Raw genomic sequence first — 141,853 nt, 5'->3', positions numbered from 1 at the left:
AGGGGAGAATAGAATAGAATAGAGAATAAGGAATAGAATAGAATAGAATAGAGAATAAAGAATAGCATAGAATGGAGAATAAAGACAAATAGAATAGAGAATAAAGAATAGAATAGAATAGAATAGAATAGAATAGAATAGAATAGAATAGAATAGAATAGAATAGAATGGAGAATAAAGAATAGAATAGAGAATAAAGAATAGAATAGAATAGAATAGAGAATAAAGAATAGAATAGAATAGAATAGAATAGAATAGAATAGAATAGAATAGAATAGAATGGAGAATAAAGAATAGACTAGAGAATAAAGAATAGCATAGAATGGAGAATAAAGACTAGAATAGCATAGAATGGAGAATAAAGACGAATAGAATAGAATAGAATAGAATAGAATAGAATAGAATATGGAAAATAGAATAGAAAATAGAAAACAGAAGAATAGAATAGAATAGAATAGAATAGAATAGAATAGAATAGAATAGAATAGAAAACAGAAGAATAGAAAATAGAAAAAAGAAGAATAGAAAATAGAAAACAGAAGAATAGAATAGAATAGAATAGAATAGAATAGAATAGAAAACAGAAGAATAGAAAGAAAACAGAAGAATAGAATAGAATAGAATAGAAAACAGAAGAATAGAAAATAGAAAACAGAAGAATAGAATAGAATAGAATAGAATAGAATAGAATAGAATAGAATAGAATAGAAAACAGAAGAATAGAAAATAGAAAACAAAAGAATAGGATAGAATAAGATAAAATAGAATAGAAAACAGAAGAATAGAAAATAGAAAACAGAAGAATAGAATAGAATAGAATAGAATAGAAAACAGAAGAATAGAAAATAGAAAACAGAAGAATAGAATAGAATAGAATAGAATAGAATAGAATAGAATAGAAAACAGAAGAATAGAAAATAGAAAACAGAAGAATAGAATAGAATAGAATAGAATAGAATAGAATAGAATAGAATAGAAAACAGAAGAATAGAAAATAGAAAACAGAAGAATAGAATAGAATAGAATAGAATAGAATAGAATAGAATAGAATAGAATAGAATAGAAAACAGAAGAATAGAAAATAGAAAACAGAAGAATAGAATAGAATAGAATAGAATAGAATAGAATAGAATAGAATAGAATAGAATAGAATAGAATAGGAATACGTTGGAAGGGACCTTGGAGGTCTTCTAGTCCAACCCCCTGCTCAAGGCAGGAAACCCTACACCATTTCAGGCAAATGGTTGTCCAATCTCTTCTTAAAAACTTCCAGTGTTGAAACACTCACAACTTCTGGTGGTGAGCTGTTCCACTGGTTAATTGTTTTCACTGTCAGTAAATTTCTCCTTAGTTCTAGGTTGCTTCTCTCCTTGAATCGTATTAATGAAGTATTTCTGTAGATGCTGCTCAAGTTACGCCGAGGAGCTAATGACCAGCGATATCCCTACTTTCTCTGTCATCCACCCCAGGAAGTTCATTCTGATTTCCGAACGTTGCCATGTAAGGGCAAGAAAAACCTTCATCCCAGCTCTCATCCTAACCACCCTGGCCAATATTTACTTTTGGGGCTCAGCGTTTCACCTCACAGTTTACAATGTTAAAAGCCCGCTGAGCAACAATCCTGTTTCAGCGGTGCTTTTATGCAGCTGGGTCTTCTGCCAGAATTCGGGGAGGTGGGCAGAAAGACCCACCTGATGAAAGGGAGACTGCCAGCAGGAAGCCACTGAAGAAGAGATGGAAAGTCGAGAGGGCCTCCATCTGCAGGGAGCAAAGAAAGAGAAAAGGAATTTTAGGGGGAGAAATTGTATTTTCAGCCACGCCTTTGAATCCAACCAATTACAGGCCAATAACAGAGTTGGAAGGGACCTTGGAGGTCTTCTAGTCCAACCCCTTGCTCCAGCAGGAGACCCTCCGCCATTTGTAGAGGTTTGCTTTGACTTAAAACGGGAACAGCTGCTGGACTGTCCTGTGAGATCCATATCCAAATAGACCAACCGACATCTCCATTTGAATTACAATAATGTACAGGGAGTCCTCAACTTAGGACCACAACAGAGACTCCAATTTCAGGCACTAAGGAAGGCAGTCAGTAAGCAAGCCATCTTATCTGATTTTGCAGCCATTTTTACCATGGTTGCTAAGCAAAACCGGCTTCCTGAAATTGACTTTGCTTGTTGCAAATCAGCGAAGAAAGTCACAAATTGTGATGATGCGCCTTGCTTAGCAAGCGATATTTTGGACAATTGCAGTTGTTGGGGACAACCAGTATAGTTTTCCCTTCTTGCTCAGTACAATGTTCCAAAGTTAGGCCTTATGACATGCTCAGAAACTGCACACACCAGAAGCTGTCGTGGCACGGTGGTCAGAATGCAGTACTGCAAGCTAATTTTTCCAAGTGCCAGCAGTTCGATCCTGACCGGTTCAAGGTTGACTCAACCTTCCATCCTGCCGAGGTTGGTCAAACGTGGACCCAGATTGTTGGGGGCAAAAGGCTGGCTCTGTAAACCACTTAGAGAGGGCTGTAAAAGCACCGTGAAGCGATATATAAGTCTAAGGGCTATTGCTATTAGCCGGGAAGACCCTTTAACGGAGCATCAAGGATCTCAGCAACCCATCCTGGGCAGGTGGCTGAAGAAGACCCAATCTCTGCTTCTCCTAGCAAGGTGATGTGAACAGGGGAAGAGAATTTGCTCCCCCAAAGACCAAAGTTTGAAAGCCACTCACTTGGTCCTCTGCTTGATGGTCTCTGGTTGACTCCTTTGAAGTGACACCACCTCTCTTCTTCCTCTGCTCGCCCTCCGGGGAACCTATATAACCTGGCTAGTCAGAGACGAACGGGTCCTATTGCGAGTTTCAAAAACTTGATGGAATCTGAGAAATTACATTCACCTGAAACTACCCTGGGTTGTGGGCGAGCAAAGTCCTTTCTGAGAAACGAATAAGTAAGGAATTGCTAGAGCGGGTGGGTGGAATAGATGGCCGGCGCCTTTGTTCCTGCTGGCTTTTGAAGGACGTGTTCCTATCAATCTTCTTGAAGAGAAAGTCTCACCCACAACTGAGTGACATAAATGGTATTTCCCCATTTGTTTTATTTTTCTTTAATTAGTAAATGTATATGGCACCCACCTAGATGCATTGATTAAATATGCCACCCGTCTTTGTTTTACTTTTTCTTATTTATTAAAAGTATATGCCACCCATCTAGAGCCAGTTGGTAAAGGCACCAGGCTAGAAACCAGGAGATGGTGAGTTCTAGTCCTGCTTTAGGCATGAAAGCCAACTGGGTGACTTTGGGCCTGTTACCAGGAGACAGTGAGTTCTAGTCCTGTCTTTAGCACGAAAGGCAGCTGGGTGCCTTTGGGCCAATCACCAGGAGACTGGGAGTTCTAGTCCCGTCTTAGGCATGAAAGCCAACTCGGTGCCTTTGGGCCAATCACCAGGAGACTGGGAGTTCTAGTTCTGCCTTAGGCATGAAAGGTAGCCTGGTGATTTTGGGCCAATCACCAAGCGATGAGGAGTTCTAATCTGGATGTTTGATGGTGTTACAGAACTCGTTGCAGGTTGGAAGCTGTTTTAAGTAAAGGCGCCTTCTGCAGTTGACTGATGGTGAATTTGCCAATGCCAATGATGGTGTTCAAGTGGTGCTCCAGAAATTTTGGGAATTGCATCCAGGCACCTATTACTATTGGTACTACCCTTGCTTGCTTTTGCCACAGTCGTTCTATTTCTATTTGTAGGTCTTTGTATTTTGTGATCTTCTCCAGTTCTTTCTCTTCTCTTCTGCTGTCTCCAGGCACTGCCACATCCACTCTCCAGACTTTTTTGTCTTTGTCATCGACAATTGTTAAGTTCGGCGGGGTGTTATGTGGCAGGTGCCTGTCTGTTTGAATTCTAACATCTCCCAATGCAATTTAGCTTCTTCATTTTCTATGACTTTCTCTATGTTATGGTCCCAACAGTTCTTGCTTGCAGGCAAATGATATTTCTTGCAGATCTTCCGATGCCCCATTGTTGCTACTTTGTCATGCCACTGCTTGTAGTCAGTCTGGGGGATCTTCTGGCAGCAGATTACCAGGTGGTCCCGTTTCCTCAGCTTCTTTGCATAGGAGGCACTTACTGTCTGTTGCTGTCTTCTCAGTTCTGGCTTTGTATACATTTGTTCTTAAGGCTTGGTCTTGTTGTACAGCCAGAATTAACCCCTTGGTCTCTTTCTTTAATTTTCCTGTTCTTAGCCATTGCCATGTCATCTTACTATGATTTCCCTGCTATTTTATTAATGTACTCGCCATGTAGTGATTTGTCTTCCCATGTTGTTGTTGTTATTCATTAAAAATATGCTGCCCATCTCACTCATATCTCAGTATTATCTCTTGAGATACAAACTGTTTATTGTACACACAAATTGGAATGATGCAAGCTGCCCAGAATCACTTTTCATAGTTAAATTTTATTTATTTATCTACTTGTATCCCACCTTTATTATTTTTACAAATAACTCAAGGCAGCAAACATATATAATGTGCCTTACTCCTCTTATTTTCCCCACAATGACAACCCTGTGAGGTGGGTTGGGCTAAGAAAGAAGGACTGGCAGAAAGTCACCCCTCTGCCTTTCATGCTTAAGACAGGGCTAGAACTCCTAGTCTCCTGGTAACAGGCCCAAGGTCAGGGCCGTGGTGGCTCAGGCTGTAAGATAGCCTGTTATTAAAACACAGCTGCCTGCAATTACTGCAGGCTCGAGTCCCACCAGGCCCAAGGTTGACTCAGCCTTCCATCCTTTATAAGGTAGGTAAAATGAGGGCCCAGATTGTTGGGGGCAATAAGTTGACTTTGTAAATATACAAATAGAATGAGACTATTGCCTTACACACTGTAAGCCGCCCTGAGTCTTCGGAGAAGGGCGGGATATAAATGTAAATTTAAAAAAAAAAAGGTCATCCAGTTGGCTTTCATGCCTAAGGCGGGACTAGAACTCCTAGTCTCCTGGTGATGGGTCAAGGTCACCCAGTTGGCTTTCATGCCTAAAACGGGACTAGAACTCCTAGTCTCCTGGTGATTGGCCCAAAGGCACCCAGCTGCCTTTCATGCTAAAGACAGGACTAGAACTCACTGTCTCCTGGTAACAGGTCCAAAGTCACCCAGTTGGCTTTTTTTTTAAATTTATTTGAAAAGTTTTACAAAAAGAAATGTTTTTCTCTCCCCCCTCCCCCCTCCCTCCCCCCCCTCAAAAAACCCCCTCCCCCCAGACTTCCCAGAGCAAACACAAGGTATAGTTCAAAAAACTAACATTCATACATTAAATTTTTAAAGTCTAACACAATTATAATCCTTCTCTTTCACATATCCTGACTTCCTGCTTTAAAGTCAAAAATTACGTCCTTCATTCAAAGGCAGTCTGATATCTCTTAGTCTGATATCTATTTTGAATATAGTCAATCCATTTCTTCCATTCATTTAAATATTTTTCTTGAGTATTGTCAAGCGTTTATTTTTTTGGATGCAGAGAAAGCTTTTGATTGATTGCATTGGGAGTTTTTATTTAAATTAGCAGATAAAATGCAATTTGGAAATAGTTTTACAAGAATACTTAGGGCAATTTATGGAGAGCAAACAGCTCAGATAATAATTAATGGTAGTTTGACAGATAGTTTTAAAATTGTGAAAGGAACAAGGCAGGGGTGTCCCTTATCACCTTTATTGTTTGTTATGTCCGTGGAGCCCTTATTGGATAAGATAAGAGAATTTAGGGAGATAGAGGGTATTAGAATTAGAAGATATGAATATAAAGTTAGAGCATTTGCAGATGATTTGGTGATCATGTTGACTCATCCTATAAATTCAAGTGTATATTTGTTGGAATTAATTAATCAATATGGAAAGGTCTCAGGGTTTAAAGTGAATCAAAATAAAACAAAAATGATTATAAAAAACATGACTAAGAATCAGAAAGAAAAGTTAGAGGAAATAACAGGATTTGAAATTGTAAAAAAGGTTAAATATTTAGGAGTTTTTCTTACTTCATCAAATGTGAAATTGTATAAGAATAATTATGAAGTGTTATGGCACAAAATTCAGAAAAAAATGAATACTTGGAAAAAACTACAGTTATCTTTGTTGGGGAGCATAGCAGCTATAAAAATGAATGTTTTGCCTAAATTCTTGTTTTTGTTTCAGATGATACCGATAATTAAGAAAGATAAAAATTTGGAAGAAAGGCAGATTGGAATTAATAAATTTATATGGGAAGGCAAAAAAGCAAGAGTTAAAATGAAAATAATGCAAGATACACGGGAAAGAGGAGGATTAAAAATGCCTAACTTAAAATTGTATTATGAAGCAGTTGTTCTCTCTGTAATAAGTGATTGATTTAACTTAACGGAGGAAAGGATTTTGAATATTGAAGGTTATGATTTATTATATGGTTGGCATGCATATTTATTATACGATAAGAAGGTAGACAAAGCTTTTAAGAATCATGTGTTGAGAATTGCTCTTTTGCGTGTTTGGAAGAAGTATTATTATAAGTTAAATTATAAAATTCCTATATGGGCGAGTCCCCAGCACACAGTAGAGAATATTAGTATAGAACAGGAACAAGAAATGATTACTTACAAAGAACTTTTATATAATGAGAGGGGAAATTTACAATTAAAATCTTTGCATACATTAAAAGAAGAAGGGAGGAATTACACGTGGTTTCAATATGGGCAGTTAAAGGCTAGATGGAAAGAAGATCAGAAAATTGGTATTATTCAAAATGAAGAAAATTTGGTAAAACAAATTAGAAATCAAACCCAGGGGCATATAAAGAGATTGTATAATGTGTTGGTAGAAATAGATTCTGAAAGGGACTTGATAAAGGATTGTATGATAAAGTAGGCGCAGAATATTCAGGAACCAATAATGTTGGAAACTTGGGAGAGAATTTGGGTTAGAAATGTTAAATTTACGCAAGCGCAGAATTTAAGGGAAAACTTTTATAAGATGTTTTATAGATAGAATTTAGATCCTAAGAAACTGTCATGTATGTATCCAGATATGCAAGTGAAATGTTGGAGATGCAATTGTGATGATGCTACATATTTTCATGTATAATAATAATAATAATAATAATAATAATAATAATAATAACAACAACAACAACAACAACAACAACAACAACAACAACAACAACAACAACAACAGAGTTGGAAGGGACCTTGGAGGCCTTCTAGTCTAACCCCCTGCCCAGGCAGGAAACCCTACACCATCTCAGTCAGATGGTTATCCAACATTTTCTTAAAAATTTCCAGTGTTGGAGCATTCACAACTTCTGCAGGCAAGTTGTTCCACTGACTAATTGTTCTAACTGTCAGGAAATTTCTCCTTAGTTCTAGGTTGCTTCTTTCCTTGATCAGTTTCCACCCATTGCTTCTTGTTCTACCCTCAGGTGCTTTGGAGAATAGTTTGACTCCCTCTTCTTTGTGGCAGCCCCTGAGATATTGGAACACTGCTATCATGTCTCTCCCCTAGTCCTTCTTTTCATTAAACTAGACATACCCAGTTCCTGCAACCGTTCTTCATATGTTTTAGCCTCCAGTCCCCTAATCATCTTTGTTGCTCTTCTCTGCACTCTTTCTAGAGTCTCAACATCTTTTTTACATCGTGGCGACCAAAACTGGATGCAATATTCCAAGTGTGGCCTTACCAAGGCATTATAAAGTGGCACTAACACTTCACGTGATCTTGATTCTATCCCTCTGTTTATGCAGCCCAGAACTGTGTTGGCTTTTTTAGCAGCAGCTGCACACTGCTGGCTCATATCTAAAGGGTTGTCCACTAGGACTCCAAGATCCCTCTCATAGGTACTATTATTGAGCAAGGTACCACATATACGGTACCTGTGCATTTTGGGGTTTTTTTGCCTAAATGTAGAACCTTATTTTTTTCACTATTGAATTTCATTTTGTTAGATAGCGCCCAATGTTCAAGTCTGTCAAGATCTTTCTGTAATTTGAGCCTATCTTCTGGAGTGTTGGCTATTCCTGCCAGCTTGGTGTCATCTGCAAATTTGATGAGTTCCCCATCTATCCCCTCATCCAAGTCATTGATGAAGATGTTGAAGAGTACTGGGCCTAAAACAGAGCCTTGGGGTACTCCACTGCATACTTCCCTCCATGTGGATGTAGCTCCGTTGAGGACTACACGTTGAGTGCGGTTGGTCAGCCAGTTACGGATCCATCTGGTGGTGGTGCTGTCTAACCCACATTTTTCTACTTTATCTAGTAGTAGGTTATGATCTACTTTATCAAATGCTTTACTGAAGTCCAAGTAAATTATATCGACAGCATTCCTCTGGTCTACTAATTTTGTCACTTTGTCAAAGAATGCAATAAGATTAGTCTGGCATGATCTGTTTTTGACAAACCCATGTTGGTTTTTGGTCATTACTTTGTTTGCTTCTAGGTGTTCGGTGATTCGTTGCTTGATTATCTTTTCCAGAATCTTCCCCGGAAAAGATAATCAAGCAACGAATCACCGAACACCTAGAAGCAAACAAAGTAATGACCAAAAGCCAACATGGGTTTGTCAAAAACAGATCATGTTTTTATGGTGGACTTATAAGAAAATTAAGTCTTTCTGGATAAAAATTTGGTGGATTATGCAGAATATTTTGAAGAAGAAGATTAAGTTTCAACCACAATTTTTCCTTTTAGGGATTACGATGGACTATATAGTAACTGATACTAAATTGATATTGAACTTGATAACAGCAGCAAGATTACTGATTGGACAGTACTGGAAGAAAGAAGAACTACCCACAATAGAAGAATGGATTTTGAAAGTTTCTAATTTGGCGGAGATGGCGAAAATCTCAGCCTTTTTGAAAGACAATACCCAGTTGGCTTTCATGCCTAAGGTGGGACTAGAACTCCCAGTCTCCTGGTGATTGGCCCAAAGGCACCCAGCTGCCTTTCATGCTAAAGACAGGACTAGAACTCATTGTCTCCTGGTAACAGGCCCAAAGTCACCCAGTTGGCTTTCATGCCTAAGACGGAACTAGAACTCCCGGTCTCCTGGTGATTTGCCTAAAATCATCTAATTAGCTTTCATGCCTAAAGCAGGACTAGAACTCACCATCTCCTGGTTTCTAGCCTGGTGCCTTTACCAACTGGCTCTAGATGGGTGGCATATACTTTTAATAAATAAGAAAAAGTAAAACAAAGACGGGTGGCATATTTAATCAATGCATCTAGGTGGGTGCCATATATATTTACTAATTAAAGAAAAATAAAACAAATGGGGAAACAGCATTTATGTTACTCAGTTGTGGGTGAAACTTTCTCTTCAAGAAGATTGATAGGAACACGTCCTTCAAAAGCCAGCAGGAACAAAGGCGCCGGCCATCTATTCCACCCACCCGCTCTAGTAATTCCTTACTTATTCGTTTCTCAGAAAGGACTTTGCTCGCCCACAACCCAGGGTAGTTTCAGGTGAATGTAATTTCTCAGATTCCATCAAATTTTTGAAACTCGCAATAGGAGCCGTTCGTCTCTGACTAGCCAGGTTATATAGGTTCCCCGGAGGGCGAGCAGAGGAAGAAGAGAGGTGGTGTCACTTCAAAGGAGTCAACCAGAGACCATCAAGCAGAGGACCAAGTGAGTGGCTTTCAAACTTTGGTCTTTGGGGGAGCAAATTCTCTTCCCCTGTTCACATCACCTTGCTAGGAGAAGCAGAGATTGGGTCTTCTTCAGCCACCTGCCCAGGATGGGTTGCTGAGATCCTTGATGCTCCGTTAAAGGGTCTTCCCGGCTAATAGCAATAGCCCTTAGACTTATATATCGCTTCACGGTGCTTTTACAGCCCTCTCTAAGTGGTTTACAGAGCCAGCCTTTTGCCCCCAACAATCTGGGTCCACGTTTGACCAACCTCGGCAAGATGAAAAGTTGAGTCAACCTTGAACCGGTCAGGATCGAACTGCTGGCACTTGGAAAAATTAGCTTGCAGTATTGCATTCTGACCACCGTGCCACGACAGCTTCTGGTGTGTGCAGTTTCTGAGCATGTCATAAGGCCTAACTTTGGACTATCCTGCTTAGCAGGAAGGGAAATCTATACTGGTTGTTTTCAATGTATGACTACAATTAAGCCCAAAATATGCCTTGCTCAGTCAGAACAGTTGTTCAGTAAGTTTTTTTTTTTTTTTGCTATAGTGTTTAAGTGAATCACTGCAATTGCTAAGTTAGTAACTTAACTTGTCCCAGCTTGGGCACTTAGGAAAGAAAGACCCTCGACTCCATTTTGTAGGGAAAGGTATACTTTTACTAAAGCCAAGTGCTTACAGCATAAGCAAAGCTGGATCTGGATATTTCCATGAAAAGGCGGCCCTTTCCCCATTCTTCCGGACCCTCGCCCCTTGAGCACAGTGTCCAATAGTATTCAAATTTGGTGTTTCGGAAACCGCTTGTAAGGTTGGTGGTTTTTTGCTTGAGTTTCCCATTCCATTCGCATGCTCGCTCGTGTCCTTGGATCCGCTGGTCTGTTCCGGATTGGCACCTCTGGTTCCTGACAACCCTTCCCCCCTACACTCCCATTCTCCCCTCTCCCCACATTTCATGACAGGGTGCCAGATAAGCAAAGTCAGGCTGAAGCATTTGCAATGGAAGAGCTGACATGCTACCCCCCTCGGGAAAAGGTGGCTGGAAGAGAAGAGAGAGAGGGTTAGAGATTGGGAATGTTTCAGTGGGGTTTGTTGGGATATATATATTGAATATATAATTTAGGTCTTTGGTTATTCGGGTTTTCTCCCACGTAAAATTGGAAGTGTCTTGGCGACATTTCGACGAAGTCTCATTCGTCATCTTCAGGCTTCAGCTTCGTGCTTCTGGAATTGCTCCCAGAAGCACGAAGCTGAAGCCTGAAGATGACGAATGAGACTTTGTCGAAACTTCGCCAAGACACTTCCAATTTTACGCGGGAGAAAACCCGAATAACCAAAGACCTACCTACAAACACCCGCGAAAACCTCAGAAAACAAATATATAATTTATTTATATATTTTCTCTTTACATACATAAGTGCTTTGTGAACAGCGTGTTGTCTGGGTTAATTTGCTTACATAATACTATTTTTCCAGTTCCTAGTTTCTACCTCTGTTGTCTAACCATTTGTAAAACAAGTCCCATGTTTGGAAATAGTCTGTGTCTTCTTTTTCTTTTATCTTCGGTGTCAGTCTGTCCGTTTCTGCAGAGTCTATTTTTTAGATTATTGCTTCTTCTGTAGGTGTTTCCTCATTTTTCCATTGCTGTGCAAATACAATTCTTGCTGCTGTCAAGATGTAATATTAAATATGCATTCCCTTTCTCATATTTTTCTCGCATTATTCTTAACAAAAATAATTCTGGCTTATAATCTATAAGCTGTTTTAACATTTTTTTCTAACCATGTGTGCATTTTCATCCAAACTTTTTTTTCCCGTTTTCAACATGTGCACCACATGTGGTAATAGGTGCCTAGTCCTTGATTACATTTCCAACTTGGGATATTTGTCGTTGAATTTATGGACACACACTTTTTACTTTGCCTAATTTGTACTTGTACCTTTGGGGTTTTTTTGCCTAGTTGTAAAGCCTTACTTTTCTCCACTTTAAATTCCATGTTGTTGGATGGGGCCCATTGTTCAAGTCTGCCAAGATCTTTTTGTATCCTGAGCTTGTCTTCTGGGGGGTTGGCTGTTCCTGCCAGCTTAGTGTCATCTGCAGCTTTGATGAGTTCCCCTTCTATTCCCTCATCTGAATCATTTATGAAGATATTGAAGGGTCCTGGGCTAAGAGGGAACCCTGTGGGACCCCACTGCTTACTTCTTTCCATGTAGATGAATTAGAATTAGAATTTAGAATTTTTTTTTTTATTGGCCAAGTGTGATTGGACACACAAGGAATTTGTCTTGGTGCATAGGCTCTCAGTGTACATAAAAGAAAAAGATACGTTCATCAAGGTACAACATTTACAACACAATTGATGATCAATATATCAATATTGATGTGGTAGCATTAAGGACTATATGTTGAGTGCAGTTTGTCAGCCGGTTACAAATCCATCTGGTGGTGATGCTGTCTATCCCACATTTTTCTAGCTTGCCAGGCACCAGCTAGAATTGTGTTCCAATCCGCTGCAACTATAAGATGTGGACTTCAACTCCCAGAATTCCCCAGCCGGAATGTTTTAAGATATGTGTGTCAAGGGATATAAAGACATATAGACTGGTCAAACAGTTTCATGCCAAGTACTCCCAGAAACCTAAGGGATACCAGGGGGGAGGAAGGGGAGATTAGACTGAGCCTTGGGTAACCTCTTTATACATTTTTTTTCTCTTTGCAGGAATTCTTTTTCAATTAAGGGGAGCCACCTGTCAGCGCTGAAGCTGACCTGACCAAAGGCATTTTGATGCTTCAGTGCTGCCACACTGGAGTTCGGGGATAAGGAGGGGGGATATTTGGGGTTTGTAACCAAAACAAGATACTTTCTCCCGGGGGTAAAATCTACTTACCTGCCCTATCGATTTGGAAGTCCACGCGCCCCTCACGCACCCACGTGATGTGCCTATCCGACCCTCTGCACATGCACAAACCCTTCTGTGCATGTGCAGAGGTAAAAAACAGGTTACTTCCTGGTTAAAACCAGGAAGTAACAATAACTGGGCAGGTGGGCAGAGCCTTGCTACCAGTTCTCCGAACCACCAACCGTCGTCTCTACTAGTTTGGCCGAACCAGGAGCATTTCACCCCTGCTTTCTCCTGGGAACCAAGGACATTCCCAGGCAACTTCTAGTTTAATGAAGAGAGGAACTGGGGGTGACATGATAGCAGTCTTCTAATATTTGAGGGGCTGCCACAAAGAAGGGGGGGTTTCCATCTATTCTTCAAAGCAGGGGTCTCCAACCTTGGTCCCTTTAAGACTTGTGGACTCTGGGGGTTGAAGTCCACAAGTCTTAAAGGGACCAAGGTTGGAGACCCCCTTCTTCAAAGCACCTAAGGGCAGGACAAGAAGCAATGGATGGAAACCAATCAAGGAGAGAAGCAACCTAGAACTAAGGAGAATTTTTCCTGACAATGAGAACAATTAATCAGTGGAACTCCTTGCCTCCAGAGTTGTGGGTGCTTCATCACTAGAGGTTTTCAAGAAGAGATTAGACAGCCATTTGCCTGAAATGGTGTAGGGTCTCCTGCCTGAGCAGGGGGCTGGACTAGAAGACCTCCAAGGTCCCTTCTGATTCTGTTATTCTGTTCTTGCTGCAGCCAACTTGCCCTGGCCAGCTCACCGCAGAACAAGAGTTGCACCGATATCGAAGAAATTGCGGGATAGAAGCATTAAGGGAAGGATGCCAAAAGAGGGACAAAAATTGTTTTAATTATTTTAAATCATTAAATTGAACTGTTGAATTGTCCCGCAGCGAATTGGCTGTGGCGAGTTGTCCCATTCCGTCTGGACGGAGGCGTCGGAGACCTCTGTGGTTTGAGGAGCGCCAAGAAGGATCAGCGACGTTGATACTTCTACTCATACTTGCAAAGGTAAGCCGACCTTCTATCGCAGTTCGTTTCTTTCCAGTATTTATATTCTGAAAGGCAGAGAAAAGGGGGTCTGAACAGACCTTGAGGTTCTGGTTCGGCCTTCACACCCGAAGGTCAGGCTTTGAGGGTCTTCAGCCACAATCATTAGAATGCCCCCTCCCGCAATCAGCCGTACCTTCCAGTAGTCACCACGATCAGTCCTGACACCTGCGGGAAGAATCATGTGGTGGAAGGGGGATTTCGGGCACCTTCAGCTTAGGTAAATTGGCCTACTAAGATGGTTTATGTAGTCGGTATTATATATTGGAGGTGGAGACCCTTTCAGAGCTGTATGCAATGAAATTTCATTTTAATGTAGATTCAAAGTGACAATAAAGTTATTCTAGTCTAGTCTAGTCTTAATTCTTTGTTCTGTTCTGTTCTATTGCTATATTCCTATTTTTTATCCTATTCATTTTCTCTGTTCTATTCTATTCCATTCCATTCCATTCCATGTTCTGTTCTGTTTTATTCTATTCTATTCCTATTTTCTATCCTATCCATTTGTTCTATTCTATTCTATTCCATTCCATTCCATTCTATTATTTCTATTTCTATTCCTATTCTAGTCCATGTTCTGTTGTATTCTATTCTATTCTATTTCATGTTTTGTTCTGTTCTGTTGTATTCTATTCTATTCTATTCCTATTTTCTAACCTATCCATTTGTTCTATTCTATTCTATTCTATTCTATTCTATTCTATTCTATTCCATTCCATTCCATTCCATTCCATTCCATTCCATTATTTCTATTTCTATTCTAGTCCATGTTCTGTTCTGTTGTATTCTATTCTATTCTCTTTCATGGTCTGTTCTGTTGTATTCTATTCTATTCCTATTTTCTATCCTATCCATTTTCTCCGTTCTGTTCTGTTCCTTATCAGAATCCTGGACTGGAGAAGTCTTAAATGCCAGAAGTCAAATTAAGAGAATTAGGAAGGGGACCTAATCAAGATTTTTATATACAGGTAGTCCTCGACGTACGACCACAATTGAGCCCAAAATCTCTGTTGCTAATCGAAACATTTGTTAAATGAGTTTTGCCCCGTTTTATGACCTCTCTTGCCACCATTGTTAAGTGAATCTGGGTTCCCCGTTCAAAGTTACGACAGCACTGAAAAAATATAGCTTATGGCCATTTTTCAGACTTACGACCTCTTCAGGGTCACGTGATCAAAAGTCAGCCGCTTGGCAGCTGACTCACATTTATGACGGTCGCAGCATCCCGGTGTCACATGATCCCCTTTTGCGACCTTATGACAAGCGAAGTCCATGGGGGAAGCCGAATTCACTTAACGACCGTGTGACTCACTTAAGGACTGCGATGATGCTCGTAGCAACTGTGGCAAGAAAGGTCCAACTCACTTAAACAAACCAACTCGCTTAGCAATGGGAATGTTGGGCCCGATGATGGTCATAAGTCGAGGACTACCTGTAGTAACAAGAGCTGCCATCTTTATGGGAGACGCCTTACCTTGTTCCACTAAGTAGGCACAGTACTTTCCGTTCCCCGATACTTTTGGTGAGCCTTTCATCCAACTGGAATAAAGAGTTTTGTAGGCGTCTATCCACCCCCAATCCCCCTGAGGCGAATTCTGGAAAAGAAGAAGGTCTCTTTTTACGTGAAGGGCATCTCTCTCTGCCCGCTCGCCCACCCGCCCAAAATCAGGGTTTTTTTTGTTTATGATTCAGCGCAACAAAAAAAGGTAGATTGAGACAATCTCTCCTCAGGTGTGGCTCTCGAGCGCCTCTCAGCTGCCCTCAATCTATAGGGATGGTTCTCCTGACCTCCGGAAGGCTCCGCCATTTTGCTGGGCCTTTGAAGTGGCAGTTTTTCTAGGGGTTCCTCACGTTGGGTCTTCAACCTCTCCTGATCCACCATCTGTGGTCAGTTTGCTGCCGTTGGCCTTCCAATGTGGGAGATTGTTCCCTGGATGAGGGAACTTCCATAATATGGCTTTCTGTTCCTTCTTTTTTGCTCTCCTTCCTTCCTTCCTCACCCTCATTTTCCTTTCTCTTCTCTTCTTTTTCTCTTCCTTCCTTCTTCTTTCTCTCCTTTCACTTATTTCCTTCCTTCCTCCCTCACTCTTATTCTTCGTTTTCCTTCCTTCCTCCGTCACTCATTCTTTCTTTCCTTCCTTCCTTGCTCTCTTTCCTTCCTTTCTCTTTCCTTCCTTTTATCCTTCCTTCCCACTTTTCTTTTCTTCTTCCTTTCTTCTTCCTTCTTTGTTTGCTCTCCTTCCTTTCTTCTTTGCTTTCTCCTTCCTTCCTTCCTTCCTTCTTTCCTCCCTCTCTCTTTTTTCTTTTTCTTCCTCACTGACTCTCATCCTTTCTCCTCTTCCTTCCTTCCTCCCTCCCTTCTTTTCATCTTTCTTTCTTTCCTTCTCTCTCTCTCTCTTTCTTTCTCATTTTTCTTTTTCTTTCTTCTTCCTTTCTTCTTTTCTTCCTCCCTTCTTCCCTTCTTTTCATCCTTTCTTTCTCTCTCTCTCTCTTTCTTTCTCTCTCTTTTCTTTCTTTCTTTCTTTCTTTTTTATTCCTTCCTTCCTTCCTTCCTTCCTTCCTTCCTTCCTTCCTTCCTTCCTTCCTTCCTTCCTTCCTTCCTTCCTTCCTCATACGTACTATCTCTACAAGAAGTCTGACCTGTAGCCTGGCAAGTATATAGCCTAGCCCCTGTATACCCATGTGGATCCTTAATAGTGTTTCTTTCCAGTGTTCGAGAGACAGATCCAACATTCTGACCAGCAAACATATCCCTGACTTGTCCAAGCGAAACTCAGAAAGGCTTGAAAATCCCTCCATTTATTTGATCAACCTTCGGCCAGACCTTCAAAAGCAGGTCCGCCCTTCAGAAACAGGAGTCCTTCGCATTCTCCCGAATAAACGCTCGTTTCTGGCTTCGTCTTTGCACAAAATGCTGAATCTGATTCCAGACTTCCGCCACAATCTGGGTTTCATCATAAAATTAATGATCCAGGCTTGCAGAAAATAAACCGGGATTAGAAATAATCACATTTGGCATGCAATTTCTCAACACCCCCATTGGATGAAAAATGAAAGGAAAAGAATATTTACCTTTCCCTTGTAAAACATTCCGATCCAAACGGGTCCCAGGCCCTTAACTGGGGATGAGTTAATGTAGGCAGCCAGGTTGTTTGTTTCTTCTGCATCGAGAATGGAGGCCAGGTGACCACGTGCACCAGCGCTATGGCATTCTCTCTAGGGGGGATCAGAACGGGCCGTGTTACTCCAGTCACTCCCAGCAAGGAGGCTCCTGTCTTGCCTGGATCTCTCATGAGAAAAGAGAAGAGCAAAAGAGCATTGCGGAAGCCATTCCTCCTCCTCCTCCTCCTCCTCCACTCCATGAAGCCCTTTCTCTTAGCACTGAGGATGTTCCCTAGTTGGGTCATGAAATGGTTACAAGAAAACAACAACGCTCAGAGAGCATCAAGGACCCCACAGCCCTCTTCCTCCTCCCTTCCTCCTCCTCCTCCTCTACTCCACCAGCCCCACTCTCTTCTAGCACTGATGGCGTTCCCTCGTTGGGTCATGAAACGTCTGCAAGAAAACCATTTAGCTCAGAGACACCAAGGACCTCACAGTCCTCCTCCTCCCCTGCTCCTCCTCCTGCCTTTCTCCTTCTCCTCCACTCGACCAGCCCCACTCTCTTCTAGCACTGATGGCGTTCCCTCGTTGGGTCATGAAACGTCTGCAAGAAAACCATTTAGCTCAGAGACACCAAGGACCTCACAGTCCTCCTCCTCCCCTGCTCCTCCTCCTCCCCTCCTCCTCCTGCCTTTCTTCTTCTCCTCCACTCGACCAGCCCCTCTCTCTTCTAGCACTGATGGTGTTCCCTCGTTGGATCACGAAACGTCTGCAGGGAAACCACCAAGCTCAGAGAGGACCGAGGACCTCACCGTTCAACCCTGAGCTACTGATATTCTCTTCCATCAATTTAAATGGGTGGATTGCAGGTTCGGTCCTTGGCACACGTGGTTGGCAGTTCACGTTTAAGGAGTGTGAACCTCAAGGGTCCACCTTACCTCTGCCTCCCTCCAGCTCCGTTTCTCTTGGAAGAGTTTATAACAACCTCCCACGTAGGTCATCCATTCCTGCGGACACCTTCCTGTTTCGGCATCACCTATCGCAAAAGAGAATCTGGATTAGAGGCAAAGCAACACTTAGCATCTAAATATAGAGAGTTTTCAACTTCTACAACTCCCAGAATCATTCTCTGAAGGAGAAGGGCAGTTCAGAAATGTGGAAAAATGAACGGATGGATGAATTACAGAATAACAGACTTGGAAGGGACCTTGGAGGTCTTCTAGCCCAACCCACTGCTCAAGCAGGAGACCCTATACCATTTCAGACAAATGGTTGTCCAGTCTTTTCTTTAAAAATCTCCAGTGCAGCCATGACTTCTGCTTCTCCAAAGCACCGGAAAGCAGGAGAAGAAGCAACGGATGGAATCCAGGAGAGAAGCAACTTAGAACTAAGGAGAAATTTTCTGCCAGTTAGAAGAATTAACCAGTGGAACGACTTGCCTTCAGAAGTTGTGAATGCTCCAACACTGGAAATTTTTAAGAAGAGATTGGACAACCATTTGTCTGAAATGTTATAGGGTTTCTTGCCTTGAGCAGGGGGTTGGAATAGAAGACCTCCAAGGTCCCTTCCAACTCTGTTACTCTCAATCTCAGTCTTTATTGATTGATTAGCCTTGGGCCATATCAAAGTGCAGAGTTCCAGAAACAAATTATTACTAAAATTTGATAAAAGCAATTTAAAATGGAATTGGATAAAATACGATTTAAAATGAAATTGGAATAAAATGCAATAATTTAAGATTTAGATAAAATATGATAAAATTACATTTCGGTGTGTCCCCCCCCCCTGCAATCTACCCCAATCAGTCCCACACATGCAGGTCTCAACCGAACCATTTTGCTTAAGTCCTGTGCTGTGTTAAATGTTATTTTCAGATTCTGACCGCACATAAGGGAAGTTGTTGTTTTGACATGGGGACCCCAATGGGTCATTCGTTTGGTATATAACTCTGTTACTCAGGTTTGCATCCAGAACCTGCATGAGCCCCAAACACTTCCTCCACTCAGACCCAGTGTCCGCCGTGTGCTAAATTCCCAGGTGAGGTTAACCACGGATTGGCTTCTGCATGTGTTCTGCACAGGGTGATGGTTTTAACGCATCGTGCAAAACTGGCTTGTGACTTCACAGCTGTTGTGAAGTCGTCCTCCCTCCTCTCCTCAGCCGGGCCCCTCCCGTCTCCAACCGGGCCTTTTATCAGACTCCCAGTCTGATAATGAAGATGAACGGCCTGTCATGCCCCCGGCCCTGGCCCCATGCCCGGAAAGGATTCCAGGAGTGAAAGGAGAAGTCCAATAAACCTCACTCATACAGCATGTGTTCCTTTGGCTCAGCCTTCAGGGCAGGAAGCCAGCCAGGTAGTAGAATTACCCGGGCTCCCTCTGACCCCTCCCTTTCCCAGACGCTGACAGCAGATCCAGCTGAAGACAATTCAGGGTGGGAGGACCCTCGCTTCCAGAGATCTGAGAGGCGACGCCAGCAGAAGGAAGGGTGGGGCAGGCCTGGATAAATGCTGAGTCATGGAGCCACACCCCACAGCCTATATAAAGGACCTGCTTTTGGCATTCCAACCTTGAGTCAAGCAAAGTCTTCTCTAGGTTGCTGATATTGGACTCTATCGCTGAAGTCACAACTTGGACTCCTGCCTGCCCTGATAAACCTCGAAGGAACTTGGCAAGCTGCAGAGGCTTCATGCCAAGTTTGTTACAGACTTCCTTGACTCGTTCGTCGGAGTGGGGGGGGGGGGTGGGACACGACAACAGCTCCCTTCGGGCAGCACTGAAGTTGCTAGCAGGAACTCACATCCGTGCAACAGAAGGATGGAAACCAAAAGGCCGAGGCACCCAGGAAGGACGGTCCACATCTGGATGGAGAAACGGCAAAATGGAATTTAAAAACGGAGAAGTTGAAAGACGCCATTATCGAGGCCTACGTCCCCCCTCACACAAACAGAGAGAAAGGCCCAAGGAATCTCGTGTCGAAAAAACAAACATTTCCCTGCGCCTACAGGTAATCTTCGACTTACGATGACAATTGGGGCCAGAATTTCCGTTGCTAAGCAAAGCATAAGTGAGTCACGCCCAATTTTGCAACCTGTCTTGTCACGGTGTTAAACAAATCACTGTAGTCGTTAAGTGAATCACACAGCCATTAAGTGAACCCGACTTCCCCCACAGACTTTGCTTGTCGGAAGCCGGCTGGGAAGGCTGCAAATGCGGGTGTCACGTGACCCAGGGATCCTTCAACCGTCATCAATCCAGGCCAGTTGCCAAATGCCCAATTTTGATCACGTGATTATGGGGAACGCTGTGATCCGCAGTCTTAAGTCACCTTTTTTTCAGTGTAACTTCGTAACTTTGAAAACTTTTATTTTGATTTTTTTTAAAAAAAATCGTAATAATAACATCTGCCTGTCCCACATAGGGCGTGTCCAATTTTTCAACTTTCAGTTTCCAAACGTTAGAGGTGCTCAAAAGTTTGTGACCTGCCTTGGGGATTGTAAAAGATATTTTGGTTAATATAATTTAGATGTGCTTGGTAAGTAATTACATAAATATCATAACTTTTTAATATTTCATTTGTTTCGTTATCCCAGGTCCTTGGAAAGGATTCGATAGGCAGAGAAAAAAGCCAAAACCAGTTTGAACGTCTGGATGACTGTGCGATGAACCAATGATAATAATGATAATGATGAAGAAGAAGAAGAAGAAGAAGAAGAAGAAGAAGAAGAAGAAGAAGAAGAAGAAGAAGAAGAAGATGATGAAGATAATAATAATAATAATAATAATAATAATAATAATAATAATAATAATAATAATAATAATAATAATAATAATAATAATGGGCACTTGGTACCATGTCCAAGAATTTTATAAGATACATCAACAAATTGCAGCTTCCTGCACTAACACCAGCAGAACTGCAAAAAACTGCGCTGCTCGGAAATCGTACATCTTAAGAAGGTACTTGGTTGATACCTAGGACGCTGGCAGCAACCCAGATCAACCGTTAGCACCAGTCAGTGGTATTTGTGATGCCTTTTTGAATGCTCAGTTGACTGAGTTTCATTTTTAATGAATAAAGATAATATAACAACAACAACAACTTGAAAGAGTCACCAGATATCAAGATTTGAGAATCGAATTGCAGAGACTCTGGCATAAACCAGTGCAGGTGTTTCCAGAGGTACTCGGCACACTGGGAGCTGTGCCCAAAGACCTAGGCAAGCACTTCAAAGCAATTGGCGCTGACAAGATCATCATTGGTCAGCTGCAGATGGCCACCTTACTGGGATCTGCTCGCATAATTCGCCGATGCATCACGCAGTCCTAAACGCTTGGGAAGTGTTCGACTAGTGATCTGTGATACAAAATCCAGCATAGTTATCTCATTTGCTGTGTATACTGTCATTTTGTGTAAATAAAATAATAATAATGGAAAATTTGAAATTATTAGACCTGAATATTGCAAAAAAAAAAATACCACCCTCCTCAGAGGCACCTATATACTCAGACATTACTTCAACAATACTTAGGTCTTTGGTTAGGACTTTGAACTGTTAACTTTTCACCAGTTCCAGACTGTGAATCGAATCAAAGATTTGATGAAATGCAAAAGTCTCTCTTCGTAGTCAAGTTCATTTATTTCGAAGATGTATATAGATAAACCACCTCCTATATTTGACTCTGGGCAGATCCCTACGAAAAGAGAATTTTTAAAAAGTACAAAACAAGCAGAGTTCCAAATCACAAAAATCAAATTAGAAATAGCAGCTGAGAAAACTCACCGACACTTCAAACAAGCCAAGTTTTTTTTTGTTTTTGTTTACATTTATACCCCGCCCTTCTCCGAAGACTCAGGGCGGCTTACAATGTATAGGGCAATAGTCTCATTCTATTTGTATATTTTTACAAAGTCAACTTATTGCCCCCCCAACAATCTGGGTCCTCATTTTACCTACCTTATAAAGGATGGAAGGCTGAGTCAACCTTGGGCCGGGCTTGAACCTGCAGTAATTGCAGGCTTTGTGTTCTTAATAACAGGCTTTACCAGCCTGCGCTATTCACCGGCCCTGTGGGTTCCCCCACATTCTCAGGGCCAGTTCGACAACCAAGCCAGGTTCTCAGTGCCTCGAGACACACTAAGAACTGGTTAAAAACTGGAGTAGCATTTAAAGAGGTTCCGGACGGAGCTTGGGCCGTTTCCTGAGGGTCTGGCTCACGGCACGGCCGAGGAACTAGCCGCGGCCTGGGAACCTTTAGACCGTGTCGTGCCTTTGCGGCCTCTGACCCGGCGTAGATCCCAACCGGCTCCTTGGTTCTCCGAGGAGCTGAGGGGGATGAAACGCCGGAGAAGACGCCTAGAGAGTTCCTGGAGGTCTAGCCGTTCAGAGGCTGATCGGACACTAGTTAGGTCCCATAATAGGACCTACCTAGTGGCACTGAGGGAAGCGAGGCGTTGCTACACCTCCTCCCTCATTGCGTCAGCAGATAACCGCCCAGCCGCCCTGTTTTGGGTGACTCGTTCCCTCCTTCACCAGGGGGAGCGGGATGACCCGTTACAGGGATGTGCTGAGGAATTTAACTGTTATCTATACGATAAAATCGTTCAGCTTCGGGACGGTCTGGACCAAAATTGCGGCAATCCAGATGGGGCGTCTGAGGGTGGTCTTGGTGACATTGTCTGGGATGGGTTTGACCCTGTGGCTCCCGAGGACATGGACAGGTTGTTGGGTAGGTTGAATGCCACCATGTGTTTACTGGACTCATGCCCCTCCTGGTTGGTGCTGGCCACTCAGGAGGTGACACGAGGCTGGCTCCAGGCGATTATGAGCGCTTCTTTGTTGGAGGGAGTCTTTCCGGCCGCCTTGAAAGAAGCGGTGGTGAGGCCCCTCCTCAAGAAGCCTTCCCTGGACCCGGCTGTTTTAGGTAATTATCGTCCGGTCTCCAACCTTCGCTTCGCGGCGAAGGTTGTAGAGAGTATGGTGGCATATCAGTTTCCCCTGCACCTGGATGAAACCGTCTATCTAGACCCGTTCCAGTCCGGTTTCCGGCCCGGTTACAGCACAGAGACGGCTTTGGTCGCGTTGGTGGATGATCTCTGGAGGGGTTGTTCCTCTGCCCTGGTCCTATTAGACCTCTCAGCGGCTTTTGATACCATCGACCATGGTATCCTGCTGCGCCGGCTGGAGGGATTGGGAGTGGGAGGCACCGTTTATCGGTGGTTCTCCTCCTATCTCTCCGACCGGTCGCAGTCGGTGTTGACAGGGGGGCAGAGGTCGACCCCGAGGCGCCTCACTTGTGGGGTGCCGCAGGGGTCGATCCTCTCGCCCCTTCTGTTTAACATCTACATGAAGCCGCTGGGTGAGATCATCAGTGGTTTCGGCGTGAGGTATCAGCTGTATGCGGATGACACCCAGCTGTACCTTTCCACCGGACCACCCCAACGGTTATCAAGTGCTGTCCCGGTGTCTGGAGGCTGTCCGGGTCTGGATGGGGAGAAACAGGCTCAAGCTCAATCCCTCCAAGACAGAGTGGCTGTGGATGCCGGCATCCCGGTACAGTCAGCTAAATCCGCGGCTGACCATCGGTGGCGAGTCATTGGCCCCGATGGAGGGGGTGCGCAACTTAGGCGTCCTCCTGGACGAACGGCTGTCTTTGGAAGATCATTTGACGGCCGTCTCCAGGAGAGCGTTTTACCAGGTTCGCCTGGTGCGCCAGTTGCGCCCCTTTCTGGACCGAGATGCCCTGTGCACAGTCACCCACGCACTCGTGACGTCTCGCCTGGATTACTGCAATGCTCTCTACATGGGGCTCCCCTTGAAGGGCATCCGGAGGCTGCAGTTAGTCCAGAATGCGGCTGCGCGGGTGATAGAGGGAGCCCCTCGTGGCTCCTGCATAACACCCATCCTGCGCAGACTGCACTGGCTACCTGTGGCCTTCCGGGTGCGCTTCAAGGTTTTGGTGACCACCTTTAAAGCGCTCCATGGCATAGGGCCGGGTTATCTATGGGACCACCTACTGCTACCGAATACCTCTCACCGACCCGTGCGCTCTCACAGAGGGACTCCTCAGGGTGCCGTCAGCGAGGCAATGTCGCCTGGCGACGCCCAGGAAGGGCCTTCTGTGGGGCTCCCACCCTCTGGAATGAACTGCCCGCAGGACTCCGTCAGCTTCCGGACCTTCGGACCTTCCGCCGCGAGCTTAAAACATACCTATTTAACTGCGCAGGACTGAGTTAGTTTTTAGTTTGTGGGTTTTATCTTGGGTTTTATTTTTTTATATTTTTAATTATTAGGCTTTTGAATAAGTTTTTTAATTGTTTTTAGAATTGTATTTATTGCTTTTAAATGCCTGTAAACCGCCCTGAGTCCTTTGGGAGATAGGGCGGTATATAAATATAAACAATAAATAATAAATAATAAAATAAATATCTCTCCGACCGGTCGCAGACAGTGTTGACGGGGGCAGAGGTCACCCCGAGGCGCCTCACTTGTGGGGTGCCGCAGGGTCGATCCTCTCGCCTTCTGTTCTTTATCTACATGAAGCCGCTGGGTGAGATCATCAGTGGTTTCGGCGTGAGGTATCAGCTGTATGCGGATGACACCCAGCTGTACCTTTCCACGCGGACCACCCCAAGGAAGCTATCGAAGTGCTGTCCCGGTGTCTGGAGGCTGTAGGGGTCTGGATGGGGAGAAACAGGCTCAAGCTCAATCCCTCCAAGACAGAGTGGCTGTGGATGCGGGCATCCCGGTACAGTCAGCTAAATCCGCGGCTGACCATCGGTGGCGAGCCATTGGCCCCGATGGAGGGGGTGCGCAACTTAGGCGTCCTCCTGGATGAGCGGCTGTCTTTGGAAGATCATTTGACGGCCGTCTCCAGGAGAGCGTTTTACCAGGTTCGCCTGGTGCGCCAGTTGCGCCTTTCTGGACCGAGATGCCCTGTGCACAGTCACCACGCACTCGTGACGCCTCGCCTGGATTACTGCAATGCTCTCTACATGGGGCTCCCTTGAAGGGCATCCGGAGGCTGCAGTTAGTCAGAATGCGGCTGCGCGGGTGATAGAGGAGCCCTCGTGGCTCCGTGATAACACCCATCCTGCGCAGACTGCACTGGCTACCTGTGGCCTTCGGGTGCGCTTCAAGGTTTTGGTGACCACCTTTAAAGCGCTCCATGGCATAGGGCGGGTTATCTACGGGACCGCCTACTGCTACCGAATACCTCTCACCGACCCGTGCGCTCTCACAGAGGGACTCCTCAGGGTGCCGTCAGCGAGGCAATGTCGTCTGGCGGCGCCCAGGGAAGGGCCTTCTGTGGGGCTCCCACCCTCTGGAATGAACTGCCCGCAGGACTTCGTCAGCTTCCGGACCTTCGGACCTTCCGCCGCGAGCTTAAAACATACCTATTTAATTGCGCAGGACTGAGTTAGTTTTTAGTTTGTGGGTTTTAACTTGGGTTTTAATTTTTTATATTTTTAATTATTAGGCTTTTGAATAAGTTTTTTAATTGTTTTTAGAATTGTATTTATTGCTTTTAAATGCCTGTAAACCGCCCTGAGTCCTTTGGGAGATAGGGCGGTATATAAATATAAACAATAAATAATAAACAATAAAATAAATATCTCTCCGACCGGTCGCAGACAGTGTTGACGGGGGCAGAGGTCGACCCCGAGGCGCCTCACTTGTGGGGTGCCGCAGGGGTCGATTCTCTCGCTCCTTCTGTTCAACATCTATATGAAGCCGCTGAGTGAGATCATCAGTGGCTTCGGTGTGAGGTACCAGCTGTACGCTGATGACACCCAGCTGTACTTTTCCACACCGGGCCACCCCAACGAAGCTATCGAAGTGCTGTCCCGGTGTTTGGAAGCCGTACGGGTCTGGATGGGGAGAAACAGGCTCAAGCTCAATCCCTCCAAGACAGAGTGGCTGTGGATGCCGGCATCCCGGTACAGTCAGTTGAGTCTTCGGCTGACTGTTGAGGGCGAGTCATTGGCCCCGATGGAGAGGGTGCGCAACTTGGGCGTCCTCTGGATGAACGGCTGTCTTTTGAAGATCACTTGACGGCCGTCTCCAGGAGAGCTTTCTACCAGGTTCGCCTGGTGCGCCAGTTGCGCCCCTTTCTAGACCGGGATGCCCTATGCACGGTCACTCACGCCCTCGTGACGTCTCGCCTGGATTACTGCAATGCTCTCTACATGGGGCTCCCCTTGAGGGGCACCCGGAGGCTTCAGTTAGTTCAGAATGCGGCTGCGCGGGTGATAGAGGGAGCCCCTCGTGGCTCCCGTATGACACCTATCCTGCGCAGACTGCACTGGCTACCTGTGGCCTTCCGGGTGCGCTTCAAGGTTTTGGTAACCATCTTTAAAGCGCTCCATGGCATAGGGCCGGGCTACTTACGGGACCGCCTACTGCTACCGAATACCTCTCACCGACCCGTGTGCTCTCACAGAGAGGGACTCCTCAGGGTGCCGTCAGCTAGGCAGTGTCGTCTGGCGATGCCCAGGGGAAGGGCCTTCTCTGTGGGGGCTCCCACCCTCTGGAACGAACTCCCCCCAGGACTTCGTCAACTTCCGGACCTCCGAACCTTCCGTCGCGAGCTTAAAACACATTTATTTATCTGCGCAGGACTGGATTAGATTTTAAATTTATACTGGTTTTTAATGGGTTTTATTATTTATATTGCTTTTTAATAATTCGGCCATGTAGAATAAATTTTTTAATTGTTATTTTAGTTTGTATTTATATGTATTTTTACTTGCCTTTGAACCGCCCTGAGTCCCTAGGGAGATAGGGCGGTATATAAATGTGATAAATAAATAAATAAATAAATAAATAAATAAATAAATAAATAAATAAATAAATAAATAAATAAAGCCAGATCAGGGGCTGTTTGCACACCCCCGAGAAGTAGTGCAAGGGAGAATCGAGATGGAGAATGTACATTGCGAGTGTGTGGGAATGCATAGTGTGTTAACCTAGGACAGGGGTCTGCAAACTTGGCTCTTTTAAGACTTGTGGACTTCAACTCCCAGAGTTGAAGCAAAGCTGGCTGAGGAACTCTGGGAGTTGAAGTCCACAAGTCTTAAAAGAGCCAAGTTTGCAGACCCCTGAGCTAGGAAAAACAGATGGCCAAAAATTCAAGGATCGTACAAGCGGTGAGTAATTGGAGCGTACAGGTAACCTTCAACTTACAGACATTTGTTTAGTGACTGATCAAAGCTACAACGGCATTGAAAAAAGTAACTTGCAATCAGACCTCGCACTTACAACGGTCGCTATTTGTGACCTCCTCAGCTGCCTTCCAACCAGCAAAAGTCACTGGGGGTGGGGAACCGGATTCACTTAACGGCTGCAGTCATTTGCTTAACTGTGAACAAAAAGTCATAAAATCGGGCATGATGCACTTAACAAGTGGCTCAGTTAACAACAGAAATGCTGGTCAAGATTGTCGTAAATCGAGAACTATCTGGGATTCCAGATTTTTGCAAGATTTCGCTTTCAAAAGGGTAGGTTTTTCGGCCATGAAATCTGGAAGGTAAGCAGGTTAAAGATAGAAATCTCTTACCTGTCTCTTTTCTGACATGTTTCTTTATTTTTCTTTTTTCTTTTCTAAAATGCTGCTGTTTTGGGGGCATTTATACCCCAATCAACAGGAAGTATCCTGAACTGTGGAAAGATTTGAGAATTTATTGGCAGCACCAGGAAATCTTCCTTCCCATTAGAAAGAGGCACTCAAGCAAAGGAACCGAAAGCAGGAGAGCCAGAAGGGCCATCAGAGTTCTGATAAACCCCAAAAGATTTAAAAAAAAAAAAAAAAAGCAAGCACAGGTAGTCCTCCACTTACAACCAGAATTTCTGTTGCTAAGCAAGGCGGCGGTTAAATGAGTCACATCCAGTTTTAGGAACTTTCTGCCATGTTAAATTTTGGGTTCGATTTTGCTCTTAAGTCAAATTTATCAATAATAAAATTCTGTGTTTCATTGCCACCTCAGACTTGCAGCCTGTTTGCAGAAATTTTTATTTTATTTTATTAATACCAATGTGTCCCCATGTTCCTGAGCTCCCTGAAACGAAAACAAGTCACGGGCTGATTGAGAGATAGTTAAGCTTGATAGAAAGCCCCTGGGACGTGGAGAAATTTATTTATTTATTTATTTATTTATTTTATTTTATTTTATTTTGTCACAACAGTATACACAAACATAATATATAAACAAAATTATGCAACAACTATATTAATTTGATATAATGAAAGGGAACAATAGGACAGGAGCGATAGGCACTTTTGTGCTCTTCTGCACGCCCCTTATAGTCCTCTTAGGAATGGGGTGAGGTCAATGGTAGACAGTTTTTGGTTGAAGATTTTGGGATTTTGAGAAGAGACCACAGAGTCAGGTAGTGCGTTCCAAGAGTTAACAACTCATATTTTCTGCAATCAAGATTGAAGCGGTTAACATTAAGTTTGAATCTATTGTTTGCTCTTGTATTATTCGATTGAAGCTGAAGTAGTCTTTAACAGGAAGGACATTGCAATAAACGATTCTGTGTGTGAAACACAGGTCTTGTCGGAGTCGGTTGGTGGAGTTCTAAGTTTTCTAATCCCAGGATTTCAACTCTGGTGGCATAAGGTATTTTGTTGTATTCAGAGGAGCGGAGAACTCTTCTTGTAAAATATTTCTGGACACGTTCAATTGTATTAATGTCAGAGATGTGGTATGGGTTCCAGAAAGGTGAGCTGTATTCAAGAATAGGTCTAGCAAATGTTTTGTATGCTCTGGTTAGTAAGTGTAGAGTTTTTGGAAAAGAAGCTGCGTAAAATTAGGTTTACAACTCTTGGAGCCTTTTTTGCTATGTAGTTGCAGTGGGCAATTTCCTGGTGACTTTTGATGAAGAAGATTAGATGAATTAGTACCGCTTTGTAAAGCCTCAGTCAGGCCAGACCTGGAATACCGCATCCAGTTTTGGTCGCCACGTTACAAAAAAGATGTTGAGACTTTGGAAAAAGTGCCAAGAAGAGCAACTAAGACGATTAAAGGCCTGGAAGCTAAAACTTATGAAGAACAGTTGCAGGAACTGGGCATGGCCAGTCTAGAGAAAGAAGACCAGGGGGGGACATTAGCAGCGGTGAAACCCAAATTTTTTTACTACCGGTTCTGTGGGTGTGGCTTGGTGTGGCTTGGTGTGGCTTGGCGGGCGTGTGTCGTGTCCCACTCCTCCGCTGACTGCCGGGTCGGGGAAGTCCGTATCAAGCGTGCCTCTGCAGCTCTGCCAAAGTCCTAGCAAAGTTCTCAAGGCAGGCAGGAGACCAGAAAGTGACTTCAGCAAGATATGTTAGACTTTGCCTGACTCAGAGAATGCCAGAAAGCAGATCCTTTATATAGGCCATGGGGTGTGGCTCCATGACTCAGCACTTATCCAGGCCTGCCCCTCCCTTCCTTCTGTTGCCACCGCCTGGCGTCACTCCAGTCTGCAGCTGTTGGTAATTGACCTTCCTCAGGCTCACATGCTGTGGGAGAGGGGGAGGGGTCTAGTTGCTCCGTTTGCCTGGGCATGGAGCCAGAGCTGGGGGCTGGAGGTACTTCTTCCTCCTCGGCCTGTCTGGGCATGGAGCCAGGAGGCATGCTAGGACATTCCTCAGTGTTCGGAAGCAGATAAGACGGGCCCGGCTGCAGGGAAAGCGGACGAGGCACAACACTGTGGCAGGGGAAGGATACTGCAAAATCTCCATTCCCACTGCACTTCTGGGGGAAGGATATTGCAAAATCTCCATTCCCACCGCACTTCTGGGGCCAGCCAGAGGTGGTATTTGCCGGTTCTCTGAATTGCTCAAAATTTCCACGACAGGTTCTCCAGAACCTGTCAGAACCTGCTGAATTTCATTCCTGGACATGAGTATTTAGTATTTGAGGGGCTGCCACTGAGAGGAGGGGAGTCAATTTATTTTCCAAAGCACCAGAAGGCAAGACAAGAAACAAAGGATGGAAACTTATCAAGGAGAGAAGCAATCTGGAATTAAGGAGAAACTTCCTCACCCGTAGAACAGCTTGCCACCAGAAGTTGTGGGTGCTCCAACATTGGAGGTTTTTAAGAAGAGACTGGACAGCCACTTGTCTCAAGTTGTATAGGGTCTTCTGCTCAAGCAGGGGGTTGGACTAGAAGACCTTGAAGGTCCCTATCTATTTTGATTCTGGAACTCAGTGCCTGCTGGATGTCCCTCCGCTCCATTGCCGAGCCAGGCCTGCACTGCAGAGATGGCAGCTGTGTTTCCTTAATGCATTGTGGAGTTGTGTGTGTCTTGTGTGTGTGTGCTGGCTTCTCTTTCAGCAGCTTCTGAAGAGACCTCACAGGCAGGTAATGTTAGTCTTGGAGACAAATCAGCCCCAATGAAATCCTAAACTTCTCCCTCCTTCTGAGCTGGTCACTTGAGGAGTGGGTGGTGGTCTTCAGTTAAAATCCTCCAGGAATTCCCACTTCCTTTGGACAAAACAAAAATGCAGGGAAATTAGGTTGAGACAGTCCAACTGGCCCCCTTCATGTCTCACCAGGACCCTTCCAGTTAAAGATGCCTTTGAAATTCTGGAGGCGGAATGAGAAGATCTGGAGAACCTTCAGCCCCACCTCCCACGCAGACCAGGAGAAGCACTTCATGTGAATACGGCCCTTGAGAACCCCCCCCCGGGGGCCAAGAAGCAGCCGTTGGAAACGCCTGCAGGACTCCGTAACAGCATTCACACAGCGAGTTTCAAGAAGAGACTGGACTGCCCTCTGTTGGAAATGGTGTAGGGTCTCCTGCTTGAGCGGCAGGTTGGACTAGATGACCCCCAAGGTCCCTTCCAACTCTGATTTATTATTATTATTATTATTATTATTATTATTATTATTATTATTATTATTATTATTATTATTATTATTTTATTTGCATTTATATCCCGCCCTTCTCCGAAGATTCAGGGCGGCTTACACTATGTTAGCAATAGTCTCATTCTATTTGTATATTTATATACAAAGTCAACTTATTGCCCCCCCCCAACAATCTGGGTCCTCATTTTACCTACCTTATAAAGGATGGAAGGCTGAGTCAACCTTGGGCCTGGTGGGACTTGAACCTGCAGTAATTGCAAGCAGCTGCTGTTAATAACAGACTGCATTAGTCTGTTGAGCCACAGAGGCCCTATTACCTACAATGTAATAGGGCCGTGGGTGGCTCAGGCTGTAAGACAGCCTGTTATTAAACACAGCTGCTTGCAATTACTGCAGGTTCAAGTCCCACCAGGCCCAAGGTTGACTCAGCCTTCCATCCTTTATAAGGTAGGTAAAATGAGGACCCAGATTGTTGGGGGGGGGCAATAAGTTGACTTTGTATATAAATATACAAATAGAATGAGACTATTGCCTTACACAATGTAAGCTGCCCTGAGTCTTCGGAGAAGGGCGGGATATAAATGTAAATAAATAAATAAATAAATAAAAGGTCCCTTCCAACTCTGTTATTCTGCTATTCTGAATACTCCTATATTCTCCACAACAACAACCCTGTGAGGTAGTTTGGCCTGAGAGAGAGGGACTGGTCCAAAGTCACCCAGCTGGTTTCCATGCCTAAGGCAGGACTAGAACTCACTCTCACCTGGCTATTAATCCAAGGTCACCCAGTCAACTTTCATATCTAAGGGCAGGACTAGAACTCACCATCTCCTGGCGATTGGCTCAAAGTCACCCAGCCGGCTTTCATGCCTAAGGCGGGACTAGAATTCACACTAGAAATCACAGTCTCCTGGTGATTGGTCCACAGTCACCCAGTAAAGGTGGGACTAGAACTCACAGTCTCCTGGCAATTGGCTCAAAGTCACCCAGCTGCCTTTCATGTCTAAGGCAGGACTAGAACTCACAGTTTCCTGGCGATTGGGCCAGAATCAACCAATTGACTTTCAGGCCCAAGGAGAATAGAACTCACCATCTCATAACATAACATAACATCTCCTGATGATTGGGTCAAGATCACCCAACCCAAGACTAGAACTCCCTTGAATTCATAGCCTGGCATGCTTAGGCGTGTGGGATCTGTAGTGCAGGTTGTCGAACTCCTCCAATCAAAGCCCCCCCCCCAAAAAAAACCAAGAACAAGGTACAGGGGTACATAGCTGATTTTTAGGTTTTGCATATGCAGGACCCTGCAAAATGTGTCTTTTTGTGCAACTTGCAACGAGGTTCCTCTCAATTAGGGACGGGCCAAGCCTATCCTGTGTTTTCCCAGATTTGATTTGATTTTTTTTTTTACATTTTCTGGTGTTCTAAATAACGTCTGGTTCCAATTAACCCTCCTGATGAGGAAGCCGCGCCTAGCCAAGTGCCTTGCCGCCGTTCGGCCAGCAGATGTCGCTAAAGCCTTCCTTTCCTGTGCATCGTTCTCCCCCTTCTCGCCTCCTTCGCCAGGTGAGGTCCGGGGGAACAGGTGAAGCCTTCACCTGCAGGACAGGTGGCGGCGGCAGCAGCAGACGGAGGGGCGGGGCCTGCATCCCCAGGGGGCTTCGGGGAACGGGACTCCCCACTTTTCCCCCTCTGGGGCTCAACCGCGCCGCCACGTCTCCTTTGGCCGAAGAGCCCAAGCGGGGTCCGAGAGAGCGTCGGAAGACCCCCCCGAAGGGGCGTCGGGGCCCCCCATCAACCAAATTGGGAAGGGGGGGCTACTGGGCAGAGGGAGGGCAAGCGAGGTTGAAGGGCAGCTTGCAAAGGCTGCTCTTAGGGAAAGAGAGACCCCCCTCTCCTCACCTGCTTTTGGGGAGGGGGATCCCTGCCGAGGCAGGGGACCCTGAGCCAGCCCCCCTTTCAGCCCCTCTGCGCGCCTCCCCGCCCGCCCCTTCCCCCGCGATCCGTCCCGGGACTTCGCTCCTCCCGCCTGGGCTCGCCTCGCCCGCCCACCCCTCTCCTGGCAGCCAGGCGGGCGCCGGGGTCTCCCTCCGCGACCGCCCTTGGACAAGGCAGACCAGCCGTCCCGTCCCGCGGAGGACCGAGCGGAGCGCCGGAGCTGCCCGGAGCACGGCGGGCATCCCTGGGTGGGCATCATGCGGGGCTGCTGGCAGCTGTTGGTGCTGCCCTGGGCGGCGCTGGCCCTGCAGGGACCCTGGGCGGGCATCGGGACCACCGCGGGGACAGACTCGGAGCGCCGCGACTTCGGAGACGACGGTGAGCGCCGGGACTTCGGGGGACGCGGGACGCGGAGACCGGCGAGGGGGGGGGTGTCCGCGGGTGGGTTTCCACCACGCGCGCAGCCCACCACGCTTGGGTTGGGTTGCTCCTTTGCGCTCAGCTTGAGCCCAGTTCGTTCGGTGGAGATGGGGCTTCGGGGTGGAGAAGGGAAGGGCCGGGTCTTCAGGTAGACTGCCGCCGGCTTTGGAGGCTCTGGTGGTCCGTTCCAAAGAGGGAAGGTCGCAATCTTTGTAAGCCAGGAGGCGCCTGAGAGCCCTGTTTCTGACCCATCTGTTGAGTGCGGAGGGACGGAGGGACGTCCACTTTGGGGAGGTTGCTCAGCTCACGGGTCTTGGCTTTTGATCCCTAATGTTGGAAGGGTCCCTTGAGGTCATCCAGCCAAACCCTGTGCAGGAAAGGAACCTCCAAACAACGTAAGGAAGTTAGGGTTGGGGTTGACTCACAGCCCAACATTTCTGTTGCTAAGCGAGACAGGTATTAAGTGAGTTTTAAGCTCGCGACGAAAGGTTCGGAGGTCCGGAAGTTGACGGAGTCCTGGGGGGAGTTCGTTCCAGAGGGCGGGTGCCCCCACAGAGAAGGCCCTTCCCCTGGGCGTCGCCAGACGACACTGTCGCACCGATGGCACCCTGAGGAGTCCCTCTCTGTGAGAGCGCACGGGTCGGTGAGAGGTATTCGGTAGCAGCAGGCGGTCCCGTAAATAGCCCGGCCCTATGCCATGGAGCGCTTTGAAGACATTCACCAACACCTTGAAGCGCACCCGGAAGGCCACAGGTAGCCAGTGCAGCCTGCGCAGGAGGGGTGTCACGCGGGAGCCACGAGGGGCTCCCTCTATCACCCGCGCAGCCGCGTTCTGGACTAACTGAAGCCTCCGGATGCCCCTCAAGGGGAGCCCCATGTAGAGAGCATTGCAGTAATCCAGACGAGACGTCACGAGGGCGTGAGTGACCGTGCATAAGGCATCCCGGTCTAGAAAGGGGCGCAGCTGGCGCACCAGGCGAACCTGGTGGAAAGCTCTCCTGGAGACGGCCGTCAGGTGGTCTTCAAAAGACAGCCGTTCATCCAGGAGAACGCCCAAGTTGCGTACCCTTTCTGTTGGGGCCAGTGACTCGCCCCCAACAGTCAGCCGTGGACTCAGCTGACTGTACCGGGATGCCGGCATCCACAGCCACTCCGTCTTGGAGGGATTAAGCTTGAGCCTGTTTCTCCCCATCCAGACCCGTACGGCTTCCAAACACCGGGACAGCACTTCGATAGCTTCGTTGGGGTGGCCTTGACTTTGGGGAGGTTGCTCAGCTCACGGGTCTTGGCTTTTGATCCCTAATGTTGGAAGGGTCCCTTGAGGTCATCCAGCCAAACCCTGTGCAGGAAAGGAACCTCCAAACAACGTAAGGAAGTTAGGGTTGGGGTTGGGGTTGACTCACAGCCCAACATTTCTGTTGCTAAGCGAGACAGGTATTCAGTGAGTTTTGCCCCATTTTACAACCTTGCTTGCCAGAGTCGTTAAGCGAATCACTGCAGTTGTGAAGTGAGTACCATGGTTGTTAAGTGAATCCGGCTGCCCCCTTGACTTTGCTTGTCGGGAGGGGATCACGTGACCCCAGGACAGTGCAACCGTCATAAATATGAGCCAGTTGCCAAGGGTCCGAATTTCAATCCACGTGACCTTGGGATGCTGCAACCGTCATAAATATGAACCAGCGGTCAAGCATCTGAAAGTAAACCACATGACCCTGGGGGTGCTGCAACGGTCGTAAGTGTGAAAAATGGTCCCAACTCACTTTTTTTCAATGCCGTTGTAACTTCGAACTCTCACTGTATGGAAGTTTTTGTTTGTTTGTTTGTAAAAAAATGCTTGTAAATTGAGAATCATCTGTAACCTGAATGTGCCCCTGCCAATGAAATCAAGGTATATTATGTCGACAGCATTCCCACCATCTACTACAGTGGTTCTCAACCTTTATAGTGCTGCGACCCCTTTAATACAATTCCCCATGATGTGGCGACCCCAACCGTAAAATTATTTTCGTTTTGAATTTATCGCGCCTGAAGCCGTATTGGCTAGCGATCTGAACTGCTTGCGATTGCCTTGAGGACGGAGGCATTAAAGCGGAGACTCCTCCCCTATTAAGTTTATCGCGCCTGAAGCCAGATTAGGCTAGCGATTGGGAGTGATTGCAGCTGGCTTGAGAGGGAGACATCAGAGCAAAGATTTCTCTCTTTTTTAATTCATCGCGCCTGAAGCCGAATTCGGCTAGCGATTTGAAGAGCCTGCAGCTGGCTTGTGGAGTCAACCATTGGAGCGCGATTCTTCGACTCGCAAGTATACTTCCCATATTTCCGATGGTCTTAGGCGACCCCTGGCAAATTGTCATTCGACCCCCAATGGGGTCGCGACCCACAGGTTGAGAACCGCTGATCTACTAAGAACTTCACCCAATTGAACAATAAGGAAAAGCGAACTAAGTAGATCTTTTTTTTTTTCTTGGCCAAGCCAATGTTGACTTTTGCTTCCTAGGACATGGCTTTCCCTGTGTGCTAACACACTCGGCCTCTTGACAATTTGCGGAAAATTACTCCCAGCTGTTGATGCCACACCGACTGCTGGGTAATTTATCTGATCCTCCTTGTAGCAGACAAGGACAATATTTGCTCTCCTCGGGGCAGCTGGCATTTGACCGGCCCGCCGGGATTTCTCACAAAAACGATGCAATTTTTCATCTGGCAAGTTCTTTTGAAACTTTGGGGTGTCATTTCATCATCCAGAGCAAATCTGTTTCTTAAATAAATCTCGTCCGAGGCTGCCATCTCCTCCCGCCCTTCACAATTTTCACTTTTGTGTAGGAGGAGACTGGACGCAAATGCTTCCGCCTTTTCTTGGTTCGTTGAACGGCTGGTCAATTTTCTTAATTTTTCAACACTTTTTTAAAATATATATATATATATACTTTTAGCATTTTTCACGGATGCTGAGAATTAGTGGTCAGGCCTTGTCCTGAGAATATAGGGTAGTCCTCAGTGTATAACAGTTCATTTAATGACCGTTTGAAGTTGAAAAAAATTTTTTAGCTACCATTTAACGTTATAATGTCATTGGAAAAAAGTGACCTAGAACTGTTTTACACACTTGCGACCATTGTAGTATCCCCCACGGTATCAAAATTCAGACTAGCATGGATTTACGACGGTTGCAGCGTCCCGGGGTCACGTGATCCCCTTTTGCGACCGTCTGACGGGCAACGCCAACCAGGGAAGTCAGATTCACTTAACAACCGTGTTGCTAATTGAACGGCTGCAGTGATTCACTTAATAACCGTGGCAAGAAAGATTGTACAATGGGGGGAGGGGGAAATTCACTTGACAACTTTCTCGCATAGCGACGTAACTTTTGGGCTCAATGGGGGTCGTAAGTCGAGGATCACCTTGTAATGAAAGTTCCCCCCCCTGGAGGAGGAATTAGTCCGTCCACCCATCCCCCTTTCTTGTTTTGCAGAGTTTTAATTAGTTCCGTGCCCGAACAAGTTTTAACGTGGGTTGTCTTTGACCCGTGTTTTATTCTTGTGGTTCTGCTTTACCTATAATGCGTCAGATGTTAACCAGCGGTGAGCTGCTGCCTGCTGTAACAACCGGTTCGCCCAGCACCAAAAATGTGAGCACTCATGCACGCAGCTTCAAAATCATGCCAATATAGGACGGAATAGCCGTGGGGCCACAACTATCGGTTCAGCCAAACCGGTCTGAACCGGCAACAGCCCACCACTGTTGTTAACCCTGCAAACTCCCTTCACAAGAAAGCCATCTAAGAATAGTTCGATAAGGAGACAACTTGGCCCAGTTGTGCTTTCTGGTGTGAGATTTTTTTTTTTATTTGCATTTATATCCCGCCCTTCTCCGAAGACTTACAATGGCTTACAATGTGTTAAGCAATAGTCTTCATCCATTTGTATATTATATACAAAGTCAACTTTTATTGCCCCCAACAATCTGGGTCCTCATTTTACCTACCTTATAAAGGATGGAAGGCTGAGTCAACCTTGGGCCTGGTGGGACTTGAACCTGCAGTAATTGCAAGCAGCTGCTGTTAATAACAAACTGTCTTAGCAGTCTGAGCCACCAGAGGCCCCATGGGAGATGGGAGACTCGCCGGATCTTTGCGCTTTCCTTCTGTATGTTAGCTTGGGTGCTTGCTATGTGGAGCAGAAGGGGAACCGACTGTCCTCTGTGCAGTTGCAGGAAAGCCCCTGCCAGGCTGGCTCCGGGTTCAACTGCATATGTGTGGGGGCATTTCTCAGCCCTCCCACTGGATCCAAATCAAGAGAAGGGGGACCTTCTCTTAGGGGCCCCATACTAATCTGTGTATGTTAACCCTTCAATGCACCTTGTCTCATACAAATACAGCAACATAATTATTACATTTTACTGCATTTCTTTATTAATACTCACATGCAAATATATGTTTTAATTCATCGACTATTTACATTTTTATTCCTGTGAGTAGTTGTCATGGGGTCTCAGTACAATGCTGTTAAGATGGCCTTGGGAGGGGAAGGGGAGGGGGAGGGGGAGGAATGTGGGTTCCTTGGTGCTCTCTGAGCTTAGTTGTTTTTTTGCAGACATTTCATGACCCAACTAGGTAACAACACCAGTATGGAGTCTGCTCTCTGTTTATAAAGCACCTGAGGGCAGGACAAGAAGCAATGGGTGGAAACTAATCTAGGAGAGAAGCAACTTAGAACTAAGGAGGAATTTTCTCACACTTAGAACAATTAATCAGTGGAACGACTTGCCTGCAGAAGTTGTGAATGCTCCAACACTGGAAATTTTTAAGAAAATGTTGGATAACCATCTGACTGAGATGGTGTAGGGTTTCCTGCCTGGGCAGGGGGTTGGACTAGAAGGCCTCCAAGGTCCCTTCCAACTCTGATATTATTATTATTATTATTATTATTATTATTATTATTATTATTATTATTATTATTATTATTATTATTATTATTATCTAGAGTCTCACCCTATCTCTGTTGGTAGGAGTATTCCTGATAGTTATTTATTATTTTATTATTATTTATTAAATTTTTATACCGCCCTTCTCCCGAAGGACTCAGGGCGGTGTACAGCCAAAAATAAAACACAAGATATATACAATTAAAAACAACAGTTAAAACATAGCAGATTATAAAAGGCTGATAATTAAAAATTTAAATTTTAAATTTTAAAATATTAACAAAACCCCAAATTAAAATTCAACACTATTATGCCAGTCCCGCTTGAATGAATAAGTGTGTTTTGAGCTCACGACGGAAGGTCCGAAGATCAGGCACTTGACGTAAACCAGGAGGAAGTTCATTCCAGAGCGTCGCTGCCCCCACAGAGAAGGCCCTACCCCTGGGGGCCGCCAGCCGACACTGTTTGGCGGATGGCACCCTGAGAAGGCCCTCTCTGTGTGAGCGTACGGGTCGGTGGGAGGCACGAGGTAACAGCAGGCGGTCTCGTAAGTACCCGGGTCCTAAGCCATGGAGCGCTTTAAAGGTGGTAACCAAAATCTTGAAGCGCACCCGAAAAACCACAGGAAGCCAGTGTAGACTACGGAGCAGTGGTGTTACGTGGGAGCCACGAACGGCTCCCGTTACTACTCGCGCAGCCTCATTCTGGACTAACTGTAGCCTCTGGGTGCACCTCAAGGGCAGCCCCATGTAGAGAGCATTGCAATAATCCAACCTAGACGTAACCAGAGCGTGAGTGACCGTGCATAATAGTTCCTCGATTAGGGCATTGTTTACTCGGCGTCTGAAGCCAACCAGCGAAGCCAGATTTAATCCCCTTCCAGAAGGGCAAAAGCATGAGAGCCATCCAGTGGAAGAGCAGAAAAGGCCCTTCTCCTGGACACCCACCCCCTAGCAAAACTCCTTAAAAGACAGAGTCCCTGCGTGGCCTCTTCTGCTGGCCTGAGTGGGGCAGCTTAATCCCACTGGGGTGAGATGGCTCCTCCACACCCATATTATGGCTCAGCAAACAGCATGGGCCGGTCTGTAAACTTCCCAGGGGCTAAACTCCAACCTTGGGGTGAAATGCTCCCGGTTCAGACCGGATCGCCTGATACGGTAGCGATGGTGGTAGGTGGTTCGGAGAACCAGTAGCAAAAATCCCTGCCCACCCTCCACCCCCCCATGCCCAGCTGAGCTGTACGATCATCAGAGGTTTTTTTTTTGTTTTACTTTTAAAAGCATTTTTTCTTCAGTTAAAAAAAATGCTTTTAAAAGTAAAAAAAAACAACCTGTGATGATCGCGCGGCTCAGCTGGGATCGTCAGAGCCTTTTAAAAGCATTTTTTACAACCTTTTCAGCCGAAGAGGTTGTAAACAAAAAAGCTTTTAAAAGGCTCCTGTGGGGATCCCAGCTGAGTTGCCTGATCATCAGAGGCTTTTAAAAGCATTTTTTCTATAATCTCTTCAGCCGAAGAGGTTGTAGAAAAAACGCTTTTAAAAGTAAAAAAAAAAAAAAGTTGGCCACGCTCACCCAGTCACATTACCCACCACCACCAAGCCACGCCCACAGAGCTGGTAGTAACAAATTTTACATTTCACCCCTGTTTCGATCCCACCCCACCCAAAATTCTCTCTCGAGACGGGACCCAGCCTCTAACCCTCTTGCTCTTCCGTTACAGTCCTTGACCTGCTGGAAGCCCTCAACATCAGCCGCTCGGTGCCAGGGGTCAGCAAGATCAAGGGCCCCGATCCGGGCATCCCGGCTTGGAAGTTCCGCCGGCGGGTGCCCGCCCTCACGCTGCCCTGGGACTACTCGGTCTACCTGCTGTCCACGGTGCAAGCTGCCCTCGGCTTCCACTTCGTGGCCCGTCAGAGCCCCGGCTCAGAGGGGACCCTCATCTCTCTGACCTCCCCGGCGGCCTTCAAGCGAGACGGGCACCCCCTCTTGCAACTGTCATCCAACACCCAGGAGAACCAGCTCCGTCTGGCCTACCGGGCAGTGCATAATATGGAACCGGCCTCGCTGGTCTTTCCCGGAAGCACCCCTTTCGCCCACGGCCGCTGGGCGCAGCTGGCCCTCAACCTGCAGCCACGGCGCATCTCCCTCTACGTGGACTGCCAGGAGCCCTTCGTCTTTGAGAACGGCCGCGGGGAGGACCTGCTCAGCCTCCTGCTGCCCCTCGACCTGCAAATCACCTTTGCCAGTCTAGCTGGAAATGAAGCCAGCAAGTTCCTGGTAAGTCCAGCCAAAGGGCACTTAGCTTTGCCCTGCATCAGAACATTCTCAAACAAACCCACTTTGTGCTTATCCTTAAACCCCAATCCTCAGTCTGTTTAACCAGGCCGGTTGGGTTCCTTCATGCCACGAGCAGGACTTGGTTAATGCCAACTTATACGGTGGCTTAGTAGGTAAGACGCTGAGCTTGTCGATCGAAAGGTTCAGTGGTTCGAATCCCTGGTGCCGCATAATGGGGTGAGCTCCCGTTACTTGTCCCAGCTTCTGCCAACCTAGCAGTTCGAAAGCACGTAAAAAATGCAAGTAGAAAAAATAGGGACCACCTTTGGTGGGAAGGTAACAGCATTCCGTGCGCCTTTGGTGTTGGGTCATGCCAGCCACATGACCACGGAGACGTCTTTGGACAGCGCTGGCTCTTCGGCTTCGAAACAGAGATGAGCACCGCCCCCTAGAGTCGGGAACGACTAGCACGTATATGCGAGGGGAACCTTTACCTTTACCTTTAACTGTGTTAGAAATACAGGTAGATCTCGGTTTACAACCATAGCTGAGCCCAAAAATTACGTTGTTAAGGGAGGCATTTGTTAAGTGAGTTTGGTCTCATTTTATGACCTTTATTGGCACAGTTGTTAAGTGAATGACAAGCTCAGGATCTGAAAAGACCATGACAGACTTGGGGGAAAAATGGTCTCTATCCAACAACATGGAATTTAATGTGGAGAAAAGCAAAGTTTTACACCCGGGCAGGAAAAACCAAAGGGTGAAGTACAGATAAGGAGAAACCTGGCTCAACTCTGAGGGGCGCCTTGGAATTCTAGTGGACAATCACTTTAAACGTGAGCCAGCTGTGGGCAGCAGCAGCCGCCAAAAATGCTAATATAATCCTGGGTTGTACAAACAGAGGCAGAGAACCAAGATCATGTGAAGAACTAATGTCATCTATAAAGACCAAATAAGGCCACACCTGGAATACTTGCATCCAGTTTTGGTCCCCACATTACAAAAAAGATCTTGAGACTTTGGAAAAAATGCAGAGAAGAGCAGCAACTAGGATGATTAAGGGGATGGAGACTAAAAACATATGAAGAATTGTTGCAGGATTTGGGTTTGGCCAGTCTAGAGAAAAGAAGGACGGGGGGGGGACGACATGATAGCAGTCTTTCAGTATCTGAGGGGCTGCCCCAAAGAACAGGGGGACAAATTATTCTCCAAAGCACTAAAGGCAGGACAAGAAACGAGGGATGGAAACGAAACAAGGAGAGAAGGAATTAAGGAGAAACTTCCCAACAATGAGGACAATTAACCAGTGGAACAGCTTGCCACCAGAAGTTGTGGGGGCTCCAACAATGGAGGGTTTTAAGGAGGCACTGGACAGTCACTTGTCTGTAACGATGTAGGACCTCCAGCTTTAACTAATACTGCTTCCTTCTCCTATTTTCCCCACAACAACAACAACCCTGTGAGGTGGGCTGGGCTGAGTGACAGTGATTGGCCCAAAGTCACCCAGCTGGCTTTCATGGCTAAGGCAGGACTAGAACTCCCAGTCTCCTGCTGATTGGCCCAAAGTCACCCAGCTAGCTTTCACGCCTAAGGCGGTACTAAAACTCACCATCACCTGGTTTCTAACCTGATTCCTTAACCATTAGACATTTATGATTATGATGCTTGTTTTATTTTATTTTATTTTTTTTTATTTTTTGCAGGGCTCCTGGCAGACGGCCGAGATCTCCCCGCATGGCTTCTCCCACCGCCCCTGGCACTGTGAGAACCTGCCGGGTAAGGGTCTCCACCCAAATTGCACATCAGCATTCCCAGGGCTGGCAGGGGGTATGGGTGTGTGTCGGGGTGTGTGTGTGTGTGAGAGAGAGGGTAGGTAGTTGCTTAGTGTTGCAGTTCAGCAAGATTGCTTCCCTGGCCACCCACCGACCCAGAGCTGGGACCAAGTCAGAAGGGGCAGCTGAGAGGCACAGATCAAAGGAGTCTCTGGAGCAGTGGGAAAGGTTTTCTTCCTGCCAGACCCCTGACATCTGTGCTGGGGGCCAGATGTTCCCTGTCAGGGGCTGCTAAGAACCATGGGCTTCAACTGGGCTCCCGCCAGACAGGAGGCAACAGCTGTTGGGGAGGCAGGCGAGAGTCCCACCGGTGCCAGGGTGGCACGATGCCAGGGAGGGTAGGAGGAAGGGAGCCCTCTGGAACGGGCACGCCAGCAGAACATTTTGGGCTGGTCCAGTTCTGAGCCACAGTAGAGAGTGGACCTTTGGACTGGATGTGTAAGGATGTCAATCATTCTGGCAAGCGACAAGGTCTTTTGCTGCATTTCCTAGATATATAGAGGAGAGCGAGGGAGGAGGGGAGAAGAGATAGATAGATGATAAATAGATGGATAGATGAGAGAGAGAGAGAAAGAGAGCAGACAGACAGACAGACAGATAGATAGATAGATAGATAGATAGATAGATAGATAGATAGATAGATAGATAGATAGATAGATAGAGGGATGGATTGATGGATGGACAGACGAGATAGCTAGAGATAGATATTCCCCTTCCTCCTTTTTCTCATCCATCCCTTCTCCTCCTCCTTTTCTTCTCCCTCTACTTTTCCTCTACTTCTTCTTCACCTTCTCCTTCTCATCTTCCTCCTCTATCATTCTCTTTCCTCTTCTCTTTCCCCCTTCTCCTTTCCTTCCTCTCCTCTTTCTCCTCCTCCTCCTCCATCCCTCCTCCATCTCCTCCCCTCCTCCTCCTCCTCCCCCCCCACTTTTCTCAGCCCTTCCCACAAAGAAGGGGCTCCCTGGGAAGAGCACTCTTTCTCCTAGCAGCCCAGGTGGAAGGGTTGAGTTGTGGGGAGGGGTCTTTGTGGCCCTGGAGCAGCCCAGGTCTCTCTGCCAGAGCAATTCCTTCCCATCTCCCTGGGGACCACCGAGGGTGAACCTTGATGGCGGAATCTTCTGGTTGGGATCCAGGATCCTGAGCTGGAAATAAACAAAACAAGGCATCCAAAAGAAATCAGGCAGAGGAACAACTTTCGCACAAGGGGTCCCTTTGTTGTGGTTTGCATAATCTGGCCTGGTTCTGCTGAAATCAATTAGATTCAGATTGCGCAAAGGCCGTCTGGCTGGGAGAAGCTGGGGTGGGTGGGGGGTGGGGGGGGGATTCTGGCTGCACAGCCCTTCGCTCTTCCATCTGACTCCTCGCAAATGTGCAAAAGTGCAAATACACATTTTTCCATCCGACAAACAGTACAGTTGCTCAATCAATTTCTCAAGAAGTTAGTTTCACTAACATAAGAGCCGGTTTGGCCTGGTGATTAGTGCTGGTTTAGAAAGCAGGAGGCTCTGAGTTCTAGTTCTGCCTTAGGCATGAAAGCCGGCCGGGTGACTTTAGCCAATCACTAGGAGACGGTGAGTTCTAGTCTCACCTTAGGCATGCAAGCCAACTGGGTGACTTTCGGCCAATCACTAGGAGATGGTGAATTCTAGTCCCGCCTTAGGCATGAAAGCCAGCCGGGTGACTTTAGCCAATCACTAGGAGATGGTGAATTCTAGTCCCGCCTTAGGCATGAAAGCCAGCCGGGTGACTTTAGCCAATCACTAGGAGATGGTGAGTTCTAGTCCCGCCTTAGGCATGAAAGCTGGCCGGGTGACTTTGGGCCAATCACTAGGAGATGGTGAATTCTAGTCCCGCCTTAGGCATGAAAGCCGGCCGGGTGACTTTAGCCAATCACTAGGAGACGGTGAATTCTAGTCCCGCCTTAGGCATGAAAGCTGGCCGGGTGACTTTGGGCCAATCACTAGGAGACGGTGAATTCTAGTTCCGTCTTAACCATGCAAGGCAGCTAGGTGTCTTTCAGCCAATCACCAGAAGATAGTGAGTTCTAGTTCCACCTTAGGCATGAAAGCTGGGAGACAGTGAGTTCTACTCCCTCCTTAGGCACGAGAGCTGGCTGGGTGACTTTCAACCACTCCCTCTCTCTAAGCCCAGCCCACCTCACAGGGTTGTTGCTGTGGAGAAAAGAGGATAAGGAAACAATATTACAGATGCTCGTTGGCTTGAGTTACTTCCAAAGCAATAAAGGCAGGATTAAAATCTAAAATAAATGAACGATTTACTGCAGAAAGCCTAAATGAGCAGGCCATCCCTGGAAAATTGAAAGAAAATATTGCATTGCCAGCCAACATCCCTCCTGGACATTCCACTGCATAGCTTCAGCCCATACTTGACCTTCATTGGCCTGGGCTGCTGAAAGAATGAGTTGCCCCAATAAACACACACACACACCCATTAATGGGTCCAGGAAACGAGGGACGGGGACTTCTGGAGATTCCTCCTCACCTCTGCCAGGTAGTTCTGACCTCTTGTGTTGGTGACCCACAGAGTTGGACCTCTTCTCTCTGCCCTACGGTCTCTCTGAGGACCAGTATCTTGATCTCCCGGAAGAACCCTCTCTAGATCTGGAGTCCTTGCCACCTTTTGGACCGTTGGCCCTGGCAGAAACTCACCGCTACCAGCAAGAGCCCAGCCAACCAGATTTGCCACCCCTGGGACCCTCACGGCCTGGCGTGGCCAGCCTGGAAGACCGGATCCAGAGCCTGGAGGAGCTGGTGGAGGGGCTGGGAACCATGCTGGATATGGTTAAGGAACAGGTGAGGACTGCCCTGTACCAGTCGATGCCTTCTAATGGTTGTTCTGGAAGCAGAGCTGACTGACTGGGAAGCAGGCTGGCAACCCATCCCTCCAAGTACCGAGGGTGAGACCCCATCAAAATAGAAGTGCCACTCAGAGGACTTACTTTTGTTCTGACCTGGGCTTCCTGAGAAAGCATAAATCACAATCTTAGTCCCAAAAAAACCTCTTTTATTGAGTCGGCTGTGAATTATGGTCATTCACAGCCCATAATGATTCAAAAACAGTCTGTGCAGATTCCGACAGATGTCTGCTTGAGTTGACACAGTTGTTCAGTGTAATATTGATAAGCACCCACCTTTATCTCCCTTAAAACGCTGCCAGGGACCTAATTGTCAAATTAGTTTTGCAAGGCCAAATGGAGCACAGAGTCAAATAGGACTTCTCAGAGCTTGAACCGTCTATATGAACAAACTGCTTCCTGCAAAGGCTCACGTCCATTTGCTCCTCTTTTATGTCTTATGGGAGGGGCCAATCAATGCCAAGCCTTACTCCCGAGTCGCCCTTTTTTCCCCCCTTAATTGTTCTTGCTTTCTGGCAGCTCTGCGCATGCGCGCACTGGGAACAGGCTCCAGCTGTTCTTCTGCCTCGCTGATGTCAGATTCCGGAGGCTTCGGAGGCAGCACATAACTGCCAGATGGCCCGGCCCCCCTCTCTGCCTCTGACACAGAGCCCTTGTCCGAGCCTTCCCCAGACTCCAGGACTGGCCCAGATTCCTCCCCAACCTCCTCACTGTCCAACTCTGCTGCCAGCTCTGCAGGCTGTTGGCGGACCACAACAACTTAGTCCAAGGTTTAGTCCAAGAGATCCCGGATTCAGTACAATTTAGTCCAAAAATGCTACCTGTTTTCAAACTCTGGTGACTAAAGATGCTTTTTCAAAAGACAATTGGACTTTCTTTGTTTTTTTCTTGAAGACATTTTGCTTCTCATTTAAGAAGCTTCTTCAATTCTGACTGAATGGTGGGGAAGGGAGGGCTTTATATTCCTTGCAGTCATCTGGTTGTTCCCACGCTCTTTGAGAGTCATTGAAGCCACTTGGGAGTAGGGTTTGCTGAGTGGAGGAGGAGGACTATGGGGCCCTTGGTGCTCTCTGAGCTTGGTTGGTTTCTTGCAGACATTTCACGACCAAACTAGGGAACATCATCAGTGCTAGAAGGGAGTGGGGTTTCTCTCGGTTTATGTACAAGTGGCTTCCCCTGGTGATTCCTTGATCAAGCCAAGACCAAAAGCATGAAAAAATTCCTAGAAAAACAGCCACATCAGTCGTCACTGGGCACATAGAGATAAACAACAGCTACAAACCATTCAAAAGAGACAATCAAAAAGCTAAAAAGGAAACAGAAAGACTGAAACAGCTCTTCATCATCAAGCAACACCATATAAACACAGATCAACACCAAGATTAATACTAGACCAACAATCAAGTAAACCATGCCCAACCCAGGAGCTACCAAGTCAGAGAAGCAGTCAAAGAGCCTAATCAGAGCCTCCAAGGATGTGCTCACAAACCCTCAAACAGCAAGCCTATATAAACACAGAGTGAACCCCACTTCCTTCTAGCACTGATGATGCTCCCTAGTTGGGTCATGAAATATCTCCAAGAAAACCACCAAGCTCAGAGACCACCAACAACCCCACTGTTCTCCTCCTCCTCCTCCTCCTCCTCCTCCTCCTCCTCCTCCTCCTCCTCCTCCTCCTCCTCCTCCTCCTCCTCCTCCTCTCCCCAAACCCCATTGCCTTTTGGCACTGACAATGTTAGTTGGGTCATGAAATGTCTCCAAGAAAAACCACCAAGCTCAGAGACCACCAAGGACCCCACAGTTCAACTCTGAATATTCTCTTCTACTGGTGATTCTGCTTTTGCTCCCAGGCACCCTGAGCTGGAGGAAACCCGACATGGATCACTAAACACAAAGCAATTGGCAAGGAAGGTTTTGAAAGTCCTCGATTGTTTGTTTTCACAAAGGTCCCTCCGTGGAACTTGCGCACGGTTGTGCTCTTTAACCATGAGGACTAGAAACCTGTTCCTAAAAGAGTAGAGAAGCAGCCTTACCACCTTAATAGTTAGTTCTGGGCGGCGGAGGGAGGGATGACCGAATTGTGTGCTGACATACAATCCTGATCCTACAGCTCTGCCTTTCCACCCCCCTCCCCCTCCCCCGACAGAATTCTGACCTGCTGGGCCGGGTGAAGATTCTTGAACAATGCGAGTGTCGGCGAGCGACCTGCTTTGCAGATGGACGGCACTACGAGGAGGGGGCTTCCTGGGACCAAGACCCCTGCACCTCCTGCATGTGTGTGCAGGGCAAGGCCGAGTGCCAACTGCAGCCCAATCGGATGCTCTGCCGGGGTGAGGAAATGCCCGGGGTTCGAGACTCACCGTGCCAAGCGCCCTTTGGGGGAATCGGGCCCAGGGAAGCAGGGGGCATGGGATTGTACCGTTTTCCCTTTCACCTCTTGCCAAGATCAATCTAGAAATCAAGAGTGCGTGATCTACGGAGTGGATTTCTGGATTTCTGCCAGTCAGGAGCGTCCAAAGGGCTGGAAGAGGTCAAAAACTTCAAGCCATCGACGTTTGTGATCTCGAAGTCTTGGGCCACGATCCCGAGGCACATTTCCTCTTCTCTCCCATGCCCTGCCTGGCCCCTGTTGCCCTTCTCCCTTTGACCGCTTCTCCGCAGGCAGGAATCCAACAGGTGCGCTTCCACCACCACCCCCTCCTGTCCTCCCTGCAGGATGCGCCGACGGCAGGAAAGATGACGAGAGCTGGAAGCCGGATCCTTGTCGGAGATGCCGGTGCGAGGTGAGCGGGTGGGCAGCCGTGTGCCAGTACGGATGCCAACTTCCCGATTTGGAAAAACGGTGCCCTTCCCTTGGCGGAAAAGGTGGCAAAAAATGCTTCCCATGGAATTCGGGTCTCTTTGCACCCACCCAGGATGGCAGAGTGACTTGTGAAGTGGAGGATTGTCCCCCCGTGCCTTGCCAGCATCCTGCCACCCCCGAGGACAGGTGTTGCCCCGAATGTGGGGGTTGCAAGTACAAGGGACACCTGCTGAAGGACAGAGATGGCTTCCTGGAGGATCCGTGCACCCACTGCACCTGTGAGGTGAGGTGGGGGGGCAGGTCCCGTGCTGTCCCACTCACTCGCGCACACACACACACACACACACACACACACACACACACACGTAATTTGCCTTCGGAAGTTGTGGGAGCTTCATCACTGGAGGCTTTCAAGAAGAAATTGGACTGCCATTTGTCAGAAATGGTGTAGGCAGGGTCTGTTAATCTGTAAATCTGTAAGGAAGATAGATAGATAGATAGATAGATAGATAGATAGATAGATAGATAGATAGATAGATAGATAGATAGATAGAATAGAATAGAATAGAATAGAATAGAATAGAATAGAATAGAATAGAATAGAATTTTTTATTGGCCAAGTGTGATTGGACACACAAGGAATTTGTCTTGGTGCATACGCTCTCAGTATACATAAAAGAAAAGATCATCAAGAATCATAAGAATAGAATAGAATAGAATTTTATTGGCCAAGTGTGATTGGACACACAAGGAATTTGTCTTGGTGCAGATGCTCTCAGTGTACATAAAAGAAAAGATCATCAAGAATCATAAGGTACAACACTTAATGATAGTCAGAGGGTACAAATTTAACACTTAATGATACAACACTTAATGAAAGTCATAGGCTACAGATAAGCAATCAGGAAACAATATCAGTATAAATCGTAAGGTTACAAGCAACAAGGTTACAGTCATGCAGTCATGAGTGGAAAGAGATTGGTGATGAGAACAATGAGAAGATTAATAGCAGTGCAGACTTAGTAAATTGTTTGACAGTGTTGAGGGAATTATTTGTTTAGCAGAGTGATGGCCTTCGGGAAGAAACTGTTCTTGTGTCTAGTTGTTCTGGTGTGCAGATTTAGTGGGTTTTATTATTATTCCCCAGCAATAGTGGACAACCACTTAAACATGAGCCATCAGGGTGCTGCAGCTGTTAAAAAAGCCAACACAGTTCTAGGCTGCATAAACAGAGGGATAGAATCAAGATCACGTGAAGTGTTAGTACCACTTTATAATGCCTTGGTAAGGCCGCACTTGGAATCCTGCATCCAGTTTTGGTCGCCACGATGTAAAAAAGATGCTGAGACTCTAGAAAGAGTGCAGAGAAGAGCGACAAAGAGGATTAGGGGACTGGAACCTAAAGCATATGAAGAACAGTTGCAGGAACTCGGTATGTCTAGTTGAATGAAAAGAAGGACTAGGGGAGACATGATAGCAGTGTTCCAATATCTCAGGGGCTGCCCCAAAGAAGAGGGTCAGGCTGTTCTCCAAAGCACCTGAGGGTAGAACAAGAAGCAATGGGTGGAAACTGATCAAGGAGAGAAGCAACTTAGAACTAAAGAGAAATTTCCTGACAGTGAGAACAATTAATCAGTGGAACCATTTGCCTCCAGAAGTTGGACTAGAAGATTTCCAAGGTCCCTATCAACTCTGTTGTTCTGTTCTGTTCTAAATTCCCTTCATCAAAAACCCAGAACTGTCCCAATGACTGGGAACTGTCCCAGCCAAAAGCAGAGCAAGGCTAGTCCGCAGAGCAATGGCCAATGGATAGTTGTGAGATACTTGTAAATTCCCCAAACAAGATAAACCCACCAGGCAAAATTAAACCCATGGTACAAAAGGGTTTCACGGGGCACAATCCAAAGTCAAGGCACAGTGTGAATCCAAAGCAAGGCAGGAATCACAACGACCAGGAAAGGCACAGCTAGGAAATGTACAACATTGTTCTCACTGTGAGAATTGGAAATGCCAGTCCCGCAGCCCATTTCACCGCAGTCTGGGTCCTCCACCCAGTGATGCCAGGGAAGAGCGCCCTGACCTCCTCCTTTCTGTCCAGGTGCCACTCTAGATAAATCTTGTTTTACCAGGCAGGCACAGTCCGGTGCCAAGTGACCGAATGCCCTCAGCTTTTGTGCCAGGACCGCTACACGCCGCCTGGGCAGTGCTGCCCCAACTGCCATAAAGGTAAGAGGTTTTGCGCAATACAGGGGAAAGCCGCAGAGTGTGTTTGTGTGTCCAATCTGATGCTTGAAGCTGCATTTGTGTTCCCACAGGCGGGTTTGGGCAATTCGCACACAGAACGTGTTTTCTTAACCCAGTCTGGAGCTTTAAAAAATGGTGGGTGGGCAGCAGTTGATGAATTCATTCATTGTTTCAATCATTCATTGGTTGAGTCATTCATTGAGTCATTCATTTATTCATTTATCATGTCAATCATTGATTCTCATTGATTGATTAGGTCAATCTTTGATTCATTCATTCATCAATTCATTGAGTCAGTCATTGATTGATTGATTGATTCATTCATTCATTGAGTCATTCACTTGTTCATTTATCACGTCAATCATTCATTGACTCATTGATTGATTGGGTCAATCATTGATCCATTCATTCATTCATTCAATCAATCATTTATTCTTTTATCATGTCAATCGTTTAATGCCTCATTGATTGATTGGGTCATTCATTCATTGAGTCAATCGTTCATTCATTTCTTCATTGGTCCAATCATTTATTCATTCATTGATTGGCTCGCTGATTAATTGGCTCAATCATTGTTTCATTCATTCATTCATTCAATAAATCAATCATTTATTCTTTTATCATGTCAATCGTTCAATGCTTCATTGATTGATTGGTTCATTCATTCAATCATTCATTCATTCATTCATTTATTGAATCAATCATTCATTCATTCATTGGTCCAATTATTTATTCATTCATTTATTTATTGAGTCAATCATTCATTCATTCATTCATTGGTCCAATCATTTATTCATTCATTGATTGGCTTGTTGATTGATTGGCTCAATCATTGTTTCATTCATTGATCAAGTCTCATCAAGTTCAGGTCAGTGCTTAGAGACCCAATAGATAAGAATTTCTCCCTGCCAGCCTGTCCCCATCCTGGTCTTTCCCCAACTTCCAAGAAGAAAGAAGGGAAGGAAGGGATCCTCCTGCCCCATGGGCTAGCATCGGGTAGCATTCCTGGGCCCCACCTTTGCCCCTTGGAGCAGGGCAGGGCAACCCATCCCGTCAGGTCCCCGATCTAAATTGCAAGAATCTCAGCCCCCTTCAGAGGACCACAGAGGGAGGTTTCTGTAGCTCTTCTCTGCCACCTGATGGTCATCCGGAGTTTTGCAGGTGGCATACACACACACACACAAACACACAAAGAAGCTTTATCTCCAAGTGGGCCTTTTGTTCTCCGATCTCATCCCTCTGCAGCTTGTGAGCTGGATGGCCACCCGGTGGAACCTGGGCAGGAGGCGACCTCGGCCGATGGATGCCAGCGCTGCTCCTGTTCTGTGAGTGACTGGGGGGGGTGGGGGGAGGAAGGGTTTTGGGCTTCAGGGCTGCGCAACTCTGCAATGGGAAAGGGGGCAGCCTATAGGGCGTGGGGCCCGTGCAGATGTGGGTAAGTTTCCCCAAACTCGGGAGTGCCTGCGCAGGGTGGTCAAAACATTCAACATGCCGTCCTTGATGATGCGATCAGAGCTCCGGCTGTTGTTGTTTTTTTTAATGTGTGTCACACTATAAAATAATTCATCAGGTGAACAGGATCAACCAAATCCGATTTCAGTTTAAGCGTAGAAGAAAATATAATGTTGATGATTCCAAATAGATGCATCTGCGATGTTGTTTGATTATGGATGTTGTTTTAATCGTTGCTTGGGAGCTGCCCAGAGTTCGATGTAAGCTATATAAAGGTTTTTGGTGCATAAATATTTATTTCTTATTTAAGGAAATAAAATAAAGGGTTTGATGGAGGATTTCTAATTGCACTCCTCAAAATAAGACGTCTCACCCACCCACCCTTCCTTCCTTCCTTCCTTCCTCTCTCTCTCTCTTCTTTCTTACTTTCTTTCTTTCTTTTTCTTTTTTTCCCTTTCTTTCTTTCTTTGTCTTTGTCTTTTTCTCTTTCCTTCCTTCCTTTCTCTCTCTCTTTCACTCTCTATCTCCTATCTTTCTTTCTTTCTTTCTGTTTCTCTGTCTTTCTTTCTGTTTCTCTTTCCTTCCTTTCTTCCCTCCTTCCTTCCTTTCCCTCTCTCTCTCTCTCCTTCCTTCCTTCCTTTCTTCCTTCCTTTCTCTGTTTCTGTTTGTCTTTCTTTCTCTTTCTCTTTCCTTCCTTCCTTCCCTCCTTCCTTCCTTCCTTTCCCTCTCTCTCCTTTCTTTCTTTCTTTCTTTCTTTCTTTCTCTGTCTTTGTCTTTCTTTCTCTTTCCTTTCTTCCTTCCTTCCTTCCTTCCTCTCTCTCTTTCACTCTGTCTCCTTTCTTTCTTTCTTTCTTTCTTTTTTCTTTTTTTCTTTCTTTCTTTTTGTCTTTTTTTCTCTTTCTCTTTCCTTCCTTCCTTCCCTCCTTCTTTTCCCACAGGATGGAAAACTTCTCTGCTCCCAGATTCCTTGCCCAGAGCTGGACTGTCCCAATCCAGAGAAAGTGCCCGGAGAATGTTGCCCTCGATGCCAGAGTGAGTCTTTCATGGCTCTGTTAGATTTCTCTCCCCTCGGGACCCAGGTGGCCTGCGGACGGCCTCACAAGTCCCTTTTTTTCAGTGCCGTTTTAACTTCGAACGGTCACTAAGCGAACCGTTGTAAGTCAAGGTGCTGAATGCCTTTTTCTGACCACCGGCTGGGCTTCCCCGCATTCAGTCCTCCCTCCCTCCCTCCTCTACGACGCAGGTTGTGTGAATGGAACCACCAGGCACGAAGACGGGGAAGAGTGGACGCCTCCCACGGACCCCTGCCTCAGATGTAAGTGCCAGGTGAGTCCCGGAAGTGGCCGGCTGTCCACCTGTCGCTTTCAAACCTTCATCAGAAATTCTGGGATCGGGTCCCTGAAGGTCCTCGCACAGCGTTGGCTAACGTCGGGTGCCAAAAGCACACACACACACACACAACAGCATGTGCGCGTGCCAGCACCCATAATGCATTGTGGCCCCCACAGCGCATGCGTGCACAATGCCCCCTCGCTCTCCCTGTGCACGCACAAGCGACACCCCCAAGTTCCCTCTGCACATGCGCATGCGACCGCCCCCCACCTCCATTTTGGGCCTAGTAGACCTTCCTGCAGCCTCCAGGGCCTAAAAACTAGCTGCATGGGGTGGGGGCGTTGCAACCCCCCCCCCGTACTTCCCCTGCCCACTGCGCATGCATATGCATCTCTCGCATGCAGCCCTCCAGTCCCCGCGCATCCCAAAAATCAGCTTGCCGGCGGGAGGCGCGTGCATGGTAGAGCTGAGCTAGGCGACGGCTCGTGTGCCTGCAGAAAGGGCTCTGCCTGCTGTCTATGGAATAGAATAGAATAGAATAGAATAGAATAGAATAGAATAGAATAGAATAGAAATTGCAATGTCCTTCCTGTCAAAGACTATTTCAGCTTCAATTGCAGCAATACACGAGCACACAATAGATTTAAACTTAATGTTAACCGCTCCAATCTTGATTGCAGAAAATATGACTTCAGTAGCAGAGTTGTAAATACTTGGAACACACTACCTGACTCTGTGGTCTCTTCTCAAAATCCCCAAAGCTTTAACCAAAAACTTTCTACTATTGACCTCACCCCATTCCTGAGAGGACTATAAGGGACGTGCATAAGAGCACAAGCGAGCCTACCGTTCCTGTCCTATTGTTTTCTTTCGTTATATCCAATGAATATAGTTATTGCATGCTTATGCTTATATATATATATGCTTATATATTATATAGTTACTTTTATGCTTATGCTTATATATACTGTTGTGACAAAATAAATAAATAGAATAGAATAGAATAGAATAGAATAGAATAGAATAGAATAGAATAGAATAGAATAGAATGGAATGGACAATAGGATAGGATAGAATAAGAATAAGAATAAGAATAAGAATAGGGAATTGGGAATGGGAATGGAAATGGGAATGGGAATGGGAATAGAATAGAATGTTAATAGAATATAATAGAATGGAGAATAGAATAGGATAGGATAGAATAAGAATTGGAATTGGAATTGGGAATTGGGAATTGGGATAGAATAGAATAGAATAGAATAGAATAGAATAGAATAGAATAGAATAGAATAGAATAGAATAGAATTTTTTATTGGCCAAGTGTGATTGGACACACAAGGAATTTGTCTTTGGTGCAGATGCTCTCAGTGTACATAAAAGAAAAGATACCTTCATCAAGATACAACACTTGCAACACTTAATGATGGTCATAGGGTACAAATTTAACACTTCATGATAGTCATAGGGTACAACTAAGCAATCAGGAAACAATCAATATCAATATAAATCATAAGGATTCCCAGCAACAGAGTTACAGTCATACAGGCATAAGTGGGGAGAGATGGGTTTGCCCTCATGGTCCTAGCATGATATCTATGGAGATTCTCAGTCCTCCGTATCAGGATTGCCCCAAAGGGTGATTTTTTTTTTTCAAGAGACAACTGGACTTTCTGGTTTTTTTCGTTGAAGACGTTTCGCTTCTCATCCAAGAAGCTTCCTCAGTTCTGGCTGAATGGAAGGATTGATACTCCTTGCAGGCAGCTGGTCCTTTGCATCCTTTGAGAGCAGGGGCCTCAAACTCGATTTCATTGAGGGCCACATCAGGATTATGTTTGACCTCGGAGGGCCGGGGGGGGGGGTGGAGGGGGGGCGTGGTCACGGTGGGTGTTTGACCCAGGCTCAAGATGCACTTTTTCTCTGTTTTTTTTATTATTTTTATTTCTTTTTGTCACAACAATATACACAAATAAATGTCATAGATAAAACAGCATATCTTAAAGAAAATATATATATATATAATTCAAATTATGCATCAACTATATTATTGGATATGATGAAGGGAACAATAGGACAGGAACAGTAGGCACTTTTGTGCTCTTATGCACGCCCCTTATAGTCCTCTCAGGAATGGGGTGAGGTCAATAGTAGACAGTTTTTGGTTGAAGATTTTGCGATTTTGAGTAGAGACTATGGAGTCAGGTAGTGAGTTCCAAGCGTTAACAACTCTGTTACAGAAGTCATATTTTCTGCAATCAAGTTTGAAGCGGTTGACATTTAGCTTGAATCTATTTTTTGCTCTTGTAATATTGCGATTGAAGCTGAAGTAGTCTTTTACAGGAAGGATATTGCAATAGATGATTTTGTGTGTTAAACACAGGTCATGTCGAAGTTGATGGAGTTGTAAGTTTTCTAATCCCAGGATTTCAAGTCTGTATTTTGTTGTTTTCGGAGGAGCGAAGAACTCTTCTAGTAAAATATTTCTGGACGCGTTCTATTGTATTTATATCAGAGATGTGGTGTGGGTTCCAGATGGATGAGCTGTATTCAAGAATAGGTCTGGCAAATGTTTTGTATGCTCTAGTTAGTAGTGTAGAGTTTTTAGAAAAGAAGCTGTAAACAAATTATGTTTACAACTCTTAGGGCCTTTTTTGCTATGTAGTTGCAGTGGGCTTTGGCATTTAGGTCATTTGATATGAGAACTCCAAGGTCTTTAACGGGGTGGGGGGTCGTCAGTTAGGTAATGTCCATCAAGTTTGTACTTGATGTTAGGGTTCTTTTTTCCAGTATGTAAGACTGAGCATTTGCTGGTAGAGATTTGGAGTTGCCAAGTTTTAGACCAATCAGAAATGAAGTCGAGGTCTTCTTGAAGGGTAGAAGTATTATTAGTGGTATTAAATAGTTTGACATCATCAGCAAAGAGAACACAATAACTTGAGATGAGGTCACAGAGATCATTTATGTATAGTATGAAGAGTGTTGGTCCAAGAACACTACCTTTCTTTTTTTTTTTCCTTTTTTTTCTTTTTTTCTTTTCTTTTCTTTTCTTTTTTTCTTTCCATAATAGTCCCTGGCTTCCAGAAGCTCTGTGCCGACCAAAAACGGCAGAGGCCAAAAATGTTTTCAGGGAGGCTGGAAATGGGTCGTGCAGGGGTTGGACACACACAGACACACACACACACAGAGAGAGAGAGAGAGACTGTTTTGGTTGATGGAGGCACCGCAGGGTGGTTTTTTATATATATATATGTATATTTTCAGGCTGGCCTCCCGGGCCAGATTTAAGCACTCCCCTTAAGGGCTGAGTGACAGGTCCCAATGACAGTCTGTAAATGAAAAAAAAAAACCCCGAAACAAGTGGAGTTTCTTGACGTGCCACTCCAGGCTCCATCTTGACTTTTTTGACCGTCTTCCGAGTCAAGGACAAAATTCGATGAATTTTACAGGGGCATTTTTTTCCCTCCATGGCCGATTGTGCCCGCAACTCGCATCTCTTTGGCTTCGGGAGCAAGGAAGCTCCAGTGGCCTCTTTAAATCTGGGGAGGGGGGAGCTGCAGGAATCCCCCTCCCAGAAGTCCCTCCTTTTACACGGAACCCCCTTCTCTCCCCTTCTGCTGCAGGAGGGCAACGCCATCTGCCAGCGGAGGCAGTGCGCCAGTCTGTGCCGCCACCCTGCCCGCCCTCGGCCGGGGACCTGCTGCCCCATCTGTGATGGTGAGTCTTGGAGGGAGGGCTCTGGACCGGTCGTGGGGGGGGCCGCTAGGCATCCCAGAAAAGCCACGATGATGCCATTGGGCAGAATGGGAGGGGGGGCTCTGCATCCCAGACAAGCCACGATGATACCATTGGGCAGAATGGGGGGGGCTCTGCCTCCCAGACAAGCCACGATGATGTCATTGGGCAGAAGGGGGGGCTCTGCATCCCAGACAAGCCACGATGATGCCATTGGGCAGAATGGGGGCTCTGCATCCCAGACAAGCCACGATGATGCCATTGGGCAGAATGGGAGGGCTCTGCATCCCAGACAAGCCACGATGATGCCATTGGGCAGAATGGGAGGGCTCTGCATCCCAGACAAGCCACGATGATGCCATTGGGCAGAATGGGGGGCTCTGCATCCCAGACAAACTACGATGATGCCATTGGGCAGAATGGGGGGCTCTGCATCCCAGACAAGCCGCGATGATGCCATTGGGCAGAATGGGGGGCTCTGCATCCCAGACAAGCACGATGATGCCATTGGGCAGAATGGGGGCTCTGCATCCCAGAGAAGCCACGATGATGCCATTGGGCAGAATGGGAGGGCTCTGCATCCCAGAGAAGCCACGATGATGCCATTGGGCAGAATGGGGGGCTCTGCATCCCAGACAAACTACGATGATGCCATTGGGCAGAATGGGGTGGCTCTGCCTCCCAGACAAGCCACAATGATGTCATTGGGCAGAAGGGGGCTCTGCATCCCAGACAAGCCACGATGATGCCATTGGGCAGAATGGGGGCTCTGCATCCCAGACAAGCCACGATGATGCCATTGGGCAGAATGGGGGCTCTGCATCCCAGACAAGCCACGATGATGCCATTGAGCAGAATGGGGGGGGGGCTCTGCATCCCAGACAAGCCACGATGATGCCATTGAGCAGAATGGGGGGGGGGCTCTGCATCCCAGACAAGCCACGATGATGCCATTGGGCAGAATGGGGGGGGCTCTGCATCCCAGACAAGCCACGATGATGCCATTGGGCAGAATGGGGGGGGCTCTGCATCCCAGACAAGCCACGATGATGCCATTGGGCAGAAAGGGAAGCCAGGCATCCCAGATAAACCGCAGTGACATCATCGGAGAGAAGGAGGGAATCGGCGTCCCAGACAAACCACGATGACCTCATGGAACAAGGGGTGCAGATTACAAAACGCTTTGGGCCTCCGTTCCTTGACCCTCTTCCAGGCACCTGATTTCGCAGGAATAATTTTAGCCCGTATATGGACCATCCCTGTAGGTCAAAAAAGTCAAGATGGCAACGAAAGCCTCTTTATGCAACGAAAGCTCCAAAGCTTTATTTTTGACGGGTGTGCTGCCCTGCGATCCACTCCGAAAGGGTGGAGGGCTTTTAAACTCCTGCCATCTTGATTCCCTTCACTGCCTGCCTCATCCTTGGCAGGGAGGGTTGATTGAATAACAGAATCATAGAATGGATTGGAAGGGACCTTGGAGGTCCTCTAGTCCAACCCCCTGCTCAAGCATACCACTTCAGACAGATGGCGCTCCAGTCTCTTCTTAAAAGCCTCCAGTCATTGGAGCACCCACAACGTCTGGTGGCAAGGAGTTCCACCGATCAATTGTTCTCATTCTCAGGAAATTTCTCCTTATTTCTAGCTTGCTTCTCTCTGGGTATATTTCCTGGACCAGGAAATATTCTGGAGCTGGTCCAGCCAATTCCCCCATAGTCTCCCTTCCCGTCTCAAATCAAGGAGAGAGAAAGCAATGGCGCCTAGCACTCCAAACCCCATCGTCCCCCATCAGCAGCGCATTGGGAAGCCTCCGTCCCCTTGAGGGGTGGGGGGGGTGCAGAAATCTGCCAACAGAGCTCTGCTGCCCCCTGCTGGCAGCTTCTAAAGGAGCCTGGCCAGCTTTGGCAGGGTAGAACTTTCGCAATCTGTGTGTCGCCCCCCCACCCCACCTGCAGGCTGCCTTTGGGAAGGACGCGAGTATCTCAGCGGCCACACCGTGCAGAGCCCAGACCCCTGCAAACGCTGCCGTTGTGTGGTGAGTCTGCTTGGCTGGCTGGGTGGGTGGGGGCTGAGTCTATCCCGGGTGGGCACACAGCCACCCCACTCAGTGACCTGCTTGCCCCCACAGGCTGGCGAGATCTCTTGCAGACAGTTGAGCTGCCCACCTGCTCACTGCAGCCATCCTGGCCAGCGCCCAGGGGAGTGTTGCCCCACTTGTGATGGTGAGTTGCTCCCTGCCCACACCAGCAGGTTCCCCCCCCCCACCAGGACTGGCTTCCTGGAGGCACTGATAGGTGTATTGAGGGTGAGAGGTAGATGTAGAGACAGAGGAAATATTTAGATCAAATATGAACGACGCATGGAGATCCCAAATGCCAAAATTTCCCCTGGGAAACATGCCAAAAAATCAATAAGAATTGAAATATTAAAACGGGCAAGAGATGTCGGATAGAAATAGAACACCTACTAATACCAGATTTGTTCTATTAAGAATTAGAATAGAGGTAGAAACCAGAGAGGGGTGGGAAATAATATTATGCAAACTTTCCTATACAATATTTTAAAATTAATATGTAGGAGTAGATCTCAGAAGTTGAAAGATGATTTTATTATGTACACTGAGATAATACTACTATGGTTATTAGTATTGTGTATTAAAAAAATAATAATTAAATCATAAAGCATTATATACATGGTGGAGCAAATATTAACATGTTAGTTTAATTTTAATATTTATAATATTATTATAATTATGTGAGTATGATTAATGTAACTAATATTATCGATATTATCATTATCATCTTGTATCAAAACTAACGATACCCAGATGACAAACTGTTCATGTATTCAATATTCATGTATATTTAAAAATAAAATTATATATATATATAATTTTATATATCAGTATCTACCAGAGGATTACCTTACTACAGGTAGTCCTCGACTTAAGGCCAGTCAGTTAATGACCATACAAAGTTATGACAAACCTCCCTCAGCTACTTATAACCTGGATTCAAAGTTCCGACGGACGCCCCCACCTCCCCCCCACAGTCATGTGACTGCATTTTGGGCACTCAATGACCGGCTCATATTTATATTCACGCAACCGCAATTTATGACGTATTTTTTGCCAAAATATTTACCTCTATCATCCGGCAAAAACTCCCCATAGCAAACAATGGGGTCTGTTTAATGACTGCAGGTTCACTTAACAACCGCCACACAAAAACCAGGTCTTAAAACTGGTTCACTCACACAATAGCTGGCTGTACAACGATCACAACTTGAAACTGTAACCTCTAGACCAGGGGTCTCCAACCTTGGCAACTTTAAGCCTGGCGGAGAATTCTGGGAGTTGAAGTCTGCCAGGCTTAAAGTTGCCAAGGTTGGAGACCCCTGGTCTAGATTACATTACAGTCATAAGTCTGAGGACTTTTTCCACATAGTTTTCTATCTGAGGAAAATCTCTTTACCCGTCTGCCCATCGCAGGTGTAGAAATGGTCAGGTGGAGAGCTAGGAGGTGGGGAAAGCCCTTGTCTTAAAATTACTCCGAGGTTACACCAAGGAGACAAAAGTTTGACGCACACCATCTGAGGTTCTCTTTTCCTTTCCTGAATCTCCTTTGCGAGTCTGTGAATTTGAAGGACAGTTGTACCAGGACAGAGAGATGTTCTCACCTGCCGTGGGAGGCCCCTGCTTGCAATGCCAATGCTTGGTGAGTAGGGGATGATGGGTGATGGCCCAGGCGAGAGGGCCGAATCCTGAGGCCAGAACTCAGAATTCAATAATACAACTTATTTTCCGAAGCACCAGAACCCAGGACAAGAAGCAGTGGATGGAAACTAACCAACCTGGAATTAAGAAGAAACTTCCTATCGGTGAGAACAATTGACCAGTGGAACAGCATGCCACCAGAAGTTGTGGGTGCGTCATCACTGGAAGCTTTTAAGAAGAGATTGGACAGCCACTTGTCTGAAATGGTAGAGGTTCTCCTGCTTCAGCAGGGGGCTGGACTAGAAGACCTCTGAGGTCCTCTCTATTCTATTTGAACTATCTAAGAATAACAGAGTTAAAAGGGACTTTGGAGGTCTTCTAGTCCAATCCGCTGCTCAAGTACAAAACCCCATTCCATTGAGACCAGTCTCTTCTTAAAAACCTCCAGGAATGAAGCACCCACAACTTCTGGTGGCAAGCTGTCCCACTGGTTAATTGTTCTCACTGTCTGGAAGTTTCTCCTTAATTCCAGGTTGTTTCTCTCCTTAATTATCAATTTCCATCCATTGTTTCTTGTCCTGCCTTCAGGGGCTTTGGAGAAATAGGTTGACCCCCCCAAGCTCTTCTTTTGGGCAGTTTCTGAAATACTGGGACGCTGCTATCATGTCTCCCCTGGTCCTTCTTTTCATTAAACTAGACATCTCCAATTCCTGCAACCGTTCTTCGTATGTTTTAGCCTCCATTCCCCTAAAATCATCTTTGTTGCTCTTCTCTGCACTTTTTCCAGAGTCTCAATATTATTATTTTTTTGAAGTCTACCCATCCTGAAGTCACTTTATTTATTTATTTTATTTTATTTTTTTATTTTATTTGAATTTATATCCCGCCCTTCTCCGAAGACTCAGGGCGGCTTACACTATGTTAAGCAATAGTCTTCATCCATTTGTATATTATATACAAAGTCAACTTTTATTGCCCCCAACAATCTGGGTCCTCATTTTACCTACCTTATAAAGGATGGAAGGCTGAGTCAACCTTGGACCTGGTGGGACTCGAACCTGCAGTAATTGCAAGCAGCTGTGTTAATAACAGACTGCATTAGTCTGTTGAGCCACCAGAGGCCCTGAGCTGGCTGGGGAATTCTGGGGGTTGAAGCCCACTCCTCTTGAATTTGCTAAGCGGCTGAGAAATTCACTCCTCTTTCTTTCCTTCATTCAGGATGGGCACGTCCGATGCCAGGAAGAACTCTGCCCCCCAACGCCATGTGCCCGGCCCCTCCGAGACCCCAAACGTTGCTGTCCAGTGTGCACAGGTGACCATCGAAGAAGAACTGGGGATGGGGAGAAAGACCCCTTGTCCACTTGGCTGCTCATTTCCCCACGTGGAGCTGAGTGGACCCCACCAGCTCAGATTGGACTGGTGACGTCATGGAAGTTTGCAGCACGCAACTTGGCTCGCTTGTTTGAGTCATCTCCAGGGCACCTGGAATGGGTTGATGAACCCCAAAGGGCTACTCAATCCCTTTCATATTACAGGTAGTCCTCAGCTTACAACAGTTCGTGTAGTGACCGTCCAAAATTATAACGGCACTGAAAAAAGCGACTTACGACCGTTTTTCACACGACAGTTACACCATTCCCGTGGTCAAACGATCAAAATTGGGATGCTTGGCAACTGGCTCGTATTTATGACGGTTGCCATGTCCAGAGGGGTCACGTGATCCCCCTTTTGCAACCTTCTGACCGACTAAAAGTCAACGGGGAAGCTAGATTCACTTAACAACCAGGTTACTAACTTAAGAACCGCAGGGATTCATTTAACAACTCTGGCAAGAGACGTCCTAAAATGGGGGGGAAATGCACTTAACAAATATCTCGCTTAGCAATGGGAATTTGGGGCTCAATTGTGGTCGTAAGTCGAGGACTATCTGAATTTTTGATTCAAGATTTGTTAATTAAAAAGGGAGCTCAAAATAGTAGTTTTGGTTTGGATTTAGCTCCTAGTGGGGAGAATAAACTACGATTTGTGGCTTAGGTTGTCATGCAAATGCAGCTGGCGTGAGCAAACTGTTGTGACCCAGGCCCAAGTAGGTAGGAGGAAACTCAGGCAGTGAAAAAACAAACAAACTTTATTTGAACAGCTGAGAATTAATTCATTCCCAGCGTAGTCCAACTAAATTAAAGCAAATTCCTCCCAACACAAATTCCTCAGTCCTATCACCAACCTTGGTCCAATTAGGCAAACTGCCAAAGGCCTTTCTTGGGATGGGATAAGATGGGATGGGATAGGGTAGAGTAGAATAGAATAGAATAGAATAGAATAGAATAGAATAGAATAGAATAGAATAACAGAGTTGGAAGGGGCCTTGGAGGTCTTCTAGTCCAACCCCCTGCTTAGGCAGGAGACCCTATATCATTTCAGGCAAATAGTCACCCCAACCTCTTCTTAAAAACTTCCAGTGTTGGAGCCTTCATAACTTCTGGAGCCACGTTGTTCCGCCGATTAATTGTTCTAACTGTCAGGAAATTTCATTGACAAATGCCTCGTACAATATGGGGAGTGAGGTGGGCGAAAGGAATCTGGGTTTCTGCTCTGCAGCCTGGCCAGGATGAAACCCAGTTTGACCCAACTGGGGACTGTCAGTTTGTGTTTTCGAGGACCTCGAGTTTGAAGATGGCACCGAGTGGGCACCAGCGAGAGACCCTTGCAGCGTCTGCACCTGCCACCAGGGGAAGACCGCGTGCCATGCCCTCCAGTGCCCGCCTGTCACCTGCCAGCATCCAGCCCGGCTTCTCGGTGAGTGCCTTTGGGTGTCCCCTGCCAAAACCGCAGTACTCTCACCTCTGGGATCGGTGGCATCGAACCTGGCTGTAGAACAGTGGTTCTCAACCTTTATAGTGCTGCGACCCCTTTAATACAGGACGGAGGCATTAAAGCGGAGACTATTAAGTTTATGGCGCCTGAAGCCAGATTAGGCTAGCGATTGGGAGTGATTGCAGCTGGCTTGAGAGGGAGACATCAGAGCAAAGATTTCTCTCTTTTTTAATTCATCGCGCCTGAAGCCGAATTCGGCTAGCGATTTGAAGAGCCTGCAGCTGGCTTGTGGAGTCAACCATTGGAGCGCGATTCTTCGACTCGCAAGTATACTTCCCATATTTCCGATGGTCTTAGGCGACCCCTGGCAAATCGTCATTCGACCCCCAACGGGGTCGCGACCCACAGGTTGAGAACCGCTGCTGTAGAAGGAAGGCACCGAGAGGAAAATGAAAGGGCTTGGCAGAATTAGGGTGCCGGGCGGCAAATAGCCTGCTCCAGACTCTGTTGCCATCAGAAAAAAGCTAATATTAAAGAAAACAAAGGCAGGAAAAGTGACATTTTTGGAGAAGGAAGGAAGAAAGAAAGCATTCGTTTTACAAAATCTCATTCTAAATGAAATTCAGACATTCTTGCATTTTGATTTCTAAGCAAGGACTCTCTTTTTTTTTCAAAAAAAAGATCTTATACTAAAATGGAATTCAGGCATTCTTGCATTTCGATTTCTAATTCATTTTAAAAAAAAACACTTCTGCACGAAACGATATCCAGATATTCATGAATTTCGGTTTCTATGAGCTCATTCATTTAAAAAAGAACTTGCACGAAACGATATCCAGAACTTAACATTTTGATTTCTAAGAGCGCATTTGTGGTTTTTTTATATATCTTGTACTAAATGATATTTAGACAGTCTAATGAACCCCCTGCCCCTCTTCTCTCCCCTCATTCAGTGGCCCCCAGATTTATTTATTTAAATTTATATGCTGCCCATCTCACTGTCAAGGCGAGTTTTATCTCACTGCCAGGGTGGCAACAAGTGCTCTGCTGTTGGAAACTTAGACATGGCCCGAGGGTCTCCCTCGTGCCAGGGGTCTTAGCAGCTTTCGCTGTGCCTCCTCCAAGGTTCCTGCTGCCCCCGATGCCACGAGTGTCTCTACAACCAGCGCCTCTACAGCCACGGCCAAGAGTTTGCCGATCCGGACAATTCCTGTCAGAACTGCCAATGCAAGGTGACACCCATCAGCTCCGACCCGTGGATGATGCCCCCAAATTCTTCTGCCCACCTTCAGTTGCCTGGCAACCCAAATCCTGAAGCTGCCACTCCAAACTCAAATCATCTTTTCGTTGGTTCCTTTGGGAATCTCAAATTCCTCTCAAAACTGTTGCAGGGATAATTTTTCTTTCAAAAAAAGATCAAAGGAACTATCATAATTTAATAATGGAATGGAACGGAATGGAATAGAATACAATGTAGAATAGAATACAATGTAGAATAGAATGGGAAAGGATGGAATAGCATAGCATAGCATAGAATAGAATTTTTATTGGCCAAATGTGATTGGACATTGAATACAATGTAGAATAGAATAGGAATGGGAATGGAATAGAATTGGATACACAAGGAATTTGTTTCCAGTACAGAAACTCTCAGTGTACAGACAAACAATAAAGTAATAATAATCATAATAATGATACCAATAAAAGAAGGTAGTAGAAAAGATGAGAAGAAGAATAGTAATAAAAGCATGTTTATCTCCAGTTCTCCCCACTGGAGCTTCTGCAAGATTAGATGGAGAATGGAGCGGAATTACAGGGTCCTTCAGAGCTAAACCCCTCCCTGTCTGTGGGATCTCCCTCTCTTGCAGGGTGGCACCGTCCACTGCTTGCCCACCGTTTGCCCACCAGTGACTTGCCCCCACCCACAGCAGAGGCCTGGATCCTGCTGCCCTACCTGCCCTGGTAAGTAACTAAAGGGAATTGATGGGGCACCTCCCACCTCTTGCTTTCTCTCTCTGGAATTCAGGAAGGAAGGAAGGAAGGAAGGAAAAAAAGAAAGAGAGAAAGAAAGAAAAGAAAAGAAAAAAGAAAAGGAGGGAGGGAGGGAGAACGAAGGACTGAGGGGAGGAAGGAAAGAAGGAATGAAGGAAGGAGATACAGAGAAGGGGAAGGGAAGAGGGAAGGAGGGTAGCAAGGAAGGGAGGAAAGAAGAGGGAGAAGGAAGGAGAAAGGGAGGGAGGAATAGAAAGAAAAGAAAGAGATAGAGAAAGGAAGAAAGGAAAGAAAGAGGGAGGGAGGGAGGGAGGGGAAGGAAGGAAGGAAGCAGATAGGGAGAAGGGGAAGGGAAGGGAGGAAGGAAAGGAAGGAAGGAAGGAAGGAAGGAAGGAAGGAAGGAAGGAAGGAAAAAAAGAAAAGGAAGGCAGGCGTTGGGGGCCCCTGCTCCGCTTCAAATCCTCATTTTTGGAGATTGCTTTTAATCCCCTGTAACTTTAATCTCTTTTTATATTGATAATGGTTTTTATAGTTCTTACTATATTGTAAACTGTCCAGAGCCATCTGAGACAGCAAGATGGGTAGCCTATAAATGTAATAAACCAATACATAAAAATAATAACTGGGAGGTGTAGACAAATAGAGACTATAGGGATGCGGTGGCTCAGTGGCTAGGATGCTGAGCTTGTCGATCGAAAGGTCGGCAGCTCAGCGGTTCGAATCCCTAGTGCCGCTGTGTAACGGGGTGAGCTCCCGTGACTTGTCCCAGCTTCTGCCAACCTAGCAGTTCGAAAGCACGTAAAAAATGCAAGTAGAAAAATAGGGACCACCTTTGGTGGGAAGGGAACAGCGTTCCATGCGCCTTTGGCATTGAGTCATGCCGGGCACATGACCACGGAGACGTCTTCGGACAGCGCTGGCTCTTCGGCTTTGAAATGGAGATGAGCACCGCCCCCTAGAGTCAGGAATGACTAGCACGTATGTGCCAGGGGAACCTTTACCTTGACCTTTAGAGACAAATAGAAGTTTATACGTGAATGTTAACCGACTTCCTCTCCTCCCTCCTTGCCCACTAGGCTGCCTTCACGACAACCAGGTGGTGCAAGATGGGGAGGAAGTCCCCAACCCGCTGGATCCATGCCAGTCTTGCATCTGCACTGGGGGGGAGCTGGTCTGCGCCCCACGGAAGTGCGTGGCTCCCCTCTGCGCCCACCCCTTGCCAGGCTCCTGCTGCCAAAACAACTGCAATGGTAAGATGGCAGAAGAACAACCTCGCGGTCTTACCCCAGTGTGTAAACGCCCAATAAACCACACACTGAGGTGGAGATTTAATTAATCCGAATAGAGCTGGAAGGGGCCTTGGAGGTCTTCTAGTCCAGCCCCCTGCTCAAGCGGGAGATCTATACCACTTCAGACAAATGGCTGTCCAGTCTCTTCTTAAAAAACCTCCAGTATTGGAAAACCCACAATTCCTGGCGGCAAGGGGTTGGACTAGAAGACCTCCAGAGGTCCCTTCCAACTCTCTTATTCTGACATTTTCTATCCAGGCTGCAGCTACACCGGGAAGGAGTATCCCAACGGAGCAGAGTTCCCGCACCCCACCGACAGCTGCCGGCAGTGTCACTGCATTGTGAGTGCCCAGCAGGGACAGGGGAAGCTGGCAGCCCCTCCCCCCGCCCGCCTGCCACAGAGGAAAATAGGGCACGGGGGGGGGGGTGGACTACATGACCACAAGGGTGCCTGTTGAACACAATTCCCTTGCCTCTCTCCCTCCCTCCCTTTGGCAGAATGGCCATGTGCAGTGCCTCTCTCGTCGGTGCCCACCCCTGCTCTGCCCCGAGCCCACCGTGAGACCCCAAGAGTGCTGCCCCCAATGTCCAGGTAGGACCAACCCCCTTGGGCACCTCACCCCACAACCGGCTGGGTTTCAACAGGGAGGGCAGCTATGCTAACAGCCCCCTCCCCCTTTTATAGCCCCTCCGGCCGGCTGCCTCTACTTGGGGGTCTCCTACAAGCACCTGGAGCGGTTCTACGACCCCTCAGAGAAGTGCCACACCTGCGTTTGTGCCAACGATACCATCACGTGCCAGCGCCAGCCCTGCGCACCGGTCCTGTGCTTGCACCCGCTGCGGCAGGGATGTTGCCCTTCCTGTGATGGTAACGGGCGGCCTCTGCCCACCCCGATGCCCTCGCCCACCCCTGGAGTCCCAGTCGGGGGGGGGAGGGAAGGGGGGGGGCACTCGCTCATTCAACTTCAAGCCGCCAGGGGGGCGTCGATCACATCCCTGGTGCCAGGGCGTTCTGCCAGGGCTACTGAGGCTCTCTTGCCCATTATCGCCTTGGCTTCAGTGGCTCCTCTCTGCCCTCTCTGCTTCCAGGCTGCCTTTACCAGGGCAAGGAGTTGCCCAACGGGGAGCAGTTTGCGGACCCCCAAGACCCCTGCCGCCTCTGCTCCTGCTGGGAAGGGGGCGTGGTTTGCAAGACCAAGGCCTGCCCTGTGACCGAGTGCCCGTTCCCGGTGCCCGGGCCCTGCTGCAAGAGCTGCGAAGGTAAGTAGGAGGGTCGGGGGTCCGGGTGGGTAGGTGGGCGGGGTGGGCCTGCCTCCAAGGAAGGAATCTTGCCTGGGGAAAAGTCAAAATCCAGAAGCAGCAAAATGATCTGGCTGTCCAAACATGCAGGATGGGCTACAATCCCCCCTGGGACACGTTTTCCAATCCTGACTTTTGGCTGAACCTTCCAAATCAGTTTGGTTGAGCGGTTAAGGCACCAGGTAGAAAGTGGGAGAAAGTGGGAGACACGGAATTCTAGTTCTGCCTTAGGCATGAACGGCAGCTGGGTGACTTTGGTCCAATCACCAGGAGACGGGGAGTTCTAGTCCCGCCTTAGACATGAAAGCTGGTTGGGTGACTTGGAGCTAATCACCGGGTGACTGTGAGTTCTAGTTCCTCCTTAGGCATCAAAGCTGGTTGGGTGACTTTGGTCCAATCACCAGGAGACGGGGAGTTCCAGGGGTGGTACTCACTTACAGTACCTTATCTAGCAGTTCGCAAATGTGAGTGCGTGTGTGCCTGCGCAGAGCCTTCCGCACATGCGCAGAGTGTCAAAAATGGGATGTGATGACGTCTGGGTGGGGGGGGGTGGAGTCTCCCGCAGCTGCCGCTACTGGTTCACCCGAACCGGACAGAAACGGCTGAATACCACCACTGGGGAGTTCTAGTTCCACTATAGCCAAGAAAGCTTGCATGGGTGACTTTGGGCCAATCACCAGGAGACGGTGAGTTCTAGTCCCGCCTTAGGCATGAAAGCTGGCTGGGTGACTTTTTTTTTTATTATTTGCATTTATATCCCGCCCTTCTCCGAAGACTCAGGGCGGCTTACATTGTGTAAGGCAATAGTCTCATTCTATTTGTATATTTACAAAGTCAACTTATTGCCCCCCCAACAATCTGGGTCCTCATTTTACCTACCTTATAAAGGATGGAAGGCTGAGTCAACCTTGGGCCTGGTGGGATTCGAGCCTGCAGTAAATGCAGACTGCTGTGTTTTAATAACAGGCTATCTTACAGCCTGTGCCACCACGGCCCTTGGGCCAATCACCAGGAGACGGTGAGTTCTAGTTCCACTATAGCCAAGAAAGCTGGCTGGGTGACTTTGGGCCAATCACCAGGAGACGGTGAGTTCTAGTCCCGCCTTAGGCATGAAAGCTGGCTGGGTGACTTTGGGCCAATCACCAGGAGACGGTGAGTTCTAGTCCCGCCTTAGGCATGAAAGCTGGCTGGGTGACTTTGGGCCAATCACAGATGGGAGTTGATCGATGATGAGTGATGGCCTGTCAGAAGGGCAGATTGGTCCAGGAACAGGTGTAACCCGGAGGACAGCTTGTAGTTGTGCAAACACGTCTTGACCAAGACCTCAAGAAGAAGGGGACCCATAGCACCTCCTGCCTTCCCCTCTTGGTGGGCCAGGTGGATGTAATAAGGCAGAGTCGGTCCTTCAAATAGCCCACCTCCTCATCGGAGCAGGAGAGGCGTTCTGGGACCCTCCGTCTCTGCCCTTCTCACTGCCGTAACCTCCGAGGAAGACTCACCAGGTGAGTTTGGGGGTCTTCTCTTGCGTTCCAAGGGTGCGAATACGTCTCCCAGCGCTACCTGAGCGGGCAGGAGTTCCCGGACCCCCAGGACACCTGTGGTCTCTGCTCCTGCCTGGACGGCTTCGTCACCTGCACGAGGAAGCCCTGTTTCCAGGCGCCCTGCAGCCATCCTCTCCGGACGCCCGGCCAATGCTGTCCTACGTGCCATGGTGAGGTCCCAGGGATGGGAGGGCAGGAGAAGGCGGGAAGCGTGACTGGCCACAAGGAGAAGGGGCTGGACAACGACCTCACTGACCTTTGGGGTGGGCTACCCTCACACCCGGCCCTCAACCGACTCATGGGTGCCCACCCACCCCCTGGCAGCAGCCATAGCCGAGCCCAGGGCTCTGGAGTGCCTCCACTAACTTCTCTTCCTCTCGCCAGATAGACTGCGCCTTTCATGGGGTCACTGTTGCCAATAGCCAAGCTGTTCCTGATCCAGGAGACCCTCTCTGCTCGGAGTGCACCTGTCAGGTGAGTGTGGCAGTCGTTAGGAGCAGGTGGGGAAGGAAGGAACGAAGGAAGGAAGGAGGGAGGGAGGGAGGGAGGGAAGAGAATGGAGAGAAAGAGAAAGACAAAGGAAGAAGGAAAGAAAGAAAGAGAAGGGAGGGAGGGAAGAGAATGGAGAGGAAAAATGAAGAAAAAAGAAAGGAAAGGAAGGAAGGAAACAGAATGGAGAGAAAGAGAGAGAAAGATGAAGACAAAAGAAGAAGGAAGGAAGGAAGGAAGGAAAGAAAGAGAGAGAGAGAGAGAGAGAGAAGAAAGAGAAAAGGGAGGGAGGGAGGAGAATGGAAAGAAAAAAAAGAAAGAAAGAGGAAGGGGCAGAGAAAGATGGAAGGAAGGAAAGAGAAAGAAAGAAAGGGAGGGAGGGAGGGAGGAGAATGGAAAGAAAGAAAGAAAGAGAGAGAGAAGAAAGAGAAAAGAAGGGAGGGAGGGAGGAGAATGGAAAGAAAGAAAGAAAGAAAGAAAGAGGAAGGGGCAGAGAAAGATGGAAGGAAGGAAAGAGAAAGAAAGAAAGAAGGAAGGGAGAAAGGAAGGAAAGAAAGAGAAGGAGGAGGAGGAGAATGGAAGAAAGAAAGAAAGAAAGAAAGAGGAAGGGGCAGAGAAAGATGGAAGGAAGGAAAGAGAAAGAAAGAAAGAAGGAAGGGAGAAAGGAAGGAAAGAAAGAAGGAAGGAAGGAAAGAAAGAAAGAAAGAAAGAAAGAAAGAAAGAAAGAAAGAAAGAAAGAAAGAAGCCTGCTCTTTTTATACACCATGTAAATCTGTTTTTGTCCAAAGGTGGCAACTTTTAAGAGGGGTGGACTTCAATTCGTGGCTTGGGGGATTCTGGGAATTGGAGTCCACCCCTCCCAGAGCCACAGCTTCAGTCTTTGACTGCCACCACGGCCTCCTCAGATGGGGACAGAAACTTGCTGGGTCAACATTTTCCTTGGAAGCCTCGAGTCATTTCCTGCCGGCGGCTTCTGGAATCCTTCGGCCAAAAATTATTTAAGGAAGAAAAACCGGAAACATTTCACACTGCCCAGGACTGCAATAAAGACAGTTGCCCGTTGCACAAACGGCTGGAATCTGGTGTACACAACACACACACACAGACACCCCCCCCCCACACACACACGCATGGCCAGACAATCTGGAAGCCTCGGGCTTTTGAAGACTAAGAATTCTGGGGTGGCTGCATTTTTCAGTAGTCCTTGAATTACGACCATAATTGTGCCAGGAATTACAGCCGTAACTCATGCTTGCCTTTAAGTGGGTCACTACACGATTTCCCCCACTTTTTTATGCCGGTCGTTAAGGGAATGCCATGGTCGTAAAATGAATACCAAAGTCCTTAAACAAATTCTGTGGTTGTTAAGTGAACATCATGGTAAATAAAGTGTTCTCTTCTCTTCTCTTCTCTTCCTCTTCTCTTCTCTTCTCTTCTCTTCTCTTCTCTTCTCTTCTCTTCTCTTCTCTTCCTCTTCTCTTCTCTTCTCTTCTCTTCTCTTCTCTTCTCTTCTCTTCTCTTCTCTTCTCTTCCTCTCTCTCTTCCTCTCTCTCTCTCTCTCTCTCTCTCTCTCTCTCTCTCTCTCTTCTCTCTCTTCTCTCTCTCTCTTCTCTTCTCTTCTCTTCTCTTCTCTCTCTCTCTCTCTTCTCTTCCTTCTCTCTTCTTCTCTCTTCTCTTCTCTTCTCTTCCCTTCCCTTCCCTTCCCTTCCATCCCATCCATTCTCTCTTCTCTTCCATTCTCTTCTCTTCTCTTCTCTTCTCTTCTCTTCTCTTCTCTTCTCATCTCTTCTCTTCTCTTCTCGTCTCGTCTCTTCTCTTCTCTTCTCTTCTCTTCCCTTCCCTTCCCTTCCCTTCCATCCCATCCATTCTCCCTTCTCTTCTCTTCCCTTCCCTTCCCTTCCCTTCCCTTCTCTTCTCTCACACATACTCTCTGTCTCTCTCTCTCATTCTCGTTCTCATTTTCTCTCACATTCTCTCTTTCTCGTTCTCTCCTCCTCTTCTTCTTCTCCTCCTCTTCCTCCTCCTCCTCCTCCACTTCCGTGTTCCTCTTTCTGCAGGCGGGCTCAGTTCATTGCATGAAGAAACTTTGCACGCCACCCAGCTGTGCCCATCCAGTGCCCGGCCCGTGCAGCTGCCCCCTGTGCCAGGGTGAGTGATTCCAAGAGATCCTGCTACCCTATTATCCATTGATTGTTCATTCATTCATTCATTCATTCACTCACTCACTCACTTATAGATTGCTTTAAAATTCATGGCAGAAAAAGAAAAAAACCCTGAAAGGAACAAAGAACAATCCTGACCAATCTTGGCTGTTTTAAGATGTGTGGACTTCAACTCCCAGAATTCCCCACCCTCCCAGCTTCTTCTTAAAGGGCCAGAAGGGATTTCTTGGCTCTGACTCTGAGTGGCCTCTTTTCTCCTTTCCAGCCTGCAGGTTCCGGGGCCAGGACTACGAAGATGGAGAGAGCTTTGCTTCCCCACACCAGCCCTGCGAGGAATGCCAATGCCTGGTCAGTAGTGGGGGGGCGGGCGGGGGCTGAGATATTGCAACTGGAGAGAGGGGGGCGCAAACCACAGTTAATCCTCAAGTTATGACCAAAATGGAACCTGAAGTGATCCATTTTATGACCTGCAATTTTTTTTGCAACGGGACTTATGCAAATGCAGCAATCCATTGTGCTAATGTTGTTAAGATAAACCCTGGGGGTCATTAAACGAAGCTATTGTTTCAACGGCACAGTGTTTGCCAAAAATTGTAAGCACCAGTTTTCGGCCAAACGTGATCCAGATCAGGGGTCTCCAACCTTGGCAACTTTGTGGACTTCAGCTCTCAGAGTTCCTCAGCCAGCTTTGGGACCAGAAGTCGGCAAACGGGCTGTTTCCAGCCTCCGGAGGGCCTCCAGGAGAGGAGGCTCTTTTTGCCCTCCCCAGGCTCCTAGAGAGGTTCTGGAGTCTGGGGAGAGCAAAAAACAGGCCTTCCCCACCCACCCCAGGCCCTCTGGAGGTAGGAAACAGCCTGTTTCCCTACTTCTGGTAGGCCCAGAAGGCCCGAAAATCAGCTGAGCTCACGTGCCCGCCGATATGGCTCCACATGCTACCTGTGGCATGCGTGCCATAGGTTCGCCATCGCGGCTCTAGACTATTAACAGGACTCTTATCCTGTACTGTCCACAGCGTGGAACGGTGAAGTGCTCGCCCACTCCGTGCCCTCCCGTGCCCTGCCAGGAACCCGTCACGCCCCCCGGCCAATGCTGCCCCAAATGCCTGGGCGCCTGCCGCTACCAGGGGCAGCTCTACAAGAGCGGCGAGGTCTTTACTTCACCCCAGGATACGTGCCGCAATTGTACTTGCCAGGTGAGTGAGCGCCAGACCGACAGAGGGACTTTGAGGGTTCCTGGTACGCCAGTCTGTGGCCTTTCTGGCAGAGGGCGCAAGTCGCAGGAGCCCAGCCTGAAAGGGTGGCGTCGACCATTTGCGTGGCAAGCCAGTAGAATATAAAATGAGCAAACCCCACACCCTTCTAGCACTGATGATGTAACCTAGCTGAGTCGTGAGATGTCTGCAAGAAAACCTCCAAGATCAAAGAGCACAAAGGACTCCACAGTCCTCCTCCTCCTTCCTTCTTCTTCCTCCTCCTCCTCTCTGCAAACCCCACTCAGTTCTAGCACTGATAGGGTTACCTAGTTGGGTCATGAAAGTCTACAAAAAACCCACCAAGCTCAGACGATCACCAAGGATCCCATAATCCCCTCCTCTTTCTCCTCCCCTTCTTCTCCTCCATTCAACAAGTCATCCTCCTTCTGGCACTGATGATGTTCCCTAGCTGGGTATATAGAATAGAATAGAATAGATTTTTTATTGGCCAAGTGTGATTGGACACACAAGGAATTTGTCTTGGTGCAGATGCTCTCACTGTACATAAAAGAAAAGATACGTTCATCAAGATACAACATTTACAACACAATTGATGATCAATATATCAATGTAAATCATAAGGATTGCCAGCAACAAGTTATAGTCATACAGTCATAAGTGGAAAGAGATTGGTGATGGGAACTATGAGACGATTAATAGTAGTGCAGATTCAGTAAATAGTCTGACAGTGTTGAGGGAATTATTTGTTTAGCAGAGTGATGGCCTTCGGGAAAAAACTGTTCTTGTGTCTAGTTGTTCTGGTGTGCAGTGCTCTATAGCGTCGTTTTGAGGGTAGGAGTTGAAACAGTTTATGTCCAGGATGCGAGGGGTCTGCAAATATTTTCACGGCCCTCTTCTTGATTCGTGCAGTATACAGGTCCTCAATGGAAGGCAAGTTGGTAGCAATTATTTTTGAAATGTGAACATTTCACATATGCAGACATATGAAAAGCATCAACCTCAGAGAGCACCCAGGAGCCCTCATTTCAAGCCTGAACTACAAATATTCTCCTCTGTCGGTACCTGCAGACTTAAAGTCTGCTTTGGGCAAAATGTTTGGGTCAAAGTGTATCTGTGCCACTCAAAGGAGGCAGCGAGGGCTGCAGGAAAGGGAGTCGGGCGCTTCCTCGCTAAGGAGGGAACTTTTGGGGTGGCTGGACCTATGGGGCAAAGAATGTGGTCGTTGAGCTTGTCGATCGAAAGGTCGGCAGCTCAGCGGTTCGAATCCCTAGTGCTGCCGTGTAACGGGGTGAGCTCCCGTGACTTGTCCCAGCTTCTGCCAACCTAGCAGTTCGAAAGCAGGTAAAAAATGCAAGTAGAAAAAATAGGGACCACCTTTGGTGGGAAGGGAACAGCGTTCCGTGCACCTTTGGCGTGGAGTCATGCCGGCCACATGACCACGGAGACGTCTCCGGACAGCGCTGGCTCTTCGGCTTTGAAACGGAGGTGAGCACCGCCCCCTAGAGTCGGGAACGACTAGCACGTATGTGCGAGGGGAATCTTTACCTTTACCTGTCTTAGAAAGACAAAGAGGCTGCTAGTCTCAGCAGGTGGGGAAGGAAGGAGCTGAGTTCCAGAGTGGTCCAGGGCTCTTTTACTCCCCCTGCAGGTGGGGCACTGACCCGCGTCTCTTCCTCACTCTTTCTGACTCTGCGGTGCCAAGGGGACAGTTGGCTTTAGGCTGCGGTCAGATCTCACCCCTTCAAGAATGAATTCTCAACTGGGGGTGGTGGTGGCGGTCCACCAGCCTTGGCCCTCCCCCCTCGTCAGCTCCTTGCCCTCTCCCTCTCCAGGCAGGAACGGTGACGTGCCAGCCCAAGCCTTGCCCGCAGCAGTGTGCCCACCCCGTGCCCCCCACCAGGGCTGCCTGCTGCCCCCTCTGCGATGGCTGCCTTTACGAAGCTCAAGAATACGCCGACCGAGCAGTCTTCACCCCACCCTCCGACCCCTGCCGCCGCTGCAGCTGCCTCAGGGGCAACGTGCTCTGTGCCCCTGTGGTGTGTCCACCGACCTCGTGCGCCAAACCCAGCCAAAAACCCGGCGAATGTTGCCTGCGGTGCCAAGGTAAGAACCACCTGGCGTGGTAGGGATGCTACCTGCACACTGAACAGATTTGCCGGTTAGCAATTGGCTAGAAAGCAGGCTGGGTGGCAGAGTGACCGGGTACCCTAAAATCTAGGAGCTTCACCTCCACCTTTCCTCCTCCCCCTAGTATGCCAGCACGCAGGTCAGGAGTATCCTGAAGGCAGCCAGTGGCTTTCAGCGTTGGACCCTTGCCAGGAGTGCTCCTGTGGGGTAAGACCCTCACGTTGTCACCCTGTGGACCCCACCTCACCCGAGGGAGGTCAAAAAAGTCAAGGGAGCGGCCATGTCCATGCCACCGTGCAGAGGATCTGAAAAAAAATCAAGATAATCATCACCCTCAAAGCTCTGTTCTGATATTTCTCAAGCAGGGCCACTTTAAGAGGGATGGACTTCAACTCCCAGTATCCCCCAGCCAGCATGGAAGGCGGAGGAATTCTGGGCGTTGAAGTCCACAAGTCTTAAAGTGGCTAAGTTTGGAGAGCCCCGATTCAGAGCAGTGTCTCTCAACCTTGGGAAATTTAAGAGGGGCGGACTTCAACTCCCAGAGTTCCCCAGTCAATTCTTGGACTTCAACTCCCAGAATTCCCCTGTGAAGGGGGGGGGCTTCATGCTGGACTGGGGGAAGGGGCAGTCTTAGCCCAATCAAGTGTTGGACCAGGGGTGTCCATTAGGTGTAGTCATAAACATTAAGAGAGTTGTTTGAACTGGCCGCTATTCAGTCGCATCCATCCATCCCGGCTGCCATTTTGACTTTTTTGATGACCTTGGGCAGATTCCCTCTACTTGGGACTCTGGTCACCTCTTTTGGATGGCTAGAGGCCCCTTATTCTTCTCTCTTTACCAGCCTGGGGGCGAAGCCACTTGCCAGCCGGTGCCGTGCAAAGCTACACTCTGCTCACACCCGGCTCCGGGCCCCTGCTGCCCCATGTGCCACGATTGCATCTTCGAAGGGGAGCGCTATGCCCACGGGCAGGATTTCCAGCTGGAGTCGTGCCTGCAGTGCGTCTGCCAGGTGAGTGCCCACCTCTGCCCCTTGGCACGGCTTCCCAACAAGAAAAGGACAGCCTGCCCAGGGTTATATCATCTATATCGCAGGCAGAAATCCAAGCCTTTGGACTGGGTAGCTGTTCAGGATTGCTGTCAGGCCTGCCCCAACTTGGACCACTAGGAAAGAAAGACCCTCGACTCCCGTTTGGTTGAAGTGATAGTCTCTTTTACTAAAGTTAAACAGTTGAAGTGAAAGTAAAGCTACATCTGAGTACAGATAGTCCTCGACTTACAACACTGCATTTAGTGACCATTCAGCCTCTCCAAATGAATGGAGACTGTAGGTAGTCCTCTATTTACAACAATTCGTGTAACAACCATTTGAAGTTACAAGGGCACTGAAAAAAGTAATTTAGGACTGTTTTTTTCACACTTATGACCGTTGCAGCATCCCCATGGTCACATGATCAAAATTCAGATACTTTGCAACTGACTTACACTTATAATAATAATAATAATAATAATAATATGACGATTGCAGTGTTCCGAGCGCCCCTTTTGCGACCTTCTGACAAGCAAAGTCCAAGGGGGGGAGTCAGATTCACATAACGGCCATGTGACTAACTTCACACCTGCAGTGATTCCCTTAACAACGGCGGCCAGAAAAATCATAAAACGGAACAAAACTCACTTAGCTGTCTCACTTAACAACGGGAAAGTTTGACCTCCGTTGTGGTTGTAAGTCGAGGACTACCTGCATTCCTGCGCAAAGGTTACACTTCTTCCTGTTCCCCGGCCCTTCCCTGCCCTCGACCAATCCATCTTTGGGGGTTTTTTTGGTTTTTTATTTGCATTTATATCCCGCCCTTCTCCGAAGACTCAGGGCGGTTTACATTGTGTTAAACAATAGTCTTCATCCTATTTGTATATTTATATACAAAGTCAACTTGTATTGCCCCCCCAACAATCTGGGTCCTCATTTTACCTACCTTATAAAGGATGGAAGGCTGAGTCAACCTTGGGCTTGGTGGGATTTGAACTTGCAGTAATTGCAAGCAGCTGTGTTAATAACAGACTGTCTTAGCAGTCTGAGCCACCAGAGGGGTTTGATGTTTTGGGAACTGCCCAGAGGCTTGTCGCCTCTCGATGCCGTTTTGCATTTGGTTCCCAGGCCAGGTGTCCTTGGCGGCTGGTTTATTCCAGTTTGGAACCCCCCCCCCCGTTCTTGTCAACGTGTCTCCCTTCCCGCCGTTTGTGTTCTCCAAACTTTATCACCCGAAATCCCTTCCCCCTTCCGTCTTGTTGTATGGCAAGAGGCCAGTTAGCCGAAGATGCTGAAGATTTGCAGGCCTGACGCGGGCAGGATATGGGCTCTGCCAGCCTTCCGGAAGGAGGGGATGGATCGGAGTCAGGGACAGGGGTGAAATCTACTTATCTTCCTAATCGGAAGTGCACGCGCCGACACACACACTCCTTTCGCTCACACGTGTGTGCACATCACATGCGCGCTTGGACCCTCTGCACATGTGCCAACCCTTTTGTGCATGCGCAGAGGGTAAAAAACAGGTAACTTCCTGGTTAAAACCAGGAAGTAATGACAACGTGGCGGGTGGGCGGAACCTCATGCGGCCATCGCTACCAGTTCTCTGAACCACCAGCCACCATCGCTACCAATTCGGCCGAACCGGTCCGAACCGGGAGCATTTCACCCCTGGTCAGGGATCTTTGGGGCAGAGGGTGGCACTGATGTTCTCGCCTCTCTCTCTGTGTTGCAGGACGGGAACGTCCGCTGTGAGATGATCTCCTGCCCTCCTGCCACGTGCGCCCGGCCGGTGACGGAGCCCGGAATTTGCTGCCCCCGTTGCCAAGGTACCACATCCAGATTGTCCCTTTTTGACCCTGGAGGCCCCCTGGCACTTCAGAAAGACAAAGGAAAGACCTCAGGGATGCGGCCTTAAAAGGGGGCATCGCCTTTGTTCCTTTCTCAAGGCTAGCCATTCAGCACCTCCCCGAGGCTTTGTTTCTAGTCCTCATTGTTGTTTGAGACAAACAGACCGCCATCCTTGGGCTGGCCCAAACCATTAGTGTAGGGAGCAGAAAGCTGCCCTTCCCAGCTACCCTGTGGTAGGATGGGCGGAAGGGGAGGGAGGGAGGGAGGGAGGAAAGAATGGGAAGGAGAAAGAAAGAAGAGAAAGAGAAGGGAAGGAGGAAGGAGGAAGAAAGTAGAGAGAAAGGAAGGAAGCAAAGGAAGGAAAGAAGGAGAAAGAGAGAGAGAGAAGGAAAGGAAGGAAAGAAGGAAGGAAAATAAAAGCAAGAGAGAAAGAGAAAGAAAGAAAGAAAGAAAGAAAGAAAGGAAGGAAGGAAGGAAGGAAGGAAGGAAGAAAGGAAGAAAGACAGGAAAGAGAAGGAAGGAAGGAAGGAAGGAAGGGGAGAGAGGGAGGAAAGGAGGGAATGAAGGAGAAAAAGAGAGAGAAGGAAAGGAAGGAAAGAAGGAAGGAAAATAAAAGCGAGAGAAAGAAAGAAAGGAAAGAAAGAAAGAAAGAAAGAAAGAAAGAAAGAAAGAAAGAAAGAAAGACAGGAAAGGAAGGGAAGAAAGAGAAGGGAAGGGAGAAAGGGAGGAAGGAAAGAAAATAAAAGCAAGAGAAAGAAGAGAAAGAGAAAGAAAGAAAGAAAGAAAGACAGGAAAGGAAGGAAGAAAGAGAAGGAAGGGAGAAAGGAGGAAGGAAGAAAGGAAAGAAGGAAGGAAAATAAAAGCGAGAGAAAGAAAGAAAGGAAAGAAAGAAAGAAAGAAAGAAAGAAAGACAGGAAAGGAAGGGAAGGAAGAGAAGGGAAGGGAAGGAAGGAAGGAAGGAAAAAACTGGCACACTAAATGCAGACACCCCCCCCCCACAGCCTCACCCAGAAGAGCAGGGCCTGTTCTCCCCCCCCCCACCAGCAGGCCTGACCCCTGTCTGCCCTTCCCCACTTCTGCAGGTTGTCTGCACGAGGGCCAGGATCGGGCCGATGGCAGCAGCTGGTTTTCTCCCTCGGAGCCCTGCCAGGCCTGCCTGTGCGCAGACGGCGTCGTCACTTGCACCCAGATCATCTGTGTGAACTCCTGCCCTGCGCAGGTGGAAATGCCCGGGCAGTGCTGCCCAGTGTGTGCAGGTGAGGAGGGGGCCGAGCTTAGAGCAGCGGGTTGGACTAGAAGACCTCCAAGGTCCCCTCCAACTCTGTTTTTCTGTTATCGTTTGGGCACCTTTAGACCATAACAGGAACCCCCAACCCTGGTTCTTGTCAGCCCTTCGAGGTAGACCAGACTAGGAACCCAACGTCATGCCTATTATTGCGGGAAGTCCCCAACTTATAACCATTCATTTAGTGACCGTTCAAAGTTACAACAGCACTGGAGAAAGTGACTTACGACCGTCTTTCACACTTATGACTGTTGCACCACACTTACGACCGTGATCAAAACGCAGGCGCTTGGCCACTGACTCATATTTATGACGCTTGCAGTGCCCTGGGGTCACGTGACCCCTTTGAGACCTTCCCGGCTAGCTTGTGATAAATAAAGTCAAGGGAGGAAGCTAGATTCGGTTAATGACCGCATATTCACTTAACGACTGCCGTGATTCGCTTACGATGCTTTCTCTGATTACAATTCTATTCCGGACTCAAATTTCTCTTATCTAACCATTATGAATCTCTTCCTCCCTTCTTCCTTCTTCCTATTATAATTGTCGTGTCCCACCCTCACTCCGACGAACATCTCAAGGAAGCCCGTAACAAACTTGGCAACGAAGCCTCTGCAGCTTGCCAAGTTCCTTCGAGGTTTATCAGGGCAGGCAGGAGTCCAAGTTGTGACTTCAGCGATAGAGTCCGATATCAGCAAACTAGATAAGACTTTGCTTGACTCAAGGTTGGAATGCCAAAAGCAGGTCCTTTATATAGGCTGTGGGGTGTGGCTCCATGACTCAGCATTTATCCAGGCCTGCCCCTCCCTTCCTTCTGCTGGCGTCGCCTCTCAGATCTCCGGAAGCGAGGGTCCACCCACTCTAAATTGTCTTCAGCTGGATCTGCTGTCAGGGAAAGGGAGGGGTCAGAGGGAGTAGGCCCGAGCAATTCCAGCACCTGGCTGGCTTCCTGCTCTGAAGGCTGAGCCAAAGGAACACACCTGTATGAGTGAGATTTATTGGGCTACTCCTTTCACTCCTGGAATCCTCTCCCGGCATGGGACCAGGGCCGGGGGTTGGAGGCATGACAGGCCATTCATCTTCATTATCAGACTCGGAGTCTGATAAAAGGCCCAGTTGGAGACGGGAGGGGCCCGGCTGAGGAGAGGAGGGAGGATGAGTCACAACAATAATTTTTCTCCTTCCTTTTTCCAGATTGCAGCTACAGGGGCCATAATTACGGGCCAGGGGAGAGCTTCCAGCCTGGAGGAGACCCCTGTGAAATCTGCACCTGTCAGGTAGGAGCCCCCTCCCCTTGGATTAGGCCAGTGCAGTCCTCCACTTATGACCACAATTGCACCAATGGTGACATCCAATTTTTTTTACTACCAGTTCTGTGGGCGTGGCATGGTGGGCGTGGCTTAGTGGGCGTGGCAGGGGAAGGATACTGCAAAATCCCCATTCCCACCCCACTCTGGGGCCAGCCAGAGGTGGTATTTGCCAGTTCTCCGAACTACTCAAAATTTCTGCTTACCGGTTCTCCAGAACCTGTCAGAACCTGTTAGATTTCACCCCTGAATTGCACCCGATGTTTCTGTTGCTAAACGAGACATTTGTTAATTACATTTGCAGTAATTGAACCATTCGGAATTAAAACAGCACCGATTTAATTTACGTAAATTAATTTAAAGTAAATTAAATTACTTTAACATAAATTATAAATGATATAAAATAAAAAATAAATTTAAAGTACTGTAAATCAATTTAATTTACAAATTTAATATTATAAGTGATAGGAATTATAGAGTAATAAGGGATAAATGGGACAAGAAGGATATAAATATCATAAAGGGAACTGGGAGAAAATGTAAATATTAGGAGATCACCGCTACGAAACAGTTGTAAAAAGGGTAATATACGTTATGTGTTTTGTGTTTGTTATGTTGTGTTGTGTTATAAATAAAAAACTTATTAAAAAAAAAAAGAACCAAGCAGCAAATCCCAAACCAGCCAATCTCCAGAGTGCTAAACACACAGCAATAATATATATAGTTAATATAATTTTTAATATAATTACTGCTTTGTTTTGTCTGATATCCAAGCGAATAATATAGAATAGCCGCATGTCTGTAGTAGCTACTACAAATTTAGGAATATAAGACATTATGCCTGATAGGACTGTTGCCAAACATTTTCAAATTAAAGTAGTGTTCTACCACCAAAAAAATTTTTTTTTAAAAAAGGGCACTGAAAAAGTGACTTACAACTGATTTTCACACATGCGTGCACACACACTCACAAACTCACCCCCTCCCTTTGCTCCCCTCCCCAGCTAATGTCCGACGGCCATCCACACCTCCAGTGCCATCACAAACAGTGCCCCAGCCTCCTGGATTGCACCCAGGACCAGATTCAGGCGCCGGCGCCTGGCGCCTGCTGTCCCACCTGCGCACGTGAGTCTCTGCCCCCCCCCCCTCCCGCCCCGCTTTCCTTCTCCGCTGAGCAGGAGTGGGGTTCAGGGGGGCTCTCGAGAGAAACCACCCCTCCCTCAAAGAGAGGGGAAGCGTCTGACCTCCACTTTAAGGAAGCGCACAGAGGTCTGGAAAACAGCCCTTTCTGAACAGGACCTGCTGGGGGGGGTGTCTTGGACTCCAGGTCCCAGTAGCCTGGTGGATAATGGGTCGTGTAGTCCGGCAGGTCCCGTGGAAGGCAGCAGGCAGTTTGTCTTCCGGAGGCCAAGCTGGCAGGGTCCCGTTTAGGCCTCCCCTCCTCTCTCTCCCCATCGGCAGTTTCCGTGGCTCCAAAGCAGCCCCTTGGCTGAAGGGGCCCTGTGGGGAATGAGTGGGGGTCCTTTTGGGAAAGGAAGGCATCCTAAACTCTTCTCTTTTCTCCTTCCCTTCTTCATCCCTTCCTTTCCTCTCTTGCCTTCTCCTTCTCTCCTTCTCTCCTTCCTGCATTTCTCTCCTTTTTCTTTTCTTTTCTTTCCCTTTCCTCCTTCCTTCCTCCCTTCCTTTTTTCTTACTCTTCTTTCCTTCCTCCCTCCCATTTTACTTCCTTTTCCTTTCCTCCTTCCTTCCTTTCCTTGCTCTTTTTTCCTTCCTTCCTTCTTCCCTCCCTTTTTTCTTCCTTTTCCTTTCCTCCTTTCTTCCTTTCCTTGCTCTTTTTTCCTTCCTTTCTTCTTCCCTCCCTTTTTCCTTCCCTTCCCTTTCCTTCCCTCCTCCCTCCCTCCCTTTTTTCCTTACTCTTTTTTCCTTTCTTCCTTCCTCCCTTTTTCTTCCTTTTCCTTTCCTCCTTCCTCTTTCCCTCCCTCTCTTTTGCCTTCCCTCCCCCACTCCCCTTCCTTTCAAAGAAGCCCTCAGCAACTGCACCTCCGACCTGCTGGGCAACGAGGTCCAAGCCACCCAGGAACCCTGCTACACCTGTATGTGCCAGGTGAGGCTCCGCCCGGGACTGACACCACAGCGAAGGACGGGGGTTCCTGCAGAGGGAGTCGGGGGGTTGACGTGGCAGCGGTAGAATCAGAGGTTCAAATTTGCTACTTTTTCAGTCTTCTTGACCACAGATGACCGCCATCTTCCCCCCATATGTCATCCAAGCTTGCCTTTGTATGGGCCACGCCTGACGTTGCCCTCTTTCCCTCCAGGATCTGACCTGGGTCTGCGTCCACCAAGGATGTCCCTCGCTCAGCTGCCCCAGCGCCCAACGCTTCACCCCGCCGGGTTCCTGCTGCCCAGTCTGTGACGGTGACCTATCTCTGCCCTTTACGTCCCCCTCCTTGCCCCGTGGAAGTTTGGTCTAGGGGGTTAAGGTACCAGGCTAGAAAGCAGGAGATCACAAAGTTCAAGTCCCGCCTTAGGCAGGAAAGCTGGCTGGGTGAGTTTGGGCCAATCCCCAGGAGACAGTGAATTCTAGTTCTGCCTTAGGCACGAAAGGCTGCTGGGTGACTTTGGGCCAATCACTCAGTCCAACACACCTCATAGAAGTAGGAAGATGTGCTGGATATGTTCACTGCCATGAGTTAGTTATAAATATAATAAAGGTGGAGAGAGAGAGAGAGAAAGAGAGAGAGAGAGAGAGAGAAAGAAAGAAAGAAAGAAAGAAAGAAAGAAAGAAAGAAAGAAAGAAAGAAAGAAAGAGGCGGAAGGAAGGAAGGAGAGAATGGGGAAAGAGAGCTGGAAAGAAAGAAAGAAAGAAAGAAAGAAAGAAAGAAAGAAAGAAAGAAAGGCGGAAGGAAGGAAGGAGAGAATGTGGAAAGAAAGAAAGAAAGAAAGAAAGAAAGAAAGAAAGAAAGAAAGAAAGAAAGAAAGAAAGAAAGAAAGACAGAGACAGACAGACAGAAAGAAAGACAGACAGACAGAGAAAGGGAGGGAAGGAAGGAAGGAAGGGATGGCTGGGGAATTCTGGGAGTTGAAGTCCACAAGTTTGCAAGTGGCCAGTTTTGGAGATCCCTGAATTAAAGGAACACCACTTTACAAAGCTTTAGTAAGGCCACACCTGGAATATTACATTTTTACATTATTACACATATATTACACACCTGGAATATTACACATCCAGTTTTGGTTGCCACAATATAGAGACGTTGAGACTCTGAAAAGAGTGCAGAGAAGGGCAACTTAAGAGGATTAAAGGCTTGGAAACTAAAACATATAAAGAAAGAACGGATGGAAACTGATCAAGGAGAGAAGCAACCTGGAATTAAGGAGAAATTTCCTGACAGTGAAGGCAATTAACCAGTGGAACAGCTTGCCACCAGAAGTTGTGGGTGCTCCATCACTGGAAGATTTTAAGAAGAGATTAGAGTATAATAGTTTAGGGTCTTCTGCTTGAGCAGGGGGTTGGATTAGAACAGGGGTCTCCAACCTTGGCAACTTTAAGCCTGGTGGACTTCAACTCCCAGAATTCCCCAGCCAGCTTTGCTTTGCTGGCTGGGGAATTCTGGGTGTTGAAGTCCACCAGGCTTAAAGTTGCCAAGGTTGGAGACCCCTGGACTAGAAGACCTCCAAGGTCCCTCCCAGTTCCGTTACTCTATGGTTCTTTTTGCAGAATGCGTGATAGAGGCTGATGGACGGTTGGTGTCCGACGGGGAGACCTGGAAGGACAGTGCGGACAGCTGCGTATCCTGTTCCTGCCACGTAAGAACCTCGCACCCCTTTCAACCCAAACCCTGCATGGTCTGTTCACCGACCACTTGGGAGCCCATCCTCGACTTAACGACTGTGATTGAGCCCAGAATTACGGTCGTAAGTCCCACTGCTCTTTAAACCAGTAATCATGCCGGATTTTAAAAAAACAAACCCTTTATTTTACAGTGGTTGTTAAACCAATGTGGAAGTTGTTAAGTGAACAGCCCAGTCATTAAGTCAATGCATTGTCTGCAAAGGTTGTGAGTTCGATCCTAGGTAGAGGCAGATAGTTCTGTCTCTGAGCGCACTGAGAAAATATCTGCTGAACAAAACTCCACGTTGGCGACAGGAAGGGCATCCGGCCAGCAAACGCTCAGCTCCATTCAGTTGAACAGACTCCAACCCGCAAGGGATTATAGGGTCATTAAATAATTGTCTGCAGAGGAAGTTTTTTGAAGTGTAAACTTGGTTTCCAGCAAAAATGTTATAGACTGCAATCACATCATCACGGCACACTGAAAATGGTCGCAAGTGCAGGACGGTTGCCGAGCTCCCAAAAATACAATCATAGAATGGGGGGGGGGATGTCAGAACTTTGAATCTGGGTCATAAATAATTGTGATATATTTTAAATGGTCACTAAACAAGTAGTCAGATGAAGATTCCCTATAATTACTAAGGATATTGGCAGTATTTCTCAGTGCCACAAGTTTTTAGTCCATGCTGAGACAGGTCGTCCTCGAATTATGACCACAATTGACCCCAAAAATTCTGATGCTAAGCGAGACAGATGTTAGCTGAGTTTTACCCCATTTTACAACTTTTCTTGCCGTAGTTGTTAAGCGGATCACTTCAGTTGTTAAGTGAATCACACGGTTGTTAAGTGAATCACACGGTTGTTAAGTGAATCACACGGTTGTTAAGTGAATCTGGCAAAGGGAGATCACATGACCCCGAGACACTGCAACCGTCATTATTATTATTTTATTATTATTATTTATTAAATTTCTATACCGCCCTTCTCCCGAAGGACTCAGGGTGGTGTACGGCCAACGATAAAACAAAATATATACAATTAAAACAACATTTAAAACATAGCAAATGATATATATTTCGTCGTGAGCTTAAAACATATTTATTCATTCAAGCAGGACTGGCATAAATAGTTGCTTTTAAATTGGGGTTTTAATAATATTTTAAATTTTTTAAATGTTTTAATTATCGGCCGCATAATAATAGTTCATTTTAAATTCTTTTAATTGTACATATTCCGTGTTTTATTTTGGCTGTACACCGCCCTGAGTCCTTCGGGAGAAGGGCGGTATAGAAATTTAATAAAATAAATAAAATAAAATAAATAAAGGCTGATAAATTAAAATTCCTAAATATGAATCAGTTGCCAAGCATCTGAATTTTGACCATGGGAATGCTGCCTTGGTCGTAAGTCTGAAAAACGGTCGTAAGTCACTATTTTCAGTGCCATTGTAACTTCAAACGGTCACTAAACGAAGTAAGTCGAGAACAACCTGTTTTCCCTTCCTAGTTTTTACCAAAAATAAGACCGAGAGTTAAAACTGATAAATTGTAGAATGGCAAAAGAATGGGGTAGATTTGAACCCAGGGCCAGCCGTCTTACCTGCAAAGAAGGTTTTGGCCCACAATCCTGGATTAGAACTGCATTCCTGCATGTCTTTCATAGCGGGCCTTTTAGGGAGCTGCTATGCGATCATTAGTGCCACCCAGGGAGGTTTAGAGTGGGGGGAAAAACACACCCTAAGAAAGGCATTTCGGGTGGCAAGACAGCTTTGAGGTGGGTGTCTCTCAGACACACAACTTTGTGATGTAACGTGCCTTGTTTGGTGTGCAGCTGGGACACGTGGAGTGCCGCATCCAGGAGTGTCTGCCCTTGGTGTGCCAGGATGGCCTGGTGGAGGTACGGGTGCCAGGGCAGTGCTGCGCCGAATGCCAAGGTAAGACGATAAAACACACACAAGAAGAAAGGGCCATTGTTTTTTGTTTTTGTTTTTAATTTGCATTTATATCCCGCCCTTCTCCAAAGACTCAGGGCGGCTTACACAATGTTAGCAATAGTTTTCATCCATTTGTATATTTATATACAAAGTCAACTTATTGCTCCCCAAACAATCTGGGTCCTCATTTTACCTGCCTTATAAAGGATGGAAGGCTGAGTCAACCTTGGGCCTGGCGGGACTTGAACCTGCAGTAATTGCAAGCAGCTGCTGTTAATAACAGACTGCATTAGCAGTCTGAGCCACAGAGTCTGAGCCACAGAGACCCATTGTTGATTGGCACAAACCCGGTTAGCAAATGCATTTTCGTGCTCCATGATGGCAGTCTTCCAATATTGGAGGGGCTGCCCCAGAGAAGAGGAAGGGGTCAACCGATCCTCCAAAGCCCCAGGAGGCAGGATGAGAAACAATGGATGGGAACTAATCGAGGAGAGATTCAACCAAGAACGAAGGAGGAATTTCTTGATAGTGAGAACAATTAACCAGTGGAACTGTTTGCCACCAGAAGTTGTGGGTGCTCCAACACTTGGGGGTGGGGGTTTAAGAAGAGACTAGACAGCCATTTGTCTGAAACGGTACAGGGGTCCCCTGACTGAGCAGAAGGTTGGGCTAGAAGACCTCCGAGGTCCCTCCCAACATTCCGTTAAATTCAATCAATGAAATAAAAGCAAATTTGATAAAGAAAATCATAGGAAATTCGATCCATATAAAATAGAAGCAAATTGGACCGAGGCAATGAATGCAAACTCGAAAAACAAAATAAAGGCAGATTCGATAGATAAAGGCAAATTGAAGAAATTAAAAGCAAATTCAATTGATAAAATGCCAGCAAATTCAATCGATAAGAAACAAGCAAATGTAACAGATAAAATAAATGCAAACTTTGCTTACAGCAAGATTGAGCTGTGTGGGGGAGGGTCTTCTGCTAAGACCCTGTACTTTGCCAATTTTTAAAAAAAAAAAATACTGATTTTTACAGCCTCAGCCAATACATTTGCACCTAGTGGAGCCTCTCCAGGGTGACCTGGAGGTGGGAATCCAGGTGCAGCGACCGTTGGGGGGCAGGAGGGAGGGACGGTTTGCAAGAGGACATCACCTTCTTCCCCGCCCCCCGCCCCCATCTGTCTTTTTGCCCAGAGCCCGCCCAGAACTGCTCCCACCTGAGCCAGGTGTTCCAGTCCAACCAGCGCTGGCAGGTGGACGAATGCACCTCCTGTACCTGTGTTTCTGGCCAGGTGCGCTGCCGTCGTGAACGCTGCCCCCCCGCCAGCTGTTTTGCGGTGAGTTGCAGAGAGAGGGTTGGATATGTGTGTGTGGGGGGTCAGACAGGGCCTGTCCCACCCTGGGGCTCCCCCCACCCAGTTCAAGGGGAAGTTGCCGCAATCACTCAGAGCAGGGGTCTCCAACCTTGGCAACTTTAAGACTTGTGGACTTCAACTCCCAGAGTTCCTCAGCCAGCAAATTCCTCAGAATTCCCAGAATTCCTCAGCCAGCAAAGCAAAGCTGGCTGAGGAACTCTGGGAGTTAAAGTCCACAAGTCTTAAAGTTGCCAAGGTTGGAGACCCCTGACTCAGAGGTCCACCTTAAAGCTAGTCCTCGACTTACAACCATTCATATAGTGACCGTTCAAAGTTATAACGGCCCTGGGGGAAAGGACTGTTTTTCCACACTTACGACCGCCGCAGCATCCCTGTGGTCACGGGACCAAAATACAGACGCTTGGCAACCGATTCGTATTTATGACGCCTGCAAGGTCCCGGGGATCACGCGATCCCTTTTCACAAACCAAGTCCGTGCGGAAATCAGATTTGTGTGACTAACTTAGCAACTGCACTTAACCCCTGTGTCAGGAGAGGTCGTAAAAAAATGGGGCCAAACCGCCTTCACAACTGTCTCGCTTAGCAGTGGGAATGTGAGGCTCAATTGTGGTCGTAAGTCGAGGTTTACCTGCACTGGTCCAAAGCTTGCTGGGGAGAAGAAGGGCCGTGTCTCTGGAGCAGGGAGAGGGGAAGAGAGGGTCCTCTGATGCTCCGGGCTGTGCTCTTTGCCGACAGGACGAGACTCCGGCCCTGATCCCCGGCGTGTGCTGTCCCCGCTGCATCCCACATCCCGCCACCTGCGTGGCCTTCGGTGACCCCCACTACCTGACGTTCGACGGCAAAATGATCCACTTCCAAGGGGCCTGCAAGTACATCTTGTCCCAGGATTGCCATGGGGAGGACTTCAGGTGAGCCCCCTTCATCTCCAATTTGGCAACCTCAAATTAAAGTTGGGGGGAAGGAATGACTTTGTTCTCTTGCCGGATGTCTGTGGAGATTCTCCGTCCTCCGGGTCAGGGTTGTCCCAAAGGGTTGCTTTTGTTCAAGAGACCACTGGACTTTCTGGTTTTTTTTCTTTGAAGAGGTTTCACTTCTCCTCCAAGAAGCTTCCTCAGTTCTGGCTGGATTGTGAGAAATGGAAGGATTGATACTCCTTGCAGACAGCTGGTCATTTGCATCCTTTTAGAGGGTCATTGAGGCCACTTGGAGGTTTATCTGTGTCCTCGGGGTCACCTGAGTAGTCCAAATGGGTGTGGAGCCTTCTCGCAACTGCTGAAAGGACCGTGTTGTAGACTGGAGATAGATGATGTCGTATCCCTCCCCCTCTGTTGAGAGGGGGCTGTTCAGTTTTGATATAGATGGCCTCTTTCAAACCGGCGGTCCTCTCTGTCCAAAATGTGGACTTTGTTGTTTTCAAAAGAGTGGCCTTTGTCTTTTAAATGCAGACGGATTGCTGAATCTAGTCCTGATGGATTTTTTTCTCCTCTGTTGTGCCATGCATTTATGAAGTGGCTGTTTTGGTTCCCCAATGTACAGATCTGCACATGGCTTGCTGCATTGTACAGCATATATCACGTTGCTCAGTTCCTGTCTGGGTGTTTTATCCTCGGGGTGGACAAGCTTAGTGTATTCTTAGGGTTGCAATTATATTTTTGATTAGTCTCAGTTAAGAATAAAGGGAGACTGTAGGTAGTATTAGACACAATCAGTTCAAAAACAACAGACTTTATTAGAACAGCTGAGAATTAACTCATTTTCAGCGTCGTCCAAACTAAATCAAAACAAATTTTTCATAACACAATTCTTCAGTCTTAGCACCAATCTTGGTCTAATTAGGCAAATTGCCAAAGGCTTTTCTTGGCAAAAGTTCAAAAGCAGAAGACGCCAACAAGAAATAAATGCAGCAAGACAAGGAGCAAGTCTATCAACGTTGTTTTCTGGCTAAGAGCCCGAACGCCGTTGCTGGTCTTTTAAGCCTTATGGGAGGGGCCAATCATCTCCTGGCCTTACTCCCGAACCGTCCTCTTCGCTTTAGCTGCTCTTGCCTTCTGGCAGCTCTTCTCATGCGTGCACTAGGAACAGGCTCCTCCTGTTCCTCTGCCTCACTACTGTCAGCCTCTGGAGGCTCCGGAGTCCGCACATCACTCCCCGATGACCCTGGCCCAGTGGTGGGATTCAGCCAGTTCGCACCACTTCGGGAGAACCGATCGTTAACTTTCTGAGCAGTTTGGCAAACTGGTTGTTGGAAGAAATCATCAGTGCAGAGAACCGGTTGTTAAATTACTTGGATCCCACCACTGCCCTGGCCCCACTTCTGCCTCTGATGCAGAGCCTTCATCCGGGCCTTCCCAGCCTCCAAGACTGGCCCATGTTCTTCCTCAGCCTTATCACTGTCCAATTCCACTAGCAGCTCCGCAGGCTATTGGTGGACCACAACAGAGACGTTCCCTGAGGATGAGCTCCAGCACAAGCCTGAAAGTTTGGAAGAATAAACCTTGGATCCCGGAGATCCTGCCAAATATAAGTCAGCTTGTGGGGCACTGTACAACAAGCCAAGATGCTTGGATACCATCCGACTTGGATGGAGAACCACTGGTGACATTTCCCGGATGCAGGGTCCCCTTTTCTGTTCAGGAACTCAAGCCATGTGATCCTGGCCACCATTAAACCATCTTTCCAAGCAGCCTCCATGTTTCCAGTGACTTTGTCCCCACTTGGAACTGAACCCAGATGGATATTTCTTCCAACACTAGCAAATTATCACCCCACATCTAATTAAAAAACTCTTTATTATGCTCCTGTAGTCCTTGCAAGGCGATCAACCCTGACTGCCCTTTAGAAGGCCAGATCCTGAAGATGAAACTCAAATACTTTCACCTAAGGGGTGTGCATAAGAGCACAAACGTGCCTACCATTCCTGTCCTATTGGGGTTTTTTTCTTTTTCTTATATATATATATATATATATATATATATATATATATATATATATATATATATATATATATATATATATATATATATATATATATATATATATATATATATATATGTATGCTTATTCCTCCTAATATTTACTCATATATATGTTTATATACTATATAATCTTTTTTGTATGATACTTATATATTGTCCTCTCGCCTGGACTACTGCAATGCTCTCTATATGGGGCTCCCCTTGAAGAGCACCCGAAGGCTCCAGTTAGTTCAGAATGCAGCTGCGCGGGTGATAGAGGGAGCCACTCGTGGCTCCCATGTAACACCACTCCTGCGCAGTTTGCACTGGCTGCCTGTGGTCTTTCGGATGCACTTCAAGGTGTTGGTTATCACCTTTAAAGCACTCTATGGCTTAGGACCGGGTTACTTACGGGACCGCCTACTGCCACCATTTGCCTCCCACCGACCTGTGCGCTCCCACAGGGAGGGTCTCCTCAGGGTGCCGTCAGCCAAGCAATGTCGACTGGCGGCCCCCAGGGGGAGGGCCTTCTCTGTGGGGGCTCCTACCCTATGGAACGAACTTCCCCCTGGACTTCGACAACTTCCTGACCTTCGGACCTTTCGCCGCGAGCTTAAGACGTACCTATTTTTCCGCACAGGACTGGCATAGAATTTTTAGAAGTTTTTACTATTCAGTTTTAAATTTTAAAGTGGGTTTTATTGTTCTAAATGCATTTTAATTTGGGGCCATATTTAATAAGTTTTTTAATTATTGATTTTATTCTGTATTTATTCATTGTGGTTTTATTTGGCTGTGAACCGCCCTGAGTCCTTCGGGAGAACCGATCGTTAACTTTCTGAGCAGTTTGGCAAACTGGTTGTTGGAAAAAATCATCAGGGCAGAGAACCGGTTGTTAAATTACTTGGATCCCACCACTGCCCTGGCCCCACTTCTGCCTCCGATGCAGAGCCTTCATCCGGGCCTTCCCAGCCTCCAAGACTGGCCCATGTTCTTCCTCAGCCTTATCGCTGTCCAATTCCACTAGCAGCTCCACAGGCTATTGGCGGACCACAACAGTGACGTTCCCTGAGGATGAGCCTGAAAGTTTGGAAGAATAAACCTTGGATCCCGGAGATCCTGCCAAATATAAGTCAGCTTGTGGGGCACTGTACAATAAGCCAAGATGCTTGGATACCATCCAACTTGGATGGAGAACCACTGGTGACATTTCCCGGATGCAGGGTCCCCTTTTCTGTTCAGGAACTCAAGCCATGTGATCCTGACCACCATTAAACCATCTTTCCAAGCAGCCTCTATGTTTCCAGTGACTTTGTCCCCATTTGGAACTGAACCCAGGTGGATATTTCTTCTAACACTAGCAAATTATCATCCCACATCTAATTAAAAAAACTCTTTATTATGATCCTGTAGTCCTTGCAAGGCGATCAACCCTGACTGCCCTTTAGAAGGCCAGATCCTGAAGATGAAACTCAAATACTTTCACCTAAGGGGTGTGCATAAGAGCACAAACGTGCCTACCATTCCTGTCCTATTGGGTTTTCTTTTCTTATATATATATGTTTATATACTATATAATCCAGTTTTAAATTTTAAAGTGGGTTTTATTGTTCTAAATGCATTTTAATTTGGGGCCATATTTAATAAGTTATTTAATTATTGATTTTATTCTGTATTTATTCATTGTGGTTTTATTTGGCTGTGAACCGCCCTGAGTCCTTCGGGAGAAGGGCGGTATAAAAATTTTAATAATAATAATAATAATAATAATAATAATAATAATAATAATAATAATAATAATAATAATAATAATAATAATAATAATAATAATAATAATAAATAAATAAATAAAGTAACACTCAAATTATTCTACTCCCCCACCACCACCACAGCATCCATGTGACCAACGAGGACCGTGGACGTCCGGGCGTGTCCTGGACCAAGGAAGTGACCGTGTTGATTGGGGACACCACGTTGCAGTTGCTACAGGACGGCGTGGTCATGGTGAGGCAGGCAAAGGGGCAGCGGTTGGACTTCCTCTGCCCCCAACTGTTCTGCAAGAGGTGTGGGGGTAGGGCAGGCAAGATCCAGCCCCTCACCGGGACACAGCGACGCTCATGTCCCGCTGCAGGTGGACTCCCAGACGGTGACCCTCCCCTTCCTGAAGGAGCCCCGCCTCTCCATGGAGCCAAAGGGCAACACTCTGCTGCTAAACACCGACATCGGCGTCAAGGTAACGAGCGGGGGAGATGCCCCCCAGCCCCCAAAAGCGACACATGGCAGTGGGGGGTGTTTCCAGAGATCAGGGCAGTGGTGAAATGTAAAATTTGTTACTACTGGTTCTGTGGACGTGGCTTGGTGGGGTGGGGGGTGTAATTTGACTGGGTAGGCATGGCCAACTTTTTTTTTTTTTTTTACTTTTAAAAGCATTTTTTTCTGCAAACTCTTCAGGTTGTTAAAAAACGCTTTTAAAAGCCTCTGGGATCGCCAGAGCCTTTTAAAAGCATTTTTTTTAAACAATCTCTTCGGCCAAAGAGGTTTTAAAAGCCTCTGACAATCCCAGCTGAGCCGCGCGATCATTAGAGGCTTTTTTTTTTTACTTTTAAAAGCATTTTTTCGCCCGAAGAAAAAATGCCTTTAAAAGTTAAAAAAACAACAACTGATGATTGCGCAGCTCAGCTGGGCATGAAGGGCGGGGGGGGCAGGGATTTTTGCTACCTGTTCTCCGAACCACCTGCTGCCATCGCTACCGGATCGGGCGATCCGGTCTGAACCGGGAGCATTTCACAACTGGATCAGGGGCAGTTAGCTGGGGGCTCAGTCAATTGGGAAATTTGGGAAAAGGCAACCAAGTTGTACCAAAGACATTCCCATTCTGTAACTGGTGTCTTCTGCCCTCTAAGATTACAGGAGCATCCATGTCTCACTGCCCAAGCCATCTAAAACACGGCTCTCCAATCTTGGCATCTTTAAGACTTGTGGACTTCAACTCCCAGAGTTCCTCAGCCAGCTTTGCTCTTGTAAGACTTCTGGACTTCAACTCCCAGAGCCCAGCTTTGCTGGCTGAGGGACTCTGGGAGTTGAAGTCCACAAGTCTTAAAGTTGCCAAGGTTGGAGACCCCTGCTCTAAAACATGAACAATGGTTGCTGGTATTGAGTACAGGCAGTCCTTGACTTACAACAGCGACCATTCGAAGTTACAACGGGACTGGAAAAAAGGGAATAAGGACCGTGCTTCACACTTATGACCGTTGAGGCATCCGTTGTGGTCACGTGATCCAAATTCAGACGCTTGGCAACTGACTCGTATTTGTGACGGATGCAGTGTCGCCGGGATCACGTGCAGGTCGCCCCTTTGCGACTTTCCGGCGAGCAAAGCCAACGGGGGAAGCCAGATTCACTTAACAACCGTCTCGCTAATTGAACAATGGCAGCGATTCCCTGAATGCATGCGGCCCGTAAAATGGGACAAAACCCGCTTGGAAGCGAATTGTTCACGTAGCGATAGAAATTCTGGGCTCCGCTGTGGTCGTAAGTCGAGGACTATCTGTATGATTAGTCTAGACTGGAGTGTCATCTTCATTTTGGAGACCTCCGCCAAAGGAGATCTCACCCCATCATGTGGCAGCCAGTTCCACTGACTAACAGCTCAGGGATGCCTAGCCTGAAACTCTTTCCTTGCAGTTGGTAGCTGTGGTCTAGCCCTTGGCGGAAGGGGTGGGGGGGCAACAGCGAGTAAATCCGTTCCTTCACCGCCCCAGATGTGGCGCATCGTTGGGTCTTTTTGCTCACCTGCAGTTGCTCTGGAACGGCCGCTCACACCTGGAAGTCAGCGTGCCCGGAACGTACAAAGGGCGCCTGTGTGGGCTTTGTGGCAACTTCAACGGCTTCCCCCAGGACGATCTGCGCATGCGGTCAGGGCACCTGAGCCTGTCGGAGGCAGCCTTTGGGAACAGCTGGAAGGTAAGTCGGGGGGGGGAGGAAGTGGAGGAGGAAAAGGAAGAGGAAGAACAGGAGGAAGAAAGGAAGAAAGAAAAGAAATGGGAGGGAGGAAGAAAGGAAGGAAGGAAGGAAGGGGGAAGGGGAGGGGAAGGGAAGAGGGAGAGAGGAAGGAAGGGGAAGAGGAAGAGGAAGGAAGGAAAAGGGAGGAAGGAAGAAAAAGGGAAGAGGGAGAGGGAGAGGGAGAAAGGGAAGGAGGGAGGGAGGAAAGAAGGAAGGGGAGGGGGAAAGAGGAAGAAAAGAAGGAAGGGGAAGGAAGGAAGGAAGAGGGAGGAAGGAAGGAAAAGGGAAGAGGAAGAGGGAGGGAAGGGGAAAGGAAGGAAGGAAGGGGAAGGGTAGGAGGAAGATGAATGAAGGAAAGAAGGGGAGGGGGAGGGAAGAGGAAGGAAGGAAGGAAGAGGAAGAACAGGAGGAAGAAAGGAAGAAAGAAAAGAAATGGGAGGAGGAAGAAAGGAAGGAAGGGGAAGGGAGGGGAAGGGAAGGGAAGAGGGAGGAAAGAAGGAAGGGGAGGGGGAAGAGAAGGAAGAAAAAAGGAGGGAGGAAGGAAAAGGGAAGAGGAAGGAAGGAAGGAAGAAAAAAAGGAACGGGGAAGGGGAGGGGAAGGGAAGAGGGAGGGAGGAAGGAAGGAAAAGGAAGAGGAAGAGGGAGGAGGGAAGGAAGGGGAAGGGGAAGGGGAAGAGGAAGGAAGGAAAAGGGAGGAAGGAGAAAAAGGGAAGAGGGAGAGGGAGAAAGGGAAGGAGGAGGGAGGAAAGAAGGGGAAGGGGAGGAGGAAGAGGAAGAAAAGAAGGAAGGGAGAAGGAAGGGGAGGAAGGAAGGAAAAGGGAAGAGGAAGAGGGAGGGAAGGGGAAAGGAAGGAATGAAGGGGAAGGGTAGGGGGAAGATGAATGAAGGAAAGAAGGGGAGGGGGAGGGAAGAGGAAGGAAGGAAAAGGGAAGAGGAAGAGGGAGGGAGGAAGGGAGGAAAGCAAGAAGTGGGAGGGAGCGAGGGGGAAGGTAAGAGGAAGGAGGGGATTAAAAGGAAAGGGAAGAAAGGAGGAGGGAAGGGAAGGGAAGGGATGGAAGGAAAAGAGAAGGGAAAACGGGAAAGGAAGGAGGGGGAAGGAAGGGAATCCATCTATCTGTGCTGGTTGGGGGATTGAGAGTTGGAACCCACCAACCGTAAAGTAGCTGAGCTTGAGAAATGCCACTCTCGGCATCTAGTCAGTCTTTGGTTAGTTCCAGCCCCAGGTTAACAAGGATGCGCTTCCTTCTTCCTGACAATCCACCCGATTCACCCACCGTTCCTCTCAGCAGGGCCTTTGTCCTCAGGGCCTTAACCCCAGACGGGGCAGGCCCTCCGCTCCCGCAAGGGGGCAGAGCAAGGGGGCTTCCGCCGACCGCATGTCGCTTCCTCCCAGGTGGCCGATGCCAACGCTACAGGGTCCCACCGCTGCGCCGACGCGCTGGATGCAGATCCCTGCAAAGAATCCGGGTACCGTTCCCGCAAAGAGGCCAACGCCCGTTGCAAGGTGCTGAAGTCACCCCCCTTCGCGCGCTGCCATGCCGCCGTGCCCCCGGAGCCCTTCTTCGCTTCCTGCGTCTACGACCTCTGCGCCTGTGGGGCTGCCGGCCCGGACGACTGTCTCTGCGAGGTCTTGGAGGCCTATGCCAGCCAGTGCCGCCATGCTGGCGTGACGCTCCGGTGGCGCTCGCCTACCCTCTGCGGTGAGAATGTGGTGGACTGGGTGTGCCTCCCGCTTGGTCCTGAGGGGGTGGGAGGCAGTGTTTGGGGTCCAATGAAAGAGGGATGGGACCCCGGGAGGCTGAATGGGGCTGAAAGGAGGAGAAATATCGATAGAAGTGAGTATTTGCAGCTCAGGGTTCAACTGTCGAGTCTGGTGCAGACGTTTCAAGAACTAACTGGGTCATATCATCAGTGCTAGAAGGGAGCGGGATTTGTGGAGAGGAAAAGAACACTGGGTTCCTTGATGCTCTCTGAGCGGGGTGGTTTTCTCACAGACATTTCATGATCTAACTAGGTAACATCATCAGTGCTAGCTGGGAATGAGCTTGGTTGTTTTCTTACAGATATTTCATTGCCCAACTGAAGAGCATCATAGGTTTTAAAAGAGATATTCCTTCCTTCCTTCCTTCCTTCCTTCCTTCCTTTTCTCTCCTCCCTCCCTCTCTTCCTTTTTTCTCCTTCCTCCCTCCCTCCCTCCCTCCTTCGTCCTTCTTTCCTTCCTTCCTTTCTCTCTTCTTCCCTTTCTCCCTTCCCTCCCTCCAGGAGTCTGGCCCTGCCCTAGTCTTACGTCAGTCCTCTGTGCTTCGTACGGCACATGGTACTCCCTGCCTCTCCTGGAGTGGTACAGTCCTATCCCATCTGTCCCCTCCCTCCTTCCTGCTACTAATTCCCTGCCTCTCTCTTTCTCCGCAGCCGTGGGCTGCCCCCAAGAGCGGGGCTATGTCTTTGATGAGTGTGGCCCTCCCTGCCCCAAGACCTGCTTCAACCACGCCGTGCCCTTGGGGGTGCTGGAGTCCCACTGCTTTAAGCCCTGTGTGCCAGGCTGCCAATGTCCGGCGGGCTTGGTGGAGCACCAGGCCCACTGCATCCTCCCAGAGTCCTGTCCACCCATCGTCCACGGCACCCTCTGAACTGGATCACCTCAGGAGAGCTACCTTCCTTGGCCTTCGCTCCCTTCCGGGACAGCTGTGGACCTTTGACAGGGTACCTTCTCCAACTGCCGAAACACAACACACAGGTTCACACACACACAGAGAGAGAGCTGCCTTGGTGGTGCACTCTCCCTTGGGGGAGGGGAGGGTCAACCGATATGTTTTGCAAAGGCAGAAGCTGCCCCCGGCCATGAACTCTTGAGAAATCTGGGCCCTGGTGCTCATGAACGAGAATTTCCACCCAATGTTCCAGAACTAGCAGAAAGTTTGAATGATGAACCACAATTAACGAGGCAAAACCAAATCATTGTGATTTGTCTTGTTTGGGTTGCGTTATGGGTCAGAGATATACACAGTTCTCCCTCCCTATCCCTTTTCTTCCTGGGCCTTCAAACTCAAATCACAAATCATACATGCACATACATGCTCACACATATCTACACACAGACACACAAACACAGACACACACACACCCTCTGGAATCTCCTTCCACCTTCCATGAACAAAGTGGATGAGAAATGCCACTAACACTAACCCTATATTGTCTCACTGCAAAGTGCTCCTTGGTGTCAACTTGGGCCCTTCTCACTGCACCAGCCTAATCCAGGGTTATCTGGAGGGGCTCCTGGCCTTCTTGCTGGCAACCTCTGGATCCTGCTTTCAATCAATCTGGCTCTTTGATGGGCAGTACGTTTCCTGGGACACATTCTGTGACTAGGAGAACTTCAGATATACCTCCCAGTTGTTGGCCATGTTGGCTGAGGATTCTGGTAATTGTAGCCCAATATAATCCAGACATTCAGTCAAGGTGTTGGGGGTTCTCATAGAAGCCTTCCCCATAATCACCCAGCTAGTTACATGCCCAAGGTGGGACTCACTATCTCTTGGTTTCTAGACTGTCACCTTACCCATTCATTATACCACAGGTGTCAAACTCACGGCATCCCATTGCCATCGTGTGATTTATCGTGACTTTTCCCTTCGCGGAGCTAGGGTGGGCATGGCCTCTGTGGGCCGCCAGTTTGACAACCCTGCACTACACTAAACTGGCTCCGCAGTCAGTATGAAATGACCAAATGGCATAGTTGGAAGGGATCCTGGAGGTCTTCTAGTCCAGGGGTCTCCAACAGGGGTGAAATCCAATTTTGTTTACTACCGCTTCTGTGGGCATGGCTTGGTGGGCGTGGCGTGGCTTGGTGGGCGTGGCAGGGGAAGGATACTGCAAAATCTCCATTCCCACCCCACTCCAGGGGAAAGGATATTGCAAAATCCCCATTCCCACCCCACTCTGGGGCCAGCCAGAGGTGGCATTTGCCGGTTCTCTGAACTGCTCAAAATTTCCGCTGCCAGTACCTGTCAGAACCTGCTGGATTTCACTCCTGGTCTCCAACCTTAGTAACTTTAAGCCTGGAAGACTTCAACTCCCAGAATTCCCCAGCCAGCTCTGCTGGCTGGGGAATTCTGGAAGTTGAAATCCTCCAGACTTAAACTTACCAAGGTTGGAGACCCCTGTTCTAGTCTAACCCCCTGTATAGGAAACCCTATACCATTTCAGACAAATAGCTATCCAATCGCTTCTTAAATACCTCCAGTGTTGGAGCACCTACAACTTCTGGAGGCAAGCTGTTCCACTGAGTATTTGTTCCGTCAGGAAATTTCTCCTTAATTCTAGGTTGTTCCTCTCCTTGATTAGTTTCCATCCCCTGCTTCTTGTCCTGCCTTCAGGTGGTTTGGAAAATAGGTTGGCCCCCTTCTTCTCTGTGGCAGCCCCTCAAATACTGGAACACCGCCAGTCCTTCTTTTCATTAAACTACAGATACCCAGTTCTTGCAAGCGTTTCTTCTACCCCAGGGGTATCAAGTTCAACCCTGTTGCGGGCCACACCAGGAATTTGTTTGCCCTTGGGGGGCCGGGATGGGCATGGCCTGGTTGGCGTGGCTGACTGAGTGGGCATGGCCGGGCCCAGAGCGGCAGGGGCCAGTCCCTCGCCATCTCTGGGATGGCCCCGCAGGCTAACTCCATGGCCTATCATTGTTTGACACCTCTGGTCTACCCAGTGGAGCACTGGAAATCCGTCAATTCCCTACTGTAGTAGCAATAGCAATAACACTTAAGATTTATATACCGCTTCACAGCCCTCTCTAAGCTAGGGGTCTCCAACCTTGGCAACTTTAAGCCTGGCGGACTTCAACTCCCAGAAAGCCCCAGCCAGCTTTGCTGGCTGGGGCTTTCTGGGAGTTGAAGTCCGCCAGGCTTAAAGTTGCCAAGGTTGGAGACCCCTGCTCTAAGCAGTTGAGCCCCCAACAATCTGGTTCCTCATTTTACTGACTCTGGAAGGCTGTGTCAACCTGAGCCACTCAGGATTGAACTCCTAGAGCAGCGATGGCGAACTTTTTCGGCACCAAGTGCCCAAACCAGAATGTGCGTGCACGTGTGGCGCACAAGCGTGTGCCAGAGCACTGGAAACCCGAAGACCAACTGACCGGTGTGCATGCCTGTTTTTTGGCCACTTTTGGCCATTTTCCGGGCTGTTTTTGGGCCATTTTCTGACCATTTTCAGGGCTGTTTTCTGGGCCATTTTTGGCCCAAAAAACAGCCTGAAAAATGGCTGGAATACGACCTGGAAAACAGCTCAAAAAACAGTCTGGTTTTTGGCCCTTTTCAGGCGATCTGGTGCCCGCGAAGACCAGCTGGCTGATGTGCATGTGCATGATGGAAACCAGAAGATCAGCTGGCGACAGTGCATATGCCCAGAGAGGGCTCTGCATGCCACCTCTGGCATGCGTGCCATAGGTTCGCCATCACAGTCCTAGAGTGAGCAGCGAGTGTTGTGTCCCACTCCTCCTCTGACAGCCGGGTTGAGGAAGTCCGTATCAAGCGTGCCTATGCAGCTCTGCCAAAGTCCTATCAGAGTCCTCAGGGCAGGCAGGAATCCAAGGTGTGACTTCAGCAATCCAGATTAGACTTTGCCTGACTCAGAGAATGCCAGAAAGCAGATCCTTTATATAGGCCATGGGGTGTGGCTCCATGACTCAGCACTTATACAGGCCTGCCCCTCCCTTCCTTTTGCTGACGTCACCTCTCCATTCTCCGGAAGCGAGGATCTGTCCACTGCATCATTTCGTCCCCAGCTGCCGGTAATCCCAGCTCATGGCTGGCTTCAGGCACACATGCTATCGGAGGGAGGTTTGTTTGCTCAGTTTCTCCGGGCATGGTGCCAGGACTGGGGGCTGGAAGCATGCCAGGACTTCTCCTGTACTATCACTGTCTGGCAGGAGATGAGAAGGGCCTGGCTGCGGCGAGGGGGGCGAGCGAGGCACAACAGCGAGTTAACCTGCTATACTGCATTCTAACCACTGCGCCGCCACCACCAGTGGCTGTTTACACCACTTACGGGTTTATATCTGTTTTTGGTGGTGCCTGACTTGAAAGCTAGTAGAGGCTTCGGAGCTCACCAGCGAGTACGGTCAGCAGCTTCAGTGTGACAGTGGTGCAGGATTTCATTCGTAGTGTCTTTGTAGCACTTGTCTGGTCGAAGTTGTGATGTTTTCCCAGACTACGGTATTCATCAAGAGTCATGTTGCTCAACCTTGGCCACTTGAATATGTGTGGACCAACTCCTAGAATTCCCCGGCCAACATCGAGAGTTGAAGTCAACACTTCTTCAAGCAGCCAAGGTTGAGAAATGTACTACAGAGCAACGGGCAAGGCACACGGCGGTCATCCATTCCAATGACGCATCCCACCCATCTTGTCCATCTTCTGATAAATCTGGGGTTCTAGGCTGCTGGACACCATGCGATCTAAGTCCCCCCAGGTTGGAGAGAAGGTCTTGACAAGAAATGCTGAGGATGGAGCAGAGCATGTGCGTGTGAAATTTCTCGTTTGATCTGTGGACAGTACAGAGTCCAGGATTTGTACCCATAGATACAAGGGATAACCGCAGCTCTGTAACATAACATTCGTGGCCACCAAACGTGAACAAGCAAACCTAAAAAGGGCACAGCTGGCCCTGCTGTCAACAGTGCTAATCCCCCCAACCACAGATACCCCATTGCGTGGAATAAATAATCTTTAAAAGTGACTTTTCAGTGCTGGTGAATGTAGACATTTCCGTGCAGTTCCCATGGATGACTACGAAGAGATGATTTTTTAAAGACCTATACACACACACACACACACACACACAATCTGGGACAGAGTCCCAGGACTCGTATCCCCTAATAATCCCACTGGAAACTCGGGCGTGGGGTGGGTGCATTAGTGGCACCTGTACTTAAGAGAAGAGGAGAAAGGCAAGAAAGATGATCTCAAGATTAATGCCATACAACAATCTGCAGTCTTTATTATGGTCAACGGACCCCGTAAGGACAGTGAGGTGCAGGCAATTAAAAATACAGCAAAATCAAGAAAATAACGATTTTGGAAAGCTGAAAGTTATAAGAAGGTATCTGAAACAAGCAGAAGACCAAAAAAGGAAGAGGCAGGGTAGGAGCATTAGATGGTGGTAGGGGAAAGGGTTAGTATATGGCACACAAAATCTAATACAACAGAGCTGGGGTTTCCAACCTTGGTCCCTTTAAGACTCGTGGACTTCGACTCCCAGAGTCCCTCAGCCAGCAGAGCTGAAGAATTCTGGGAGCTGAAGTCCCCAAGTCTTAAAGTTGTCAAGTTTGGAAACCTCTTAACTAGATCCTCCTTAATTCTACTTGGTGGCACAAGTCACGCTCGGATTTTAAGTGTCAACGCGTAGCACCTGGCACAATATTATATCTTGTAGCTAGTTGTAGAATTGTCCAGAGTGCTCCCTGGAGTATTCATGCAATAAAGAGGGGAAGGGAAGGGAAGGAGGGAGAGGTTGCACAAACGTTATATTGCTTTCCAGCAACACTCCAGGAGTAGCTCAGGGCTGCGAGGGGGCACCACCCATTTGGGTTGCAGCACCCCGATATTCCCAGCTGGCTCCTAGGGAGAGTCACGTGAGGGTGAGGCAAGCGCTGCAGAGGGCGCCCCCTCACGTTTTGCTGCCAGTTTGCTCAGCAGAATCTGGGCAGCACTCTCTTGTTCCGTGTCGCCTTCCGAACGAAAGACCCTGGCCAGCTCTTTCAGACGCAGCCACAGCTGCTTCTGCTCCAGAGGGTGGTCTCCTGGCACCTCCAAGCAGGCTTTGTACGCCCGCAGCGCTGCCTGCCTCTGCCCCTTCTTGCGGAGGAGGAAATCCCCCCAGTGCAGATAGAAAGATTGCTGGCATCTCTTGCTGGCGGTTGGCAGGTCCTCCATTATGCCCAGGTAGACCTCCTCCTCGTAAAGCTGGCACCTTTCTCCGTACAACTTTGCCAGCTTCAGCTGGGAAAATGTGGATTCAGGATTGCCTTCCAGAGACCGTCTGAAGCACCCAATGGCGTCCTCCACAATCTCCGCTCGCTTCCCCTTGGTTCCTCGATCTAAGAGGTCCATGTAACTGATGCCAAGGTCGTAGTGCAGGAGATAGTAATCACCGCAGAGGCCGATGGCCTTCTTCAGGGTGGAAATGCCCTGGGAGAGAGAGTGGACCTTATAAACCTTGGTCGCAATTCTCAGCAGTTCCGGGTTGAGACTGTTCTGGACCACATCTTCAGCAAGGTGCCATGCTCTTTCATCATCTTTCTTACGGAGAATCTGTGCCAAATATACTTTGGCTTCATAATTTTCAGGGTGGCTGCAGATCAGCCCTTCCAGCAACTTCTGGCTCTCTTTCTGTAACTTCTCATCGTAGCAGTGTGTCCAGGAAGCAAAGGCGGAGAAGGCCAGGCCCTCCTGCAGCTCCACGCTTGGTCCCTGCAGCGCCAGGGCCTTCTGGAAACACTCCTTGGCCAGCTGGCCGTTCCGGAAGCCCATGGCCAAGAGAGACCAACCCTTCTGGGCGTAGACCTCCGGGATCACAGCCGAGTAGGGCTCAGGGCTGGACAGGTCCCGGCAGATCTGGCGGATCTGGGCCAAGTAGAGATCCACCTTGTCATAATCGGTCAAATGGTAATAGATCCAGGCGTAGTTCCCGTACACCAGCAGGACCTGGCGTGAGAAGGTCTCTGGAGGCTCGTTCTTCAAGACCTCTTTGGCTTCCTGCAGGATGGCCAGGGCCCCTTTGGGGCTCCCCTCCAGGTGGCGCAGATAGGCCTTCAGGGCAAGGTAGGTGCCCCGCTTATAGAGGGGGTCGTGCTCCAGGCGGACGGTCAGAGTATGCAAGATGTGTCTGATGTGCACCTTGTCTTTGATCTCAAAGTCCCAGGTGAAGTGACACTGCAGGTGCTGGAGCTTCTCCTTCAGGGGTCTCCTGTAAGGTGGGGAACTGGGGGGGGGAGAAGACAAAAGACCTGGGTGAGAGGCAAAGGAGACCTGCCCTGGGTATGTGTGGCAGGCTCAGATAATGTGTTAACCACAAACAGAGCTGTTCAGGCCAGCCGGAGCATGTGAACCTGGCTAAGTCTGGCTACTCAGGGGGAACCAGACCCTGCCCCCCCCCCCAGTTAGACCCTCAATTTGCTGTCGGGTTCTTTGGATGTGGGTGGAGCTCTCTTTGGGGTCTTGCGAAGAAGCTAGCTTCCAAGGAAGGGAACCTGTTTTAGCCTCCTGTCTGCAGGGAGATCCATGGAACAGGGACTCTGCTCGCCCCTCTTAGAAGCTTTCCTGGCCCCCTTGAGGGTCTTCAGGGGACACCCATGTGGCTGCCTTTGCTGTTCTTCCCCTTCCTCAAAAATAGACCAAGCTGGGTATCTTGTGGGTACAGAGTAGCCGAGGTTGCCATTGTGGGGGCTCTGAGTCAGTGGTGGGTCTGTGGGCGTGGCTTGGTGGGTGTGGCAGGGGAGGGATACTGTCAAATCTCCATTCCCACCCCACTCAGGGGAAGGTTATTGCAAAATCCCCATTTCCTCCCAATCAGCTGGGACCCGGGAGGCAGAGAATAGATGGGGGCGGGGCCAGTCAGAGGTGGTATTTACCAGTTCTCCGAACTACTCAAAATTTCCGCTACCGATTCTGCAGAACTGGTCAGAACCTGCTGAAACTCACCTCTGCTCTGTGAACACCCAGGGGCTCCATAAAAGAGACACCCCCCCTCAACAACAGTACAGTCTTTCATCCCTGGGGAGGAACAGGTCTCCCAGGAGGGGGGGAGAGGGGCAGGGAAAGGGGGGCAATTTGTTTGTGACTGTCCTGGTTCTGCCCACCATCCGCGATACCATCTAGCGACCTGGGAACTCTTCTCTCCCCGCTGTTATTTAGATCTTTATGCATGAAATATACGGCTGCCGAACTTCTTCGACTGCAAGGTTCCCCCGCCTCGCAGGAATGGCCCTCTGGGTTATCGAGGGCCGGCCTTAACGAGGGGTCTTGGGACCCAGAGAGGTGGCATGCGAGGAAGAAGAATTTATGGGGTTTTGTACATAGGTTTTTTAATAAGGGTTTTTTAAAGGGGGGGAGGGAAGTGACGGGTGGGGGGAAGAACCCGTCGGGAAGGGTAGGTTCAGTCCCAGTTCACGGCGTTTTTTCACCAGGTCTGAGGGAGGGGGGTGAGGGGTACGTTCCAGATGTGGAAGTTGGTTCCATCTGTACGGTAGGTGGGAGGGGCAGATATGGCGGAAGCAAGGGACCGTATCGTTCGTTGGGAGCACGTGTTCGCTGTTTAAAAGCGATCACGTGCTCCGGCCCCCCAGTCTTTCCCCGTTCCCCGGAAGGTCAGGATCCTCAGAGCCCGGGCCTCCGGTTGATGTTGTGTAATGCCCGGTCCATGGTTAACAAGGCCCCCCTGATTTGTGATCTTATCCAGGGGGAGTCCATGGACTTTATGGGCATTACGGAGACCTGGTTGGGCGCAGAAGGGGGGGTGCCCCTAGTTGAACTGTGCCCTCCAGGTTTCCGAGCATTCCATCAACCGAGGGCCCAGGAGTGGAGAGTGGCGATTGTAATGAAAGAGGGTCTGGAGCCGAGAGAGACCACTGTTCCTCAGATAGCCGGCTGTGAATCCCTTCTTGCGAAGTGGGGCCATAAGAATCAGATGGGTCTGTTGATCGCGTACCTGGCTCCTTGCTACGTGACTACAGCCCTGCCTGAGCTGCTGGAGGTGCTTGCCGGGGTGGCTGTTGAGATCCCCAGACTTTTGGTCATGGGTGATTTCAACTTGCCATCGGCCGGCTTGTCGTCAACAGTGGTTCAGGAGTTCCAGGCTTCCATGACGGCCTTGGACCTGATTCAAGTAACGGATGGCCCTACTCACACGCTGGACCTGATTTATATCTCTGGACAGTGGTTTAATGATCTGGTAGTAAGAGATTTAGTGACGATACCGGTGTCATGGTCAGATCATTTTCTCCTCCGCCTAGACTTTCAGACCGCTACTCACCACCGCAGGGAGACGGAACCAATGCGTTGGTTCCGTCCCAGGCGCCTGATGGACCCTGAGAGGTTCCAGACGGAGCTTGGGCCGTTTCCTGAGGATCTTGCCCACAGCACGACCGAAGAACTAGTGGCGGCCTGGGAACAGGCCGCGGCTGGGGCTTTGGACCGTGTCGTGCCTTTGCGGCCTCTGACCCAGCGCAGATCTTAATTGGCTTCTTGGTTCTCTGAGGAGCTGAGAGAGATGAAACGCCGGAGAAGACGCCTAGAGAGTGTCTGGAGGTCCAGCCGCTCCGAAGCTGATCGGACACTAGTTAGGTCTTTTTCAAAGACCTACCTAGTGGCACTGAGGGTGGCGAGGCGTTCTTACGCCTCCTCCCTCATTGCGTCGGCAGATAACCGCCCGGCCGCCCTGTTTCGGGTGACCCATTCCCTCCTTCACCAGGGGGGACGGGATGACCCCTTGCAGGGACGTGCCGAGGAGTTTAGCGGTTATCTATACGATAAAATCACTCAGCTTCGGGATAGCTTGGACCAAGATTGCAATGATCTGGATGAGATGACTGAGGCTCGTCTTGTTGATGTTGTTTGGGATGAGTTTGATTCTGTGGCTCCCGAGGACGTGGACAGGTTGCTGGGGAGGCTGCATGCCACTACATGTTTACTGGACCCGTGCCCCTCCTGGCTGGTGCTGGCCACTCAGGATGTGACATGAGGCTGGCTCCGGGGTATTATAAATGCTTCTTTGATGGAGGGGGTCTTTCCCGCCACCTTGAAAGAGGCGGTGGTGAGACCCCTCTTCAAGAAGCCTTCCCTGGACCCAGCTATTTTGGGTAATTATCGTCCAGTCTCCAACCTTCGCTTTGTGGTGAAGGTTGTAGAGAGTGTGGTGGCACGGCAGTTCCCTCAGTACCTGGAGGAAGCTGTCTATCTAGACCCGTTCCAGTCCGGCTTCCGGCCCGGGTATAGCACGGAGACAGCTTTGGTCGCTTTGGTGGATGACCTCTGGAGGGCCAGGGATAGGGGTTGCTCCTCTGCCCTGGTCCTGTTGGATCTCTCATCGGCTTTTGATACCATCGACCATGGTATCCTGCTGCGCCGGTTGGAGGGGTTGGGAGTGGGAGGCACCGTTTATCGGTGGTTCTCCTCCTACCTCTCCGACCGGTCGCAGACGGTGTTGACAGGGGGGCAGAGATCGGCCGCGAGGCGCCTCACTTGTGAGGTGCCGCAGGGGTCGATTCTCTCGTCTCTCCTGTTCAACATCTACATGAAGCCGTTGGGTGAGGTCATCAGTGGCTTTGGGGTGAGTTATCATCTGTACGCTGATGATACTCAGCTGTACTTCTCCACCCCAGGCCACCCCAGCGAAGCTGTCGAAGTGCTGTCCCGTTGTTTGGAGGCCGTACGGGTCTGGATGGGGAGAAACAGACTCAGACTCAATCCATCCAAGATGGAGTGGCTGTGGATGCCGGCATCCCGGTACAGTCAGCTGCAACCGCGGCTGACTGTTGGGGGCGAGTCACTGGCCCCAACGGAAAGGGTGCGCAACTTGGGCGTTCTCCTGGATGGACGGCTGTCGTTTGAAGATCATTTGACGGCCGTCTCCAGGAGAGCTTTTTACCAGGTTCGCCTGGTCCGCCAGTTGTGCCCCTTTCTTGACCGGGATGCCTTATGCACGGTCACTCATGCTCTCGTCACTTCTCACCTGGATTATTGCAGTGCTCTCTACATGGGGCTACCCCTGAAGTGTACTCGGAGACTTCAGTTGGTCCAGAATGCAGCTGCGCGGGTGATTGAGGGAGCACCACGTTGCTCCCGGGTAACACCACTCCTGCGCAGTCTGCACTGGCTACCTGTGGTCTTCCGGGTGCGCTTCAAGGTTTTGGTTACCACCTTCAAAGCGCTCCATGGCTTAGGGCCCGGGTACTTACGGGACCGCCTGCTGTTTCCACATGCCTCCCACCGACCCGTACGCTCTCACAGAGAGGGTCTTCTCAGGGTGCCGTCCGCCAAGCAGTGTCGGCTGGCGGCCCCCAGGGGAAGGTCCTTCTCTGTGGGAGCACCTACCCTCTGGAACGAACTTCCCCCCGGTTTACGCCAATTGCCTGACCTTCGGACCTTTCGCCGGGAACTGAAAACTTATTTATTTATCCAAGCGGGACTGGCCTGATTTTTAAATTCTAAATTTTTAATTTTTAATTGTAATTTCACTGGGTATTTTACATGGTCAATTGGACGGTTTTAATTTTGGCCTTTTATTGAATAAGCTTTTTAATTGTTATTTTAATATGTATATTAATTGTTTTAAACGAAGGCTGTACACCGCCCTGAGTCCTTCGGGAGAAGGGCGGTATAAAAGTTTAATTAAATAAATAAATAAATAAATTTGATTGTGTGATGGTGGGCTGCCTTAAAGCCCGATGCTTTCCATTCTCAGCTACACGTCAGAGTGGCTGAATGTCCCTCTGGTGGGTTCCGCCTGTGGGGGTGCCACAGCTGCCCAGCCCAGGGCTACCTGGGATCAGGGTGTGGGGGGGGGGGTCTCAGCTTTGAGGGTGCCCACAATTGTAGAGTCTCTTTTCATGGAGGAGAAGCAGGAAGGTTGGTGGGGCTGGAGAGGAGCTGAGTTCCAGAGTCTCGCTGTTTCCCCCCCTCCCGTTCCCCCCCCCCAGCCACCTCCCCAGCCGAGGCAGGCAGGGAGGTTGTTGCAGAGTCTGGGGGGGACGGGTTGTGGGGCCTTCTACCGGGTTTGGACTCGATGGGGATGCCAAGGTTACCCAGGCTATGGGGAGCTAGTCCCTCAGCTGCGGGCAGGAGTAGGGCAGACTTTGCCGATGCTGCGGGAGGGGGGGGCTTGTGGGGCAGGAGGGGAGTCTCGTTGGGGACACCCACAGCGCCCCCTCCCCCCCATCCAGGGTCCCGTTCCAACTCCTTCGGGGCTGCAGAGGCAGGCAGGGGATTGTTGGGTCGGGTGGGGGGGTCGGTTGTAGGGCAAGAGAGGAGCTGCCAGTCCCGGAGTCTCTCCGGCGGCCACGACTGCAATACACGTAGTCGCTCCGGCTCCTTCTGTGCTGGAAGGCGGCGGAGAGCCGGGTTCAGCCCCAGGCCCCTCCCCCGCCCCCAAGCCCCTCTGAAAGGCAGGGACCACAGGCTCGTGTTGCAGCAGTAGAACCGCCCAGGGAGGGGGGGGCTCAAATACTTGACGGGGTGGGGGGGAGAGCGAGACCTGACTGCAGCAGCAGCAGCCCCCCCCCCTTTTAGCAAGGAAGAGGCATTCCCCAAAATCCAACGGGACCCTGGCCCTTTAGGGACCCTCACCCGCCTGTCTCTATTCCGGGGGGGGCTCCGTTTTCCCCAGCCCCCCCCCCCCGCCCCCAAACATACACGCGCGCGCCTACCTCATCCTTGCACAGTGTTCGCGCTCGGGCTGCCTCTCTCGATTTGGAGCAAAACGCGAAGAGAGACGGGCGGGGGCAGCGCCGGTTTCGTTTTCCGCGCCAGAGTTCTGAAAATCGAAAGTGAAAGTCGCGGCGGAGCCGAGAATGTGTCAGCGATGATCCCGAGTTGCCTTAACTGTTGGGGGGTCGGTTGGTGGCTTACTTGGTTTTTGTTTGTTCGATTTGGGGCGTCGGCCGTCTCGTCTGGTTGACAAGGGGAAAGCGGTTAGACAGCGGGTCTCCCGGGCAAACCGACCCTCTAGTAACCGCGTTCAGACGACCCACCCGCACTCCGTGCGATCCTCGCTTCGTTTGAGCCTGTTGTGGGGGGGGGCTGGGGGCTGCAGATATGTGAATCCAGGCGGCCAGGCGGGGTCGTCACCTTGCTTCTTAGACCCTCTCGGCCAGCGCTTGTCCCCGGCGATTTAATGCGGCGCGATGCGCTTATCCACTGCCGTCCGACGATACGATCCTGTGCGGGGAATCCAAATTCTTGGCTCCGGGAGCAGAGGGGAGAACGGCCAAGCCACTCACCACTACCGCAGTCCGGAAGAAAGTTTTGCTGGGCCACCGGGGCTCTGTCAGTGGGCGTCCTCAGGATCGCTCTTGCGGTTGTGGGAAGTTGCCCTCTTTGGGGAGACCCCGAGCGATGGGAGAGTTTTGCAAAGTAGAAAGAAAGCGCAACACATTGAAAACCCTCCGGACCACACGGAGAAGGCGAGCGCCCGATCCCTGCCTCGAATGCCGAATCCCTCGACACGTTTTATTATCTCTATCCATCCATCCATCCATCCATGCTCTATCCATGCCCCCACCTCTTCTATATCAACTATCAACTATCATCTATCAATGATCTATCATTTATATCTTCTATCTATCCATCCATCCATCCATCCATCTATCTCTATCTATCTATGCCCCCCCCCTTTATCTATCTATGATATATCTATCATCTATATCTGTCTTTCTATCTATCTCTATCTATGATCTATCATTTATATCTGTCTATTTGCTGCGTGTCTCATTTCAAAGCAACTCTGGGTGGCTTCCAGCATAAAATTAAAATCACCAAGTATAAATAAGTATTAAATAAAGTGACCATACAAATCAAATTGCAGACACATGATGGAAAAGGCGGGAGGCCGACTGGGGGGAGGAGAGGGGTTTGTTTTATTGGATTTATGTATTAATCAAATTAAATGGACTGCAGAGGATGGTAGAGGATAGGAAGGCCTGGAGGAACATTGTCCGTGGGTCGGACACGACTTCACAACTAACAACAATAATTAATCAAATTCATGTAAGGGCCCAGGCTGGGGAAGGGGACTCTGGGCAGCCTTCCCCAGCCAGTCCAGTGTGCACGTAGAACTGTCTATCCACTCGGGAAGATTTCACATGTTCAGGCCATCAAAGATTTTAACTTAACTTTTAATCCTGTTTTAAGCTTTGCCTTTATTCATCTGTTTATATGGTTTTATTATGTTGTAAACCGTCCAAAGTCAATAAAGGAGAAAATCGGTAGCTGTTTTGAAATGAGTGGTCCTTGCCGCTCTCTGAGCTTGGCTGTTTTCTTGCAGATGTTTTATGACCCAAATAGGGAACATCATCAGTGCTAGAAGGGAGTAGGGTTTGTGGAGGAGAAGGAAGGAAGGAAGGAAGGAAGGAAGGAAGGAAGGAAGGAAGGAAGGAAGGAAGGAAGGAAGGAAGGAAGGAAGGAAGGAAGGAAGGAAGGAAGGAAGAGCTTTGGGGGTTCTCAGCGCTCTCTGAGCTTGGCTGTTTTCTTGCAGACGTTTTATGACCCAAATAGGGACCATCATCAGTCCTAGAAGGGAGTAGGGTTTGTGGAGGAGAGGGGAGGGAGGGAGAGAGGGAAGGAAGGAAGGAAGGAAGGAAGGAAGGAAGGAAGGAAGGAAGGAAGGAAAGAAGGAAGGAAGGAAGGAAGGAAGGAAGAGCTTTGGGGGTTCTCAGTGCTCTCTGACCTTGGCTGTTTTCTTGCAGACGTTTTATGACCCAAATAGGGAACATCATCAGTGCTAGAAGGGAGTAGGGTTTGTGGAGGAGAGGGGAGGGAGGAAAGGAAGGAAGGAAGGAAGGAAGGAAGGAAGGAAGGAAGGAAGGAAGGAAGGAAGAGCTTTGGGGGTTTTCAGTGCCCTCTGACCTTGGCTGTTTTCTTACAGACGTTTTATGACCCAAATAGGGACCATCATCAGTGCTAGAAGGCAAGGGGGTTTGCAGAAACAAGGAAGAATGGGGAAGAAGACTAATGATCTTGATGCTTTGTGTTTGAAGTTTTTTGCAAACTGTTCATGACTCAGGTAGTTAACATCAGTACTAGAGGGAAATAGGGTTTTCTCAATCCGTTCTAACACTGATGATGTTACCTAGTTGGGTAACGAAATGTCTCCAGGAAAACAAGCCAGCTCAGAGAGCACCAAGGACCCTTTTCATGCCCCCAGTCAGTAAGGTGAAATAATCAGGGTAGACATTTAATTTTTTTTAAAAAGCCAACGAAATAAAATACAATATTGATTTTTTTTCTCCCCTACTAAAAACAGTTTCAGTTCAAGTGCATTTTACATTTCAGCCACTTTCCTCTAACCTGACATTTTTTCAACCTTGGCAAATTTAAGATATTTACCACCCCAGATGATTTAATTAAATTGTTCCAGACTGGGTTGTGACACCCCTTCCCACAATCTGCCTTAACTGGGTAGCTGAAGACCCAAAGACAGGACATTCTGAAGAAATAAGGCTACCTTTAAAACTGAACTCTCCCCACTTCAGGGGGCTTCCCAAAGGGGGTATTTGTGGATAAGGGTCCCTGCTGCTACTTACTGCCTCTGAGCCCACCCACCCCCCCTCCTCCCCATGGTGCCCCACAACGCTTCCTCAAGAAGGGGAGATTCTGGGTATAAAATTATTGTTGAGACTCTGGAAAGAGCGCATGGAAAAGATGACAATTAGGGGACTGGAAGCTAAAACATAGGGTGCTGAAACTGGGAATATCTAGTTTGATGAAAAGAAGGACTAGGGGTGACATGATAGCAGTCTTCCGATATTTGAGGGGCTGCCACAAAGAGGAGGGGGGTCAATTTTATTTTCCAAAGCATCAGAAGGCAGGGGCAAGAAGCAAATGGATGGAAACTCATCAAGGAGAGAAGCAAGCTGGAATGAAGGAGAAATTTCCCAGCAGTGAGAACAATTAACCAGTGGAACAGCTTGCCACCAGGACTTGTAGATGCTCCATCCCTGGAGGTTTTTAAGAAGAGATGGGACAGCTAGAGTGGAATAAGGTCTTCTGCTTGAGCCGGGGGTTGGACTAGAAGACCTCCAAGGACCTTTCCAACTCTTTGCTATTCGCTGGGCCGCCCTCCCCCGCCCTCGCGGCTGGAGCAAAGCACTTGGATCCACGCGCACTGACATACGCATACACAAACACGTAGATGGAGAAAGAGAGAAAGAAAAGGAAATTCGGGCGCTTCTAAGGAACAGGGGCGTTGGGAACGGGGCTTCCTCCGGCGAGAGGGTCCAAGAGGCACTACAAAGACCCTCCCCGCCAAAAGTGCCCCCGCTTCTCCCCCTGCCCTGCGTTTAAAAGATCCACACGAAACAAAACTCGCGCTAAACCGGGTGGGGTCGTCCGAATGCCGTATGCTGGACGGCCGCTTTGCCCGCGAAGCAGGTGCCCTGAATGGTGTTTCCCGGCCCATCTCCCCCACCCCACCAATCCAGCCTGGACTGGCCATTGGCTATGCCCCCCTCCCCTTCGTCCCCCCCCCTCCCCACCTGCTTTCATTTTCCATTTCTCCGGCGGGACCTCCCCGTTCACCCACCTGGCCCAACTCTCATCCTTGCGCCCAAACTCCGAAGAGGGAGCCGCAGCGCGAACAGTGTGGCAGGATGAGGTAGGTGGGGGTGTCGGAACGGAGCCCCCCCCTTAGGAACAGAAGGAGAGCGGGTCCCTAATGGGGAGGGTCCCGCGGAATGTCCCTCCTTGTAAAATGGGGGCGAGGGCGGGGGCTGCTGCAACCAAATCTCTGTGTCCCCCCCATCAATTACCTGAGTTTCCCTCCCCCCCCCCGTGGGTCCGGTTGTTGCAATACGAGCCTGTGGCCCCGGGGGGGGGGCCTGGCCTGGGGCTGGGTCGCATCCTGGCTCTGCAGAGCTTTTGAACCCCCGAAGGAGCTGGAGCGAGCGCTACAGGGGTGGCCCTGGACAGGCAGCTGCTCACATGCCCCACAACGCGCCCCCCCGACTCTTCAAGAACCCCCAACCCATCCGTCTCTGCAGCCCCGAAGGAGCCGGAGCGGCAGCCCGGCTGGAGGGGGGAGCCAGAGTTGTGGGTGTGCCCTCCCCCCTCCAGCGACACTCCAGAACAGCTAAAGGCAGCTTCCCCATCTGCCCCACAACACCCCTACCCCACCCCTACCCCGACCTGGCGAAAGCTGTTCTGCTCCTGGCAAGACTGCCCCCCCATCCCAGCTGGGGGACCGACTCCCCACCGCCTGGGCAGCCCTGGCACTCTTTCAGAGCCCCTCCCTAGCAAGAGGGCCCATCAACAGCTCCCTTTCTAATCTGTAACAATGGAGTGTTAAGTTTATGTTTTCCCCACAAATCAGATTTAAGTGGGTTTTTCCACTACACAAGGGGTTTCAAAATTGCCCTCCCTCCCCCTTTTCCACCATCTCCCTCCTCCTGGCCCCGAGGGAGGCCTGTTCCATGCCAGGGCTAGAAAGGGGTCTCCCTTCCATGGAGAAACACACCCCCCCCCGACGTTCACACAAGCTGCAGAGCCAGCTCAGGGGAAACCTCAGTCTTTCTGTGGCCCACAGGTAGTCCTCGACTTACGACCACAGCGGAGCCCAAAATTGCTGCTGTTAAGTGAAGACTTGCTTGGCAAGTGAGTTTGGCCCCGTTTTAGGACTTCGCTTACTGCAGTTGTTAACCAAATCTCTGCTGTTGTCGTGTCCCAACCCCCCACTCCGACGAACGAGTCAAGGAAGTCCGTGACAAACTTGGCAACGAAGCCTCTGCAGCTTGCCAAGTTCCTTCCAGGTTTATCAGGGCAGGCAGGAGTCCAAGTTGTGACTTCAGCGATAGGGTCCGGTATCAGCAAACTAGATAAAACTAGTCCTTTATAGAGCAGGTCCTTTATAGAGGCTGTGGGGTGTGGCTCCATGACTCAGCATTTATCCAGGCCTGCCCCTCCCTTCCTTCTGCTGGCGTCGCCTCTCAGATCTCCGGAAGCGAGGGTCCTCCCACCCTGAATTGTCTTCAGCTGGATCTGCTGTCAGCGTCTGGGAAAGGGAGGGGTCAGAGGGAGTAGGCCCGAGCAATTCCAGCACCTGGCTGACGTCCTGCTCTGAAGGCTGAGCCAAAGAAACACACCTGTATGAGTGAGATTTATTGGGCTACTCCTTTCACTCCTGGAATCCTCTCCCGGCATGGGGCCAGGGCCGGGGGCTGGAGGCATGACAGGCCGTTCATCTTCATTATCAGACTCGGAGTCTGATAAAAGGGAGACGGGAGGGGCCCGGCTGAGGAGAGGAGGGAGGACGAGTCACAACAGCCGTCAATAAGTGAGTCACATGGTTGTTAAGTGAATCCGGCTTTCTCTGTGTGACTGTGTTGGTCAGAAGGTCACAAAAGGGGACCCAGGGACACTGCGACCGTCGTAAATATGAGTCAGTCACCAAGCGACTGTCACGTGACCATAGAGATGCTGCACCGGTCATAAGTGAGAAAACTGATCGTAAGTCACTTTTCTTCTGTGCTGTTGTCACTTCAAATAGTCACTAAGCAAACTTGTCAGTCGAGGACTACCTGTATTGTTTATTTTGGAGGTGCAAAGATTGTTTCCCCTCCCCACCCCTGGGAGTGGGGAAGGGGAAGAACAGCGAAGGCAGCCACATGGGTGTCCCCTGGAGACCCTCAAGGGGGCCAGGAAAGCTTCTAAGAGGGGCAAGCAGAGTCCCTGTTCCATGGATCTCCTCCCTGCAGACAGGAGGCTAAAACAGGTTCCCTTCCTTGGAAGCTAGCTTCTTCACAAGACCCCAAAGAGTGCCCCCCCCCTCATGTCCAAAGAACCCGACAGCAAATTGAGGATCCAGAGGGGGGGCAGGGTCTGCTTCCGAATGAATAGCCAGACTTGGCCAGGTTCACATCAGAGGTGGGTTTCAGCAGGTTCTGACCAATTCTGGAGAACTGGTAGTGGAAATTTTGAGTAGTTCGGAGAACCGGCAGTAAAAATTCTGACTGGCCCACATCTAACCTCTGCCTCCCAGGTCCCAGCTGGTTGGGAGGAAATGGGGATTTTGCAGTAACCTTGCCCTGGAGTGGGGTGGGAATGGAGATTTTACAGTATCCTTCCCACACCACGCCATGCCCACCAAGCCACGCTCACAAAACCGGTAGTGAAAACTTTTGAAACCCTCCACTGGTTCACATGCTCCGGCCGGCCTGAACAGCTCCGTTTGTGGTTAACACATTATCTGAGCCCACCACACATACCCAAGGCAGGTCTCCTTTGCCTCTCACCCAGGTCTTTTGTCTTCTCCCCCCCCCCAGTTCCCCACCTTACAGGAGACCCCTGAAGGAGAAGCTCCAGCACCTGCAGTGTCACTTCACCTGGGACTTTGAGGTCAAAGACAAGATGAACATCAGACACACCCTGCTTACTCTGACCGTCCGCCTGGAGCACGACCCCCTCTATAAGCGGGGCACCTACCTTGCCCTGAAGGCCTATCTGCACCACCTGGAGGGGAGCCCCAAAGAGGCCCTGGCCATCCTGCAGGAAGCCAAAGAGGTCTTGAAGAAGGAGCCTCCGGAGACCTTCTCACGCCAGGTCCTGCTGGTGTATGGGAACTACGCCTGGATCTATTACCATTTGACCGATTATGACAAGGTGGATCTCTACTTGGCCCAGATCCGCCAGATCTGCCGGGACCTGTCCAGCCCTGAGCCCTACTCAGCTGTGATCCCGGAGGTCTACGCCCAGAAAGGTTGGTCTCTCTTGGCCATGGGCTTCCGGAACGGCCAGCTGGCCAAGGAGTGTTTCCAGAAGGCCCTGGCGCTGCAGGGACCAAGCGTGGAGCTGCAGGAGGGCCTGGCCTTCTCCGCCTTCGCTTTCTGGACACACTGCTACGATGAGAAGTTACAGGAAGAGAGCCAGAAGTTGCTGGAAGGGCTGATCTGCAGCCACCCTGAAAATTATGAAGCCAAAGTATATTTGGCACAGATTCTCCGTAAGAAAGATGATGAAAGAGCACGGCACCTTGCTGAAGATGTGGTCCAGAACAGTCTCAACCCGGAACTGCTGAGAATTGCAACCAAGGTTTATAAGTTCCACTCTCTCTCCCAGGCCATTTCCACCCTGAAGAAGGCCATCGGCCTCTGTGGTGATTACTATCTCCTGCACTACGACCTTGGCATCAGTTACATGGACCTCTTAGATCGAGGAACCGAGGGGAACCGAGCGGAGATTGTGGAGGACGCCATTGGGTGCTTCAGACGGTCTCTGGAAGGCAATCCTGTATCCGTGTTTTCCCGGCTGAAGCTGGCAAAGTTGTACGGAGAAAGGTGCCAGCTTTACGAGGAGGAGGTCTACCTGGGCATAATGGAGGACCTGCCAACCGCCAGCAAGAGATGCCAGCAATCTTTCTATCTGCACTGGGGGGATTTCCTCCTCCGCAAGAAGGGGCAGAGGCAGGCAGCGCTGCGGGCGTACAAAGCCTGCTTGGAGGTGCCAGGAGACCACCCTCTGGAGCAGAAGCAGCTGTGGCTGCGTCTGAAAGATCTGGCCAGGGTCTTTCGTTCGGAAGGCGACACGGAACAAGACAGAGCTATCCACCGTCTGCTGGGCGAAATGGCAGCAAAGCGTCAGGGGACACCTCGTTGATCTGTAGGCCTTGCCTCCCACGACCCTCCCCAGGAGCCAGCTGGGAATATGGATAGTGCCCCCTCGCAGCCCTGACTTGCTCCTTCCTGGGGTGTTGCTGGAAAACAAGTTAATGTTTGTGACAACCTTTCTCTTTCTTTCTCTTCCCTCCTCCTCTTTATCGCATGAGTAATCCAGGGTGCACCCGAGAGGCCTAGAGGTAGAGCTTCTGCTTCATCATCAGGAGGCTGTGAATTCAATCCTGGGTAGAGGCAGATATGTGCCTCTCTGGGCACACTGAGAATTTATCTGCCGAATAAAACTCTGCGTCGGCGACAGGAAGGGTATCCAGCCAGTAAACACTCAGCTCCATTCAATTGCCCAGACTCCACCCTGCAAGAAGAAGATGATGAATCCAGGGAGCACACCTGACAACTCTATAGCTCCTAGCTGCTTGCCGATGTGAACCTTGCTACAAGAGACAGTATTGTGGCAGGCTCCATGTGTTGGCGGTTCAAATCCATCCGAAGGTGACCTGTGCCCTAAAGTAGCATTAAGGAGGATCTAGTTCATCAGATAGAGTGCTACTAACGCTTCATGCTCCCCTACAAACCTCTAATGTTTCTAACCCTTTTAGATGTTGTTTGTTTTTTTATGTTAGAGACTTTCGGTTTTGTATCCTGCAGCCTTTTATAATTTGGATAGCTAGATGGGCATCATATAACTTCAATAAAGAAAATGGATATTTGTATTGTTTTCTAGACTCTGATTTATTTTCTATGGTCTTTCATTGTCTGTACCCCGCCCTCATTTTGATGGTCTTTGTAAAATTGATGGCCTTCAGATCTTCCCTCCTTTCCTGCCCTTCCTCCGTTTTCTAGGCAAAAGCAGGGGTGAAATGCTACCGATTCGCTCCGGTTCGGACAAAACAGTAATGATAAAAATTACTGGTTTGGGCGAACCGGTAGTTAAAAAAAGCTACCAGTTCCTCCAAACCGGTATTTCCAAAGATCAGCTGTGCCGCGTGGCTTAGCTTTGCTAAAAAGCAGGAAAGCCTGCTTTCTAGTAAAGCTAAATCGCACGGCACAGCTGATCCCCCCCCCTCCCTCGCTGTTCTAGTTACCTTCCCAAGCCGCCTTTTGGCGCTTATTTGTGCATGCCAGAACACATGCACCGCCCGCGAACCGGTAGCAAACTGGTTCAAATTTCACCACTGGGTAAAAGCACACACACACACACAAAGTGTCAAGTTTTCAGTGGGGATTTGAAACAATTAAAAAATGATGTGATTTGCTTACCAGAGACACACCTTAAATTATCAGACCAAAAATACTTAATAAACTCAAAATTAGATAAACATTTTGTTGCATCAGCTTTGGACAAGAAAAATGGTTTAGTTGTATATATATCAGGAAGGATTTACCAGCTAAGTTAATTGAGGCAGATACTCAAGGAAGATTTATTGCCATTGAACTGGTGATAGAAGCAAAAAAGACATTACTGACTGGTATATATGCACCTAATCAGCAACAAGAAAAGTTTTATAAAATGTTGCATGAGAGGTTGACCTTCTGCCTCACATTATGGAATTGTTCAGCTTGTTAAGATGGAAAGCTTGTTGTGTTGGGTTCAGGATGGGTCCTTGAGTGGCTCAACAGACTAATGCAGTCTGTTATTAACACAGCTGCTTGCAATTACTGCAAATTCAAGCCCCACCAGGCCCAAGGTTGACTCAGCCTTCCATCCTTTATAAAGGTAGGCAAAATGACGACCCAGATTGTTGGGGGCAATAAAAGTTAACTTTGTATATAAATATACAAATAGGATGAAGACTATTGCTTAACACAATGTAAGCCGCCCTGAGTCTTCGGAGAAGGGCGGGATAAAAATGCAATTTTTTTAAAAAAAGGGGTTCCTAGGGTGCCTGGCCCAACTGGTGTGTGTGTGTGTTGGGAAACACCCAGGCAGGAATGGAAAAGGATTTAAGTGGAGCGTTAGCTTGAATCCTTGAGACTTCTTCCGTCTATTCCCCGGCTGAGGCTGGCAGTAAGGGGAGATTCCTGTTGTAAGGTTTGGCAATACGCTTAAGCCAAAAATGAACCAAAACAATGACTTAAACGGAGGCTTGAGAACGAAAGAAACAGACTTTTATTCTTTGATCAAAGTTAAAGTTCTGGGTAAGAACTTTACAAGGGGCATGAGAGGAAAATTCGACAAAGCAGTGTCCTTTCTTATACCCAACAAAGGTCCTTGTAGTATCCTAACCAATCTAGTCATATACATTGTAAAAGTCAAGTCATGTAACCTAACTTCAGATTTACAGTCTTCCTGTAGTGTTTACCTTTGTCTTCTTAATTAGCCACTTGGTCCCCTATTAACAGCACAAAAGGCGTGTAGATTGCTCTGATAGTCTGAGATACGTTCCAGTTCCAGAAATGCCAGATACTTTCAGGATGATAACGATCCAGGAAGTTAGTCAATGTGACATGTTTGTCTTATAACTTCAAAGGCGTAATATATATGTCACTGTCACAGGAAACAGATATTTACAGCATTCAGGTATACAAAGACATCATATATCATACATATATATGTTGCAAGAAACAAACCATTAGAAAGTTTCTACTAATTCTAGTATTTCAGTATATCTCTTCCCTTACACCAGCAGTTCTCAACCTGTGGGTCGGGACCCCGTTGGGGGTCGAATGACGATTTGCCAGGGGTCGCCTAAGACCATCGGAAATATGGGAAGTATACTTGCGAGTCGAAGAATCGCGCTCCAATGGTTGACTCCACAAGCCAGCTGCAGGCTCTTCAAATCGCTACCCGAATTCGGCTTCAGGCGCGATGAATTAAAAAAGAGAGAAATCTTTGCTCTGATGTCTCCCTCTCAAGCCAGCTGCAATCACTCCCAATCGCTAGCCAAATTCGACTTCAGGCGCGATAAACTTAATAGGGGAGGAGTCTCCGCTTTAATGCCTCCGTCCTCAAGGCAATCACAAGCAGTTCAGATCGCTAGCCAATACGGCTTCAGGCGCGATAAATTCAAAACGAAAATAATTTTATGGTTGGGGTCGCCACATCGTGGGGAATTGTATTAAAGGGGTCGCAGCACTATAAAGGTTGAGAACCGCTGCCTTACACTGTTTTATAGGCAGAATACTGCAACTGATCAACTGCAATGCATGGAAACCTCCAAGACATACAATGGAGAGGATTTTAAGGCAATCCACCATTACACAGCCAATTGTGTTTCCCTTCCCATACTTTTCCTCCTACTGGCTTTGTGGGAGGCCTGTACCATCCATGTTGTGGATGAGGGAGTCCCTCTTATGGTGCCCCTGGGTGTTCAGAAAGGACCCAGAGCCCCCCCCCAACCCCCCCCACCCTTAGTGCCAACCTCGGCTGCTCTGTGCCGACCAGATACCCAGCCTGGGTTATTTTTGAGGTTAACAAGGTGCAAAGATTGCACCTTACACACACACACAGACAGCGAGAGAGAGAACGAAGGAGAGAAAGAATGAGAGATAAGGAGAAAAAGAGAATGAAAGAAAGATTGGGAGAGAATGCGATGAAAGAATGAGAGAGAGAGAATGAGAACGAGAGAAAGTGAGAGAGAAAGCACGAAATATAAAGAGAAAGAGAATGAGAATGAGAGAAAGAAAGAAAATGCAAGAAAAAGAAAGAGGGAAAGAGAATGAAAGATAAAAGAGTGGGAGAGGATGAGAGATTATGAGAATGAAAGAGAACGAAAGAATAAAGAGCATGGGAGAGAATGAGAGAGAGAGAAAGAATGAGAGAGAGAAAGAGAGAATGAAAGGGAGGGAGGGGGAGAGAAGCTGGTGCCTGTAACCGGAGTTGCTGGAGAGGAGCATTGTGGCTCTGCTCTCGTATATCAGGCATCCCTTGAATAATTGAGGCCCGGGGACAGGGTGGGGGGTGGGGGTGTCAGCTGAGAGGTTCCTGGCCTCTTTCTTCCCTGGAGGGAAGCCGGGAGAGCCCGTCTTGTCGCCCCCTCCCCGCAACCAAGTCTCCAAAGTTGTAGAGGTAGGAGGTTGGGGGATGGGTGGGCTCTTTCCCTTCTCTCGCCCAAAGCTAGAGGTGGCGTGTGTGTGTGTGGGGGGGGGGATAATTGCTGCCCTTCTGCTCCCCACCCTTATCTCCTTGGTCCCTCTTGAATCCTCAGGGATACCCCTCCTCTGAGCAACCTTGGCCAATTTCCCTGCCTGCCCCCCTCCACCCCACTTGGGCTGATGAGGGGCTCCCCCCTTGCAGGGGTTTCTAGGCTGAAGTGTCTCTTTTCCTGATGGCCAAGCTCAGCAACCACCACCCCCTCCCACCCCCACCCCCTCCGGAAAGTAACCAAGGTTAAGCCTTATCAGTACCAAGTGAGGTTTCCCCCTGGCTTGTGAGCTTAGCAAAAGCAGCTCTTTTCGAGGAGGTGGGAGAGTCTGAGAACTTTGCCGGCTTTGGCTTTGGGAAAAATCTTCCCTCAGGCCAGTCAGCATGCTTTAAGAGGGGTGGGCTTCCACTCCCAGAATTCCCCAGCAGGCATGCTTTGAGATAGGTGGACTTCAACTCCCAGAATTCCCCATCCAAGATGCTTTGAGATGGGTGGGCTTCAACTGCCAGAATTCCCCATCCAAGATGCTTTGAGATGGGTGGGCTTCAACTCCCAGAATTCCCCAGCCAGCATGCTTTGAGATGGGTGGGCTTCAACTCCCAGAATTCCCCAGCCGGCATGCTTTGAGATGGGTGGGCTTCAACTGCCAGAATTCCCCATCCAAGATGCTTTGAGATGGGTGGGCTTCAACTCCCAGAATTCCCCATCCAAGATGCTTTGAAATGGTGGACTTCCACTCCCAGAATTCCCCAGCCAGCATGCTTTGAGATGGGTGGGCTTCAACTCCCAGAATTCCCCATCCAAGATGCTTTGAGATGGTGGACTTCAACTCCCAGAATTCCCCAGCCACTCATGCTGTGGTTGAGAAACATTGTTTTAAGTCATCAAACTCCAGCCTGCTCTGAGCAGGAAGCCAAGAGAAAGGCACCAGGTTCCTTCAACCCTGGGTTGGAGTATACCATCATCCCCAACCAGCCTGGCTGATGGGGTTTGTATTCTAGGACAGGGTTCTCCAACCTTAGTAACTTTAAGACTTGTGGACTTCAACTCCCAGAATTCCTCAGCCAGCTTTGCTAGCTAAGGAATTCTGGGAGTTGAAGTCCACAAGTCTTAAAGTTTCCAAGGTTGGAGACCCCTGTTCTAGGAGAATGAATGGGAGGGCAGTCCTACCATAATACATCTTAATCCTCATCAAAGCTGCTTCCTCCCCATTCTTTGAAGGAGGGAGTTGCTGGCCTTCATGGCCTCCAGATGGAGGCCAGACCTCCTCACCCAGAGACCCAGGGGCTTCTGGGACTTGAGGACCTCCAGCGTGGGCCCTTCCAGACGCCAGAAGAAAGGGCTCAGCTGCGAGCTGCTGTCTACCAGGTAGGAGATGTTTTAAGTTCTACCAAAGCGTCGCTCTACAAGAAGAGAAGGTTGGGCTTTTAGACCAAAGGAGGTCATGGATTTCTGTGAAAAAGAAGAGAAGTTGACCCAAAATGGTTTTGAGAAATGATCTGGAGGAGAGGAGGGGATAAAAATTGCTCAGATTGGCTCAATGTGTAGAACAGGGGTCTCCATCCTTGGTCCCTTTAAGATCTGTGGACTTCAACTCCCAGAGGACTCTGGGACTTGAAGTCCACAAGTCTTAAAGGGACCAAGGTTGGAAACCCCTGGTGTAGAAGACTTGGTGGAATGAAAGGAAACATCTTGAAATGTTACCTGGAATACACGCAAACTGAATTACAGACTTGGAAGCTACCTTGGAGCAGTAATGGGTTTCTACGGGGTCGCCCCGGTTCAGGCGAACCGGTAGCGACAGTGGCAGGCTCCGCCCACTCACCCAGACATCATCAAAAATGCTCTGCACATGCGCAGAAGCGCGGCGCGCTCGCAAAGCAAGCAAGTGCCCCTGCGTGCTACCGGTAGCACCGGGATTTGAAACCCATTACTCAACCCCCTGTTTAAGCAGGAGACCATTCTGGAGGGAAAAAAAGGACTAGGGTTGACATGATAGCAGTGAAATGAAGGAAGGACTAATAAAAAGAAGGACCAGGGGTGACATTATAACAATCTTCCAGTATTTGAGGGGCTGCCCCAAAGAAGGCAGGACAAGAAGCAACGGATGGAAACTGATCAAGGAGAGAAGCAACCTGGAATTAAGGAGAAACTTCCTAACAGTGAGGACAATTAACCAGTGGAACAGCTTGCCACCAGAAGTTGCGGGTGCTCCAACAGCGGAGGTTTTCAAGAAGAGATTGGACAACCGTTTGTCCAGAATGGTCTCCGGCTTCAACAGAGGGTTGGACTAGAAGATCTTGAAGGAGGCTATTCTGTGATCCCCACCATCCCTAGCCATTGTGGATGATGGGACTTTAGAAGGTTGGACTTCCTAGATGCAAACTCAAGCGTGGGTGGTCCAAGCAGAGGCAGGAGATCTCCAAGTGTCCTTCAGGGCAAGAAATGCTGGGGTAGAAGGATGAGGGGCTACCCAGCCTTCCCTCTGAAGCAGTTCCCTACCCATCCTCTTGTAATGGCTGCTCTACTATGAGGGAACGGAGAAGATGCGACCCACCTCCCTTCTGCACCTTCTCAATCACTCAGGTCTTTGGTGGACAACCTTGGGAGGGCTGCTGTGCCCACCAGCTGCTGAAGGACCTCTCAAGAGGACAACAGTGTGCTCCAGAGCAACGGGTGAGTTGGGGCCATGAGTGAAAGTAAGAGATGGTTCTACACCTTCTCCTCTTATGAAGGGCAGTCCTTGAAGACTACCCCTCGCTCAATTCTCAGGAAGGCATGCAAATCTGGACAGCTGCCTCATCTTCACTTTCAGACCATCTAACTTTTGAGAAGCAGGAACTTCTCAGTCATCCAGGTCAAGATTGTCCCCAAGGGTGGGTTTTTTTTTTCAAGAGGCAACTGGACTTTCTTGGTTTTTCCTTGGAGACATTTCACTTCTCATCTAAGAAGCTTCTTTAGTTCTGGTACAGAAAAGGATCAGTTCTTTTAACCAGGTTAAGTAGGTGATTCCTGCGAGACCGTGGAGGAAAAATGAACCTACTCAACCGCTAAACACCGTTGTCCGTATCCAGGGTTAACCAAATCATGAATTAACTAAATTTTCTGGGCCTGGCCAATAAACCAAAACATAGATTAATCACAGGAAGCAGATTAATGCACCATTCAAAATTAGGTTACAATGTGGTTAACTGGGGAGGGGCAAAAATATTGTGAAAATACAGACGTGAAATTATGGGAGTCTTTTTCGCTGAAGCTCATTGAGTGTTTCATCTTGTGAAGGCCGTTGGTGCTACCATGGACAGATCCTTCTCTCGGTGGGGAACCAGAGGTCACACGGCCCAACCCCTGGAACAGGCGGTCAGGTGCGTCCCCACATGGTGAGAAAAACCTGGGGGGAACAAAAGTATTTCGGGAAAGTCTTGAAAGAATCCAAAAAGGTAGAGACCAAACCTGGTCTTCACTCCATCAGCGAGGGACCAAGCGGTTGTGGGAACCTCTTGGTCCCTCGCTGAGGCAGTCAAAAGGAGGGAGAGTTCTTGCACTGCGAGCCACCCAAAATCATTCTGGATGGTGAGATAGGGAGGGAGGGAAGGAAGGAAAGAGAAAGAAAGAAAGGAAAGAGAGAGAGAAAGAAAGAAAAAGAGAGAAAGAAAAAGAAAGGCAGGGAGGAACAGGGAAGATGGGAGGAAGGAAGGAAGGAAGGAAGGAAGGAAGGAAGGAAGGAAGGAAGGAAGGAAAAGAAAGAAAGAAAATTGAAGGAAGGAGATTGAGAAGGAAGAAAGGAAAGAAAGAAAGAGAAAGAAAGAAAGAAAGAAAGAGAAGAAAGAGAAAGACAGAAAGAAAGAAAGAGAGAAAGAAAAGAAATTAACCCAGGAAGGAAGGAAGGAAGGAAGGAAGGAAGGAAGGAAGGAAGGAAGGAAGGAAGGAAGGAAGGAAGGAAGGAAGGAAGGAAGGAGAAAAAGAGAGAGAAAATTGAAGGAAGGAGATTGAGAAGGAAGAAAGGAAAGAAAGAAAGAGAAAGAAAGAAAGAAAGAAAGAAAGAAAGAAGGAAGGAAGGAAGGAAGGGAAGGAGAGAGGGAGGAACAGGGAGGGAGGGAGGAATAGGAAGAAGAAGAAAACTGGAAAGATGGGCCTCTGTGGCTCAGACTGCTAAGACAGTCTGTTATTAACACAGCTGCCTGCACTTGCTGCAGGTTCAAGTCCCACCAGGCCCAAGGTTGACTAAGCCTTCCACCCTTTATAAGATAGGTAAAATGAGGACCCAAATTGTTGGGGGGGCAATAAGTTGACTTTGTAAATATACAAATAGAATGAAACTATTGCCTTACACACTGTAAGCCGCCCTGAGTCTTCGGAGAAGGGCGGGATATAAATGTAAATAATTTTTTTTAAAAAGGGAGGGACGGAAGAAGGAACGGAGGAAGGAGAAAGAAAAGAAAATTGAAAGAAGGAGATTGAGAAGGAAGGAAACTAGGAAGGAAAGATGAAGGAAGGAGAAAGAGAGAGAAAATTGAAGGAAGGAGATTGAGAAGGAAGAAGGAAGGAAGAAAGAAAGAAAGAAAAGAAGAAGGAAGGAAGGAAGGAAGGAAGGAAGGAGAGAGGGAGGAACAGGGAGGGAGGGAGGGAGGAATAGGAAGAAGAAGAAAACTGGAAAGATGGGCCTCTGTGGCTCAGACTGCTAAGACAGTCTGTTATTAACACAGCTGCCTGCAATTACTGCAGGTTCAAGTCCCACCAGGCCCAAGGTTGACTAAGCCTTCCACCCTTTATAAGATAGGTAAAATGAGGACCCAAATTGTTGGGGGGGCAATAAGTTGACTTTGTAAATATACAAATAGAATGAAACTATTGCCTTACACACTGTAAGCCGCCCTGAGTCTTCGGAGAAGGGCGGGATATAAATGTAAATAATTTTTTTTAAAAAGGGAGGGACGGAAGAAGGAACGGAGGAAGGAGAAAAAGAAAAAAAGAAAATTGAAAGAAGGAGATTGAGAAGGAAGGAAACTAGGAAGGGAAAGATGAAGGAAGGAGAAAAAGAAAGAAAATTGAAGGAAGGAGATTGAGAAGAAAGAAAGAAAGAAAGAAAGAAAGAAAGAAAGAGAAGGAAGGAAGGAAGGAAGGAAGGAAGGGAAGGAGAGAGGGAGGAACAGGGAGGGAGGGAGGGAGGAATAGGAAGAAGAAGAAAACTGGAAAGATGGGCCTCTGTGGCTCAGACTGCTAAGACAGTCTGTTATTAACACAGCTGCCTGCAATTACTGCAGGTTCAAGTCCCACCAGGCCCAAGGTTGACTCAGCCTTCCACCCTTTATAAGATAGGTAAAATGAGGACCCAAATTGTTGGGGGGGCAATAAGTTGACTTTGTAAATATACAAATAGAATGAAACTATTGCCTTACACACTGTAAGCCGCCCTGAGTCTTCGGAGAAGGGCGGGATATAAATGTAAATAAATTTTTTTAAAAAGGGAGGGACGGAAGAAGGAACGGAGGAAGGAGAAAAAGAAAAAAAGAAAATTGAAAGAAGGAGATTGAGAAGGAAGGAAACTAGGAAGGGAAAGATGAAGGAAGGAGAAAAAGAAAGAAAAAGAAAGAAAGAAAAAGAATAGAAAGAAGGAAGGAAAGGAGATAGAGAAGGAAGGAAGGAAGGAAGGAGAAGAAAGAAGGAAGGAAGGAAAGAAAGAAAAGGAAGGAGAGAGAGAGAAAGAGAGAATAAATTCAGGATCCAAATGTGCTCCAGACTAATGAGTCCTATCAAAGTGACACAGCTACGAACCAATCGGGAGGATAGAAATAGCGCAAGACCACAGTAGGTCCCCCCCACTATTCCTAGGAGACCCCACAGCTAGTTTGGGAGATGTTTTTCTCCATGGTGTAAGTAACTCGGACCTCAAGTTCCCTTCCAAAAGTAGAGGAACTGCTACCCAGAGAGCAGGAAGCTGCTGCCGATGACGGAGGACCTTCTCTTCCACAGGTGGGACTCCAGGGGCCTGGCCCCTTCTGTGCAGGTGGAGGAGGCTTCAGGTGTGCTGGCAGCCCTGGAACGGAAATACCAGGCCCTTCAAAGGAAGCTCTGCCAGGAGATGCTGAGGGGGCATTTTGGTGAGAAGATCTTTGCTGGGATGCAGGAATTCCACCTGGGAGGTTGATGGCCCAGAGCAAGGTGGTAGCAGAAGAAAAACCAGAAAGTCACAAAAATACACACACGGTTGGGAGGAGAAGAAAAAAACATATTGATTTCAAACCAGAAATATTTCTCTGGGGCATTTTGTCAGACGAGTATAATAAAGGGAATATATATCTAATTTTACATGTGTTTTAACAGCAGTGAGAACTGTGTTCGCACAACAGTGGAAAAATGAAGAGAGCCATTCGGATGAAAGTGTTAAAAAAAAAATTCCTGTCTTATTGTTCCCTTCATTATATCAAATTAATACAGTTGATGCATATTTTTTACTCATATATATATATTTTCTTTAAGACATGTTGTTTTTAACTATGACAATTGTTTGTGTATACTGTTGTGACAAAATAAATAAATAAAAAAAAGATGGATAGATTAACACTCCAAATAGAGGCGAAGGAAGAAACAATACTTTTTAACATGGGATTTGTTTTATCAATGGATAACTAACAGAAACAGAGGTTAGAAACGAAAAAAGCTTAAGAGAACGATTAACTATATAATAAAGCTTTTCTAGTATGGATAAGTTAATACCTACTATTACTATGTGATTATTATTAACCTTTCGCCGTGAACTGAAAACGTATCTGTTTATCCAAGCGGGACTGGCTTGATTTTTAAATTTTTAAATTTTTGAATTTTAATAATTTTACTGGGGTATTTTAGCATGGGTCAATTCGACGGTTTTAATTCTCGGCCATTTATCGAATATGTATTTTAATCGTTATTTTAATTTTGTATATTGAATTGTTTTAATTTTGGCTGTACACCGCCCTGAGTCCTTCGGGAGAAGGGCAGTATAAAAATCTAAATAATAAATTAATAAATTAATTAATTAATGATATGCAGAGCTGGACTTCACATAATTTAACAACAGGTTTGTCCAGCACCAAAAATGTAAGCGTGTGGCCTTCAGTGTATGCATTTTGTTCGTGTGCGCAGCTTGGATGCATGTACACAGCTTAGAAAATGTGGCTAAATAGGACGGCATAGTGCCGAGGTGGGCATAGTGCCGAGGTTGCTACTACCGGTTCGCCTGAACCGGTCCGAACCGGCTTAATCCAACCACTGATGATATATATCTACTGATTAGTATTATTTCTATTTTTTTGTTTGTTCAAAACTAATTGTACTCAGACAACACGCTGTTCAAATAGATATTGAATGTTTATGTTTATTAAAGAAAAATGTATCAATAAAAAAAACCCCTAGAAGGCCCAGTTGCCTCTTGAAAAAGCACCTTTGGGGGACTTCTGATTTATATTCCTTGCAGCCTTCTGGTCATGAGTAGTCTCTCTGAGAGTCTCTGAGGCCGCTTGGAGGTTCACCTGTGTCATCAGGTGTCAGCCTCCACTCCAATCTTCGCATAATTTTTGTACAATTTGTACTCAGTAGATAGAATGTAAAATGCTTCTTTCTGTAATGTAAAATAGTTAAGGAAATGAGATGTATCATTGCACCATACAGGATAAGGGAAAGGGGCCTTTTAAGAGTGTCGGCTGACATAACAGTGGGGGAGGGGTGATTAACGGCTGCATGATAAGAGCGCGGGCTTTTCCAACAGATACTGCATTCCTAAGATGATTGACAGCTAGAGACCGGCGGAGGAAGATTACCACGGGGGGCCGAGAAGGAGCTGGCATTGGACCAGACCAGCCTGACCTCCTGAAGGAGGAGGGACAAATGGGGGGATATGATATGTTAGCCATATTTTGTCTCAGATCCAACTTTGCACTGCTGCTATCTGGATTGTAATTAGTAAAAGTACTTTTCTTTATTGCAAATGGAGTCAAGATGTATTCTTTCCTAGTTATAATCAGAGGCAGCCCGACATCAGGGTCAGCTGAGTGTTGCAAATGGGTGTGGCATTTGGCCGGTTCGTACCGGTTCAGGCGAACCGGTAGCAGAGATTGCAGGTGGGCCTGCCCTGCCTCTATGCCGTCCTATTTAGGCACATTTTCAAAGCCACACTCGGTCTTCTTCTTCTTCTTCCTCTCACAGGACAGCAGTTATGGACATCCCTGGCCAACCACACGAAGGAGGAGAAGATCCTGGAGATGATGGCGCTGGTGGAGTTGGCTTTGCCCCAGGGGAGCCTTCTGCCCCTCTCCAGTCTCCCAGGGGCCGGGCACCAGATCAGGTACGATCAGCCAGCGAGAATTATTTGCAGCTCCTTGGAGATTATCTCATTTATGATCACCCCAAATTTAAGGGCTATGATGCTTCTCTTTATACAGCTAGTCCTCGAGTTACGCAATGATTCAAAGTTACGACTGCTCTGAAAAGGGAGACTTAGGACTTTTCCTCCCACTTACGAGCATCATAGCATTCCCCCGTGGTGCTGGGATCAAAATCCAGGCATTTACCAATTGGTGTGTACGTATGTACAACAATTGCAGCTTTCGGCAGTCAGCTGATCACCATTCGTGACCTTTGCAGCTGGCTTCCAACGAGCAAAATCTATGTGGGGGGGGGGGACCCGGATTCACTTAAGGATAGTGCGATTTGCTTAACAACTGCAGCAAAAAAAAACAACCCAGGCACAACTTATTAAACTGCGTGGTGACGAAGGATCTGTTCCAATGACGGTCGTAAGATCACTTGTGACCCCCATGCATCGGCCACAAGGACTCATCGTGCGCCACAACTTTTGGTGTCATTGTCGCTTCGAACCGTCACTAAACGATTTGTTATCACTCGAGGACTAACTACAATGTGCCTCATTTGAGTATTGCAAAATATTTTTGTTCTGTCTCCCTGCCTCCTTCCCTCTTCTCTGGGGCCCATCACAATTGTGAATAATAATAATAATAATAATGAAGAAGAAGAAGAAGAAGAAGAAGAAGAAGAAGAAGAAGAAGAAGAAGAAGAAGAAGAAGAAGAAGAAGAAGAAGAAGAAGAAGAAGAAGAAGAAGAAGAAGAAGAAGAAGAAGAAGAAGAAGAAGAAGAAGAAGATCATTTATTAGTGCTTAATGAACATTTTTCCAGGATGGCGCAAACACAATCCTTGCTGTTTCGCAAAACGTGTAATATTAAATACATATTTTTCTTATCCAGTTTCATACCTCATAAAAAAATAATTCAAGTTTAAAATCTACATGCTATCCTAACCTCTTTTCCAGCCATTTGTGTATTTTTCCCCCCATTTTTGTTTGTTTGTTTGTTTGCTTAATGGCACCTCCACCACAGATGATAGTATGTGCCCATTTTTGGATTACATTTTCAACATTTGCTAGACATGTTTTTAAAACATTTTAGCTAACCTGGCTGGTGGTAAGTGCCGTCAAGATTGTGAATTCTTGATCTTCTTCTTCACCAGCTCCGGAGCCGGCTCCAATGTGGGGCAGTATCGCCCCACGGCAGGAGAGGCTCTCCTACAGCTGCAGCAGAGGAAGCAGGGGGAGATAGCTGCTCTCCTGGCCCAGCCCCGTCTTCTGGAGGGCAGGTGAGTCTTCTTGTACATCGAAACCATCCCAGGGTCTTCCATATAGCCAGACGCCAGATTATGTTCTGTTTCCCTCCCCCCAATACTCCCAGCAAAGAGTCAGTCAGAGGCCTTCTTTTCTCCTTTTATTTACATAGATATATGTCCTGGCCACGTCTACCCACGGGCCTGCCAAGTTTCTGGAGATAACGAGGAAATTATAGATAAGGCCAGAATTACTCACAAATATATTCTTCCCTCCATTGATACAGTTTGCCCGCGCAAATTCATTGCTTTGTCCAAGACAAAAAACCAGGAAGTCCCGCCTCCTATTTATAGTCTCTGCAGATGTCACTGCATGACAATTATGGCTTTATCCCAACGCTGCTTCTGCTGCGCGCGCTGGTCACGCCTGCGCAGTCTTGCATCACTCCAAAACTGTTCTTGGGGCGTTGCCAAATCAGAAGAAGGCTCAAGAGAATCAGGTCTTGCCGGCTCCTCCTCCTCCCTTTGAGTGGGTGCCAGGGAGGGAAAGGGCTCAAGAGAAGCAGGGCTTGCCAGGTCTTCTCCCTCACTTTCTGAATCATCCGAGTCCAGGAGTCCGGGTCCAGGAACCTGGGTCACAACAGATTATGCATTACGGATACAACCTGTTCCGTCTCCTTCCCCACTTCAGACCTAGGAGCTGGCCTTCAGCCAGTGGATTCACGGCTCTTATCAGTCCTGGCAGAGAAATCGCAGCTGCCTGCCAACGTTCAAACAAATGACACACAGAGTAAGACTTTCAGCTCTTTTTAAAATGGTTCAGCTAAACTTTTGCTTCCCGTGGAGTGAGAGCAGTCCCAAAGCTCCTTATATATCCCAAAGCTCCTGCCCCACCCTTCCCTTTGATGACGCCGCCTCTCTAATCTTCTGAAGCGCGGGTCAAGCCAAGCTTGATTATTATTATTATCAGCTGGGTCTGAAGGCGTAGCCTGAGGAAGGGAGGAATCAGGGGATGATGGCCTCATTACGTCCTCCGACTGGTCTGGTTCTGGCTCCTGGAGCCGGGCCAAAGGAATCGGTACTCCCAAGGTAAGCCTTACCGGCCCTTCCCCCTCACTCCCAGAGTCACTTTCGGGCATGGGGCCAGGTTCGGGGGCTGGAGCCACAACACAACCTTTCAATTCATGACTGTTCGAAGTTAAAACTGCGCTGAAAAAAAGGGACTTACAACCATTTTTCACACTTATGACCATTCCAGCATCCCCGTGGTCACGTGATTTGCATTCGGATGCTTGACAAGCGGTTCATAGTTATGACGGTCGCAATGTCCCGAGGTCACGTGATCCCCTCTGGCGACTTTCTGATGAGCAATGTCAACCAGGAAGCTGAATTCACTTAAAAACATGAGTTACTAACGGCAGTGATTCGCTTAACAACGGGGGCAGGAGAGGTGGTGACATGGAGCTAAACTCACTTCACAAGTCTCTCGCTTGTTGGTCGTAAGTCGAGGACTATCTGTACTCCAGTGAGACATCATGGTGAACCTCCAGATTTGAATCCGGCTTTCAGGTGCCAAAGGATCTCCCATTAAGGTCCATCCCAGGCCCCACAATTCATTGAATATTGCAACCAGTGGGCCGTAATAGCTCAGGCTGGTAAGAAGCCTGTTATTAGAACACAGCAGCCTGCAATTACTGCAGGTTCAAGTCCCACCAGGCCTGAGGTTGACTCAGCCTTCCGTCCTTTATAAGGTAGGTAAAATGAGGACCCAGATTGTTGGGGGGGCAATAAGTTGACTTTGTAAATATACAAATAGAATGAGACTATTGCCTTACACACTGTAAGCCGCCCTGAGTCTTCGGAGAAGGGCGGGATATAAATGTAAATTAAACAAAAACAAAAACCCAGTGTTGGTCACCACATTACAAAGAAGATCTTGAGACTTTGGAAAAAGTGCAGAGAAGAGCAGCGAAGATGATCAAAGGCCCGGAGACTAAAACATATGAAGAACGGTTGCAGGAACTGGGTTTGGCCAGTCTAGAGAAAAGAAGGACTAGAGGGGACATGAGAGTAGGATTCCAGTGTTTTTTTTTTTTGTTTGTTTTTTTATTGGAAGAGTTTTAAAAAAACAAAAAAAAAATTCCCCCTTTTTTCCCCCTCCCTCCCAAAAAAAACAAAACAAAACACCCCCCTCCCTCCCCCACCCCCCGGCTTCCCGGGTCAATCACAAGGTAAAGTTATATATAAACCAAACATAGAATAAAATTTTCCCTTCCAATCCAAATAACCACATCCAAAGCTTTTCATCTCCCAACCCCCTCCCCATTACATAAAATAACTTTCTAATTATTCAAAGGCAATCTGATATTTCTTAATCTGATATCTGTTTTGTAGATAATCAATCCATTTTTTCCATTCAATTAAATATCTTTCCTGCGTATTGTCTTTTTAAAAAGCTGAGATTTTAGCCATCTCAGCCAAATTAATGACTTTCAGTATCCATTCTTCTATTGTAGGTACCTCTTCTTTCTTCCAGTATTGTCCAATCAACAGTCTTGCTGCTGTTATTAAATTCAGAATCAGTTTAGTCTCAATCCCTGTACAATCCGTTATAATTCCCAAAAGGAAAAATTGTGGCAGGAACTTTATCTTCTTCTTCAGGACATTTTGAATAATCCACCAAATTCTTATCCAAAAGGCCTTAATTTTCTTGCAAGTCCACCAAATATGAAAATATGTAGCATCATCACACTCACATCTCCAACATTTCGCTTGGATATCAGGATACATACGTGATAATTTTTTGGGATCTAAGTGCCATCTATAAAACATCTTATAAAAATTTCCCCTTAAATTCTGTGCTTGTGTAAACTTAACATTTCTAACCCAGATTTTCTCCCATGTCTCCAACATTATTGGTTCCTGAATATTCTGTGCCCATTGAGAAGTGCTCTTTTGCGGGTCTGGGATTCCAGTGTTTTGAGGGGCTGCCCCAAAGAAGAAGGGGTCAAGCTATTCTTCAAAGCACCCGAACATTATCTTCCTTTCTCTTGTGACTGTGATGATAATTCTGTTGCGCAGGTAGCCCTCGACTTACGGCCAGAATGGAGCCCAAAATTTCTGTTGCTAACTGAGACATTTATTGACTTTGGCCTCATTTTACGGCCTTCCTTGCCGCCGTCGTTCAGTGAATCACTGCCCTTGTTCAATTAGTAACCCGGCCGTTAAGTGAATCTGGCTTCCCTACTGACCTTGCTTGTCAGAATGTCGCAAAAAGGGCCTAAATATTATTTTAATTTAATATTTTAGTTTAACTTAATTTTAGTTGAATTTTAAGTTGTATTAATCTATTTATAATTTTATATTTTAGGGTTTTATATCGGTCTTTTGACTGTTTTAGTTTTAAATTGGCCGGTTAAATATTTCATTTTAAATGTATTTTAAATTTATTGTGTACCTATGTGTTCTGTTTCCCTCCCCCCAATACTCCCAGCAAAGAGTCAGTCAGAGGCCTTCTTTTCTCCTTTTATTTACATATATATAAATGTCCTGGCCACGTCTACCCACGGGCCTGCCAAGTTTCTGGAGATAACGAGGAAATTATAGATAAGGCCAGAATTACTCACGAATATATTCTTCCCTCCATTGATAGAGTTTGCCCGCGCCAATTCATTGCTTTGTCCAAGACAAAAAACCAGGAAGTCCCGCCTCCTATTTATAGTCTCTGCAGATGTCACTGCATGACAATTATGACTTGGCTTTCCCCCAACACTGCTTCTGCTGCGCACGCCGATCACGCCTGCGCAGCCTTGCATCACTCCAAAACTGTTCTTGGGGCGTTGCCAAATCAGAAGAAGGCTCCAGGGAATCAGGTCTTGCCGGCCCCTCCTCCTCCCTTTGAGTGGGTGCCAGGGAGGGAAAGGGCTCAAGAGAAGCAGGGCTTGCCAGGTCTTCTCCCTCACTTTCTGAATCATCCGAGTCCAGGAGTCCGGGTCCAGGAACCTGGGTCACAACACTATCCCTCACCGCAGGGCCCTTCCCCCGGGGCTGACGATCGGGATGCGGTCGGGCTGGGTTCTGCTCATGGAAGGCCTGCACCAGGTCAGGGGCATGAACGTCGGAGGCATCTACCCAGGAGAAATCAGTCCCGTATCCCTTCCACGCGATCAAATATTGGAAACGACCCTTCAGCCAGCGGGAGTCTCGTACGCTGTGGACTTCAGATTCCTCCGACCCGTCCCCAGCGCCAGTGACGGGTGCTGTTGGGCACCGAAGGGGACTCGGTGTGGCCTCAGGAACCAGAAGGGACCGGTGAAAGACGGGGTGGATCCGCATGGATCGTGGCAGGGTCAGTCGGTAGGCTACCGGGTTGATGACTGCCTCGACAGGAAACGGGCCGATGAATCGGTGGTCCAACTTCTTTACCGGGCGGTCGGACGGGAGGTGTTTGGTGGAGAGCCACACCGGTCTCCAACTGCCAGCGGGCGTTGCCCGTCGGGAGCGGTCGGCGGATCGTTTGTAGTCCTCCTTTGCCCGATTCAGCTGCTGGCGTACCAACTGTTGGACCGCATGCAATTCCGTCAGGAAGGTCTGCGTTCGGGAACAGGAGAATCCGGTGGTGCCAGAGGAAGAGCCGGATGGTACCCACATTGGCAAAGAACGGGTCATCTGAGTAGAGGTGTACTGAGAGTTGTTAAAAGCAAACTCCACCAGGGACAGGTAATCGGCCCAGTTGTCCTGTTGCTGGTTGATGAAGCAACGGAGATACTGTTCCAGGATACCGATGACCTTCTCTGTACCCCCGTCGGTCTCCGGATGGTGCGATGACGACAGACACACCTGCACCTCCAATGCTCCACCAAGCTCTTCCAGAAGCGGGCTGTGAACTGAACTCCACGGTCCGAAACCACCCTGTCTGGTAGACCATGGAGGCGGAAGATGTGCTGCAGAAAGAGACGGGCCGTTTTTGCGGCTGTGGGCAGTCCGCGGCATGGGATGAAGTGTGCCATCTTGGTGAGCATGTCCACCACCACCAGCACCGTGGTGAACCCAGAGGACGGTGGCAGGTCCGTCAGGAAGTCCATGGAGATCGCCCCCCAGGGTCTGTCGGGTGTCGGCAAGGGCTGGAGGAGCCCGGGAGGGGCCCCCGTGGCGGCCTTGGCTTGCCGGCACGGTACGCAGGATGTCACGTAGGCATGTACATCATGCCGCACTCGGGGCCACCAAAAGGTCCGTGTCACCAGGTGGAAGGCCTTGAAGAACCCAAAATGTCCTGCTGCAGGGTTGTCGTGGCACTGGGTCATGACGAGGGCTCGGAGTGGTCCTGTGGGCACATATAATCGCCCCCGAAACTTGAGTAAATCCTCCTCCAAGGTCCAAGAAGATGTGGGGCCCACCTCGCTCTCCTTTGCTGCGACCAGGCGTCCTGGCGCTGCGCCTCTCGCACCTGGGCCCGCAAGTCCACTGGTTCCCGTGCTGCGGCCAAGGCTTCTGCCGGCAGCACTGTCCGTGGAGGAAGGGGGTCTTTGGCGCAGAGGTACTCTGGCTTGCGGGACAGCGCATCCGCCCTCCGGTTGTGACCGCTGGGAATGTAGGTCACGCGGAAGTTGAACCGGGCAAAAAACAACGACCACCGGATCTGCCGCTGGTTCAACTTCCGAGCTGTGGTGAGGTGCTCGAGATTCCGATGGTCTGTTCGGACCTCCACCTGATGTTGGGCCCCCTCCAGATGGTGTCGCCAAGCCTCGAATGCAGCCTTGATAGCCAGCAACTCTTTTTCCCAGATGGTGTAGTTGCGCTCGGAAGGATTGAGTTTCCGGGAGTAGTAAGCGCAGGGAAAAAGTGTGCCGCCATTCGTCGGAGCCTGTAGCAGCACCGCTCCCAGGGCCACATTGGACGCGTCTGTTTCCACCACAAAAGGCCGGAGCGGGTCGGGATGCCTCAGGACGGGTTCCGTGACGAAGGCTTTCTTGAGGGTGGTGAATGCTTCTTGCTGCGGGGGACCCCACCAGAACGCAACCTTCTTCCTGAGGAGCTGGGTAAGTGGAGCCGTCAGTGTGGCAAAGCCCGGGATGAAGGTCCGGTAGTAGCTGGCAAATTTAATGGGGCCGGACACCAGTTCTCGTCCATCAATTGTCTCTACCCGCATCGGAGGGTCCACCGGAACCACGGGGACCGCAAACTGGGTCACAAAGGCCTGGTCCATAAAGTTTGTTGTGGCCCCTGAGTCCACCAGCGCATGCGCCTGGAGCCCGTCCGACTGGTTCCCCAACCATATCCGTGTGTCCAGAATCAGATGCCGAGGGGGCCCAGAGTCTACTTCCGCAACGTCCAGTGGGGGCTTAGTACATGCCCGACCCAGGGTTTCCCCGAGGTCGGGCCTGCTCCGTTTCCCGATTGGTCATGCTGTGATTCGGGGACCGGCGTGCGTGCCCCACTTCGCTTTCTGGGGCAAGAAGCGGCGAAGTGGCCGGGCTCCCCACAGTACAGGCACAATCCCCCTTGGCGCCTCCGGTTCCGCTCCTGGGAACCTGGGTCACAACACTATGTGTTTTAATAAGGCTGTACACCACCCTGAGTCCTTCGGGAGAAGGGCGGTCTAGAAATCTAATTAATAAATAAATAAAATTGCTTGACCATCATAAATATGAATCAGTTGCCAAGCATCCGAATTTTGATCACGGGAAGGCTGCAACGGTCGTAAGTGTGAAGAATGGTCATAAGTCCCCTTTTTTCAGTGATGTAACTACAGATGGTCACTAAATGAATGGCCGTAAGTCAAGGACTAATTTTATACCGAGAGCTTCTTCATGGTGCATCTAATCCCACTTGGCCAAATGAAGGATTCTAATTCTGTCCGATTTCTCTTCCCGCTGCAGGGACCCAGAATCCTGGCGCCAGCAGTTCCGTCGGCACGCCGAAGCTGAGCTAATTGAGAAGGAAGCGACTTTGCCAGGCGCCCTGCTAGCCCTGGAGCTCTTGACGGGGGAGCGGTGCGTCTTTCCACCCTTCAAAATGCAAAATATAATCTCTAAAATGTTCTAGGCCAGGGGTCTCCAACTTTGGCAACTTTAAGACTTGTTGTCGTGTCCCACTCCTCCGCTGACGACCGGGTCAGGGAAATCCGAATCAAGCGTGCCTCTGCAGCTCTGCCAAAGTCCTAGCAAAGTTCTCAAGGCAGGCAGGAGACCAGAAAGTGACTTCAGCAAGATATGTTAGACTTTGCCTGACTCAGAGACTGCCAGAAAGCAGGTCCTTTATATAGGCCATGGGGTGTGGCTCCATGACTCAGCACTTATCCAGGCCTGCCCCTCCCTTCCTTCTGTTGCCTCCGTCCGTGAGGGTCACTGTTGGTAATTGACTTCCCTCAGGCTCACATGCTGTGGGGGAGGCCGAGGGGTCTAGTTGCTCCGTTTGCCTGGGCATGGAGCCAGAGCTGGGGGCTGGAGATACTTGCTCTTCTTCAGCCTGTCTGGGCATGGAGCCAGGGCTGGGGCCGGGAGGCATGCTAGGACATTCTTCAGCGTTCAGAAGCAGATAAGCAGACCCTGGCTGGGGTGACAGCGGACAAGACACAACACTTGTGGACTTCAATGCCCAGAATCCCTCAGCCAGCAAAGAATTCTGGGAGTTGAAGTCCACAAATCTTAAAGTTGCTAAGGTTGAAGACCCCTGCCCTAGACCCATCTCTAGATTCCCGGGGAAGTTGGCAGGAGCAGAAGCTTCCCTCTCTTAACGGGATCCCGAAAGGGCTCAAACCAATGGAATCGTGACCCGGTTTTTGTGGTATTGTTACTCCTCGACGTACGACCGCAATTGGGACCGGAGTTTCCATCGCTAAGGAAGGCGGTTGTTAAACGAGTCGCGCCTGATTTTATGACCCTTCTTCAGAAGGTGGTTAAGCCGATTGAAAGCGGTTAAGTAAATCAGTACGAGTTCAGCTCCCTCCATTGACTTGGCTTGTTGGAAGCTGGCTGGGAAGTTTGCAATTATTAGAAAGAAAAGTTGCAATAGAAAGAAAAGAAAGAGGGAGGAAGGGAAGGAAGGAAGAGGGAAGGAAGAAAAGAAAAGATTGAAAGGAAGGAAAGAAGAAGGGAGGGAGGGAGGGAAGGAAGGAAGGAAGGAAGGGAAGAAAGAGGGAGAGAAGGAGGGAGGGAGGGAAGAAGGAAGAACGGAGGGAAGGAAGGAAGGAAGAGAGAAGGAAGGAAGGAAAGAAAAGATGGGAAGGAAGGAAAGAAGAAGGGAGGGAGGGAAGGAAGGAAGGGAAAAAAGAGGGAGAGAAGGAGGGAGGGAGGGAAGAAGGAAGAAGGGAGGAAAGGAAGGAAGAGAAAGGGAAGGAAGGAAGAAAGGAAGGGAGGAAAGAAGATGGGAAGGAAGGAAGGAAGGAAGGAAGGAAAGAAAGAAAGAAAGAAAGAAAGAAAGAAAGAAAGAAAGAAAGAAAGAAAGAAAGATTAATGCTTCATATTTCATAACCCACCCCTCTCCCTGATTTGGGGTCCGGTGTCTTGCAGGTTTTGGGACTCGCAGAGGAGCGTGCCTGAGGCCTGCCACCGGGAGCTGGCCGAGCTGCGCCTGGCAGCACGGTGGAACGCAGGATTGGCATGGCAGCCTCAGGCTAGGATGGTGCCCAGAAGATCAATGAAGGTATCTTTCTTTGGTGTTTTTTTTTCTTGGTTTAAATATAAATTTAATTTTATGAATTTAAGGTAAACAATATACTGGTGACGTAGTGGCCACTTCTTAAAAACGTCCAGTGTTGGAGCCCCCAGAACTTCTGGAGGAAAGTCGCGGTGAAGCTCACCTTCCCTGTGTTCTGTCTCCTTCCCCACTTCAGACCCACGAGCTGGCCTTCAGCCAGTGGATTCACGGCTGTTATCAGTCCTCACAGAGAAATCGCAGCTGCCTGCCAAAGTTCAAACAAATGACTCACGTAGCAAGACTTTCAGCTCTTTTTGAAATGGATCAGCTAAAGTTTGCTTCCTGTGGAGTGAGAGCAGTCCCAAAGCTCCTTATATATCCTGGGGGGTGGGGCTACTGCCCCACCCTTCCCTTTGATGACGCCGCCTCTCTAATCTTCTGAAGCGCGGGTCGATCCAAGCTTGATTATTATTATTATCAGCTGGGTCTGAAGGCGTAGCCTGGGGAAGGGAGGAATCAGGGGATGACGGCCTCATTACGTCCTCCAATTGGTCTGGTTCTGGCTCCTGGAGCCGGGCCAAAGGAATCAGTGCTCCTGAGGTAAGCCTTACCGGCCCTTCCCCCTCACTTTCAGAGTCACTTTCGGGCATGGGGCCAGGTTCGGGGGCTGGAGTCACAACACCCTGTCTCTTCTTCTCCCAAAGCAGGTGGTGCTGGACCAGCTTCTGCTCCATCAGGAGAGGGACCGAAGTTCTCTCATCACGTCCTTGATGGTCCTGGTTGAACCAAAGGCTGGTCAGGGACGAGCCCAGCCCGGCGCAGAGCCCACCCACCTGGGAGAAGGTAGACCCTCGTAAGCGGAGAGGGAAGTTGCTCAGAGTCATCATTAGCAAACCTCAGATTATTTCCCCGTTCTTCTACTGTGACTCTCTTTCTCAACAAAGAGTGATTGTCTTAAGAAAAAGAAACATTTCTGTTATGTGGCCAAATAAATGTTTGATAAAGCCTACTGAAAATCAAGGACTTCCCAGGTTGCCCCAATTGGCAGAGGTTCCTTTGAAGTTCCTATCTTACTCGAGGTCTCCCGACTCCTTCGAGAATTTGTTCTCCTCACACACTGATAACTGAACACAGCGTGGACTGCTTTGAACACGGGGCCAAGAACAACAGCCAGACGTTCAACAGAGCGAGCGCGAGGTCTTGTCTCGGGGGAGGAAAAGACCAATGTAGGATTGAGAAGAGATGGTTTGGCGGCATTGTCTCAAAATCCTTGCAGGCCTCCAGTGAAGAGTAAAAGAATAGTAGAATAACAGTAACAGAATAACAATAAGGGAATAAGAAAATAACAGAATAACAGATTAACAAAATAACAGAATAATAAAATAATAGAATAACAATAACAGGATACAATACAATAACAGAATAACAACAGAATAGCAAAATAACAATAAAAATAATATCAGAATAATAGAATAACAATAAGAATAATAAAATAATAATATAATAATATAATAAAAATAACAAAATAGCAAACAATAACAATGAAAGAATAGCAAAATAACAATAACCATATCAGAATAACAGAATAACAATTACAGAATAATTGAATAAGAATAATAGAATAACAGAGTAACAATAACAAGAAAAATAATAACAATAACAGACTAGCAAAATAATAGAATATCAGAATATCAGAATAATAAAATAACAATAACAGAATAAGACAATAACAATAACAAAATAATAGAATATCAGACTAGAATAACAAATAACAAAACAGCAAACAATAACAATGAAAGAATAGCAAAATAACAATAACAGAATATCAGAATAACAATTACAGAATAATAGAATAAGAATAATGGAATAACAGAATAAGAATAGCAAAATAGCAAAATAATAACAACAATAACAAAATAACAATATCAGAATAATAGAATAACAACAGAATAATAAAAAAACAATAACAGAATAACAATAACAGAATAAGAGACTATGGAGTCTCTTGCCTGAGCATCGGGTTGGACTAGAAGACCTCTAAGGTCCCTTCCAATCCTGTTACTCTCCAAACCAACCCCACCTTCTTGCTGAAAGAGACCTCCCTGTTTGCCACTATCTAGTGCCAGCCTTGAGGCTCCCCAAACCTCCTGAAGGATGGATGGATATCTGTCTGGAGAGGACCCCCAGCCCCAGCTGCAGACCCTTCCCACATCCAGACCTAGCAGTGACCTCCTTCTCTCCCACAGGAAGTCATGGAGCAGAGGCTTCTCTTAGGCAGGAAGAACCCACCTACCTGGGGCCGAGGTTGGCCCAGGAACCGTTGCCAACCGAGGCTACCCCAGGACCTTCGTGGTGGGATGGTGCTGTCACCAGGCTGGTGGCCCTGCAGCAGGAGCAGCAGGAGGAGCTGAGATGGACCATCGAGAAGCTGGCCGAAGCCACCAGCAGAAGGGTGAGGAACAGAGATGCCTCGTTCACGCCTGTCTGCGGTCAAGATTTTAAGTGCCCTGTCCAGCAGTGGGTTCCACTTATTTTTACCACTGGTTTGCCCCACGCGCACACCAGTGCATGCGCCCGGCCTCAAAAAT

At 48.2% G+C, this 141,853-nt stretch overlaps 4 protein-coding genes across 4 annotated transcripts in view; 2 read left to right on the top strand and 2 right to left on the bottom strand.

Annotated features, from left to right (window-relative positions):
* The window catches only part of LOC131202607 (C-type lectin-like), a 12,099-nt gene extending 10,098 nt beyond the window's left edge, over positions 1-2,001 (bottom strand). Inside the window, exons 1-2 of the mRNA XM_058191711.1 lie at positions 1,996-2,001; positions 1,692-1,758 (exon numbers count right to left, since the gene is read on the bottom strand). Coding sequence (XP_058047694.1) covers positions 1,692-1,758; positions 1,996-2,001 — 73 coding nt within the window. The remainder of the gene's footprint in view (positions 1-1,691; positions 1,759-1,995) is intronic.
* Positions 2,002-32,742: 30,741 nt separating this feature from the next.
* On the top strand, positions 32,743-97,809 carry KCP (kielin cysteine rich BMP regulator). Its single transcript, XM_058191710.1, has 47 exons — positions 32,743-32,863; positions 39,548-40,104; positions 41,808-41,880; positions 44,481-44,749; positions 46,958-47,141; positions 47,527-47,594; positions 47,727-47,897; positions 49,744-49,840; positions 51,104-51,183; positions 52,249-52,342; positions 52,554-52,636; positions 56,260-56,353; positions 58,324-58,403; positions 58,497-58,590; positions 59,999-60,084; positions 61,302-61,395; positions 62,727-62,879; positions 64,023-64,129; positions 64,766-64,859; positions 65,966-66,139; positions 66,437-66,519; positions 66,677-66,770; positions 66,864-67,046; positions 67,268-67,438; positions 69,012-69,188; positions 69,407-69,492; positions 71,565-71,655; positions 71,935-72,017; positions 72,682-72,861; positions 74,715-74,985; positions 75,134-75,216; positions 75,851-76,018; positions 77,769-77,862; positions 78,967-79,140; positions 80,364-80,446; positions 81,481-81,601; positions 82,498-82,580; positions 82,792-82,891; positions 84,195-84,283; positions 86,142-86,244; positions 87,442-87,584; positions 88,359-88,531; positions 92,470-92,581; positions 92,709-92,810; positions 94,376-94,540; positions 95,973-96,279; positions 96,992-97,809. The coding sequence occupies exons 1-47, from the start codon at positions 32,743-32,745 to the stop codon at positions 97,207-97,209; spliced, it is 6,510 nt and encodes a 2,169-aa protein (XP_058047693.1). The 3' UTR covers positions 97,210-97,809.
* Positions 97,810-101,563: 3,754 nt separating this feature from the next.
* On the bottom strand, positions 101,564-109,305 carry LOC131202030 (interferon-induced protein with tetratricopeptide repeats 5-like). The gene is made up of 2 exons (XM_058190545.1): positions 108,999-109,305; positions 101,564-103,558 (listed from the first exon to the last, which is right to left on the bottom strand). The coding sequence occupies exons 1-2, from the start codon at positions 109,001-109,003 to the stop codon at positions 102,196-102,198; spliced, it is 1,368 nt and encodes a 455-aa protein (XP_058046528.1). The 5' UTR covers positions 109,004-109,305; the 3' UTR covers positions 101,564-102,195.
* Positions 109,306-109,475: 170 nt separating this feature from the next.
* LOC131202605 (interferon-induced protein with tetratricopeptide repeats 5-like) lies at positions 109,476-116,934 on the top strand. Its single transcript, XM_058191709.1, has 3 exons — positions 109,476-109,704; positions 112,636-112,942; positions 115,605-116,934. The coding sequence occupies exons 1-3, from the start codon at positions 109,476-109,478 to the stop codon at positions 116,932-116,934; spliced, it is 1,866 nt and encodes a 621-aa protein (XP_058047692.1).
* The last annotated feature ends 24,919 nt before the right edge of the window (positions 116,935-141,853 follow it).

This window comes from Ahaetulla prasina, chromosome 7, assembly GCF_028640845.1.
Source record: "Ahaetulla prasina isolate Xishuangbanna chromosome 7, ASM2864084v1, whole genome shotgun sequence".
Classification (NCBI taxonomy): Eukaryota; Metazoa; Chordata; class Lepidosauria; order Squamata; family Colubridae; genus Ahaetulla; species Ahaetulla prasina.
This window is presented reverse-complemented; position numbering and strand designations above follow the sequence as displayed.

Excerpts from the sequence above, each read along its gene's own strand:
- KCP (XM_058191710.1), top strand. The coding sequence starts at position 32,743 with ATGCGGGGCTGCTGGCAGCTGTTGGTGCTGCCCTGGGCGGCGCTGGCC. Across the intron at positions 49,841-51,103 it reads CTGCCCCAACTGCCATAAAG|CTTGTGAGCTGGATGGCCAC; the intron begins GTAAGAGGTTTT and ends ATCCCTCTGCAG. Across the intron at positions 72,018-72,681 it reads GCGAGGAATGCCAATGCCTG|CGTGGAACGGTGAAGTGCTC; the intron begins GTCAGTAGTGGG and ends TACTGTCCACAG.
- LOC131202605 (XM_058191709.1), top strand. The coding sequence starts at position 109,476 with ATGCGCTTATCCACTGCCGTCCGACGATACGATCCTGTGCGGGGAATC. Across the intron at positions 109,705-112,635 it reads CGATGGGAGAGTTTTGCAAA|ATCCACACGAAACAAAACTC; the intron begins GTAGAAAGAAAG and ends TGCGTTTAAAAG. Across the intron at positions 112,943-115,604 it reads GAACAGTGTGGCAGGATGAG|TTCCCCACCTTACAGGAGAC; the intron begins GTAGGTGGGGGT and ends CCCCCCCCCCAG.